Here is a 116,464-nt window from a genome sequence, read left to right on the forward strand (position 1 = left end):
AGGAGCAAGATACAGGTCACACCCACACTCAAGAGGAAGGGATTATACAAGGGCAGACTCACTGGGGATTACTTACGGTTTGTTGGCCACACTCTCCACTCTTTTTTTTCTTTTAATTTTTTGAAGTATGTGGGCTGTTTGACCTGTCAAGTCTCCCACAGTCTGGATTTTGCTGATTGCATACACAGTGCAGTTCAACATGTTCCTCTGTCCCCTGTGTTTCTGGCAAACTGGCAGCTAGATTCAGAGGACCAATCACACTCTGGTTCAATCCCTTTGGGAACATTTCAGAATGGGGTGTGGTCTTCCCTCAGGAGGCATACGATGTCCAGCTACATCTCTTTTTGTGACATTAGTAGCCATTGATGGTCAATGCCTACATCAGTTAAATGATGATGTTCTAATTCTACTCATTCATCTGTCAGTTGCAATACTTTTATAAAGAGATGTTTCCCCTCATCTAAGTTGCACTGTGGTACAGTTTATATAGGGAAGGCAGGACAAATGCTTGAATCATTTCTTTCATTTACCAGTTCCCAAGATAATAATAAATTGGTTCCCTATCAAGGTGACAATTTATTTTTTTAATAGCATTATGAATCCATGAATTTAAACCTGTTTTATTGATTTGAGTTCATTGCAATTCTTATTCTTATTAAAGCTCACACGGTCTAGTGGGAGCCTCTTCAAATGGGTTCCTGAGTCCTTTTGACATGACCTTATTAGTCTTCGAGAACTTCCTGCTGTCTGTTATATCAAGGCAGTCCAGGCTCATCTTGTACCTTGTGCCTTCCTACTCCAGACATGAAACCAGGTGGTCCTCCAAGAGGCCTGGATTTTTTTTTCATAGACCATGATGTTTCAAGGCCACAATCTGGGCTATGGGGAAGCTCATTGCTGTTGGGTCAATCATGGTTTCTAGACTTTTTGGTGGACAGAATTAGGAAATTTATATGTACATAAATTTTATGTGAGCTCATCTAATATGAGGAAAAGGGGGGTGCTGGAGCTGAGAGGCAATTAATTCAAAACTGGCACACCCACTTTTTTTCTGATCCTTTTCTTTGCTTCAGTTCTGTTGTTCCTATTCTGGAGCTCAATTTCATTCTGTGACCAACAATTTCTCCCCAGTGAGGGGTTCTGTCTCCATAAGGCAAGGAGCCTTGGCAGATCTCCTCTAAGAGGAGCTAGACTGTCCCAGCCCCTTCAAGCCCCTTGCACTAGCCATACTCCAGTGTTGGCTGCTCTTCTCAAATTGGTCGTGGTGCATTTCCACGAATATCTGTGGCTTATTTTGGGGTTCTCCTATTTTCAGATACTATTTCTGTTGCTTCTCTCTGCCTCTTCCCCCACAGATGGAGTCTTGTAGCTGTCTGAAATATTTCTTCATCCACTCATATTTCAGGCTTCATGAAGACAGCTTGTCACCAGTTGTGTTGTAAACGTTGTCAGTATTTTTTGGTGATGGCTAGCGTCACTCACTCGGCTGGTGGCTGGGCTAGGCTGGAAAGTCCAAAAGGCCTCACTGGGCATTTCCCCACATGGCCTCTCTCTCCCCACATGGTGGCTCAGCATTTAGTCATCTAAGCTTCTCTAAAGCATGGTGGTGGCTTGCCCTACTGCATTCTGTTGATCAAAGCAAGTCACCAGATCTGCCCAGATTCAAAGGGTGGCGGGGAGGACCGATTCCATCTTCTGATAAGAGGAACAGCAGGTATGTGTAGGGACAGGAATAGATGAGGCCACCTTCGGAGATCCCAACTCAGGCTTGTCTCACCCAGTGCCCAAGCAGGTACCATTCCCCACCCTTAGGAAACTAGCCTGAGGCCTAATGAAGCCTGTCCTAGTCACTGTCACTGATGGCTGGAGCAGAGGTGAAAAGGATGAGTGGTTCTTGGTCTCCACAGTATCCATCCAGGTATGGAATTTCCACCTGGGACCCTGGGAACCTGGGGATGGGTGGGGCCAGCATTGTGGAAAGGAATTAGCTCTCATCATTCCTCCCAGCCCTGTCACTCACAGGCCCTCTGAGGGCTGGCAGGACATATGGCCCTGCCAGTGGTAAGTCAAGCTGGGAGCCCTGCCAGGAAAGGCCAGATGGAGCAGGAGGAAGGCAAAAATCAGCCTCGGTGGCCGGCGCCATAAATAACACTCCCAGGCGTGGGCAACAGCTCTGCAGGCCCGTTTCAACAGCATTGGAGAATCAAGTGCTGTGCCCCCTCCCTTGCCTCTGGCCTGAAAGTCTCAAACTTCAAGCAGCCTGGCACAATAGCTCCTTGCAGCCTGCAGGGAAGGACAGCTGAAGGAGAAGCTGTATAATTTGACGTTTCAGTGCCACTCCAAAAGTCGTTATTTTGTTCCTACCTTGCCGTTCTCTGTGCGTGGGGCTGAGCCTCCTGGCTGAGTGTAAAGACAAGACACCGCCTGGAGCCCTGGCGTTCTGACGGACAAAAGGGCAGGGCATTTTCCCTTCTGATGCCTCAGCTCTTTTTCTGGGGCTGGCCGCGAGTGCCAGCAAGGCTGATGCCATATGGCAGTTCCACTTTCTCAGCAATAGAAGCAAATTTTTCTAAATTGGAAAGCCAGCCATCAGCCTTTCCGACTGTCTTTTGTGCCTGATTTTCTCCCTTCAAGGTGATTTGACTTTCTGCCTCCGGTCAAATTCCACATGCTGAAACTTTCATCCTTAAGAAGCAAAAACAAGGAGTTCCACCTGCCAGAACTCCCCAAATATCTTTGCTGTCAGGCTCAGGTTGAGCCACGAGTGACAGGAGGAGCAGAGGGTGCACGGACGAGTGAGGCTAAGCACGGAGCCCCTGTGAGCTGTGCAGGCTGAGCCCTCTGGGCTGCTGTCATCTCCTGAGGGTTGTTCTTCCCGTACTTGGTGTCATGGAGTGTTTTTGAATTGGGAAACATCTTAGAGCTCTGATTCTCAAAGTGTAGCCCAGGGAATCACCTGGGGAGCTTTCAAAAATATCAAGCTCAAAATCAAAACCACAAGATACCGCCCTACATCCATTAGGATGGCTACCATTTAAAAAAAAAAAAAAGACAAGTGTTGGCAAGGATGTGGAGAAATTGGAACCTTGGTGCACCATCGGTGGGAATGTAAAATGGTACAGCCACTATAGAAAACAGTATGGAGGTCCCTCAAAAAAAATTAAAAATAGAGCTACCATGTGATCCAGCAATTCCACTTCTGGGTATCTACCCCAAAGAATTGAAAGCAGAGTTTCCAATGTTCACTGTAGCACTACAGCCATAGACTGTTTAACGATGGAGATATGTTCTGAGAAATTTGTCCTTAGGCAATTTCATCATTATATGAAAATCATAGAGTGCACTGATACAAACCTATTTAGTATCGCCTACTACATACCTAAAATGTATGGTATAGCCTATTGCTCCTAGGCTACAAACCTATACAGCATGTTAGTATAAAAAACCCTACAAGATTAAATCAGGTGAAAATTATGCAATCAAGACATGTGTAAATGGGAGACACTGCTTTCTGTCAGCGTAACACAGCATACTCTTACAATAAAGTTTTCTAAAATAACTATAAAAAGTATAGTATAGTAAGTACATAAGCCAGTAACAGTCATTCATTATCAGGTATTATGTACTGTACGTAATTGTATGTGCTATACTTTTATACAACTGGTGGCATACCAGGTTTGTTTATATCAGCATCACCACAAACACATGAGTTATGCATTGCACCGTGATGTAATGGTGACTGTGATGTCACTAGGCAATAGGAATTTTTCAGCTTCATTATAATCTTATGTGACTGCCATCATATGTTGTTATATGGTACATGACTTATTCACAACAGCCAAGAGGCGGAAGCAACCCAAGTATCCATCAAATGAATGTATGAAGAAAATATGGCCTATCCATACAATGAAATATTATGCAGCCTTAAAAAAGAAGGTCATTTTGTCACATTCCACAAGATGGATGAACCACAAGGACATATGCTAAGTGAAAGAAGCTAGTCACAAAAAGATAAATATTGTATGATTTCTTTACTTATGTAAAGTACTAGAAGAAGTCAATTACAGAAAGTAGAATGGTGGCTGTAAAGGGCTAGGGTAGGGAGAGGAAAATTAATATTTAATGGTTATAAAGTTTCAATTTTACAAGATGAAAAAGTCCTAGAGATCTGTTACACAATAATATAAATATACTTAACACTACTGTACACTTAAAAATAGGTAAGATGGTAAATTTAATGTTATGCATGTTTTTTTTAACCATTATTTTTTTAAAAAGGGAGCTTATTTCCATTTGGAAATGCAAACAATTGACAAGAAAAAAAAAAAAAGCCAGATTCCTGCACTTTGCCAGACATCCAGATTCATAATCCCTACAGAAGAAGTTTAGGAAGCTGCCTCTTAAACAAGCGCTCAGGTAATTCTTAAACCCAATAATGATTCTCAATTTACATGTTGTGATTAAGAAAACAGGCTGTGAAACCAAACAGCTTGGCAACCAAAGTGACCCTAGAAAAACAACTTGTCCTCTCTGTGCCTTAGTTCCCTCATCTGTGTAATGGGGAAGCTAATAGCTCCTACTCACAGATAGGAGTGTTGTTAAGGATTGAATTAGTTAATAATCAAAAACATTCGATCCACATATATACTATGATTATCAAAATCAAGAGCCTCTTTTTGTCCAAGGAGAACTAAGGCCCAGAGAAGAGACGTGCCTTGTCTAAGTTCATTCTTCAACGTGGTGCCAGAGCCAGGAGAAGGACCCTGCTCACAGGCCACCATACATGGCTCACCTGCCACTGTGCTATTGTGCTATACTGTGCCTCAGTTCCTGAGGGCCTGGCCAGGAGACTGTGTCACCATACTGGCTGACTGGAGAGAATTGCAACCCTTCCCTGAACATGTGTGCCTTTCCCCAGGATGCCTCCAGGTTAACCTGGCTTTATTTCATTTCCCTGGCAGATAGAGCAAGGGTTGCCTTAGGCAAGACATGAACACTGGGTGTGCGGTTGGAAGTCGTGTGGGTATATTGACTGGGAGCTGTCTGCCTCTATCATCAACCCCAAGCCTTTGTGTGCCTGACGTCTCTGGCTTCTGGGGACGTGACAGCCCTGGCACAGAAGCATACAGAGCACAGCCTCTGTGAGGGTGCTGGGTCCTATAGAAAAACTGTATGAACAAATGCAACCTAATGGCTTTGGTATACCACTAAACAGTAACAGATAAAGTAGGTTGCTTGTTTACTGAGTGCCTAGCTCTGTTACAGCTATTATCTCATTTTATGGATGATGAAATTGAGACACAAAGTGTTTAACTAAATCACCCCAAGCCACACAGCTAGTAAAGTGAAAGTAGCCTGGCATTTTACTGTCCTGCGTCTCAGTGTCCTCATCTGAAAGATGGGCGTAATAATAGAAGCTGCAAAATAAGGGGGCTACATTCAGAGGTGGAAATGGCCAGTCAATATTCGTTGTGCGAATTTGCTGAAAGATGCACAGACAGAGGTCCCAGAATTCTTTTTGGGGAGTTCAGTGCAGGGTGGAGAGCGAGGAGACCTCTGTGGGGAGGCTACCTCCAGGATGGAGGAATGGGTTGGGCACAGGAGCACAACTGACCCCTCAGGGTCTTGTGGGCCTGGGGCTCAGACCACAGGTCTGTGGTTGTCTTCTCTGGAGCCAGGTGCCAGCCAGGTTTGGTGGTGCGAGCACTGGAATGTGTTGAATTTGAATGAAGGTTACAGCTTTGGGGGACAGGACAAAGATTCCACCTGTCATCGAGCGTTTTCACAATCACCACGGTTGCTTTTTTTTTCTTTAAATATTTCTTTGGCAGAAGGGACCTACTCAGTTAGGGGTTTTTAATTTTTTTTAAACCTATTATGCCATGAACTCACAGGGAATGGGCTCCAGCAGCTCAGGTTCCTTTCCATTCATTCTCACAAAGTGCACTTCTCTGGGTGGAGCTGGATGGCGCTCCAGTTGAACCCAGGCACCTTTCTCTTTGGCTTCCTTCTGTTTTTGGCTCTTAGAGTGCTTAATATGCTCAATATGTACATGAGTTCTCTTGGCAAGAATCTTGCCCTTAACTTGTTTGTTTACAACAATACCAACTGCATGCTGGGTAACATTGTAAACTCTTCCAGTTTTGCCATGGTAACAGTTGTGGGGCATTCCTTTTCGAACAGTGCCCATTCCCTTGATGTCTACAATATCACCTTTCTTGTAGAATTGCATGTATGTGCCCAAAGAAACAACTCCATGTTTTCTAAAAGGCCCAGGGAACATATAGCAGGTGCCTTTCCTCCTTCCTTTGTGTTGGTCATTTTGGTGAATCACTGGAAAATGGAGGCTCGGGCTGAAAGACCACGGTTGCTTTTTTCTTCATTGGCATTCAGCACTTGTGGGTGGGGCATGGTATGCTTTAAGGGGGCCTGGGTCCTCAGTCCTATCTTGGCTCATTCAGCTGCGGGTGGAGCTGAGGGGACAAAGTTTGGTTAGGGGGACAGATAGGGCTCAGGGCCTCCGTGGCCAGCCCAGCTACCATTCCCTTGGACCTACTGCAGATTCAGCTGTCTGGGACAGGATCCCAGAGATAGAGAGGAATTCAGAGAAGGGCAAGGGACTCTTTTTTCTGCAGAAAATGCCGAACTGTCTTTACTAGTAAAGATCCCGATTTTCCAGGAGAAAAATCTTTCCCTTTGGGAGGTGAATGTGCCTATGCAAATAGCAGAGCAATCTCCTCCACTGTTTGTGGAGCGCTCACTGTGCCCTCACATTACTGATAGTCCTGATGACACAGCAAAGTAACCGCTGTTTGGGAAAGCTGAGCCCAGCTGTGTTCACTCTCACACAGCTATCCAGGAATGCCTGGGCCCAAGGCTGTATAGGCTTTCCCTGGCCAGGCCAGGTGGCCTCAGAGAGGTAAGAAAAGGGGCTTCATGATAAACAGATCCAGTGTAATCCTTATTAAGAGCTCAACAGCCCTTTTTACAGAAATAGAAAAACTCATCACAAAATTGGTATGGAATCTCAAGTGACCTCAAATAGATGAAACAATCTTGAAAAAGAACAGAGTTGGAGATCTCATACTTACTGATTTCAAAACCTACTTCAAAGCAACAGTAATCAAGACCGATGGAGGAGAAGAGAGAGTCCAAAAATAAACCCTTGTGTGTATAACCAATTTTTGACAAGGATATCAAAACTACACAATGGGAGAAGTACAATCTTTTCAATAAATTGCATTGGGAAAACTGGATATCTACACACAAAAGAATGAAGTTGGATCTCTACCTAACACCATGAGTAAAAAGTAACTCAAAGTGGATCAAAGACTGAACCATAAGAGTTAAAACTAAAAAATTCTTAGAAGAAAACATAGGAGAAAATCTTCATAATTTGGATTTGGCAGTGATTTCTTGGATGTGACACCAAAAGCGTAGACAACAGAAGGAAAAATAGATAAATTGGGCCGCATCAAAATTTAAAACTTTTGTGCATAAGAGGCAGACACTATCAAGAGAATAGGAAAATATTCTGACTGGTTTTATTTTTCAAAATTTTAAACTGATATACAATTCACATTGCATAGTAAATTATGAGATAATTCACATAACACAAAATTCACCATCTTAAAGCATACGATTTAGTAGCATTTAGTATATTCAGAATGTTGTGCAATCATCACCATTATCTAATTGTAGATAATGCCTCAAAAAGGAATCCCATATCCTATACAGTCACTCACCATTCACCTCTCCCCTCAGCCCCTGGCAAATAATAGTCTACTCCCCATCTCTATAGATTTGCCTATTGACCCCATTTTCTAACATAAAATTTTAGTCAGATTTATTTCCATTATTAATTTTCGTTGAGAAAATATTTTCTGAAGTGAATGGTAGTAAGAAAGATAATTCTTTGAGCAATTGTTTATAGAATGCGGTAAAATTTTTCCAGTTTGATTTTTACCTTGCTGATTATTGTGATTGCGATCAATTCTTTTCTAATAATTTTTAAAAATTCCATGTGATTTATTGACTTTGGGAGGGGGCGAGGAAAACACAAATTTCATTATTTAGAGTTCCTGCAACTGTTTTCTTTGTGGCCATATTTCTACCTAGTATAATTTCTTTGATCAAATTTTGGAAATGTGAATTTTATCAAGAAGTTCTGATTCTTTCTTTGAGTTATTTATGTTGCTTTGATGATTTCTCAGGAACATTCACTGATGTCCCTTATGAAGAATAACCCGTTACTCTCTAACTCTTGAATCCCTTCTTACTTTTCATAACACTATCACTACCTGACATTATTTTATATTTATTTGTTTTTCTGCTGCTTATCATCTCTCTTCCCACCAGGCTGTGAGTTCCTTGAGGGCAGGGATTTTTGTGTCTTGCTCATGGCTGTATTCCCATTACCTAGAATAGTGCCTGAGACACAGTAGGCCCTCAATAAGTAGAATGAATGAAGAAATGAAGTGTGGCTTGAAGAGAACACTGATGGTCTGTGTTTGTCTTAGTCCATGAGTAAAATCATGAGGAACTGTATCAGAGAGAGAGAGAGAGAGAGAGAGAGAGAGAGAGAGAGAGAGAGAGAAATGATGCAGAATTCAGAAGGGTCCAAGGCCCAAATGATAGGGCCAAGACATCCCACTCCACACTGAAGATGAACCATGTTCCAAGAAGTGCCCAATTATGCCAGGGAGACAGATAACCAACAGAACAGCCTCTGTTCCACTGTTTGATTTACAGATGTTACAAATGGTGATTTATGGCTTAGGTCCACAGGGCACATTGTTAGCATGACTGAAAATGGTGCTGATGGTGCTACCCAGAACCATCGGGGCAAAGGAGAGACCAAGAGAGACAAGAAGTTATAGTTCTTGACAGCACTTGCGCCCAAACCTCATGATGGCTGTTGTAACTAGAGACTGACATCCAGAAACCTGGCCAGGTTCTCTGCCTTCTTTCCCTCCATTCTGTTCAATTGAACACTTACTGAACAATAGACTCATAGCCAAGAACAGGGCACAACAATGAGTAACCTCACTTTGAGTCCTCCATCCTGGTTATCCATTGCTGCATAACAAACCACCCCAAAGCCTAGTGGCTTCTAACAACAATGCCTTATTACCTCTGCCAGTTTGGTGGGTTGACGCAGCTCAGCTGGGCGGTTTTCTCTCTCAAATTCTCCTGTGTTTTTACAGCCAGATTACTGCTGGGGTTGGAGTCATCTGAAGGTCTGGCTGGGGTGGAAGTCTAGGAGGCTTTCTGTCTCACTGCTGCTGGTTGGTGCTGGCTGTCAGCTAAGGCTGTCAACCAGAGCATGAGGCAGGAAGCGGAAGCTACCAGGTTGCCTAAGGGGTACACTGGGAACTATCACAGCATCACTTCTGCTATATCCTATTGGTCAAAGTAGCCACTGTTCACAGATTGAAGGGAGGTGGGAAAACAGACCCTGTTTTTTTGGTGGGGAGAGCCAGGTCACATGGCAGAAGAGCATGGGGATGGGAGATATCATTTGGGCCATCTTTGGAAAATATACCTTTGATAGCCTCAAAATACATTGAGGTGGGGTTCTGCCAAGATAAGCAAAGATTTACCACTTTTGCAGAGCACTCTTGACTCTTCGAAGAGCTTTCATGCCCATGCTCATCACAATACCTGTGAGGGACATGCACATGAGGCAGTATAGCAGGGTGGGGCCAGACCACCTGGGTCTGCATCTAAGCACCACTGCTTCCTTCCTGCATGTTTTGGGCAAGGTATTTCACCTCTCTGTGCCTCAGTGTTCTCATCTGTAAAATGGGGGATAATAATAATGCCTGTCTCATAGCTTCATTGTGAGAACTATGTGAGAACATAGCTTCATTGTGAAGTATTGACTGTGGGGCACTTGGAATAGTGTCGAGGATAGAACAAGTCCATGTGAGCAATGGTCGTCATTATTACTCCCCCTCCTTTTATTTATTTTTACCTTTAAAATTTGCAATTTATTTAAAAAAAAATAGGTTATACATTTACATGGTTCGAATATCAAATAGAATATGAGAGTCCACAGAGCAGAGTCTCCTTGCCCGGTACCCAGCCTCCTGCTTTTCTTCCCCAGAGGAAACCACTCTTTCCAGGTCCTTGTGTCCTGCCGGAAATATCTTCTGCATTTACAAGCAAACATGGACATGTATTCTTCTGCCACCTCTTTTTTTAAAAAATATATATGTACACAAATGGTAGTGACTATACCCGTAGTTTTACAGATTGCTTTTTCCACTTAAAATAGATATTTGGTGATTGTTTCACCAAAATAGTTGGAAGGAAGAACCCAGGCTCTCAGACTCAAAAGAGCACAGCAGAGACTACAGGCCGGAGATGGTGCTTTGTAGCCTCCTGGCAGTGCCTTTGCATAAACCTCGTTTTCTCCTTCAGGTGGGATTGGCTGTGGAGGAAGTAGAGGCCGAAACTCAGCCCAGGATTGGAGAGGAACTCAGCCCTATAACTGATAAGGCCTTGGGTCATGACCCAGGCCTGCCACTGACTCACGGGGCCCTTGGGCAAGTCGCCCAAACGCTCTGGGCCTGGAAGGTGCTTGACTCAATGGGGCTTCTCCAATTCCAATGCCAACTCAATTGATGCTTCCTTGGAAAGTCTCATTTTCTCATTTAGAAAAGTAGGGGTAAAAGTAATACTAGGTGTGGTAAGAATCCGACGAGACAATGTATGTGAAAGCCCACGGAAAACTAAAAAATCGACACACCGTACAGATTCCTCTCCTTCCAGGTATTCATTTTGAGAATGACATTACAAATGATGAACTCCACCCACAACCACATCCTTGGTATAAAAGATTATTAGTGAGCCACACTTCTCTGTGGTTCAGGATACAGAAATTAAAAACCAAAACCAAAACACGAAATTTTTATTGCATGTTGAACTCGATGCCCAGTTTCTGCTTAGGTAGCCTGCCTGCAATTAAGGTACTGTGCCACTAGGGGCGATGGTGTCAAGGCTACTAAGGCTTGTTGCACAGCGGTACTATAAGAACCATCTCAAATGTCCTCCCCTTTTATACGTTGAGAGGCCTCACCAAAGGACTGCTGAGCCTGTTTCCTCATCTGTAAAATGGGGATAGCAATACAAAATGAGCTCATGTAAAATCCTCCTTACACAGTAAGACTCTCAGTATTCACTTCAGCATTTGCTTCTCTCTGGAGTAATTAACATGGCTTTGGAACCAAAATGCTTGGATTTGAATTCTAGCTCTACTACTTATCAGCTGTGTGAGCTTGGAAAAATTACCTAACCTCTCTGGGCCTTAGTTTTCTCATCTGTAAATAGGGCTAGTAATTATACCTACCCTCATAATTCATATGTGTAAAGTTCTTAGAAAGTGCCTGCTCCAAAAAAGTGCTCTGAGTGTGCCATTGCTTGTGTATGCCCTGGGTGAACCCTCTCTGGAGCATAGTCTGGGTCCTAACTCTGGGCGCCTCCCAAGATCGAGGGCATTATCACGATGATATGTCCTCAGGGTAACCCCCACGGCATGAGTCATGAACAGAGAAAGCTACAATTCCAAGACTCCTGACACCCTGGGTCTCGGGATTCAGGGCACAGCTGGCAACAACTTTTGTTCAACAGGCAGGTGATAGAAACCAATTTGCAGAAACCAATTTGCAAGCGTGAAGCTAGCTGGTGAGAAGATAAGGACAGGGTGAGGGGCTGTGAGGTTGTTTTTAAAGTACTTTTATCCCTTGGGGGTGTCCGGCTCACCTCTGTGCATGCTTCTGAGAGGAAGCTCAGAGAATACCAAGGGGCCACTGGGCTAACTGCTGTCCATCTCCATCCTGCCCACCTCCCTCCATGCAGGTTGTTGTTGGTGGTGGGGTGGGAAGATAGAGAAATCTGGTGATGATAGCACCTGACCAGAAGTCAGGAGATCTGTTTTTAGCTCAGCTCTGTCACTGATGTGCTCTGTGACCTTCGACAAGTCACTTCCTCTCTGGGCTTCACAGTCCTGTTCTGCCAAAATTGGGACACACTTCCTGCCTTTCCGACTTGAGATGTGGTGGGATATAGAAACTCCTCAAAACCTCGCCTCCTCCTTGAAGCCTTTCATTTTGGATGAAACAAAAAGGAATCCAAAGCCTCCCCACCTCCCTCCAGCTCTTCTAGGCTAAACATTCAATATTAATCACTAATCCATTATTCATTCACTCATTGATTGATTGATTCCACACTCTCATTCAGTACTGGTCTACCCTCCTGTCTACATGTCCTTTCTGTCTTGTCTGCATTTGAAACTCCTCTTTGCCTTCCTCTTTGCTCTGTATGGCATGGAGTTTCTAGCAGAGGAGGCTTCTGACTGAGGGATAGCTTGAGGCTCTCAGTGGGAAGGAAGGTCCATGGAATCCCAGATGGGTCGGAACTTAATGGTACTGAGAAAAGTGAGCTGTTATGGAGATAAGAGATGTGAAAAGTGCTTTGAAAAGTGGAAATTGCTGTGCAAATGAGAGAGTCTTATTCTCTGGACAGGGCATAAACCGATAAGAGAGGGAGAAGGAGGGGGGTAGTTCAGCTCTGATGAACATAGGTTTGCAATCAGAAAATCTACAAGGAAACTAGTTCAATCTTAGGAAGCATAGAAGTTGTATGTCAGTCCCCCCAACCCGACCCCCCCAAAAAACGTTTAATTTTGTATGATACATGGGCAGGGGTGTGTGTATTCCACTGTCATTTTTTTCAGGGTTTGGGGCTGTTAAGGTCTTAATTCAATGCCAGGCGTACCTCAGCTCGACAGAGTAAGTAAGCCCAGCTTGTCTGCTCCCTCACCTCCTCTTCCCACCACCCTACCACTCCCTCGATCATCTGCCAATTCTGGTCTGCCCTCATTACCCTCTCCACAACTGCCCCAAGTGGATACAGGTTCTGCCAACTTCCAGACTCCAGCCTCTCCTAGCACCCTGCATTGTGACTTGATACCCTGTGAATGTCTGTGGTTGTCCCACTCTTGCCATCCTCCACTAAATGCCTGGCTGCCAAGGGACAGTGTCCTCTCTTAGTCAGTGTCCTGTGCTCTGGAATTTACTGCCTTCTGAAAATTTACCAGTCCTGGGCTCCATTCCATCTGCATCAAAGCCCTGATAACACACGGAGCCAGGCTAATGTATGAGTAGGGGAGGGACAGTAATTCTAGTCTATCCATCCTAGACTGCACTTTAAGAGCCTCTTGGGGAACTAGCCTCTTCACTTTAAAAAAAAAGTTCTGTCTGAAGGGAGAATTTTACAGCACTGTGGTAGACCAAAAGGGGAGAGATTTGGGGGTATATGTAGTTAATGATAATAGTAGATATTATTTACTGCATACCTATCAGGTTCCAGACACTCTGCTAGGTGCCTTACGTCCTTTGTCTAATTCCAACAACCTTGTTAGGCAATCGTAATTGTGTAATTGTCATAATAATAAACAACAAAATTAACTGAGCATTTATGTGCTAAGCGGTTCACTTGGATTGTCTTGTGTAACACACACGTGTGAGGTAGGTGCTGTTGCTGTGTCCGTTTTCCAAATGAAGACGCCAAGGCACAGATCAATTAAGAAACTCGTCACATAGGTATTAAGAGAAGGAGGCTGAACCTCAGAGGGGTTAAATACCATGCCCATTTTTACCCAGCCAACAAGAAACTGAGTGAACTCTACGTCTCACCCCTCCCCCCCAGGCTCATTATGCCTTTTCCTGGGGCAATGGGAAATTTCAGGTTGAGGTGAGGGGAGCTGGGACCAGAAGTTTCTGGAGTGCGAATGGGGGTGGGACTTCATCAGCTCTAGATACTAGCATACCCCTTATATGGTGTCTAGAAATGCTCCAGGACCCCAGCCCCAGCCACCCGCCAAATGTCTCCTCGCTTTGCTGGCCTCTACCAATAATCCTTCCCTGTCTCCTGTTTCATGTGGCTCTTCAGAATCCCAGCTGGCATTCAGCGCCCCATTAGAATGCTGCCTCCTCCCGGAAGCCTTCTTTATCTACATACTATTTATTATATTTAACATCTGTCTGGCCCTAAACAGAGCCCTGTTACCTTCTCTGGAACGTCGTCTGCTCACTTGGCTATCCTGTTCATCCTTTGGATACTACCATCTGGCCTAACTAGGTGTTGAGTTTCTCTTGGCTCTAATACTTAACATGCAGTCAGTGCTCAGAGCAGTTTTCTCAAATGAATAAATACTGCACTTGGGTATTCCCCTGAGTCACTGGGGCCATGAATTTCAATGCCTCTGGTGAGAGATGGAGAAGGAAGGCAAGACATAGAAATGTGTGACCAGCCCAGGTGCAAACAATAGGGAGTGGAGAGGTCTGTGGCAAACTAGAGTCCACATGCCTACCTGAGGGGTTTCTGGTCAAATTTGGTCCTCAAATGGCTGGGACCTGATCTTGCCACCCTGAACATCTTCACTTTCTTTCCCTAGCTTTGCTTTCCTACTTTATGCATCCTACTTTAAAATATACTCTCTATATTATTTATTATATTTAACATCTGTCTTCTGTCACAAAGGTGAACTGAAGGCAGAAATTTAGTCTGTTTTGTGCACTGCTGCAGCCCAGTCCCCTTATCAGTGCTGCCATATAGCAGGCCCTCAATAGAGAGATGTTGAATGAATCATCAGTCCCTTGCACGTCTCTGCAGTGAAGAAAGCTGCCCTAGTCCCCCCCTGCAGTGTCCAGTAACAAGGGAACATTCAGGGTTCAAGGCAAGAAGAGTCAAGGCTGTTGGGGGTCACAGAGAGTGCCCAGGAGATGGCTTGGAGTCTGTCTTGGTGACAGCGGGTCCAGTCGGAACTAGGACGGGGAGGTTAGTGACTGACCTGTAGGGTCAAGGGACACTTCTGGACAAAGTTGGGGGTTGGGTGGGGGTGGTTTATTGGTGGGGTGCTGGAGGAGGAAGGGCAGAGCACGCGCGCGCGCACCGCACCCCCGCGCCCCCCCCCCGGCCCCCAACACACACATATCCACCCTACACGCACCCGCACGTACCAAGCAGACGCTGCATGAGGAGAGACCAGAAACCAACAAACAGGGCCGGAGGAATGTCCAAGGAGGTGGGGAAAGGTCAGAGAGGGGAGGGGAGCAACACCCTTGGGTCCACAACGCGCCTGCAGGAGGGGCCCAGAAGGGCGCAAGGGAGATGCTCCCTGCACCCGCCGCCTCAGACCCCTCTGCCCCGGCCAGAAGCACCCTCTGGAGAAAGACGCTGGCCCGGGGGCCGAGGGAGTTGCGTCCCCCGCCCCGCGCCGCCAGCTCCAGCTAAGCGGGTTGCTGCCTCCTCAGCAACTGCGGCGCTTCCACCTGCGCAGGAACCGCGCCGCCCTGCGCCGCCCGCCATTGGCTCGCTAAAAATGCCTCTCTAATCTGCGCGCATCTGTGCACGTCCCCCCCCCCCACCTCCGCCCCCACCTCCCAGCTCTGACCTTCCTCCTTCCCGCAGCCCGGGCGAGATCCCTGAGACGCGGTGGCGGCGGCGGCGGCGGCGGGGGCAGCGCAACCTCCTCTTCCCCAAGGAAGTCGTCCCGGCTTGAGGCCGGGCCCCAGAAGCCCCGCTAGGCCCCGGGCGCCGCCGATGGTGCTGGGCGCTCCTGCCCCCAGGTAGGGGGTCTGGATAGAAGGTGTGGAGAGAGAGGGTCCAGAGTGCATGTTGGAGGTGGGCGCAGAGACTGGCGTCTTCCCGGCGAGAGCGCGAGGCAGGATTGGGGTAGTCACCTGGCGAGAGGTGAGAGCGCGGCTGGGGGTGCTTTGCAAGAGCTGCGGTTCGTGAGCATACCACAGGCAGTGCCAGGATGCCCCCCTACTGTGGGCCCCTGGGAGAGGGAGCTGGCGGCAGAGGCCTTTACCCACGGGAAAACGCAGGAAATGGGTTCCTTGGGAAGCTGAGACCCGGGCCTCTGGGGTCCGAATCTCTGGCCTGGGACGTTCAGGTACCAGCGAGAAGGGTGAGCTGATGCCACCTTGGTGCATAGGCCGTTTATGGATCAGAGTGGGCTGGAGAGAAACACAGCAGCTGATGCTCCCTGTGCCCTGTCTGGTTTACAGTTAAAGATATTTTCTTCTGTCCTTCTGCCCCTTCCCTCGCAGCTGGGATAGCAGGGGGCAGGGGGGAGAGGAGAAGGAGGTAAAGCTAAATGGCCGGCAGATACAGCAGAAGCTGTGGTCTGCCTGACACTACTCTCCTCTCCAGGCCACTTGCTGCCTGTTAGAACTCTTTCTCTCCCTTATTTTTGTCTTACAGGAGGCCATGAAAAGAATAAAAGGTCATCAGGGTGTAAGTGACAGAGTGGCAAACCTTAGGGCTTGGTCAGAACCAGCTTCAAGTCTTAACTGCCCCCCACCCCCACCTGCTCTGCACCCCACGTGCTGTGACACATGTGGCCGCTTTTCCCTGGGCATAACCATAAATAACCCACATTGCCCTGGCTCTGGCATAGCAGGGTGCAGACATAATTGTCAGTGATTTTGGAGGTTCTATCCGTCACCTACTTGCCTTTCCATCACATGTCCAAATCACCACTCGGCAAGCCACTCCCTCCGGGCAGCTTCCTTGATACCCCAGGTGTGATCCTTGCCTCCTGCCCTGGGTTCTGTCAGCCTTGTGGTTTGGCTATTTATGTCTCGTCTGTTGCTGTGTAGACTGGAAAGTGCCTTCAGGGTAGGAATCTGATTTATCTGTCTTGAACTCTGCACCTGGCCAGGGTCTGGCACCAAGTAAATGTGGAATAAGTGAATGAATGAACTTGAACTCTGGTGGCAACCTGAAGGAGGGGGATGAACCCCTTCTTGGGCTGTCCTTCCATCCCCCAGGACCAAAGTGCCACCGATACCAGACAACCCCATTTAGGCCCTTCCTAGACCTGGAAATGATAGGTAGCTATGGAATCTTGAGAGTAACGCTTCAGTCCCGATGTCTCCAGGGGGTCTTTTTGGGCCCCTGGTGTGAGTGCCCTGGCCTAGGCCAGGCTTGGTGGAAGGCCTTGAGTGACAGTCTGGTCTTCTTGGGTTGGCACTTTCTTCCTAGGATGCTCAGCTCAGACCAGGGGTCTTTGTCTCTCTGTCCCAACCCTTGGGAAAGTCCCAGTTAGTGTCAGGGAGTCTCAGAAGCCCCAAACCAGGCTGTCCTCAGCTTCTGGGTTCCTCATAGTGAGTGCTGAGCAAATCTCATGACTCCATTGTGTGGAGGAGCAAACCCAGGCCAGAAGAGGCTGCCATTAAGGGTTCTTGTGTCCATGACAGACATGGACATTTGCAGAGCTCTTTCCCTGCCCTTGTTGCTCCTTTGATAGCCATACTGATAAGACATTTGCAAGCTGTTCTTGTTCTCATCTTACAGAAGGGAAAACTGAGGCCCAGAAAAGGTCAACAGCAGAACCAGGGGCAGCACTCAGTTCCTGGCTCTGAGTGCAGTGCTCTCTCCACTGCGCTCGAGGGAGCTGAGACAAGGCCCCAGACCCAGGTCAGAGTGTCTGGTTGTCTTAGAGCCCAGACATTCCTCCTCTCTGGCTCTGTCCTGGCCCTTAGCAGTGGAGAGTCCAAGAAAGAGGTGCTTCAGGGGTAGAGGAAGGTAGGTAGAGGGAGATTTTGTTCTTGCAAGTGGTTGGCCCTGTGGGCCTTGAGGTAAGAGTGCAGGAGTAACAGTAAAAACTAACAGTGCACAGCATTTGCCATGTGCCAGGTCTGTCCCAACAAGTTTTAACTCATTGAATCCTCACAGTAGCCCAATGAGGTAGGTACTATTATTATCCCCATTTTACAAATGAGGAGCCTGAGGCACAGAGAAGTTATTTGTTCAAGATCACATAGTTTGAAAGTGGAGGAGCAAGGATTTGAACCTAGGCTCCAGAGTCCATGCTCTTAACCTATATTACCTATTGCAAGATCAAAAGGGCTGTGGACCTAGCTGCTGGGGACATGCTGGCCTCTGTGGAGATACAGGCTTCCGGTACTTCATGGCTAAAGTCCCTGTACGGAAGGTAGTGTTTGCATGATTAAGTTTGAGTGACAGTTGTGGATGATCAGAATAATAACACCCATATCAATGGGCCTCACTGAGCAGGAGCGCAGTCTTTGTAAGATGCACGTTTGAGTCTGTCGCTCCCTTGCTCTGCATCCTTCAGCGGCTCCCTTGCTCTGAAGACAAAGTGTAGTAGTCCCCCTGCCAGGGCTTTCTCTCCCTTCTCATCCTCCCTCTGCCTTCCAGCTGCTCGGAACTTTTCAGTTCCTCAACTAAGTCATTCTTCTGTCACCTGCAGTCCTTTGCACAGGCTGTTCCTCCTGCCTAGAACACTCTCCCTCTTTCTCCCTACACATTCCCCACCCTCTGGGGTCACTGAGACTTCTCTTCCTCCGGGAAGCTTGAGCTTGGACTGGGAGCCTCCATCCTCATGGCCTACTCACCTCCCTTCACATAGTATCCTTGGGGGCTTTGGATTATTGCCCCCCTGTGAAGTCCATGGGGGCAGGGTCTGCATCCTTGTTCCCAGCATCCCCAATACCTGGCACCCAGTAGTCATAGCTCATACTTGTAGAGTGAGTGAGTGCATTTTGGTCCCCTCATTACTTTCTCTCCTCACTAGTCTCAGGACACACAGCGTTTTTCTTCTAATAAATTAAGAAACCATTCATAAATGTGCACTTAACCCCCCAGCAGGGACTAGCTGGTGGTAGAAGCCCTTCAGTGGAGAAGTGAAACTGCATGTGGGCCTGGCAGGATAGGGGAGCACACTTGGGGTGGGGGAGCTCACCGATTTGGGGGTAGTCCTGGGGAAGCAGGTGGGAGCAATGGAGGAGGAGTTGGGGGGTACCAGGTGGATGGGGGCTGCTTGCTTTAGTTTTAGATTTTTCTTAAAGAAAAAAAAGCTTTTATTATTTTTTCCTCTTACCAAAGTGATACATGTTTGTTGTGGAAAATTTAGAACGTACTGGAAAGCCATATAAAACCCATTAGCCAGCACCAGACCCACCCACTGTGGGCACTTTGCAGCTGGTTTCCAGTCCAGTGGACTGGAGGCGAAAGGTGGGGACTGGAGACTGGTGGGGCAGGTCAGGGTCCCAGGAAGTAGAAGCAGGGATAAGTGTTCTGGGGAGGAGTGGTCCCCAAGCCTGGCCTGTGGGCGGCAGGAGAAGGAAGCAGGAAGGCCAGAGGGAGAAGCAGAGCTTTGGTGTAGACCTAACAGGACACCTCAGGGATCCACGGGGCGCTCTGGAGCTAGAGTGGCCATTTAGAGCCGAATTTGCTTGGAACGGTCAGGCCTTTAGACCTCAGCAGCCATCAGCACTGGGTTTGCCTTTGGCAGACGGCTCTGCGGCAGCAGTAGCCCCTGAAAGGGCCGCCAGCCGAGGGTCATGTGCTGACAGCACTGCCAGCAGCTGGGGCAACCGATAGTGTTCAACCACCGAAAGAGGACATACTTGCACTAAAAATTTCATTTGTTGTTTATCTGAAAGTCAAATTTAACTAGATGTCTTGTCTTTTTATTTGCTAAATCTGGCACCATGGACTGGGATGGGGAGGGGTAGAGAGTGGGGAGAGAGTGGAAAGGTCCTAATTTTCTTGTTTCTTGTGTTGGGGGAGGGATAAAAGACACACTTGTTTGAATTTGACAGTTTAAAAAAAATAACATGTCCATTTTGGGAAATTAATGAGGCATTTCAGATTTTGCATCTGTAACTGCTTCTGTTTATTATCTAGAGCGTAGCTCCCCATTTGTGGATTTTGGTTCCCTCGTGCTGCTCAGAAATAATAAAATGATATACTTATTTATTCAAGAGGGACAAATGGAGATTTGATGATCAGGGGTGGAGTCACTAGGGTTAATCCACTCGAGAAATAAAAGTCCTTATCATAATAAAGCCCTCATGTGGCAGAGGGCGTGGGAGACCGGAACCCTCACATCAGACGGGGAGAGCAGGTTGGCTTTACCCTTTTGGCAATAGCGATTAAAATTTTGACCCAGCAGTTCCTTGTCCAGGGATTTCTCCTGCAGGCACCCCCTTAGTAGGGTGCAAAGAGACCTGGGTGGGAATGGTCAGTGCGGCCAAGCTAAATGTCCATCAGGAGGGCTATAACATAATTAGGAGTTTTCCAGAAGATGTGATTTTAGGCAGCTGTTCCTTCTTTCATTTGGTCAGTGAATCTCAATAGAATGTCTTCTGTGTGCCAGGCACCATTTTAGGTGCTAGGGACATCGAGAGAAAAGAACGGGGCAGAGCTTAATACCGGGGTAGAAAGATAGAACGTATCAGCAAGTTAAAGCAAGTCACTTTTACAGAACAAGGTGTTTAGCATGATGCCATTAAAAAATGCACATATGTATTTCCGTATTCATATTGAAAAAAATGTCTAGAAGGCCACAGATCCGAAGGTTAGCAGAGCTTACCTCTGGGGGCAGGTATTGGGAGGCTGAGTGCAGGCAAGATAGGGAGTGTTTTCTGTGTACTTCAGCACCCTGTGCTGTTTGTATTTTATACAACAAATATCATTCCTCATAAAAACAATTAAAATTACACTTGATGATACCTGAGATTTTTCTTAGAAATCTAAAACAATGAGCATTTAAATTGCATTTCCCCCATGATGGCATTTGAGTCAGATGCTGCCACTGGGTTTGAAGAGTTTTTATTTGTGATTGGTTTCTTGTTTCTCCTTTCCTCCTCTTCCTAATCCTGGGGTGGACAAAACCTGCCGGGATGGGAAAGCGGGGAAGGTAAGTCTGGGTGTCAGGAGGGCTTTAGAAGGAGCATTGTAGAAGCCGAGTAGCCATGAAAGTGGTGACTGAGCACCCACAGTGTGCATGATACTAGGGTATCCTGCCGGGGGCAGACCCTGGAGACAGTCCCAGGGAGCCCAAGGGGGCCTGAAGTCCACTGAGACACACCAGGCACTGTTCTGTTTATCCATATTTATTGCCTTACTTGGCCTTCTCAGTAACCTCTGAGGTTACCCCCATTTTACAGATGTGAAAAGTGAGGTTGAGTGACTTACCTGAGATCACACTGCAAGTAAGTGTCTGAGGCAGGATTCACACCCATGCAGTCTGGATTCGGAGGCTGCGCTTTTAACTTCTGTGCCCCAGCACCTCTGGTTAGGAGTGGAGATGATCGCTTCTCTTAGAGTGCAGGCAGGCGTGCCCCCAGAGGCAGGGTGGTTGGTCATGGAAGGTCTTTTGCAGGAGGTAGACCTGGAAGGAAAGGATGGTAGATTTAGAGAGATGGAAGATGCCTTCCAGGCAGTGTGACGACAGGAACAAACATGCAGAAATTGGAATGTGAGAGCCGGGCATAGGGGCTGGGGAGGGAATTAGCTCAGGAACACGAGGAAGTGAGAAATAAGGCTGTTGGAGCAAATGCCAGATATTTAAGATGACTGAACTCTTTGGACTTGCTGGAGCAGGTGGCCCAGGGCTCTCCCAGCTCCTTGCAAAGCCTGGCTGAGACCTAGTGTCCCTCAGCCCAACCTGGGCCTTCCCCAGGGCCACACACTCTACCCCTGGCCTGCCTGGGTCCAACCTTAACCAAATGCCAGAGAAGATACAGCTGACCTGGGGTAGGAGTATGGGCTGGGAATTGGGTGGCCCAGGGTGGGTCCTAGCCCTGACACTGATTCACGGAGCAACCTTGATCCATTCAATGCCTTCCCTGGGACTTGGTCTCTTCTTCTGTCCTTTACTTTTAAACTTTTTATTGTGGAAAAATATAAGCCTCTCTGAAAGTAGAGAGAATTGTAGAATGAACAACCATGTACACATTAGTGAGCTTCAACTGTTATCTACTCATGGCCAGTCTTGTTTCATTTCTGCCCCCTACCCCCATCACATAATAATTCAAACTAAATCCCAAGCATCATTTCATCACAAATATATCAAGCTGTATCTCTAAAAGATAAAAATTTTCCCTATCAAATCACTACATTATTATTTTTTAAATTTTTATTAGTTTCAAGTATACAGTATATTGGTTAGACATCTATATATTTTGTAAAAACGATCCCCCCATTGCTCCTCCCTCCCCTGACCCTCCACCTAGCCAATGTATTCATTCTAATTGCATTCCCTATGCTGTGCTCCCCATCCCCATGTCCATAAATCAGCTACTAATTTGTACTTCTTTAACCCTTCACCCCATTCTCCAGCCCCCCAAAGTCCTCTCCCCTCTGTCCACCAAATTGTCCACTTATTTGTGAGTCATTTTTGATTAGTTTGTTCTTTCTATTCCTTAGATTCCACATAGAAGTGAAATCACATAGTGTTTATCTTTCTCTGTCCGACTTAAATACCTTCTAGGTCCATCAAAGCAATATGTTTTTCCATCCCCTTCCTTTTAGTCTGTGTCTTTTAATCTGAAGTGAGTCTCTTATAGGCAACACGTAGGGGTCTTGTTTTCCTTTCCATTCATCCACTCTTGGTTGGAGCACTTAATTCTTTTCCATTTGAGGTACTTATAGATAGGAAGATAGTTGTTACCTTTCTTTATTCCTGTTTTTGATACATGTTTTTTTCCTCTTAAAGAAGTCCCTCAACATTTCCTGTAATTCCGGCTTGGCAGTGATAAATTCCTTCAGCTTATTTTTCTCTGGGAAGCTCTTTATCTGTCCTTTAGCTCTAAATAATAGCTTTGCTGGATAAATTATTCTTGGTTGTAGGTCCTGGGTCTCCACCCTGTTGAATATTTTTTGCCAAGCCCTTCTGTCTTGCATAGTTTCTTTTGAGAAATCTGCTGCCAGTCTTATGAGTTTTCCCTTATAAGTAACTATCTGTTTTTCTCTTGCTGCTTTTAATATTCTTTCTTTGTATTTAACCTTTGGCATTTTAATTATAATGTGTTTTGATGTGGGCCTCTTTGGATCCCTGATTTTTGGAATTCTCTGAGCTTCCTGGGGTTTTATGTCTCTTTCCTTGACCAGGTTAGGGAAGTTTTCCATCATTATTTCTTCAAACAGCTGTTCGACATCTTGATTTTATTCAGTTACGCCAATCAAACGGATATTTGGACCCTTAATAGTGTTTCATATGCTCCTTAAATTATTTTTATAATCTTGGCATCTTCTCTCTTGCCATTCTGATTGCGTGTCCTTGGCTTTCTCATCCTCTATATAGGTCATTTGATCCTTTTGTTTATTCACTCTGTTTATTTCTCTGTTTATTCCATTTAATATCCCTCTCATCACAGAAAATGTGTTCTTCATTTCAGGCTGGTTCCCTTTTATAATTTCCATTTTTATGTTTTTTATTTCTTTGTCGAAGTTCTCACTGAATTTATCTACACTTCCCAAAAGTTCATTGAGCATCAGTGTTTTGAAGTCTGCATCTGTTGGATTACTTGACTCCATTATGTCTGGATCTCTGTTCTCTTCTCTCATATGGTTTCTGTTTTTTTGTCTTCCCATTTTGGCTGCCTTTCTGTGTCTGTCTCTTTGTACTGAGCAAAGCTCCTAAGTCTCCCGGTCTTATTACTGTGGATTTGTGAAGAAGGTGTCCAGTGGCACAGTCTTGAGAAGGGCTCAACTACAGGCCCAATTTAGCTGAGCCTGTGCCCCTCCAGGGCCACCTGTTAAGATTCAGCAAGCAAACCACAGATGCTGTGCTTAGAATTGCCTCAAAAGGCCACGCCAGAAACTGAGGCCAGCTGGCTCCAGTGTGAGTCTAGGCGCTGCTCAGCAAGGAACACCTGACTCACTGAGGATACAGCTGGATGTGGCTTGGGTGGGGCCACCAGTTGGAGAAAGCTGGGGTTTCAATGAGTGAATCCTCTGGGCAGAGCGACCTCTGTTATCCAGTCTGATGACCTTATGGCAATAGCGCTGCTGTGTCCGCACACTGGGGATGGTTGAGGGAGCTCACAAGGGAATAATGGGTACCGCTAGCACTTCTGTACAGAGCGAGTCTCGCCTCTGCCCTCACTCTGACAAAGTTTCCCTATGAGTCCCTAGTGGCCCCTGTGTGCAGCTGAATCGGCACTGGTACTCAGAGCGAGCGGGTCCATCACTGCGGCCGTTCCTGGATGCGGCCCCTTTAAGAGGCTTCTGCCTCTGCCACTGCACCCTCCGTCTTAGCTGCTCAAGACTGGTCTCTCCGCGTCCTCGCCCCGTCCTACCTTCTGCCATTACAGGGTGCTTTCTTGGATTTCTCCCTAGTTGTATGGCTTGTTCATCAAGATCCCAGGAAATTTTGTCCTTGCTGCTGCTCCTTGTTTCCATCACAACTTTGATTTGGTTGTCAGAAGGATGAACAGAGCCTCTATCATCTCCACCATTTTGATTCTTCCCCACACAACATCATTTTTATACCTAAGAAGCAAGCGTTGCTTTATATCATCTAATATCCACTCCATATTCCCATGCCCAGTTGTCAGATGTGTCTTTTTGTTTTAACAGTTTTTTTGAGTCAATATCCAAATAAGGTCCCTGCATTGATTGGTTGATGTGTCTTAGTCTCTTTTAATCCAGTTTCCCCTCCATTTTCTTCTTCCTTAGAAATTTATCTATTGGAGAAGCCAGGATGTTTGTCCTGTAGAATCTTCCAGGTCTGGATTTTGTTGATTGTCTCCTCGTGGTATAGTTTAATGTGTCACTCCATCTCCTCTGTAAATTGGTAGTTAGATTTATCTGTCTCCTGACGCCTCCTCATGCAGTTATCAGTAAGTCCTTCTGCCTCTACCAGAATCTGATCACTTCTCACTGCCTCCATTGTTGCCCTCCCTTCTAAGCGCCCACTGCTGCTCCCCTGGATTATTGCAGCAGCCTCCAGCTGGTCTCCTTGCCCCCTGTCTTGCCCAAGCAGCTAAAGAGATCCTTTTAAAACTTAACTCAGATCACTTCCCTCCTCTGCTCAAAACTTTAGTGAGTTCCTCTTACTTGGAATAAAACTCAAAGTCCTATAGGAAGTCCTATAACAACTTAGAAGGCCCTGTATGATCTAGCTGCCCAATACCTCTGACCTCATTTCGCTACTCCATCCTCACTGGGCTCCTGGCCATTTCTTGGACGTATCAGATATCCTCCTGCCTCAGGGCCTTTGCAGCTTGTTCCCTGTGCCTGGCCCTAGAGGTCTGCCTGGCTCATGACATTCTCATCTCTCCTGTGTCACCTATTCAAAGAGGTCTTCCCAGATGCCTCCTCTGCAATAGCCCCTGGTATTCTCCAACCCCTGGCCCTGCTTTATTTTCCTTCATGGCACTTATATATCCCTGCTGTTACAGTCTTGTTGGTGTCTTGCGAGTCTCCGCTGCCTGCCTACAGGTTCCAGGAGAGACTCTGCCCACAGAGTAGACCTCCTCCTCCTCTTTGGTTCCTCCCTGCCAGCTCCTCTCCTTTCAGTGGTGTTTCCTGGAAAATACAACAGCCCCATACTCGTGCATTTGCTTCATCGTTTACAGAATACTTTCTGTCACCAACACAGGGATTCCTGGGCAAGTGATTTATTGCAGGCGAACTCACAGGAGAAGGGAGCCAGGGTGCCTGTTAGGGTAAGGAAGGAACTGGGGAAAGATGGCTTTCAGCTGAAGTCTAGTGCTAGCCCGATCCCACAGGGAGTTCTAGAGTGGGAGCAGCAAGTACTACAGAGTTGTTTTTCCTTGAGGCAAAGGGCCAGACTTTTGTATCCCCTTATCATGCTGTCATTGGCTGCCTCCCCAGGGTGGACATAACCTCCCAGGCATCTCTAGGTAAGGCAGCTCCTGTGGAAGCCAGGGCCAGTGCTCAGGGCAAGGGGGCAGCTTTGAGCCATTAGCAACCAGCACCAAGAGCAGCTGGGGAATGGGTGCCCCATCTGACAAAGGGACGCCAACAGCGTGCCCTGCACTTCCATATTCGTTTTCTGTTTTTAGCCTTGCCATACACCAATGAAGAGAATATTCACTAATTATCATCATTCTTGTTTTATGGATGAGGAAACTGAGGTTTGCAGGGGTGAAATGACTTGCTTGGTGTTGCTCAGCCAGGAAGAGGCAGACCTGGGGTTGGAGCTCAGATTCTTACTTAGGATCCTCTGATTGGTTGATAAATCACTTTAGTGGCTACTGGTTCATAGTTTTACTCTCATGCATTCATTCAACAAATAGGTATTGAATGTTGTGGCCTCGCCTCCTGGAGCTTCCAGTCTGTGGATCTGTCTAGCATTTAGCTGTCTACCACTCTACTCACCACTACTGAGCCCAAACTCCATAATGACAACATATGATGTTTGTTGAGCACTTACTATGTGCTAGGCACTGTACTAGGCTCCTTGTGTTGATTCGTTCACTTCACCTTCACAGCACCCCATTTTCACATGGGTAAGCTGAATATGCAGAGGGTTTAAGGCTTCTAGCCAGGGTCCCTAGGTGAGTGTGTGACAGAGCCGGGATTCAAACTAGTTCTGAACAGGGCTCTCCCCACTCCTGCCTCCCCTCCCCCAGCCCCACCCACAGCAGGATATCTGGTGTCACCTCTATCAGCAGCTCCATCGGACACCAGGCTGCCACCGTTGCCTGCTCCCCGGGTGTTGGGTGACCGGCTGCCATCTTACCTGCCCCACTTGGCCCTGTCCCAGATGGGGCACCTCTGATGGGAGGCCTCCCCCACCCTACAGGGCCCAGTCTCCTTGCCACTGCTCCCCTTCCAAACCTCTTTGTCACTGGTCTTAGCTGTCTGAGTGGGCCCTTTTGCCACCCCCAGCTAGGCCTGGGCATTGGTAGCCCCTCCCCTCTCACACCAGCTGGCCCGGTAAGCTGCAAAGCTGGCTTGGCTCTGGTGCCCCTGAGCAGGGTTGGGGGCAGGGCGGCAAATCACAGCAGACTTCCTTCCCACCTCACCACTCCCCAGCCAAGGCCAAGACAAGCCCCACAGGGAGAAACCAGACTTGGCCACCTGAGGGATGTAAGGGTAGGGAGGGTCCTCTAGACTGCCTTGGTGAGGGGGGTTTGTGAGGCAGGAGAATGGAGGTGGGCATCTCATTATGTGTCAGCACCAAATTCCTGAGACCCCTGTTCCCACTAGGAGCTATTCTGAACCATCGCTCAGCTGATCTGGGCAGCGGAGGCCTGGACTCTGTTCCCAGCCTCAGGACTAGAAATTCACTGCAGGGGCTACACTAGAGATGCTTGTGTCTCCACCTTGGCAGAACTCTGGGAATATTTGTGGAAATTTTCGACATGAAATAGTATGCAAAGCACATGCAAATAAGCCCATCTCCCTGTTGGCCTGGCCAGTGGAGTGGTTACTCTGCTCACAGCTTGGCCGTGATGGCGGGAGTGCTGTGGCCTGCAGGAAACCAGGTGTTCCCCACAGAGGCTGGAGGGCTGAGGGCCTGGAAGAGATGTGGAACCCTGAGAGCTGTGGCCAACCCACCTTTACTGCATATTCACTCCTGATTTTGTCATATTTTTCTCCTCACCAGGTAGTGATTTTTTTCTAATTTGATGATTTTGTTTGCATTAGCTATATTTCTGTTAAGAAGAACTTTGCCTCTTTACCTATTTCGTTATTTATAAATATGCTACATATGGTAGAATAAAGCCTCCATTCTTTCTCTTTATCAATTTTTAGAGAAATAAGTTTGTGCTCTAACAGCCTCCAAAGGTGACCAGTGGTTCCCCCTCCCATTTTTAAATGTAAAAGTGTATAAAATAGGTTATACATTTTAACGAATTAATAAAAAGCCAACACCCAAGTTGCCACCATCTAGGTCAAAAACAGAGAATTGCCACAACTCCAAACGATGCCCTGAGACCCTTCCCACCACAAGCTCGTCTCTTCTAGAGGGACCCACCGTTTTAAATAGTTAGGGTTCATATCTGCTTTGTTTTTGCTTTTACTACATAAGCATGCATCCAAAACCAAATAGTTCTCTGTCTCATTTTGAATTTTAATTAGTGGAATTACTATTTTATGTCTGACGTTTTTTCATTTAACATTTTCTTTTTGCTGTACACCTCTATTGTTCTTTGTAGCAGCAGTCCTTTCATTTTTCATCATTGCCTAGCGTTCCAGAATGTGAATATACCGTAGTTTACTTATCTAGTCTGCTGTTTATGGACATCAGGGTTGTTTCTGACTTGTGGCTATTGTGAAACATGCTGCTCAGAACATTCTTATACACGTCTCTGGGTAAACATAGGCATGCAGTTCTGCAGGGTATATACTTAGGAGTGGAACTACTAGATGATGCTAAACTGTTTTCTAAGGTTGTTGTACCAGTTCACACATTCACAAGCATTGTGTGCAGGACCCTGATGCTCTGCATTCTTGAAGATAATTGGTTATTAGCAGACTTTGGATTTAAAAAAAATTTTTACTATCAGTATGGATTTTTATAAATTTGACGAGTTTCATTATTTTCAGTGATGCTCAAATTGTCCCATCTTTGGCCAGTGGGAGCCTCTTCAGGTTGACTGTGCTACACTTTTTATATAAACACAATGGACTCCGAAGTGTGCTTGCTTTCTGGAATGATGGTCTAGGCTCCTCAGAATTGCAGTCAGCCATTTCTCTAAGGAGCTGTGGATCCTTTTATATACATTATTTAAATGTATTTTAAAATTTGGTGGCTTTTAGCACATTTACAGAGTTTTGCAACCCTTGACCACTATCTAATTCCAGAACATTTCCATCAGTCCAAAAACTCCATGCCCATTAGCGGTTACGCCTCAATTCCCTCCCCTCAAGCTCCCGGTGACCACTAATCTACTTTCTATCGCTATAAATTTGCCTATTCTGGACATTTCATATAAATGGAATCGTAAAAATTTTTCGTGTCTGGCTTCTTTCACCTAGCATAATGTTTTTAAGGTTCATCCATGTTGTAGCATGTAACAGTACTTCATTCCTTTTTATGACTGAATAATTCTTATATGGATAGATGCATTTTGTTTATCCATTTGTCCATTGAGGGACATTTACGTTATTTCTACTTTTTGGTTATTATGAATAATGCTTTCATGAACATTTATGTACAAGCTTTTGTGTGGACATAAAAGTTTTAGTGTTTTCATTTCTCTTGGATATATACCTATGAGTAAAATTGTTGGTTCAGATGGTAACTCTACATTTAACCTTTTCAGGAACTGCCAAACTGTTTTCCAGGCTCCACCAGTTTACATTCCTACCAGCAATGTAGGAAAGTTCCAGTTTCTCCTCATCCTCACCAGCACCTGTTATTGTCCATCTTTTTGATCATGACTATCCTAGTGGGTATGAGCTGACATCTTGTTTTGGGTCTGATTTGCATTTCTCTAATGACTAATGATGTTGAGCATCTTTTCATGTACATATTGGCCATTTGTATCTTCTTTGGAAAAATGTCTTTTCATATCCTTTGCCCTTATTTATTTATTTATTTAATCTGGATATTATATATATTTTAAATTAATTTTTTTAAATGGTGACATTGGTTAACTAAATCCAATAAATTTCAGCTGTACACTTTCACAGTAAGGCATATGTATATTTACACCATGTGTTCCAACTCCCATAGTTAGATCTTTCTGTCACCACATATTTGACCCCTTTACCCCATCTACCTCCCCGCTCCTCCCCCACCCCCTACCCGCTGGTAACCACTAGTCTATAGTCCATGTCCATGAGTCTCTGTGTGTTTGACCTGTTTATTTGTTGCTTTTAGGTTTATATCTCACATGTAAACCTTTGCCCATTTTTAAATAGTGTAACTTATCTTTTTATTGTTAAGTTTTTTAGATTCTAGATGTCAGATCCTTATCAAATATATGATTTGCATATATTTTTTCTCATTTCTGTGGAGTGTCTTTTCTCTGTGGATCCATTTAATGGGGGAATTGTTGTTAGAGACTCAGTCTGGGTTTTAGAGGAATTAGGCTTTTTGAATTCTAGAAACCAACCTAAGAACTCACCCATAGACTCGGAAGCTCTAGGCAGTAGGGTATCATCTTACAGTGGCACTGAGGGGCAGATGAGAGCTGGCCTGCCCAGGGGTACCCCGCTGCTATGTGGCTGTGGGTCACCAGAGGCAGGTCGCCAATTGGGTTTGCCATTGCTGCTTTTGGGGTCCTCACCCTCGCCCAACCTACATCCTCCAAACCCCCAAACTCAACAGTTCCCTTTACCTCAGTGTCCTCACTTTGCTTTGCTTCTCTCAGCCCCTCTTCCTTCAAGGAGCAGCCTTCTTCGGCTGTCCCAGCCTGGAGGGCTTGTCTTCCTGGGATGAACTCCTATGGTCCCAGGAGTTGGGAGCTTGCACTTGGATGCATTGTCAGTGGTCAAATATGGGGAAAACTAGGTTTACCCAGGGTAAAGAATTTTCTTTAAGTAGGACTCATCAGTGCCTTTAACCTGCTATTGTGTATTGTGAATGTAAAGGAATTTAATTACCAAAACCGAGGAGCAACCAAGATGTCCTGTAATAGGTAAGTGGATAAATCGTGGGGTGTATCCAGACAGTGGAATATTAATCAACACTCAAAAGAAATGAGCTATCAAACCACGAAAGACAAGGAGGAACCTTAAAGACATCTTACTAAGTGAAAGAAATCAGTCTGAAAAGGGTACATACTGTATGATTCCAACTATAAAACATTCTGGAAAAGGCAAAACAATAAAAGATTTCAATTGCCAGGTGTTTGGGGAGAAAGAGGAAGAGAGCATTTGAAGGAGGGAAGGGGGAAACCAATAGGTGGAATACAAGAGATTTTTAAGGCAGTGAAACTATTCTCTATGATACTATAGTGGTGGGTACCTGTCATTATACATTTGTCTAAATCCATAGAATGTATAATGCTAAGAGCGAACCCTAACGTAAAATTTGGACTTTGGGTGATAATGATATATCCATGGTGGTTCATCGATTCTAACAAATGTACCACTGCTGTGGATGCTTATGGTAGGTGAGGCTTGGGAAGTAGGGGGATGTGGGAATCTTCTATATTTTCATAGCTCAATTTTGCTGTGAACCCAAAACTGTTCTAAAAAAATAGTCTGTTAATTTAAAAAAATAACATCAGGGAGTGATAAGTATTGCAAAGAAAAAATAAAACAGGGTTAAGGGGCTAAGGAGTAACAGGATGGGCTGGCTGCTTTTGGTGGGGCTGGGGTCAGAGACATTGTCAGAGACCTAAACAAGGTGAGGAGATGAGCCCTGTGGACATCAGGGGAAGGTATCCTAGCTCTGGAAGCAGCAAAAGCAAAGGCCCAGAGGCAGGAAAGAGCCTGATGTGTGTGAGGGATGCACAAAGGACAAAGTGGCTGGAAGGGCATGTGCTGGCCAAGGGTTGGAGGTGAGGGCAAGCCACAGTTTGGGCTTCCATGTCCCACCTGTAGGCCATGCAAGCCTGAGGATCTTGTTCTCAGGGAGACGGTGAGTCACTGGAGGGTTTCAGCTGGGATGTGACATGTCAAGATTTTATTTGTGTTTTAAAAAGATGACAGTCTGAAAACAGTAGGGGGCAAAGGTAGAAGCCAGGAACTTCTTAGTACACTGTACAGTCCTCCAGATGAGAGATGGTGGTGGTGTGGACCCAGACGGCTACAGCAGAGGGCGGAGAGTTGGCTGGATTCTGGGTATATTGAAGAGAGAGTCAATGGGATGTGGGGTGAGGGAGCAAGAGGAGTCTAGGTCTTTCGTTTGAGCATTTGGGGGAACAGTGGTGTTATTTTCTGCATGGAGAAAACCAGGATTGGAGCAGGTTCTGAAGAAATCAGAAGTCCTGCTTGGGACATGTCAACCTCTTTAACATCCAGATGGGGTGTTGAGGAAGTGGTTGGATTTTTGTGGCAGAGTTGGGACTAGAAATATAAGAGCAGAGTTTTTTTAAGCCCGAGGCCTAGATGAGATCACTTCTAGAGCAGATGTAGATGGGGAAGTGGCCCCAGGCCTGACAGCTGGGCATGCTGGTGCATAGAGGTTAGGGACCAAGCAGTGACCAAGGTGGGGGTGTGGTGTCAGAGAGGCTGAGGGGTCATGTATGTCAGGGCCTACAGGGTAGCAGCAGAGCAGCCTTAGAAGGATTAGAGGGGTCTGGAGGCTTTGGCACTGTGAGGGTGAATGGTGACTAGTAAGGGCAGAGCCTGATTGGAGGGACTTCTCAAGGGAGCGGAGACAGGGCATCTGGACAGCCTTCCCAGGAGTGTCCTCCACCAGCCAAGGGAGCAGGCCCATGGGGCAGAGTGCAGTCTCAGCAGAGCCTTTATTATTATTTTTTTCAATGAGAGAAACATCACGTTTCTCTCTTGATGGGAAGGATCACTTGTCAGGAAAACCGATCGTGGGGAGATGAGGGAGAACTGTTGGATGCAGTAGGCCAAGGGCAGGGCCTAGTGCCAAGTGGGAGGGGTCCAAACCTAGGGGTGGGGGGCAAGGGCATGAGGCTGCAAGTGTGGGGCATTCCCTATGATCTGCTCCCATTTTCTCAGAAAAAGCAGCACAGCAGTCAGCTGAGAGTGAGGAAGGAGGTGTCGTGAAACACTGAGCGTCGCAGTTCTCACAGCTGCTGTTAGAAGCAGGTGCTGTTACCGCTGCTTTGCAGAGGAGAAAATGAGTCCAAGGGTCACTTGTCGGGAAGGGACAGGACCAGGATTTGAACAGGATCTGGCAGATCCCGAGGGCACTCCTCTGAGTGGTCATGCAGGAGTGTGGGCATCGGGATGAGTCTATACCTGCTCTCCAGCCTCCCAGGCCAAGCCTGGGAATCCATTTATCAACTGGTCTCCATGTGCTCCCATCTTAACGGGAAGCCATGATGACTTTTTGTGTCCCTGATACCGACATCCATTTGGGCCTATGTCTAATTGTCCTTGAAATGCCTGGGTATTCCTCTTTTTCCAGTGGTGGTTACCCAAATAAATGGCTGTGTAAGGCTCTCGGGAGGGACTGGTGGGATCATTACCATGTGTACTTGTTCTGGGGTCACAAGGCCCTCACTCCCGGGCCCCTGGTCTCACCTTCAGTCAGTTGGACCTGAAACCTTGCTCAGGTCTGGAAACCAGGCAGGGGATCATGCGTCTTTACTGAGCTGCGGCCCTCAGTCCCTGATCACCAGGCCTTGGTTTCTTTTGATTATTTGGGATGGCCAGTGTCCTTGTTGGCTGCCCCTCTGGCTTGCCCCTGGGGAAGTGGGTTCTCTTAACCATTTCTGTAGCTCTGCGGGTCAGGCCTTCTTCTCAGCTGCTGCTCTGACCTTGCCAGTGGTTGTGATAACTGCACCCACCTTACTTCTGCTGAGTAAGCGCTGCCACCTGGCCTCTTATTTTGAGACCCTATCTATCATCTCCATGGCTGTCAGGGTGCCCAGTTCTGTAACAGCAGCTTCTCCTCTCAGGTCTTAAAAGGACACTCACCTCTGAGCTTGTCATACCGCTGGCGCCCCTCGCCAGCTTTCCCCTGTCTCTGGAAAAGGAAAGACAGACGACTAGTGGGTCCTCTGGCCTGCTGTGGCATTTCCACCCACCGGTGCCCTCTCTCTGCGCCTTTTGATTCCTTCTCACACAGGCTGACCCGGCAGCCCTGGCGTTTGTACTTCTTGTGCCGTAGCCGTTGCTTTCTCTCAGCAATGTGTTAATACCATCTTTTGGGGTTCTTGCCAGGGTGTTAATTCTTGAACTGTGGGGTAAACGCCCCCTTACCCAACTTCATAGCCCTCACTCCTTGATCCAGCCTCTCAGATCTCATGCTGCCTGCTCTCCTAGTTTCCGCCAGCGCACGATGGCTCCTGCAGTGGGGCCGAGGTGCGACTTGCCCTACTTATCAGTCTGGTGGGCAAGAGAGGAGGGGACAGACTGAGGGAGCATCCTCAGCATTGTCTTCAAGCACGCCCTGAGGGGTCACTTACAAGTCCCACTCTTTCTCAAGTTGTTCTTGACCTTGCTGCCGCAGGCCAGGCGCTTGGTGGGCTGAGAATTCAACCTTCTCTGATGTTCTGCTCCACTTACAATTAAGCCCTGGGCCTGCTCCTCAGCTTTTCCCTCCCCTCCAGCTGCAGGAGAGAATTTATATGCAGCTGAGGAGGCCCTTGGCTTTCACACTTGGCCTTAAATTAGTGGTTAATCACCCTCAGCCCTTCATTTTCTTTCTGCAGTGCATGAGAGTCCCAGCAACAGCTCTGTGGGCTTGTAAATTAATTGCTACTCCCCCAACGTCTCAAACTGTGGAGACATTGCCCCTGCAGTGCACTGCGCTCCCTTCCACTTTCCACCCAAGAAAGTGTTAGCTTCATCATTGCTGCTTGAGCCTCAGTCCTCCGGCTGTACCCATGGTCCTCACTGTCAGCCATTGGTGGTAGTGGGGCGGGGGGATACAGCTCTCAGTGTTCAGGGGCTACCTCCCAGAGCCACTCCTGATGCCAGCTGGCTAGGTTGGGTTCTTGGGGAAACAGATTCTGAAGGGAAGATTGGTTCACAGAGGGTCATTGGGTCAAGCTCTCTGGAACCTTTGCAAGAGGTGAGGGAAGCCGGACTGGGCAGATAGAGGGGAGACTGAACACAGGATTCACTTGATCCCATGGGGAGCGCTGAGATTGGGCTGGAGCTTCAGAGGTGTCCTGAATTAAGGCTAGAGATCCAGGCTTGTGTGAACTAGTTATTAGATGTGAGCTGCCCCCTGAAAGGGACTGTAAGGTGGTAGGCAATTCTCGGAGAGGTACTCAAAAGTGTCAGAGTAAATACTCCCCACAGCTGGGGAAAGGAGTACCTCTGTCCTGAAGCAGGACTTCTGGGCAGTGCCACACATAGCACAGCACACAGTTTATTTAGTCTTACAATGATTGATGGACGTATGGGTTGTTTGCGGCTGTTATGAATATACCCCTGTTGTGAGCATTCATGTACATGGCTTTGGTGGCCATGTGTACTCCTTACTTTCGGGTGTATACCCAAGAGTGGGGCTAACGTGTACATGTGCTGAACTTAGCAGCTATTGCTGAATAGTTTTCCAAAGTGACCATATCATTTTATACGTGCAGCAGCAGCGTTTCAGTATTCGGGATGCTCTGCATCCTTACCAACACTTGATATTGTCCAGATATTTATTTTAGCCATTTTGGTGTTCTGGACATCGATGATTCTTGTGTGCAATCAGAATGGGGAACCACTGCTCCCTGGTAGGTGGGTGGATATGAGACTTGGGGGGTGCTGGGACCACTCCTACCTAACTGTACCTGATATCCATTTCCAAGGGTCTTCTTTACAACCAAATCCTGGCAGATACCTTGAAGTGTTATTCGGTAGTAACACCCTCATGTGACTTGGTTTTTCCAACTCTTTTCAGCCTGAGATTCCAGCTCTGAAGGGTTGTGGGGAGGAAACAGGTACATTTTGCTGCCTGTAAGCCTAGGCAGGCTTACGTGGGGTCTCATAAGGACACTGAGAAGCAGCCATGGTGACTCACCCTGTCCAAGGCTTCACGATTTTCAACATGCTTTCTCATCTTAGTTCCTTTGGGCCTTACAACAGTCCTAAAAGGAAGCTCTATTTGACAGAAGAGGAAATTGAGGCCAATTACTTATGCTAAGTACTACAGCAAGTTGGTGGCAAAGTGAGCTGTAAACCCAGCAGTGGATTCCAACTCTAGGGCCCCAAATTTGCTTCTTAGTTATATTGACTTATGCCCTTTCCCTTCCTTTAGAGAGCTGCTCAGGACCAGCTTTTTGGGGAGTTAAAGCCTCTCTGCCCATTTCCTCATTACCCCACTCCCTTGTTTCATGGTACAGCCCTGCCTCTTGCCCATTGATGTCCTCTTAGAAGCAGGTAATTTCCTGGGCTCTCTGGGACTAAGCCTAGTTAGACTAGACCTTCTCCAACTTTGATGTGCTCAGGGATTTGTTAGGGACTTTGCTAAAAGATTCCGAATCAGGAAGTCTGGTGGGCCCATGATTTGCATTTCCTGCAAACTGCCTGGTGATGCCAGTGCTGATGGTCCACACTTAGTAGTGAGGAGTTAGACCACACTCCAACCATGGGCTGTATAGGTAGGTCTTAATGCTGTGTTTGGTATCTCCCATGGAGCTCAGGCAAACAGTGGTTAATTATCTATCATCTGACATAACTCTGGCATGGGTTTTTGTTACTATAAATTCTCTAGTTTCCCCATTATGAGACATCCCATTCAAGTCATATGGCTCAGTTCAAAACCCCTTACTCTTTTTTTTTCCCCCAAAATCCTTACTCCTTACTCTCTCAGGAGAACTTCTGTTCTCTCCCTCTTCCTGTTTTCTTCTCTTTCCTCCTCTATCAACACTTCTAATTCCCACCCTCCACTCCCCCATAAATGGGCAGAGTCTCAGCTAGGCATTAGGCAGAAAGCTGGCTGAGTAAACTTATTTCTACTAAAGTGTGAATGACTCATATATCTTCCCTTAACTCTTCTAGTGATTATTTAGATGTGAAAAAGAAGGTGCTTTTGGTTGTTGGAAAAGTTGACAATGAGACAAAAAATGAGAAGTATTCAGAAATTCTTTCCTGTACCTCCTAACATTTCCCAAACCTGGGTTGATGATTGAAATCATATGAGGGAACTTAAAACAAAACAAAGCAAACAGGGATAGTAGGGTTTTACGCTATATCAACAGAATCAGAATCTCCAGGGTGGGGAACCAGGAATTTGCATTTTTTATAAGGAAGATTTTTGTTGCATATCTAAGTTTGGAAATTACTTTCTTAATCATACCAGGATGCTAGTTGTGACACCATCCCTTCTGTTTCTAAAGGAGAGAGAATTACTCAGAGGGTCCCTTGGTCTCACGCTGGAAACTGTACAGTGGGAAGAAACGGGGCACAGGTGAGGTGGTAAGGGCTAGCTCCTGTCAGAACTCAACTGTTTACAGGCTATTTGTCCTCAGTGAGGATGAACCTCTGTTCCGTCATCTCTGCAATGGGGATGAAGCCAGCTTCCCAAAGCCCGAGGTTGTAGCTAGGGAGTGTGGAGAGGCAGCAGGTTATGCGGTTGCTGGAGATTATGCCATGGGACAAAGGGCAGCCTGTGATGGTGGGGGGAAGGGGCTAAAGCATGTCGTGGGGCCTCAGCACCTGTGCTGAAGCCTTGATCACAATGGCTCATGGGGCATAATTGCTGTGGTAATTATGAAGATTACACAGGCAAATGAATCCCAGTTTACATTCTGTTCCCCTGCAAAGGTCATCTATAATTGCTTGACTTCCTCCCCATGGTGGGTAGGAGGCTGGGGTGGCAGCCTGTCAGGGGGTTTCTGGGTTGCAGGCCTGAGCTGCGGGGATTGGGGAACTGGGGCCTCTCAGGTTGATATCTGCCAGCCTGAGTGGGGAGATAGGCGGGCAAGTGCTCAGCACGGAGGCTACTCTGCCTCCTCTTCCAGGGTGTTGCCCCTGATTCCTCAATGCACTGCCAGCTGGAAATGGGACACACAGTGCTCATTGACCCAACAGGCGGTGACCACTGGTCAAAGCAGTGACCTGTCCTGCCCAGCAGTCTATCCGGAAGTCTCAGCCCCAGATCCCCCTCAGCGTGACATTCTGTAGGGCCTCATGCTGTCACCTCCTTTCTCTGATTGTCTTTCCTTACAAAATGAAGGAGTTGGGCCAGACACAGATTCCAAAAATTCAGCCTTTGGTACCCAAGTTTCATGGAATATTTGTGTGTGGGCTTTGCACTCAGACAGAATAGATTTTGAATCTGGTTCATTCCTGCTGTGTGATAGTGAGCCACTGACTTTACCTCTCTGATCCCATCTCTTCTTAAAAAATAGAGATAATGGTGTGGAGATTTTATATATATATATCTTGGGGTTGCTATTGGGATTAAAGGCGATAATAAGGATGGAATATATAGCTGGCATCATTGAGTACCTTCTCTGTGTCAGGCAAAGTTCCAGGGACTTCTCCTGTCCTAATTCATGTAATCCTCCCAGCTGCCCTGTGAGGTAAGTGTTGCTGAGATCCCCAGTTTAAAGGCAAGAAAACAGCAATGGGGAGCGTGAACAGACAAGTTTCCGACAGACATCAGCTGTTATTGTTCCTTTTTCTGTCCTCTGGGGAAGCTTCTCCAGCAGGCTTTCACATTTGCTCCACGTGTGCTCACCTCTGCACCTCTGCTTGAGCTCTTCCTCCTCTGAGCTCCCCTTCCTCTCTGGCTTTCTAAGGCTGTGCCCCAGCCCTGTCCCCAGGCCGCCCTCCTCAGCAGCCAGACCTGTCTGATTCCATGGCACAGACAGCCTCCCCCACACTGTCCAGCACTCTGTTACCATCTGACTCTGTGTCCTCTCTCGAGTCAACCCATGCTCCCCTTGGGCCGAACTCATACCTGATTCTTGTTCATTTCCTTGGATGCACCTGGCACAGCACTGAGTGGACATGGAAGGTGCTGGGGCACTTGTGTGAGAAGTCCCAGGGCTAGAATGTTGCAGTCACTCCAGGCCCAGCACAGACCCCACTGAATACCTTCAAGGGCCGTGCCTGTACTAGTAAGTGGGAATACTGAGACCAATATGAGATGATCCAAGACTAAGAAGATTGCTGTGCAAAATAGTGGTTCTCAGCCTGGGGTGCCCCTGTGAACCACCCGGGAAGCTTTGAGTTACTGATGCCTTGGCCCCACCACAGAGATTCTGGAGTACAGCCTAGACTTGAGGAGTTTTAAGTGTCCTAGGTAAGAAAATTGGATATCTACATGCAAAACAACAACAACAACAGCAACAACAAAAAACGAAGTTAGACCATTACCTTACACTGTGCTCAAAAATTAACTCAGAGTGGATCAAAAAACCTAAATGTAAGAAGAAAAACTATAAAACTCTTAGAGGAAAACGTAGCAGGAATCTTCATGGCATTGGATTGGGCCATGATTTCTTGGATATGACACCAAACGTATAGGAAACACAAACAAATAAATAAAAAATTGGATTTCATCAAAATTTAAAACTTTTGTGCATGAAAGGGCACTATCAAAAGAGTGAAGAAAATGGGAGAAAATATTTGCAAATCATATATCTGATAAGGGATTAATATTCAGATTATATAAAGAACTCAAACAAAAACAGTAAAAAATCAAACAAGCCAGTTAAAAAATGAGCAAAGAATTTGAATAGACATTTCTCCAAAGAGATACACAGATGGCTAATAGGCATATGAAAAGATGTTCAACATCATTAATCATTAGAGAAATGCAAATTAAAACTACAATGAGAAAATGGGTTTCAAACTCATTAGGATGGCCATTATCAAAAAGAAAGAAAGAAAACCAACCCAGAAAATAACAAATGTTAGTGAGGATATGGAGAAATTGGAACCCTTCTGTATCGCTAATGGGAATGTAAAATGGTACAGGCACTTTGGAAAACAGTTTGGTGAGTCATCAAAATGTTAAACATAGAACGTGGTTCAAAATTCCACTTCTAGGTATCTACCCCCAAAAGTTGAAAGCAGAGATTCAAACAGATGCTGGAATACCAATGTTCATAGCACTACTATTTACAATAGCCAAAAGGAAAAACAACCCAAATGTCCATTGGTGGATGAATGGATGAACTTTAAAAACATTATGGTAAGTGAGGGAAGCCAGACACAAAAGGCAAATATCGTGTGATTCCACTCAATATAAAGTGCCTAGAGTAGGAAAATTCATAGACACAGAAGATATAAAATGGTGGTTGCCAAGGGCTGGTGGGGAGGAGAAATGGGGAGTTATTGTTGTATGGGTACAGAATTTCAGTTTGGGATGATGAAAAAGTTCTAGAGATGGATGCTGGTGATGGTTGCATAACATTGTGAATATACTTAATGCCACTGAACTGTACACTTAAAAATGTTTAAAATGCTACCTTTTATGTATAATTTAACATAATTTTTTAAAAAAAGTGTACCAGGTGATTCTCATGTGCCTCTGGGTTGAGAAGCACTCTAAGACAGGTCAGAGGATTGGCATGAATAAAAAAACACTTAAGTATTACGGTGCTGTGATAGACACGGGTGTGAATGTGGGAGGAATGGGCACACCTGTGTAGAAAGGTCAGGGGTCAGGGGAGAGTGTTTTCTTCTATGGAACAGGCTACTGTGATGAATAGGTCAGTTCAGAGCCACACTGTTTGATTTTAAGTCCCACCTAGCTCAGCGAGTTTGTGCAGTAACCTGGGCAAGTTACTACTCTATACCTCAGTTTCCTCATCTATAAAATGAGGATAATGATAATGCTTGCCTTATAGGGAAGCCCTGAGGCTAAACAAGGTAATCCATGTTAAACACTTAGGACAGTGTCTGCTCAGTAAATGTTATGGTAATATGAATATATCATAATTTTTTACCAGTTTCCCCATATATGGACATTTGATTTTTCTCCCTTTTCTGGTGTTTATTAATTGCAAAGAACATTTCTGTGTTTGTTTTCTTGAGCACAAATGTAAGATTTTCTCACGAGTGAATGGCAAGAGGTAGAATCGTAGGTGTGGACATGGTCAACTTTAAGAGATGTGGCCACAATTTTCTCAGTGTTGGGAAGAGTATTGGGGTCTTTCTTGAAAGAATCATTTCAACATGATTTAAATATGTGAACCCTGTGTTCCGACGTGTGAGCCCTGCTAACCTATGAAAGATTGTAGCAGTTGAGAGGCCAATGACAGAAAAAACAACTCAAAATAGCTTAAAGTATTGTTTCTCAAATTTTGCTGTGCATATAGATTATATATTACCTGCTAAATGCAAACTGCATTCAGAGTGTCGGTGGGGCGTGAATTCTCCATTTCTAACAGGCTTCTGGGTAATGCTAATGTTGATGGTCCACCAACCACACTTTCAGTAGCAATGCTCTCAAACTTGGCTGCATACAGAAACACCCTGGGGAACTTGTAAAAAAAAATACTGATTTGTAGGTCTTATACTCAGAGATTCTGACTTAATTGGCAATGGCAAGTTTTTAAGACCTCCTAGGTATACTAATGGGCAGCAAAGTTTGGGAATTTCTTGCTGAAACAGAAAGGAAGACTCATTATGTCACTCACTGGGATCTCCTGCGGATAACTCCAGCACTGGTTAGTAGTGTGACTCAACCACCTCTTTTTGTCCTCAGTGGATAGGTTTGGCCCTCAAGCTAGCTCCCCCCGTAGTCACAGGATGGCTGCCACAGCTCCAGACAGCACACGCAGACTCCACAATGTCCAGGAAGACAGGGACTATTTCTTTCCAAGTCTCTTATCGTCAACAAGGAAACCTTTCCTGGAAGCCCCTTCCCTCTGGTCTGACTGTTCAAGGGAACAGGAATGTCACTAATGACTAAGACCAATGGTTCTCAGAGTGGGGTCCCTTGACCAGGAGCCTTGACCACTCAATAGAAATACAAATTCTCAAGCCCTACCACAGATGTACTGAATCAGGAACTTTGGGAGTGAGGCCCAATAATCTGTGTTTTAATAAGTCCTTTGGATGATTCTGTTACACGTTCAAGTTTGAGAACCACTGGTTTAGAGTTTAAGCCAGTTGTTCTCAACCTGGTTGATTTTGCCCCCGCCAGGGACATTTGGTGATATCTGCAGACATTTTTGGTTGTTACAACTCAGGGGTGGGTGCTACTGACATCTAATAGGTAGAGGACGGGGATGCTGCCAAACATCCTGCAGTGCACAGGACAGCCCCTCAACAAAAGGTGATCCAGCCCAAAATATCAGTCATGCCAAAGGTGAGAAATCCTGCATTAGGCCTTTCTTCTCTTGAGGGGGTGGAGGACTAATGAGGAAGGTTCTCTATGGCGGGGGTCATACTTGGTGGCTTACACTAATAATTACCATTATTGGTAAAGCAGTTTTATCAGAAGCTTAATCGTCTTATCTCTAAATTTAGTGTGTGATGTTAAAAGTTTGCTGCATCCCTAAGTGTGATGTTTGCACTATTTCAGAGCCAATTAATTTTTTCCCAAGAAATGCAGCTCTGTCGCATCATACGAGCAGTGGAGCTAGACTTTGATGTGTAGGAACTCTCCTTCTGGGCCCCATCAGGTGTCTAATGTTGGACATGCCTCCGTTTGCATTTTCTGACCATACCGCCCAGCATTGTCCATTTGAACTTCCTGCAATGGTAGAAATGTTTCATATCTGCACTGTCCGGTATGGTAGCCACTAGCCACACGTGGCCGCTGGGCATGTGGAATGTGGCTTGTGCAACCGAGGAATTGTCTTTTTTTTTTTTTTTTTTGGAATTAAATTTTCAATATTTTTAATTCTATTTAGTTTAAATTTAAATAGTCAATAGATAATGCCACTTTCGATGCCCTGAGTTTTCCCGTGAGACTTGGCAGGGTGCTGGCTCATGGTGGGCTCCTCAGAATGCTCAGAGCTGCGCAGGTCTTACTTATAGGACGCCCTGTATGGTTGATCTCAGTTGAAAGCCCTCATAACTGCAGAGAGGGACTCGGTTATTTTGAATATTGCAAAAAGCTGTACCCCAATTGAGCATTTCCCAAGCGGAGGCAGCCCAGTCTATTTAGTATCTCAGAGCCCTTTGCTTTTGGAGGGAATTTTCTCAGTTCAGCATAGGAATGTTGGTTATCTCATGCCGATCAGAAACGCTACCTGATAATTGAGTAAAAAGTCATTTGTTTTCCAGCTTAAAAATATTACTAGCACATGCAGTTTGGTAGAGAAAAATCTTTCTAAACATTAGGTTCTTTGGATGACAAAATACAAGGGTCCCTCAGTGGTGTAGAGGTTAGAAACTGCTAATGTGGTCCAACCCCCTAACTTTGAGGAGAGTGACTGTGCAATGCCACTTGGTTGGAATTGGGGCCAAGTCAGGACTAAAAGCCAGAGTCCCACACTTGTTGAAGCCAGGGTCTGCACAGCATTTTAAAAAAGATAGTTAAAAATGTTTTTCAATTACAGTTGACATACAGTATTATTAGTTTTGGGTGTACAAATGTCAAATAGTGATTAGACATTTATATAACTTAGAAAGTGATCACCCCAATAAGTCTAGTACCCATCTGACACCATACATAGTTATTACAATATTATTGACTATATTCCCTATGCTCAAACAGCATTCTTGCGTACCAGTGTGTGTGTGTCTGCCCTGGGCTTGGTCAGCCGCCCAGGACAGTGATTTTGTGTGGCAATTCCTTTGATTGGTGACTGGAATAGGTGGAGAGATTTAAAAGCCTCTTTGATGTAGGCATTATAGAATAAATGTTATAGGCAAGGACCAGTTCTTGCAGTGTGGTCACTGAAACACCTGTATCACAATGGGGATACCTAGGAATCAGGTCATAAAAATTGCAAATTCTTGGGCCCTACCACAGACCTATTGTGGTAGTTTGGTACTCCTCAGTCTGTGTTCCATACCCAACTATGAACCTCACTTCCTGCTAGTCACACTCTGGTCACACCCCCCAACATACACACACTTGTACTGACTCTGGGCTTGGCCACGTGACTTCCTTTTGGCCAAGACATTGGCCAACACGCTAGAAGGAGAAGCTTGATAGATAAGTGCTCACAGTGAAGTTGCCTGGTTGGAATGTTTGCTTTTGAAGCCCTGAGCTCCCATGTAAGAAGGTGCAGGTACCCTACTGGAGGTACTACGTGGGAGGAAAGACAGAGAGGGGGGGAGGGGAAATGGAGAGACAGGAGCCCAGCTGTCAGCTACTTCAGCCATCTCAGCCGAGGGTTAGTCATGTGAGTGAAGAAGCCATTTCGGATATTTCAGCCCCATTTGAGGCCATGTGGAAGAGAAGAACCACCAAGCTGGACCCAGCCAACCCACGGAATCACAAAATATAATAAATCATTGTTGTCTTAAGTCACTAAATTCTGGTGAGCTTTATTTTGTAGCTATAGGTAGACAGCTGAAAGCCCTGTTGAATTAGAATCTGTGACTATAGCCAGAATCTCCATTTTATATAAACCTCCAGAGGGTTCTGATTCTTGCTAAAGCGTGAAAATCCCTGGAAGGGGAAAAGCCCTAATTCAAGTTGCCATGAGCTGTGTGACTTTGGAGAAATTCCTTAGCTTCTCCTATTCTCCATCTCCTTGTGTGTAATAGAGATGAGTACAGACTCCAGAGGTTAACGGGGAGGAAAGTGTTCTGTGAATCTGAACCACCAGTGAGGGGTTATCTTTATTATCAGTACTGTCGGCCACACTGGAGCGTGCACAGAGCACCATCCGTATGCCTAGACTAAACCCGGTGTGAGCTGCTGTATCAGACTATGATTGTGGTCATCCTTGTTCAATTTAATTTTCCTGGGATACCAGAGGTGAGAAAGTGAGTGATGGTGTTCATGGGAGTGGCGGCAGGGGGGACAGTCCATCCAAACCACAGCAAGGCCTGTGGTTCCATCTCCAGAGGCTGCCCTGAATCAGACTTCACCAGTGCACCATCATCATTCACCTGGGCTATTGCAATACCTGCTTCTTAAATTTTTAATTGAAGTATATACATATATACAGTGAGGTTCACAAATCTTAGATATGCAATTTAATGCATTTATACATATGTAAACACCTGTGAAATCACTACTCAGATGAGGACAGAAAACATTTCCAGGATGCCAGAAAGCACCCTCATGCTCCCTCTTGTTGATAGCTTCCAGAAGCAACTGCGGTTGTGATTTCTGTCTCTATAGATTAAATTTTACCATTCTTGATTTATCTATAGTGTTTTTGAGTGTATAGATTTTTTTAGTGATTCTTCTAGGTATGTATGTTATGTGTGTGTGTGTATGTATGTGTATATGTATATACACATACATATATATGCATGTGTGTTTGTGTGTATACACACACATACACACATGCACACACACACACACACACACAACTTATCACAGTCTATTAGTGTTGGTATTTACCAGTTCAAGCAAAGTGAAGAAAATTTATCTCCCTTTAAGTTCTTTTACCCTCCCCCACTTGTAATTTTAATAAGTACTTTGTTTACATACTTTGAGAAACACATCGGTCAATGTTGTAATTTTTGCTTCAACTCTCAAACATAATTTAGAAAACTCAAGAGGATAAGGAAAGTCTACCATCCTTACCCATATTTTTTGCTCTTTCTATTGTTCTCTCTTTCTTGTGCTCCAAGATTCCTTCTTTCAACATTTCCTTTCTGTTTCAAGAATTTTCTTCAGCCATTCTTTTAGGGTAGGTCTGCTAACAACAAATTCTCTTAGTTCTCCTTCTTCTGAGAATGTCTTGATTTCTCCTTATGTCCTGAAGGATATTTTCACTTAGTTTAGTATTCTAAGCTGACAGTTCTTTTCTTTTAGCAATTAAAACATATCCTGCCACTTCTGGCCTCCATGGTTTCTGATGAGTAATCTGCTGTCATTGAATTTTTTTCTGTTTTGATTAGGTGTCATCTTTCTCTCTCTGCTTTTAAGATTTTTGATTGGTTTTAGTTTTCAAGAGTTTGATTCTGTTGTGTCTTGGAGAGGATTTCTAATAGTTTACCTGTTTGGAGTTTACTAAGCTTCTTAAATCTATAGACATATGTCTTTTGCCAAATCTGAGTGTTTTTTCAGCCACTGTTTCTTTGAATACTTTTTTAGCCACATTCTTCCTCCTCTCCATCTGGGACTCTAACAGAATGTTGGATCTTTTGTTATAGGCCCACAGTTTCCTGGGGCTGTAGCCATTTTTTTTTTTTCAGTTCATTTTCTCTCTATTATTTAGATCGGCTAATTTCTATTTTTCTATCTTCAAGTTTACTGATCTTTCCCCTCTTGTTCCATTCTGCTCTTGAGCTCATCTAAGCTTTCAGTTCCAAAATTTCAGTTTGATTCTTCTTTATATCTTCCATTTCTTTGCTAAGGCTTCCTCTTTTTTCATTTGTTTCAAGTGTATTCATTATTTCTGATAGAAACATTTTTAAGATTTCAGCTCTAACATCCTTGTCAGATAACTCCAGTGTTTGTGTCATCTTGATGTTGGCATCTGTTGATTGCCTTTTCTCATTCAGGTTGATATTTTCCTAGTTCTTGATATGGCAGATGATTTTTTTGAATCCTGGGCATCAGGATATTATGTTATGAGACATGGGCTCTTAGTTTAACCTTGTTTCTTAGCAGCCCTGGTGCTAGGTGGAGATGGAAGTCCAGATTTCCCTCTTGACTTTAGCTGACACCCTGGTGGGGGTCAGGGGGTGCCTCCTTACTGCTGGGCAGAGGTGGGAGTTTTGGCTTTCCACTGGACTTCCACCAGCACCTCCCTACCTGGAAAGAGGGAGGTACCTCATTACTGGTCCCCGTGTGGTCTTCACTGACCTGTTACTGCTGGGGGATGGTGATAGTCCTGACCAGGCTTCCTCTGATACCAATCCAGAGTGGAAGGGGGGACATCTTATTACTACCAGGTGGGTATGAAGGTCCCAGCTCCCCACTCTATCTTCTCTGTAACCACCCTTGGTGGTGGGGGATGTGGCACTGGTTACAGCCAGGCCCAGCTGTCCACTCAGCCCCTGCTCGTGGTGGTGGTGGTCTGGCTCAGGTTGCAGTTTTTCTCATGGTGTTTGGCTAGAGTAGGGCATTTATTGTTTTAGTGGTTTTTGTCTTGCCAGTGACTTTCCTAGTCCTTTGGCTCGAGAGAGCAGGCTTTTCTTGGAGCCGTTTTTGTTCGCACTCATTGGTATTTCTGGGTTGCCGACTTCTCCAGCAACAAATCTGGGATATGTTGAGTTGAGGGGGGAAAAAAAGCAGAGAACTCACTGCTGTGTTGTTCCTTGGATTCTGAGGTCCCTAGTCAGTCCGCTGCTCTCTCTCTCCCTTTAGAGTCTTTATATGTTTGTTATATATATAAGGTCCAGGGTTTTTAGCTGTACATCGCAGGAGCAATAGAGGAAAGTGCAGCTTCTCCATCTTGCTTCAGAATCAGAAGTCCAGATTTGCTCATTCTTCAACTTCATATAAATAGAACCCACTATGTATATTCTTTTAAGTTTGGCTTCTCTTGCTCAGCAAGATGTCTTGAGATTTTTCTTTTTCTTTTTTTTTTTAGGCAAGGCAACCCTTGGTTGACCTCACAGATTGCAAGGACCTTGTCAGCTTACAGTCCCTTATTTTTCATGCCTAGAGCACCTGTTCTTCCTAGGTGGTCTCCCATCCAAGTACTAACCAGGCCCAACCCTGCTTAGCTTCCAAGATCAGACAAGATCAGGCTTGTTCAGGGTGGCATGACCATAGGAGATTCTTCTGTGTAGTTATGTGTAGTTTGATGTTTTTCATTGCTGTGTGGTATTCAACTGTGTGAACAAATCACGTGGTCGAATTTGCACAGTGGAAAAGCAAACTACCCTTACTCCATGCAATAAACCACACAATTTGTTTATCTATCCTTCTGTGGATGGGTTGCTTCTAGTTTGGTGATAATAAAAACAAAGCTGCTATAAACGTTCTTGGGCTTATGTTTTAGTAGACACAAGCACTCATTTCTGCTGGGAATATACATTGCAAAAACCTCTTAACTGGTTTCCTTGCTTTAGCCTTTGCCCCTTTTTAGTCACTGCCACATAAAAGCCACAGTGATCTTTTAAAAACATAAATTAGGTCCTCCCCACCCCCACCTCACCACCTGCCACCTCGCCTTTTGATCAAAAATACCAATGGCTTCCCTTCACATTTACAATAAAATCCAGAGTCTTCACTGTGGCCTACAAGACCTAAAGGCTATGGCCCCTGCCTGGCTCTTCTTTATTCTTACCTTGTCTGCTTACTCTGTCTCCCATCCCTTGCCCACCCCACACCCCATCTGTCCATTCAGTTTTGGGGTGCCTTCAGTGTGCCTAACTTACTCTTACCTCAGGACATTGGCCCTTGCTGTTCCCTCTGCCAGAAACACTTCCCCCAAATTGTCACAGACTTCCCTTTCTCCCTTTATTTAGATCTTTGTTCAATGTTATCTCTTCAAAGAGAGATTCTAAAATGACCCCCATTCATCCTCTCTATCTCTTTACGCCACATTATTTTTTTTGACAGTAGTGATCACCACATGCACTTCTATTGTTTATTTGTAGTTTGTCTTCCCCTTTTGGCATGACACATTCATAAGGTTATCTTGGGGTTATCTAGAGCAGTGCTGCACATAGTAGGTGCTAAGAAAATATTTATTAAAAGCATTTAAGATGCTGGCATGGGATTTAGTCACACAGCCTCGGTTCAACACCAGTGTCATCTTTTGGCTGTGTATCATAGGGCAAGTCCCTTAACCTGGTACTCCTCCCACTCTCTTCTCCTGGGATCTTGTGGCAATGTAGATCTGGATTCAGGAGGTTTGGAGTTGGGACCTGAGAAGCTGCATGTCTTCCCAGCTCCCAGGTGGGACCCAGACTTTGAGTAGTAAGGTCTTAACCCACCTGAGCCTCGGTTTCCACACCTGTAAAATTGTTCATTGTGGAAAGCAAGTGGGTAAAGTACATGCCGCGGACTTAGCAGTTGCTCTGTAAATATCTATTGTCCTTCCTCTGGGCACTTTTCAAGTTCTGAAACTTGAAGTGGCTTTTGGTTTTTTCCCTCTAATCCTCCAGTCCCCACATGTTTAGCCCCACATAGACCTTCAGGTGAGTCTTGTCCATTTTATTTATCCATTGCTGGATAGCCCCTCCTGTCATGGGCAGGGGTTTGAGGAGGATTCTGGCATTTTGACAGTCATGGGGACATTATGTAAATAAGATGCAAAGCAGCAGCTAATGAGCCCTGATTGCATTTGCCCTGGGAACATGTGGGATAACTGCCGTCTGGAGGGGGTGGGGCGCGGCAGTGAATGCTCTTTGAGTTGGGCAAGGAGGAGGTGACAGAGGGCTCCGCTTCTCTTTGGGGCACAAGGGCAGTTGCTCTGTGGCCTGGGCGAGGCCGCCTCATTTGTAGCTTGATCCTGCCGTGGACTGCAACATGGTTAAGGTCCAGGAACAAGGGCTGGGGTCAGGCGTGGGGTGTGTGTGTGTTTGGGGGCGGGTCCTTGGGCCCGTCAGACCTGCAAGGGGAAGAATACTGGGCTGCGGATGGGTGACTTGAGGGTCCCTCCTGCCAGCAGATGAGGCTGGATTAGTCTGACAGTGGGGATGGAGTAGGGGTGGATGCTTCCTGGGCTGAGGAAGCAGGGAGTGACAGAGGGGTCACCTTCTGCCACAGAGCCTGTCTTGAGAGTGGGAGGGCAGAACCCTGGGGTCTGCCAGGCGGCAGATGGGGCCAGATCGGGCTGCTGGAGGGTTAGGTGGCGGGGGGGCAGTTGTCTTTCATATCCCTGGATGGAGTCGCCTTTTTAGAAGAAAGGTGATCTGGGGCTGGGGGCCAGCAGGTGGGCAGGGGGCTCTGTTTACAGCCTCTGGAAACTCAATCCCCCTTTGTCCCCTAGCTGAGGTCTCCTTGCTCTCCAGGGAGCCACTTCTCTCAGGTGCCAAGCATCCCTATTCTCCCAGCCTGGGCCTCAACCTGACCTTCTTCTGAGGACCTCCAGGCTTGGGGATGCCCACTGGCAGCCTTCTGGCTCAAGGAAGGCTGGGCTGGAAGTTACCTGTCATTTTAGGGTCCTCACTCATGCCCACTACTTGATTGACATTTCAAGTATATAGGACCCCGTCCTGGCTTCGATCTAAGGATGAGAAGCACACTTGCCCTGGAACTCCCAGAAACTGGGTGGCCGTGGCATGTTTCCCAGCTAGATCTGAATGGAACCAATGTGGTACATTGCAAAAAACTTGGCAGTCAGAGGGTTCAAATCTCAGCCCTGGCATTTAATAGCTTTGTCACCTCAGGCGAATTGCTCAGTCTCTCAGCGTCCCTGTTTCCTTATCAGTCCTGTGACTTGTGGCTATCACCACACAGGCTATAGGAGAATAGGAGTTCAGTAAATTCACTAACTAGTCAACTGCAGAGTCAGAACTCTGGCCCCTAGCTGTGTCCCAGCACTTAAAACAGTCCCACGCACATGGAAGGGACATAGTAAATATCTGCTGAATGAATGAAACGCCCTGTTTCATCTATTCCAAGATGATTTTTCCCCTCACATTTGACATCTTTGATATTAGGATGTTTCATACAATTTATAGCATGTCTGATTCAATTGGCATCAGTCTGATAACTGGGAGAGATCTTAGATGGGTTGAAATATGGAAGAGGCTGTCATTAACGGGCAGCTTCTTGCTTAATTATCAGTGGCTTTCTGGTTCTTTCCAGTTGTATCTGTGCTTCTGGGCTGTGTGGGATCCCTGAGAATTGCCCTGGAGCACAGGGGCTGCAGTGACCCCTGCCTGAGGTCCTCTGAGGTGGTGATGGGGTGGGGACAGCACATCCTGCGGGACATGGTGTGCGTCCTGGGACCCAGTCTCTACTTGGTCACTCCCCCCCGCCCCCACTGGCTGTTGTCCCTCCTGGGGGGTAGCAGAACTATCTGAAGCATGGAATTCGCTCTGAAGGGGAAGGGCCCATTTTACTCTATAGCTCCAAGGCCCAGGACTGGACAGCAACCAGGAAGGTGGATAAGGATATCTGTGAGCTCCCTTAGGCCGAAGGGCTTTAAGTAGGATCTAGTCTGGACCAGGGAGAGGATTTTGAGAGTGAGAGAGGGGGAGTGGGGGAGAGAGGACCCGTCTCCACCCCCACCCCAGTCCCCTCTAGCAGCAGAGCTGAGACAAAGTGGGCAGATTAGTGTATGACCCTTAGAGAGGGGTACAGAGCAGAGTCAGATGCTGTCCCCGGAAGTGGCTCGTTATTTAATCCCCTGATTGGGACACTTACTATGTCATCGATGCCTTCAAATGAGGCAAAGGTTGTGATTTAGTGTAGGAAGGGTTTGTGTGTTGTATGTTCTTAATCCGTATAGATGTGTATGCACATCTTAAGATGCTTGTGTGTTGATATTAGTGTTACAGTTATATATATGTATATGTGTGTGTTACCTGTGCACATACAGGTAGATACACAGGCTTGTGAAAATGCCTGTACACAAATATTTGTCATCGCTTTTTGTACATGTAAGTATGTTGTTTGGAGTGCACATGTGCACGGATACATGTTGGCATGTATGGATCACGTGTGTGTAGTGTGACCTTAGCTGTCTGCTCTGAGGGCTGTGTGACAGCTGTGACATGTGGGAGAAGCACCAGAGTTGGAATCGCAAGGCCTCACTATCGAAATGAGTCCAGGAGCCTTGGATGCTCAGAGAAGTTGTTTTACTATTGTGGGCCTCAGTTTCCAATCTGTAAAGTGGGCAAGGGGCATCATGAAGTGAGGCTGTGGATAAACATCTCACATACAGCCTGACCCAGAAAATACTCAAAATAAGATGTTGAGTAATGACCGAAGGCGAATGAATGAATGCGCAAATAAAAATATTTACAGAGCGTCATGCAGTCAGATTTTAAGGACCTGAGGGAAGTGCATGGACCGGTGCAGCTTGCAGTGTCTGGTAGGGATGGCGGGAGGCAGGGTCTTGAGAGGAAAGAGGAAAGAGGCTGGAGCAGTGTTCCCCCCACAGTCCAGGGTGGCCATGTGAGCCTGTGTGTCCGCCAGCATCTCTGTGAAGGTGAAGTGTGCACACTTGCCAGTGTGATGCAGGCGCCACGTAGAAGGCGGGCGTCCCCTGGCGTACATGGGAGGGAGGCTGGCTGTGCGAGCATTGCCCAGTTGCCATAGAAACGAGCAGAAGGAGGTGGGTGGCTGGAGATGGAGGCGGGTCGGGGAGGAGGGAGGGGAGGAGGCCGCGGTGGGGGGCGGGGAGCTGGCTTCTGCAGTTCTGGCGCTGCTGCTGCCTTCCTGAGCGAGCGGTGCAGGGAACCCAACAGGACAGAGCCCCCAGCCCGGCACTAGGCCCCCTCCCTGCCTACCACCACGGAGAAGGAGGAGGACAGCCAGCCCCTCCGGCCCTGGCCTGGCCCAGCGGGGGCAGTGTGCTCCTACCTGCCCCTGGCTTGGTACCAAGACAGGCCCAGGTAGGCATCCGGATGGGGATGGCTGGAGTAGGCTTCATGGAGAGTGGGGCCCCAGGGCCGTCCTGCCTTCCTTACCAGCAGCACCTGGTAGCAAGCAAAGGGGCCAGAGGGGCCAGGGCCAGTGGATGGGTGGGGAGCAGCCAGCATCCTGGAGGCACTCTTCAGAACCTGTGTCCTCACCATCAGGAGGACTGTCCCCTGCACTTCCATCCTTCTCTCCACCACTGCCACAGGTCCTGACTGTAGAGATGCCCCCTTCTCTGGGGGAAGTGGGCTGAGAGGGGCTGGAGCTTTTAGGAACCCACAGTGCAGTCCCTTCCCAGGCTGAGGCTTGAGAGGGTGGGGAGCAGGGAGAAACGAGGATGTCCCCCACCCCCACTCAGGGCACTACTAGACCCTGGCCATTTGGAACCGGCAGGCCCAGTCCCACCCCCTGCACCAACAGCCTCCTAGCTGGCCCCATGGTCTCAGGCATTGGGCTTAGAAACCTCTGGTAGAGGAGGAGGCATCTTTCTCCTTTCCCCCCAAGCTCAGGCCCTTCCCCTCCTTGTTCTCCCTGCAGTCCTATATCCTCAGATCTCCCTAAGGACCCCTGTCCCACCCACAGCAAGCCCAGAGTCCCCATGTTGGGGTACAGGAGAGCAGGCCCCGGTGGAGGTGCCGGTGGCCCTCCCTCCCCCCAATTTCTGTCCCTTTGCTGCATTGCTTTCAGGGACAGACTCCTGCTGCTGCTGGGGGAGCTTGGGCACTGCGGAGGAGCCTCTGCTGCTGCTCAGACAGGGGTGGGGCTGGGGCGTGGGGAGGAGCTGGGCTGTACTGCCTCTGCTCTGGGTACAGAGGGGCAGGATGGGCCTGTGGTGCAGTGCGTGGGGTGCGCCTGGTCCGGATTTGCCCTGGGACTGAACTGAACAGCCTTGGCCTGTGTGAGGAGGCAGTCCTAGCCAAGGGGGGCAGGGGGTTCGTGTGGGCAACCTTAGGCATGCCTAGAGTACCCAGGAGGCAAAGAGTCTGCCCCCTCCTTCCGCCTGTCTTCTCTACCCAACACTCACTGAGAGCTTGACTGGTCCTTTGCTGAACCTGGCACCATGTTGTGGAGCTTCTTCCCCTGGGCACTTGGGGGTCAGAGGACCTTGGCAGTAGCTGAGAAGGGGTCTCTGGGCCTGTAATAAGGTAGAAGATTTCGTGCTGAGAAGCTGACATAGCTCTATTCTCTTCTGCAAATGTTAGTTGCACCTAAGTGTTAGGCACAGGGATCTCCTGCTTTGGGGTTAAGGGCCCGGGGCTGAGAGGGCAGGTCTCAGGTGGGGGGCACAGATCTGTCCAGGAGCTGGCAGCCATATAACCCATGTACACTATCACCATCTGCCCCCGCTTCTCTAAATCTCACCTCCCTCCTCCCTACCAGGGCCTGGGCCTGGCATTGGCATTTGCAGCTGGGCTTGCCTCCATCCCAGTCAGAACAGGAGGCTGGCAAGGCCTGAAGAGCAGGCTCTTTTGGCAAGAACTAGAAGGAGCCGTTTCTTCCCCAAACCCTCCAGGCCTGGCCCTGACCTCCCCTACTCCTAGCTTCCCTTCTCTAGGCCACATTCCCCCTCTCCTTATTTTTTTCTGTCCCATGAGTCCCTAGAGTCTGTCACAGTGTTTTTCAGATGCCAACCCCTTCTCATTGCTTCCAGCTAAATTACCACCTTGGTGAGCCCCCGTTTTTCCTCACCTGGACGACTGCAGCTGCCTGCCAGCGGGTTCTCTGTCCTCCTCATCCCCTGGAGTCTGCTCTTCCACCTGAGCCAGATCACATCCCGCCTCTTCGCAAACCCCGCAGTAGCTCCCATCTCACTCGGTTGCGGAAAGAGTCAAAGGCCTTACTCTGATCTACAAGGCCCCATGGGATCCGCATCCTCTCCCAGTCTCCTGAGCTCACCCCACCCCTCTGCACCTCACTCACTCTGTTCTAACCACTTGGCCCCCTCAACCACGGCAGCCACGCTTCTGCCTCAGGGCCTTTTCACTGGCTGTTCTCTCCACCTGGATGCTTTTCCTCTGGATTTCTGCATGACTCCCTCCCTCCCTCCCTTCGGGTCTTTGCTGAAATGTCACTTTCTGAGAATGGCCATCTCTGACCATCCTGTGTAAAATAGCCTCACTCCTAACCCCCACCATCCCTCCCTGTCCTCTTCCCTGTCTCATTCTTCTCCACATCCCTTGTCACCTTCTAATACATTTGATCATTTACTTATTCATCTGGTTTCTTGTCTGTTTAGCCCCTTTGGAATGTCAGCTCCACAAGGGCAGGGAGTTTTCTGTCTTGCTCACTGCTTTGGCCCAGGGCTGCACCGTAAGGATCAGGTCTGCAGTTTAAAGCCAGGAGTCTCTGCCTCGGCTACCGGCCTCTGCCTCCATGCTATAAGAGGGGCCCTGCAATTCAGCCCTCAAGGGGAAGGGATCTAATGCCCCTGTGGCTGGGCAGTTGCCCTGGAGGCATCGAGTTTGGCAGGATGTCCTGCATGGACTGGGTCCATCCTTCTTGCCTTTTTCTGCTCAAGCCATGGCCAGGACAGCTCTCTCTGGCCAGGAAGGGGAGGAGAGTGAGCCGTATATATCTCATTCTCAGTGCTGCTGACCAGGAAGGGGCCTGGTCAGACTCCATCTCACAGTTCTGTGGAAAAGCCTGCTCCACACCCACCAGAAGCATTGCCCACAGAGCGACCAGACCTGGCCCCCGCCCTCCAGGAGGCCACAGATGCACAGGGCTCAGGACAGGACAGACATCCGCAGAGGAGCCAAGTGTGGGATGACTAGTCTCGAGGAAAGAGATGCACCCAGAGCAGAGAAGACGGGGCCTGTCTTCCTGCCAGCTTCCACTCCTGCCTCCCCATCTGTGGTGGCTCAGTTCGAGCTCCCCGCAGAAGCCGAGCTTGAGACAAGGATCCGATTAGGGTAGTTCATTTGGGAGGAGGGTCTCCGGAGACACTGAGGGTGTGGAGGTGAAATAGGTAGGGTGTTTTGTCAAGCCATTTCCCACTGCGGGCAACTAGGGATCAGTCCCGAGGAGCACCTCTGGGAACCAGTGTGGGAAACACCTCAGACTTGGCCATCAGGAGGGTAGGGAGCTGTGTATACCCCAACTTCTGCCATCATTGCTTGAGACTGGAACCCTCTTACCCTGCCTGATTTTCCCCTTAACTGTTGTCACTGTCTAACAAGGTGATATTTTTTCACTTCTTGGCTTTCTGCCTGTATTAGAGTATATACTCCATGCAGGGAGGGCCGATCTATTCCCTGCTGAGCCATCTTAGAGGCTCTCTAGAGGCCGAATGGGATTTTGCCTCCTCCACTTGGCCTGGGAGCAGGGTTGTGTAGGGGCTGCCTTTGGGATGATTTTCTAGAGGAAAGAGAGAGGGCCTGTGTCTGGTGGGGCTGGAGGAAGAAGGGAGAGGATAGGGAAGGTAAAGGGCCAAAGATCAAAGTCCAAGGAATGGGTTAGGAAGAAAAGGGGAGAGGCCAGCCAGCAGGACTGAGGTAGAGTGCCTTTAAACCCTTCCAAGCTACGACAAGCCCACCTGGGCCCCTGTGCTGGGGCCTCTCTGGGTGAGATTTGGCTCTGGCTCGCTCTGTCCCCCTGTTCGTGTTTCTGTTGTCTTCCTCCCCCCACCCCACCCCCTAGAGATTCATCATTTCTGAAGGGAGGCCCCTTGGGGATGGCCCTGGGACTTTACCTCTGAGCAGATGAAGATCAAGATGCCTGATGTTTAAACCCAAAGAGAAGGCCAGAGGAAGCTTGGCCTGGGATCTTCTTTTCACAGGAGACCTAGAGAGGGGTCCCAGGTAAAGCCCAACAGTCACCGAAGGGTGTCTTGGTCAGCTCGAACAGCCAGAACAAAATATCATAGGCTAGGTGGCTTAAACAACAGATACTTATTTCTCAAGATTCTGGAGGCTGGAAGTCCAAGATCATGGCGGCAGTCTGTTGGGTTCCTGGTGAGGCCTCTCTTCCTGGCTTACAGATGGCTGAGTTCCCTCTGTGTCCTGATGTGGTCTTACCTCAGTGCATGCACATGGAGAGTGAGAGATCTCTCTCCTCTTCTTCTGATAAGGACACCAATCCCGTTGGATTAAGGCCTCATCCTTATGACCTCACTTACCTCCTGAAAGTCCAAATACAGTAACATTGGGAGGTAGGGCATCAACATATGAATTTGTGTGTGGGGGGGGTGGGGGGGCACAATTCAATCCAAAGCAAAGATCTGCTGGGGTGTTAGGCACAGAAAGGAAAAGGGAGTGTGACATCATCCAGAGAGATGAGAGTCTCCTGTTTTGAAAGTTGTGCAGCTGTGAGAAGCATGGATGATAATCGCTGTAATAATGATGATGATGATGATGATGATAACGATAATAATAGTAGTAGTTGTTGTTGTTGTTTAAATAGTGCTTCCTGAGCACCAGGTACTCATTTCATCCTCACACCAAGTCCACGGAGTAGGTAGTTATCATCACCGCCATTTGCGGATGAAACAGACACAGCAAGTTCAAGCAACTTGCCAAAGTCACACAGCCAACAAGTGGCAAAGCTGGGATTTGAACTCAGTTCTTCTGTTTGGCCCCAGGGGCAGTGCTCGTAGTGACAATCTGGTGGGAGTTACTGGGCTTGTTGGGAGAGTAGGTTGCCACTCTGAACCAGCAAGACATGGTTTGTGGCAGGGTGTGACTAGGAGCTGCACCAGGGTGTAGGGGTGAGATAGGCAAACATTGGGGTATTCAGGGACTGAGCTTGTTTTCAAAGGGGAGGAGGGTTATTCTGGGAAGAGGTAGGTGATGGGAGGGAGGACAGCGTGCATCCTAGGCAGCAGGGAACGGGTGAACAAAGGAGCAGAAGCTGGAGTGAGCATGGATCCTTCTTGTTGCATACGAAGCCCCAGCAGAAGCTGGTAAGAGTCCTTGTGTGGCCCCATCTCTGGGTGAGGTGAGGAGTGGAGGAGCTTCTGGGAATGTTTGTGGGGCCTGACACCCACTCTGGGTGAGGGGGAGGCAGCTCTGACTTCCTATGGCCCTGCCTCAGTTTGAGCTGAACTGGTCCCCTTAGGCCAGGAGGGCTGGGGTGATTCCCACAGAGTGCTGGCTCTGAAGCTAGCAGAGGAAGGACTTAAGAATCTGGCTCTGCCTCCTCCCTGCTGTGTGACCTTGGACAAGTTATTTAACCTCTCTGAGTCTCAGAGAAGATGGAGAAATCTCTGCCCATCTCAGTGGGTTGCTGCGAGGATTAGAAATAAAGTATATGAAGAGTCTGGAACATGGTAGGTACTTAAAAATAGTTGTTGTAGTTGCTCTAAAGGAAGAGTGAAGAGGGGACTAATGTAACAGATGAGGTCGTTGATACCTTTTCTGTCTGTGTCCTGTAGGATCCCTGAATAGGGAAGCCCCATCCGGAGGGCAGAGTTGTCCTGGGGGGGTCAGGGAGAAAGAGTCCCTGGAAATGGACCCTGGGGACTGGCCAAGAGGTGGGAAAGGGGATGCCAGGAGAAGTAGGAGGCCTGGAAACAGGACGGGTAGGATCTGTGTTACCCTCATTATCGACATTTATTTAATGCCTACTGTGTATGGGTGACTGTTTGGCTCTGGGGTACAAAATTCAGTGCTTCTATATTTAATGAATGAATATTCCAGAAGGCCTTGTTCATTTATTCATTGAACAAAAATGTATTGTGCACTTACTATGTGCAAGGCATTGCTCTGGATCCTGGAAATAGAGCAGAGAACCAGGCAGACAAAATCACTGGCCTTACAGAGTTGATATTCTAGTGTGAGAGGAAGACACTAAACATGATGAGTATTCTGACACTGGCGGCCTGTCAGATGGTGACAAGTGCTGTGAAGAATAATAGACTGAGGAAAGGGAGAAGGTGGCGGGGAGTACTGGGGGCGGAAACAGAGCTTCAAGTTTAAGTGGAGGGAAGTCATGACATTTGAGCAGACCTGGAAATCTGGGGGGTGGGGGGGGGCGACTATTCCTACAGGCGCAAAGGCCCCGGGTTAGAACCGTAAGGAAGTCAGTGGAGCTGGAGGACAGTGAGAGCAGTGGAAGGTAAGCGCGGAGGGGTGAGGGGTGAGGGGTGAGACAGCAGGTTATGCAGGGCTTCTTGGCAAGGAATTGAACTTTAACTCAGGAAATGGGGAGTCACAGGGGGATTCTGAGTAGGGCAGCGGTGGGATCTGACAGGTTTTACCAATCTCCCTCTGGCTGCTATGCCTCCAGGGAGGTGGGTGTGTGTATGAGAGAGAGAGAGAGAGAGAGAGAGAGAGAGAGAGAGAGAGAGAGAGAGAGAGAGAGAGAGAGAGAGAGAGAGAGAGAGAGAGAGAGAGAGAGAGAAAGAGAAACAAGGTCAGAGGCAGGAAGACCAGTGAAGAGGCTACTTCAGGGAGCTAAGGGACCAGGGTAGTTGAAAGTAGAGCCCAGGATCTGGTGATGGGCTGGGTGTGGGGTGGGAGGAGAAAGAGGAGCTGGGGTGACTAATGACATAGGAATCCACAGTGCTGTCCACACCAGGCCTGTCCTGTTTGGGCTCATCCTCTTAATTCCTCTGTTCCTTCAAGCCAGGAGTAGATGGAAAATGACCAAGGCTCCTGCCCTCCAGGGTCCCTTAGAGGCAGCCGGCATTAGGCTTGGGTCCTAAGGAGGACCCTTTTACTCTGGGGCTCCTTTCTTTCTCCCTAAAGGAAAGGTCCAGGCCAGCATGACAACTTCACATTTCCATAGTGGTCTGTGTTTTTACAAAAAGAGCTTTTATCACTTGATCTTCAAAATAAACTCACATATTGTTTTCCATAATATGAGCTTGAAAACTGAGACCCCCTTGTTGAACTTGGCCAAGTTCTCACTGGCAGGCCATAGAGCTGGAGCCAGAGCCCCAGGCCCCCATTCTGCGTTCTAGGGCTTCACCAACCTCATGGTGAGAAAGCCTGGCACCTTCCCTGGCTCCACAAAAAGAGCCCATGCTGAAATGGGACTACAACAGCGATGGTGACAAATCAATAGTGAGAGCTGACAAGCTCTTTCACAGTCGTGTCTCAGCCTCTGGGCTCCCGTCTCGTCTAACAGTGCGGGGGTGAGAATCTCACCTGCCTGTGTGGTTGTCGTGAGGATTAGATGAGTTAAGGCATGTGAACTGTCCCTGGCACCAAGGATGTGTTCCATAAATGCCAACTATTACTACTGATGATAAAAGGCTTTCAGGGCCACAAAAAATCAGATGGGCATTTTGCCCATTTGATGGGTTGAGGAAAGCTAAGAGCGTATTGGGCCTGCCTGTGGGGAATGGCAGATGCCGGCCACTCCGGCTTCCTGACTCTGAGATGCAGTGTTTTCAGTGATGGCAGCTACTACTGATCGCCATTCAGGAAGGATATGGCATTTGGTAAGAGTTAAGCCTTCCACCAGGGTGGGGGTTTGAGGCAGGGGCAGGTGTGATGTGGTATCTGGCCATGTGGTGCCTGGGGGCCCACATGCCCCCTCCTGTACCTCCTCCCCAACCCTGTCTGCAGGTCTCCCTGATCCTCCTGTGTGCAGGTCTAGCCTGGGCCTGGAGTGGGCTAGACCCTTGCCATCTCACCTAATCCTTAAGTTGGATGTATCATCCTCATTTCATGGCAAGGCCCAGCGAGGCCATGCGACTTGTTCAAGTTCACACATCAAGTTTGGTAACAGAGCAGGGACCCCAAGGCTAGAGTTATTTCTACGATACATGTTACTTCAGCTGGGAGCCCGGGGCACCCAACAGCTGCCTACACAGCAAGTCTCAGTGTGCCTGGGTCTAGATAGGGTGGACAGTGGTCTCTGCCATCCTGACTTCCCTTCTGGCCTCAGATGCCAGGTTTTAGCTGCACTGTCTCCTCCCTCCATGCTTTGAGTGCGCCCTTGGTCCTGGCTCCCAGCTCCCTCCGCTCTCCTCCAACACAGACTGGAGGGTTTTAAAAAAATATATGCAACTTCAGCATACAAGGCAAATTTAAAAGGCCTAAAAGGAGCACCTACAGAACATCTCCCACCCCATCCCCTGGCCACCCTGTTCCTCAAATGTAACCACTGTTACTATGTTTCAAAAAATAGTTTCCATTTATATATTTCCCCCCATACAAGCAGGGGCATCGTCAGCCACACCATTCTGCACCTTGCTCCTTTGGCATTAGTGACGTGGCTTGGGGAGGGTCATTCAGGACCAGGACATTCCTCTGCAGGCTTGTACCACAACTGACTTAACCAGCCCCCTGGACAGGCATCTGGGTTCTTTCCGGCCTTCAGCTTTTACAGGTCGTGCTGCAGTGAATCCAATCGGGCAGCATCAGTTTGCCCACACGATGCTCCTGGACGAGGGATGTATGCCTCTGTGATGGTGAGACGGGGACACCAAGTTGACCCCACCAAGGTTGTGTCAAGTCACTTCCCCACTACCTTCACTCCCATAAGGGAATGTCCCTCCCCTCCATCCCGCTCCGGCCCCTACCACCAGCCTGATGACGCTGCACACTGTGCAGATCCCCAAGAACAGAGTTCTGTGTGACTTCAAGGGTTCTAGATGGCCTTGGACCCAGGGACACTCACCTAACCTGGCTGAAAGTCCTAAGTATTGCTGCCTTTTACTTCTCCATATCTAAATCAAAGTTTTCTTTATGAAGCAAATACTGCTATATAAGTGAAAAGTGCCCAATTAAGAAGAAAAAAATTCGGACTCATTTCTTTGCCCCTTGATGAAATCCAGCTGCCCTCCCTCTCACCCATTCCCACTGTGCATGAGTTTATGGGAAAGTTTGCCTTTTTATGTTTTTGCTAAGGGGAAAGGAACAAAATATATCTAGTGCCTGAGAGCTGCAAGGAGGCAATACTATGTTATTAACTGGGAAAAGGGCACTGACCCTAGACAGATAGGGAGGCTGAAGCCAGAGGAGGGAGGCACATCCTTGTCCCAGGACCCTCATGTGTTCGTCTACCTTCCTTGAGCCTGAGGGCCAGCTGAATCTTGGAGAGGCCAGCACTCTGCCAGTGTGCTCAGTGATCAGGGTTCACAGTCCCCAAGGCTGCAGAGGCAGGGAGGTGTTCCCCACTGAGGCTGGTAGCCCCTTTGAAGTCCAGGCCGCTGGCCCTCTGGGTCCTGTCTTCTGATGACTGAGCCATTCTCGCCTGGGGTGGCAGTGAGTCCTGTGTGGGGGATGGGAGTAGGGTAGTGCCTGCCCCAGCCCTGGGGCAGCACTCGACCTAGATTGGACAGCGTGATGCTGGCTGACAGATCCAGGCCACACACAGCTGCCCCTGCTCACACGGATTGCAGCGGTCTGACCTGTGAGCCAGGAAGTTCCATGTCCAGGACTCTTAGGAGACATGGAAGCTGCTAATAAAGGCCTTTGAGGCTGGGCACCAGGGCAGCCAAAAGGACATCGACAGGGCCCAGCAGCCCAGAGAACTGAGGAGACGCTCAGCCTGGCTGGAGGGCAGGAAGAGACCTGCAGCCAGCTTCCCAGGGGGCTCCGGTCAAGGGTCCAGACTCCATGTGGGGGGTTTGGAGAGGATTTAGGGGCTGAGACCAGAGGTTCTGCATTGGTTGGGGTGGGGGTAGAGAGCTTAGGTGGGTGTTGGACCCAGTGCAAAGATCCACATGGGTCAAGATGGGTGGTGCCGAGGGGGGCAGATTGAGAAGCTACCTGGGGTTTAATGAGCTCTAGTGGGCCCTACAGGATGCCTTGTCCTAGGGATGGGGTGCAGGACATGCACAGAGATAAGCCTGATTGCTGGCTTTGAGGACCTGTATGTCTACGAAGCAAACCACAGATTTACATAATGCAAATATTCAGTTGTGTGGCCCCAACTTTTAGCTCTGAGTCCAAGAACGCAAAACAGGGGTGGACACCAGGGTTCTGGTGGTCAGGGTAAGAGGTGTTCACACTGGAGCTGGAGGATGGATTTGGGGTAGATGGGAGGGAAAAGAGATGGAGAAAGGGCTCATGGAAGAGAGATGGGGAGGCATGAGGAATGCTACAGGATGACATGATGTTGCCCTCAGAATGGTGAGTCGGTCCCTGAGCAGGAAGTACCCATCCCAATGCAAGGCCCAGGTCTGTGGAGCCCTCATTTCTATAGCAAGTTGGGGCTGCAGGCCTGGAAGGGGGCATGTGAGACAGGTCCCTCATCTCCAGGAATCTCTTTCCTGCCCTCCCAGCGCATGAACAGCCCAGCCTGCTGACTGCTGCTCCGCACCTGTCCATCTCCCGACGGCCACACCATGTCTGGCTCCTACGATGAGGCCTCGCTAGCTCCGGAGGAGACCACTGACAGCTTCTGGGAGGTGAGGTTCTGATGCTCCCCAGGTCTTGGGGACCAGGCAGCCTGGCCGTGTGGAGACCAGGTTCCCATCTGCCCCGTGACATCAGGCCTTGCTCCCCATCCCCTCAGGTCCCCCCCAAATCCCTTGGTATCGAACAAGCAGTGGTTGCCAAGAAGCGGCTGCTACCGCACACTGAACCTGGAGCCCCTCTGCCCCACAGCTGCCTCTGGAGAGATCCCATGACATTTAATGCTCCCATGATGTGGAGCAGGCGCCTCCTGACCCTCCACTCTGGGGTCCCTGGCTCAGACCCTGGCACTTCACACAGGCGGGTGCAGCATTTTGCAGATTACACAGCCTGTCATAGCAGCCCCCTGCCCCTACCCTGTGAAGTGGGCAGAAGATGGAGCACTGGTCACAGAGAAATGGAGTGAGTTGGGGGAACCCACAGCAACATCGAGGTGGAGACAGGCCAGTATTTCAGAGCCTCCCAAAATACTTAAGACCCAGAAAATTTTTCTGCTGGCTTATGAAACCCAAAGTGATAACTTCCAAACCTAAATTAATAAGTGTTTAATGAGATGTCTACAAACATATGTCAAGAAGCTGCAGCTCAACTCAATACTTATATGACTCCATATAAATATAATAGATTTAGCTCTTAAGAACAAAATGAATAATTCATTCTAGCCCAAGTCCAAATTATAAAAATTATTCTGCATTTTGTGGCAGCGACGAAATTATGTTTTAAAGTGGGATGAGGGAGTGTATAAACAGTGGGGTGTGACAGGGGATGCCAAGGCCTCTGAAAGGGCCCGAGTCCCAGTGCGTTACCTCGGAATGGTGAGGCGGAGGAGGCCGGCTGGGATGGCTGTCGCGGGCGCCCCCTGCAGGACCCAGTGGCCAGGGCGGGGCGGGGCGAGGCGGGAGGGGTGGGGGCGGGGTGGGAAGCAGGGGAGGGGGGCGGTGGCTCGGGGCGGGAAGGCAGGGAGCCCGCGGGAGTCAGGCTCGCTGCTTGGCCACCAGGTGGGGAACTACAAGCGGACTGTGAAGCGTATCGATGACGGGCACCGCCTGTGCAACGACCTAATGAACTGCGTGCAGGAGCGTTCCAAGATCGAGAAGGCATACGCGCAGCAGCTCACCGATTGGGCCAAGCGCTGGCGCCAGCTCATCGAGAAAGGTGCCCCCCATGCCCACCCCGTGCGCACATCCTACGCCCTAACCGCACTGTCTGGGTCCTGGCAGCGCCCAGCCACCTGGGTTCACCTGCAGCCTCCAGCCATAGGGTCTTTGCAGGCACTGTCCCCACACCTGCACTCCTCCCCTCCCAGACCAAGCCAGGCCTCCCTGCATTTCAACTCCAGTTTACTGTAATTTTAGGTTGGATTAAAAACAAACACACACGCTTTATTTTGAAATAATTTTAACTCAGAGAAAAGTTGCAAGAATAGTACAGAGAACTATATACCCTTCACCCAGTTTCACCAGTTAAGATTATAACACATTTGTTTTCTCACTACCTCTATATTATATGCATATTTTTCAGAACTGTTTAAGTTGGAGACACGCCTCTTCACCCTAAATTCTTCATGTATCACCTATGGATAAGAGCGTTTACTTATGTAACCATACATAGTTTAGCTATCAAATTCAGGACATTTAATATGGCCCATGTGCAAATTTTATTACAGCAATTGTTGGCTGGTCCAGGATCCAATCCAGAATCAGATATTGCATTAGGTTGTCATGTCTCTAGATTCCTTTAATCTAGAACAATTGCTAGATTCCTTTAATCTAGAACAATTCCTTTAATCTAGAACAAGTTGAGGTTTACATGGATTGGTTAATGTTTTTTTTTTTTTCTTTTCTTCTACTACACTGTGAACTCCATGAGGGCCAGGGCTGGACCCGTACCACGCAGCACAGTGCCTGGGAAAGAGTTTATGCCAGTATATAGAGAAACAAATGACTGTGGAATGTCTAGTCCCAGTGGACTTCTGATGTATGTCACCAGTTGGTTCTTCAGTTTTACATTCAGCCAACATTACTGGAGTACCTACTGTATGCCTGGTCTTGTGCTGGGCTTGTGACAGCTCACAGATTCAAGGTGTACCCCCACAGGACTCACAAGCTGACAAGGAAGTTAGGGAGTAGACACAGAGACAGATGTGTAAGAATTCAGTGAGGGCTGCAGGCTGAGGTGTGTGAGGATGAAGCAGTCAGAGAAGGCTTCCTAGAGGAGACAGCTAGCTGTACTTAGGCCTTGGGGGAATGAATAAAACCATAGGGAGAACAGAGGATGGCATTTCTGCTGTCATGGGATGTGCGGGGAAAACCTCAGAGAAAGCAGGTGTGAGGGGGGCCTCTGGGCAGGAGATAAAGAGGGCCTTGTGGCCTCATGGCCATTTCCTCAGGCCCACAGTATGGCAGCCTGGAGCGGGCCTGGGGTGCCATCATGACCGAAGCAGACAAGGTGAGCGAACTGCACCAGGAGGTGAAGAACAACTTGCTGAACGAGGATCTGGAGAAGGTCAAGAACTGGCAGAAGGACGCCTATCACAAGCAGATCATGGGTGGCTTCAAGGAAACCAAAGAGGCTGAAGATGGCTTCCGCAAGGCCCAGAAGCCCTGGGCCAAGAAGATGAAGGAGGTGCCTGGTGGGCGGCTGCCACAGATAGGGCGAGGGTGGGTGGCTGAGCTCAGAGGGCCAGCCTGATCAGTTCGGGAGGGGTGTCTACAGATGGGGTGGGCACTGTACTGCCCTCTGGGATCGTGCCAATGAGGGAGCAGGACTGCCTTCCAGTAAGAAATATCCACTGCTGTGCTGGACAGGAGTGTCTGTAGGGGAAGCAAACAGTGCCATACAGGGAAACATCTACAGATGGGTGGGCACTGCTCCCAAATACCTGGATCTAGGGCTGGCATCTATTCTGCCTCTTTAGGTTGTGTGCTCACAGCTCCTGATGGAGTCAGCAGGTGGGAGGGGATAAGTGACCACATTTGCTCGTGCTCACAAGCAGGAGGCTTGCCCCCTGTTCCCTCTCCCCACAGCTAGAGGCAGCCAAGAAGGCCTACCATCTAGCCTGCAAAGAGGAGAAGCTGGCCATGACACGGGAAATGAATAGCAAGACAGAGCAGTCAGTCACACCTGAGCAGCAGAAGAAGCTACAAGACAAAGTGGACAAGTGCAAGCAGGATGTGCAGAAGGTGCCAGCTGGGCTGGGGTCTGAGGGCCCCTCAGAGTGGGTGGTGGCTGGCAGCTGCAGGCCTGGGTCTCACCCTCCCTTCCCCCTCATGCCTGCAGACACAGGAGAAGTATGAGAAGGTGCTGGATGAAGTGGGCAAGACCACACCTCAGTACATGGAGGGCATGGAACAGGTGTTTGAACAGTGCCAGCAGTTTGAGGAAAAGCGGCTGGTCTTCCTCAAGGAGGTGCTGCTGGACATCAAACGTCATCTCAACCTAGCTGAGAATAGCAGGTAGCTGGGCATCGCAGCATGGTGGGCCACAGGCACAGGCAGCAGAGGGTAGAACTGGTGTGCAAGGCACCTTGGGCCCTGTGTTATAGTGACAAGAAGGGGAGGGCAGAGCTTCAGGGGCCAAGAGAGAAGTTCTTCAAACACAGTTGCTTCCCTGGTGCAAGCCAGAGCACACTACGTACTCAAGAAACATGCTTCAATGGATAGGCGAGTGGCTAAGGTGGGGGTGGAGAAGGGTGCCCATTGGGCATGCCCACAGAGATTGCTCCTTGGGAAGCCCGTCTGATTCCTAGCTGGGAGGCATGCCAGCACCCTGGTCCCCTGAATGGGCTCAGGCCTTCAGCTAGGATGAGAAGGGGCCACGGTGCATCTTGTCCCCCACCTCCCCATCTCCCCTGTGCACAGCTATATCCATGTGTACCGGGAGTTGGAGCAGGCCATCCGGGGGGCTGACGCCCAGGAAGACCTCAGATGGTTCCGCAGCACCAGTGGCCCTGGCATGCCCATGAATTGGCCCCAGTTTGAGGTGAGGATGTGTGGAGATGGGGAAGGGGAGTCTGAAAATGCTGAAAGGGAACTCAGGGAGCAGCCTCCAGCCTTATTGCTCCCATGGCACCCACCAGGAGTGGAACCCAGACCTCCCTCACACCACCACCAAGAAGGAAAAACAGCCCAAGAAGGCAGAGGGGGTAGCGCTGACCAATGCCACTGGGGTGGTGGAGTCCACATCCCAGGCTGGAGACCGTGGCAGGTGAGTCCCTCCTATGGAGCTTCCTGGGGACCAGGGGGGCCCACACACTGGGGCAGCTGAATTTTATTCAGAAAAGAAATATCTAAATTACAACAATCTCATGCTCCTCTCAAAGACAGTGGTAGCTAATACTTTGGGAACACCAATTCCTGCTATGTGTCAGGCACTGTTCTAAGTATTTTCCATATATGAACTCATTGAAGCCTCCAGCACTCTGAGAAATGTGTAAATATCCCATTTTACATATTGAGAACCTGAAACCCAGAGAAGTTAAGTGACCTGCCAAAAGTCACACAGCTAGTTAGTAACCCTCAGAGCCAGGGTATGATGCCCAAGAGTCTGGTTCCAGAATCATCACTTTTAACCACTAGATTGTACTGCCCATCTCAGATGAGGGGTCAGATGTTCTCTGGGGTCCCCTTCAGCACCCATTCTCTCAAGGGCTGAGTAGTAATGCTAACAGCCCTGCCTCGCGTCTGTTTGAAGAGCTGTTAGTGAGGGTCACTGGCTCTCTATCCCTCTTACAAGGCCCATCCTGCTCCAGCTTTGGTGGAATTTGGGGCCAAGGCTCTGGTTGGGAGGAGGGGGCAGCCCTAGGGACGAGGTGAGAGGCAGTTCATGCTGGGTCCTCTCTCTGCTTCTTAGCGTTAGCAGCTACGACAGGGGCCAGCCTTACGCTACTGAGTGGTCGGACGACGAGAGCGGGAACCCATTTGGGGGCAATGAGGCCAACGGGGGCTCCAACCCTTTCGAGGATGACTCTAAAGGAGTGCGTGTGCGGGCACTGTATGACTACGACGGCCAGGAGCAGGATGAGCTCAGCTTCAAGGCTGGTACGGTGGGCGGGGCCTGAGGGCGGGGATGCGGGATTCGTGGGAATGCGGCTGGCTGGGCAGGGGGCAGGGCGTGTCTGAGACCTGGAGAGCGACTTATGTCCCCCGCACCCCCTGTCCAAAACTCGAATTAGAGGGCAAGCGCAGGCTGAGAGTGGCAACTGGGTGCCAGGGACGGAGTCAGGACCTGAGAATAGGGTGGGGGCAGGGCCCGAGGGCCCGGGAAGCCAGTAGTGACGCAACAGGGAAATGAAGCTGGAGGCGGGGCCGGGGGGCGGGGCCGAGACCCGGATTAGGTGCCTGTTTTGCGGTGGCACGTGGGCGTCGGGGTGTGGCTGGGGCTGGTCCCCCGGGGCGGAGCGGAGGAGGGACTTTGGGCAATAACGAAACAGGATTCGGGGGTCGGCCCAGCATTATAATATTGGAGGGCTTACCTAGCAGCGTTGGGGTGGGAGGGCGGCCCTCTCCGAGCCTGTGTCAACGAGCTCCTGTCAATGGGTTTCTCTGTGTCCCCTTTTCAGGAGATGAGCTCACCAAGCTGGGCGAGGAGGACGAGCAGGGTTGGTGCCGCGGGCGGCTGGACAGCGGGCAGTTGGGCCTCTATCCCGCCAACTACGTGGAGGCCATCTAGCTGCCCTGCCCCTCTTCACCCACCCCTCAGTCCTCTCCCACCGCCTCCCCTCCCACTCTTGTCCCCTACCCTCGCCATAGAGTTCCAGACATATTTTCCGATCAAGCTTTTATTTTTTTAAAAGTCAAAACAGAACAAAACAAAAAATACAGAGACAGAGCATTTGCAGGGTCTCCTGGAGGCCAGTGTGGTGGAACTTGGGGTAATGGCCCCAGGGTAGGTGAGGCTCTTAGGATTTAGCCCAACAGCGACATCACAACATCTGCTCTTTAGATTCCACCAAAGAGTATGGAGCCCTGGGGGATGTCTCCTGGACCCTTCTATCCTGCCTCAGTGCTCCCATCTTATCCCTCTCATCCCTCCCCTCCCCTCCCCATCCCAGGCTGCCAACACCTGCTCCCCGCCTTCCCTAGGCCTGGTTTTCTGACCTCCTGCCCCACCCCGCTCCCCTTCCACCACCACCCTATTTTCAGAGACCTCCTCTCCCACCCTGGACAAGGGGGCCTCCCAGTGTTTAGTCTTCCACTCTGTCCTGGGGAGTGCCCTTCTTTCCCTAGCCTTTCCCTAGCCTCGAGACTGTTGGGGCTGGAGTAGGAATGGTCACCCTCTTCTCCCAAAGCAGTTTTCAGGTGTCCCTAGACTCCACAGACATGAATAGGGGTGAGATGGAGTTGGTGACTGAGTCACTGGGGTTTAGGAGGGAGCAGGGGAAGCAGGCCCTCAGCCCTCCCAATACTTAATCTCGGCTGAGAGGCTAAGATCCTGGTAGGGCCCTTCTTTCCAGCTGTCAGCACTTCAGAGCCACTCCCTTTAGAGACCTTGAACACCTCCCCCCACCCCCAACCCCCCAAAGTCCTCAGACAGAGGGGTAGGGCCCCAAAGCCCAGGGCAAAGCCAGCAACAGTAGCAGCCTCCTCCCATTTCCTGGGGAGGAGGGCATCTTTCTCACCCCCACCTACCTTCCTTCCCTCCATGTCCATCTAAAACCAGAGAATCAATGGGCTCAGCCAGCCTTCATGAAACCAAGCCTATGGCCTCCCATCCTTCTCCTCTTCTCTGGCCTACCAGAGAAGACACAATGGGCCCATGGGAGCTTCCAGTCTGGGACCATCAGGAGAGGCATGGGCTTGTCAGGAGGGAAGAGCCTTGATCTTCAGGTACAGGACAGTCACCATGTCTTTTTTCCTTGTCCCCTCACTCCTAGCCTCTGGAGCAACATATTCTCCCTGCTGGCAGCCCCCTCATCTGTCTAAGCCAGGGTCTCAGTTAAAGGACCCCTGGGGGCCGGAGGAGACAGGGCTCGCCCAGAACAGGAGTGTTTGCTGTGGTTGTTGAAAGAGAGTGGGGCTGGATTACTGAATATTAATACCAGGTTCCAGCCTCTCCCATGGGAGTGAAGCAGGGGTGCTTGGGAAACAGACCCCAAGAGGTGGGGGATTAGCTGGAAGGGTAGTCTCCCAGACCTCTGCAGTGAGGCCCTGAGACTTTTCTACAGCAGCAGGCGAGCCTTGCTAACGGTGGATGCAACTTCTGAGCAACAGAACTGTAGATACCCTTGCCCCTCCCATAGTACCTCACCCCCTGGGCCTCTAGGTGAAGACAGTGTGATACCCCAGCCCCTCTCTCACTTCTCAGTCCTCTTGTTCCCTGCTTCTCTTCACAGCCCACTATTAAGAGGTTATAGACCGCAGCCCCAAGGCCCTGACCCTGTTCATGGGGGCACAGAGGACCCTGGCAGATTCTGGCATGAGTCTGAGCTGGGGCAGACCTCCCTCGGGACCAGGGGAGTTGGGGGTAGGGACAATGGCACCTCCAGGGATAGGCAAACTCCCCTCCTCCAGAACCCCCTTTCTTGTCACTGCTCTCTGGGCCTCTGATGCAGCCCTAGGCACCTTGGAGCCTAAGCAAAATTTCAGAACCCTTTAGCCCGCCCATCTCTAGAACGAAAGCCCCTTCAGCCTCTTCTTCAGGCAGGAGTAGGGTTTGGGGGCCTCTGTCCCTGACCACCTATCCTTGGAAGTCAGGAAGCTGGCACATCTGTACCTTGGGGCCTGGGCTCCCCCTGTCTGTGCCAGCGGCTTCCTAGTACCTGGGGAGGGGCCGTGGCCCTGGCTGGGCGCCAGGCCCTGTTTTCCTCAGCGTTCTAGCTGCCCACTCTGGGCAGGGACTCAAACCCCAATCCTTCTGAGCCCCGTTTGGGATCGCTCTCTCAATTCCCAGGCTCCTTAGGCCCCAGAGTGAGAGGGTCTCCCACCTGGAAGACCCCCTGAGCTCTGGGGGCTCAGCCCCACCTGTCAGTGCTGGTGTCAGGGCACTCAACACAGAACGTGGGGGCCGTGCCCCTTGTCGTGCCCACTGCCTCCTGTAGCCCCCTGCCCGCACCCTCGATGCTGCACGGGCCGCCCCGCAGGGCTCGGCGAGTAATGTGTTTTGTCCCCCGTTAACCACCATTCTGCAGCCCGGCTCTGCAAGGAGCCAGGGCTGCCCTGCTGCCCGCCTTCTGCTGCCCCTGGCTTCCTGACTCCATTAGTCCAACACTTGTGAAACTCTGAGAAGTGCTGTGGTCTCAGCAATGCACCTGTTTTGTACATGATTGTGTAATTTAAAGGTATATAAATACAAATATATATATATAAGTTGTGATTGTATGACTGTGGATAAAATCCAGAACTGTGTCAACCTGGCTGGGTGTTGTCATCTTGAATCATGTGTCTTTCGAGGTCTCGGAGAGCTACCTGTATTTGGGATATGTGTTGGAGAGGGGGTGCCCAGCACAGCTAGGGACTGTCCTGGCTGACCACCAATGCGATAGGGGTCTGAGGACTAGTCCCTTCACCTTGTAGGGCCCCAGGTCCTATCCGTGCAGGGAGATTTACTTTGAACATTACATTCTCTGAGGCTCTTGAGGGTCCTGGGTGCCTGCCTGGTGATGAACACTGACAAGGAGAACTGGGCATTCAGGATCCAAGTTTACTGTTCAAGGGTGACTTTGACTCCTGACCAGGTTTCAGTTTTTAAAGCAAAATTTTAAAAGCGACTGCTGAGGCTTGTGGTTTCTGGTTGTCTATAGTCCCAGGCTCCCTATGGCGTGACATCAGGCCATGCTACGCTTCCCTATGTCATGCCTGACCTCTGACAGCATTACTGTGTGGGCCCCTGGGAGGGCTCCTCCAGGAGGACTTCTCAGGGGAGTAGGCAGGACCCGGGCTTCAGGCTCTCAGCTCTATTCTGCCAGGCCCAGGCCCTGCCCTCGCCTCAGCCCCTGCTCCAACCTTTACACTCCCAGCTAGGTCTCTTCTTGGGCAGGCCAGGGGGACTACCAGGTCCAGCTTTGCCATCAGCTCACTGTGTCCCCACCTGTGTCTTCCCCTGGGGGCCTCTGCTTTCCCCAGTCTGGTTAAATGTCTCCCCGAGGCCCCTCTTGCCCCCAGCAGCTTGGGGGGCACTGAAACAAGCTCCAGTATTCAAGGCAAATATACTTTGATCCCCTCACCCCTACTGCTTTCCTGGGCCCCAGGGTGTGCTCAGAGCAGGGAGAAAAGATCCAGATGGGTTGAATCTGTTCTCATCTCACCACAGCCTTTCTGCCTCAAGTCTACCTCCAGTAACAAGTACCTGGTTTTAGCCAAATGGAGGACTCTTCAAATAAAGACAAAAGGTTGCCTCGTCTTATATGAGTAGGCTGTTCTAGGCAGTTATGAGGAGCCCTGGAGGTGGGGTCCATGAGGAGGGTAGAGATACCTAGGTTCTGATGGGCAGTTGTGCAAAGGAAAAAGAGGAATCTGCAGTTTGCTGCTGGCACACAAAGTGTCACTGTATGGGAGTGTGCCGGAAGGGGATGTGTGTCTCATGACAGATCCACACAGCAGGGAGCTGCCCCACCCCACTCCCCGTAGGTCCCATTTCTGGAGCAGCTCCAGCTCCCACTCCTAACTCCTAACCCCACCCTCCGTTGTCCCTCCTCCCTCCCAGCCCCTACCTGAGATCCAAGTCTTCTGGAGGCTCAGGCCCAGGACCAGGCCCAGCTGGCGACATAGAAGCAGGTGGCTCCAGGGACTCAGTTGGGGGACACCAAATCAGTTTAGCAGAGCCAAGCTGGGTTCTGGCCAAGGTCTCAGTCTGCTCCCTCCTGGGGGGTGGGCAGACAGCAGGAGCTCAGCAAGGCACAGGCCCAGGGCAGGCCCCCCCTCCTCCAGGTCCAATTCCAGCTGACAGATGCCAAGGTGCTGTTTGCTTACTGCCAGGAGTAAACTTTATTCTGAAGACAATAAAATTGCTGAGGGCATAAGGCAGCAGTACAGGACACCATTTAACCCTTAGTGGTATGGGCAGCACCAGCTGGCTCCCCTTCCCATTTCCGGGAAGCCTATCCTCAGAAGCTAAGGGTTATGGAGCCTAAGGGTGCTGACCAGTCATGAAGGAGGAGGCATGGAAGGGCAGAGAGAGCCATGTCCTGGTGGGTTCAGTTCTTGGTTCTGCTGCTGATTGGTTGTGTGTGAGCAAGTCACTTAACCGCTCTGAGCCTTAGTTTCATCATCTGCAAAATGGGGCAGTAACCCCTAATTTTATTGGGAAGGTTAATGACAAAAAATGCAGTGGAAGCTCATAGTCAGCCCTCAGGACTTGTAAGTTTAATGAACAAATGCGAGGGGAGCATGAGGGAGCTGAGTAGCGAGCTGCTTTGCCCAGGAGAGTGGGTGATGGGTCCGGTCTCCCTCTAAGTGCGTGCGTGTGCACGCACACACGCACACGCATGCACGCACGCACACGCACACACACACTGACCACGCCCTTTTCCTATCACATACTCCTACACCTCACATCCCACTCACAGAGCTCGCAGCTTCATAGAGGGAACTACTAAGGTCTGTGACCTCACTCTTGAGGCAGAGGAACCGCAGCAACAAGCCAACCTCTCTTCTACCCTGTTCACTGCAGAGCCAGTGTCCCATGAGGGGGACTGAAGCACCACCCTGTGACATACCCCTGCTGCTGCAGCCCAGAGCCTGTGTGGTTGGCCCGGCCCAGGCAGCAAGCCCTGATCTACAGCAGAGCAAGAGGATGGCGGAAGGCCATCTTCTTTCCAGTCTTAAGCATAGACTCTCTTCGGGTCCAACCTCCTCCCTTCTTTCAGCCCACACCAGGGTTGGGGGAGATGAGGGCCATTCCAGCCCCTCTTTGGCCTTGAGGACTCATTGCCTCTCTCCCATAGCTTCTACCAATCAATTACCCCTTTCTTTTTAGGCTCAGCTCAACGCCAACTCAAGGAAGCCTCTCTCGACCACCCAAGGCCCCTGTGACCACAACTGCTTAGAGCACTGATGGCTCCTGGGCTGTGACACTCACTCATTGCATAGACACTGGGGCCATGCCGGTTCTCTAGTATCTTTATTATGCGTTCGCAGGGGCACCCTTGGCTCTCCAACTCAGGGTTACGGATGTTTCCTAGCACCATGCCAGGCATGGTGCAGAATGAGGCAGTGAGCGCTGGACTGTGAGTAGCCTTAGCCAAGTCACTGCTATTCTGTCAGCTCTGCTCTGGAAATGCTGGGGTCAGATGCTGGGCTGGAGGGAGGGACCTCCCTGGGGAGCTGTGAACACTGAGGACAGCCCTGGCTCCCTCCATCCTGCATGGGCTGGGCACATGAACAGTCAGGCCTGAGGAGGGAGCACCCCCACCCGGGGGCCCTCAGGCCCTAGAGAGTTCACTTATCCTCCTGGGAGCCGTGGGCCATCCCCTCCCTGACCTTGGACTCAAAAGCCAGCAGACCGCCTTCTCCCTCAGCTCAAGGTCTGGCCAGGGCAGGGGCGGGCAGGAGGGAGGTCTGGCGAGGGTGAGTTTCAGGCCTGGGCCTGGCCTGCAGCCCTCAGATGGGGTGCACAAACTGGTAGACGAGGCGCTGGGAGATGTCTGGCTTCCGGATGATGCCCTTCTTGTAATACTGGCGGATGGAGCGGCTCAGCTTGTCGTAGTTCATGGCAGGGCGGTTCTTGCGGATGCCCCACAGCCGGGCCACCTGAGCAGAGTCCTCGATTTTGAAGATGCCTGGGGAAGCAGGAGGGCCCAGACAGCCAGTGGTGCAAATGAGGAATGGCAGGAAGGAGAAAGACCAAGACCAACGGGTCAGTCTGTGAGAGCTAAGCTAGCCAAATTCCGCAGGGGCAAGGCCAGGCCCAGACTATGGGGCCAGGCTACCTACTCCCAGGGTTGTGATGAGGGTTAAAGAAATGTGTGCGAGGAGTGTGCCACAGGGTCGAATAAGTGGTAAATAATTCCATGGAGTCACGAACTGGATGCAGGGTGAGCCTGGGTACCTTAGTGGATTATTTGGGGCACCAGGGCCCTGGCCCTTGCCAGCCTCTGCTCCCACTGCGAGGTTTGCACACCTTATGCAGAAGCACAATGGGGCTCCAAATGTGTCCACGGCTCATTTGGCAAGGTCATCCCTCACCTCCACCCCCACCACCTCACAGTTTCCAAGCCTGAAAGATCTCTTTGCCATTCTCAGACACTTTGCCCACACGGCCCTTTCTGGCAGATTTAATTCAGAGAAGGTGGTGGAAAGAGTGGATTTGGCACTGGGCTGAACTGGGTTTGAATCCTGACCCTGCCATTTTCTACTTTTAGAAGCTGTCTGAAGCTCCTTTTCCTGCCAGTAAGAGGGGGTTGTGGTGTGAGTACCACACTGTTGAGTGGTTATAGTATGTGCTGAGTGGAGTCTGAAGGAAGTGCCCCTTGGGAAGAATTATTACATTGTCAATACCCCCAGTACTCATTCTAAACCCTCCTGACAAGGCCCAGGTCAGCACACCCCCTCCAGGCAGGCTTTTCAGACCACCCTGCCCTGCCTGATCTCCCCTCTCTAAAACTCTACCTTGAAACCAACTCCCTGGAATACCGGGGGACCAGAAGACCAGCAGAACAGCTGCCTCACTCTCAGTCTTAAATACACATGTAGAGTCATCACGCCTTGTGCAGAACTTCTCTTCCACCTGCTCTAGCCCATTCTCATCCTCCACACTCAGCCCCAGAGTTACCTCCTCCGTGAAGTCCTCTTGGACCCGCACAGCTGCACCCACGGCCCTGTCCCCACCGGGACGTGCTCCGCACACCAGCTCATTTCACCGCTAGGTGTCCTACAAGACTGTAGGTCCCTTGAGGGCTAGATGCAACTGAATCCCCCCTAAACCCTCAGGACACTGTAATTCTTTGCAAATGTCAGCTAAGCAAGTGTGGAACCAGAGGACGTGCTCAAGGAAGGCTGGTTGGATAAATGAATCTGAAGACAGGTCCAGGCACTCAGAGCTACTAGTGACAAGAATGGGCCTAGAACCCAGGTTTCTTGGCCTTGCCAAAATACACACACACACACACACACACACACACACACTCATCTAGCCCTGCTCTGTCCAGCAAGGTAGCCACTAGCCATGATAGCTCTCGAGCACTTGAAGGGTGGCAAGTCTGAATTGATATGTGCTATAAGCATAAAATACACACTGGATTTCAAAGACTTAGTAAAATACCTCATTAATAAATTTTATATTGGTTATATGTTAAAATTATAATAACTTGTAATATTGAGTTAAATAAAAGTATTAAGATTAAATTCAAAAAAATTTTAATTTTTTTAATGTGGCTGCATAAAAATCTAATATTACAACATATGTGGCTCACATTGTATTTCTCACCGAGCACCATCAACCAGTCTTTCCAGAGAAGCTATGATGTTTTGAGGGCAAAAACTATGTGCCATTCTGAGCATATTTTCAAAAGCTTATTGTGTCACAGGCACTGTGTGGCTATTGGGATCCTTAACAAGACATAGCCGGGCCAGACATGGGTACAAATTACTCTCAGACCTTGGATGGGTCCTGTGATAGTGGCGCACCTGTTCTTCAGACAAAAGTGGAGGGCAGTAGCACCCCTCAGCCCAGCCCCAACCCCTCCCTGTGCCTGGTAGGAGCCCAGGCGGGCCCCCACTGGCCTCTCTAACCCCTCGTTTCCCCTGTGGCCTGGAGTGTGACGGCACCTGGCACCTTCAACGGGCGTCAGCTTACCTTTCTCCTTGTTGAGCCACCGGATGAAGCGGCCGTAGCTGTGAGGCTTGAGCAGCAGCTCCTTGAGGAACTGCCACAGGTGTATGGGCTGCCCAGAGCAGGATGAGTCCACTTCGCTGTCTGTCCAGCTCTCCTCATTGGTCGAGGCTGGGCAGCCAGGGAGGGTGGTGGTGAATGGGGAGCTGCGGCAACCCCCTGCTTCAGTGGCAGCCACCCCTCAACGGCAAACCTCGGAGCCCCCACCTCCTCCCTGCACTGCCCTGCTCACCGCAGTAGTGAACTGCCCCGGGGGAAGTCCTCTCTTTCATCCAGGCCGCTGTAGGATAAGGAGAGAAGAAGGTTGGCTACCCAGGAGAGACCCGCAAGGGGGGAAAAGGACATTTAGGTGGGACCGTGGGGCCACAGAGGCCCCCCTATGCCCCAGGTTTCCTGATGGCTCCTTCCCTCCTGCCAGTCTGGAGCTGCTTCCTGGAAGGAAATTTAGGATTTCAGAGCTGGAAGGGGCCTTAGAGATCCTGAATGCAGCCCGTTGTGGTTCAGACAGGAGACCAGAAGTGGAGCCTTGCTCTGCCTCCCTTTCTCGCCTATGAAATGGTGTCAGAAACCCCCTCCCAGATCTTGCAAGGATGTAAGGTGATGGAGTCTCAGAGTCTCAGCACCTTGTTCAGTGCCCGGCATAATAAAAGTTCCCTGCTCTCCAGCTGCCGAGTTCACCAAGCGCTTGTACCTCCTCCTGCTCTCCACCCGGCCTTCTCCCATCTCCCCCAGTCTCAGACCAAGAAGTGATGGCAGAGGGCAAGGCAGCCAGCTTCTGCTTACATCACCAACTGGCATTCAGCCTGGTACTGACCACTGCCCTTGGCAGCCACTATCAAGGAGCCGGGGTGGGGCAGGACACTGGTCTCTCACGGGGTCGTATGAGCTGGTCCTGTCCCCTTACTCATCTGGGCCCCTAAGGGCAAGGCCTTGACCCAATGGGCAAGCACTCTTTCCTCCAAAGCACATGGCTCTATGCAGGGCACACGGTGGCACCCAATGAGGTGGAGATAGGGTTGGCATGCAGCCTTGAAAAAGAATAGGGCAGCTATGTGCATCCTGATGGGGAACAAGACCCAGATGCACTGTTAAGTATGGGACACTTTGATACTATTCACATTTTCAAAAGGGTAAAAATCACACTCGTATATGGGCTTATATATGTATGGGCTTTTCCTGGCCAGGTCCCCAAGAAACTGCTAATAGTGGTTCCTCTAGGGAAATTCGAAGGCTGGGGATCAGGAGTCAGGAGAATTATTTTTCATGGTATACTATTTTTCGCTATGTTTTTTTTTTGTTTGTTTTCAATCGTACACATTTATTCATTACTTCTTTAATGAAAAACAACAGAAAACAAACAAATAACATTTTAAGAAGGACAAAGAAGGACTTCATAGCCCCTGCAGTCCTGTCAGCTCTGCCGTCCCATGTGCTCACAGTCTAACTTCTACTTTCTAACTTTCCATGTTCTCTATCCTAAGTTCTATGTGTTTGGCCAGGGCTGGAAGGGGTCAGGGCTGGTCAGTTCGCCCAGGTTCCAGGGACACAGCCGCAACAGGGGCTGGGAGTCAGAGCAGAGCCCGTCGGAGAGTAACGCCCAGCCAGCATCCTGGTCTAAGAGTCCCCTCTGTGTCCCTGGCTCCCACCCACACCATGTCCCACCTGATTTCCAGATGTCCAGGTGGGCGTGCAGCACGTCCCCGCCCAGGGGAGAGCGCTGGCGGAACTGCTCCTCCGACATGGCGCACAGCTCCTTGCCCCCCAGCTCCTGGAAGGCTTTGCCCACGGGAGGCAGCCGGTACTGGTGCTCTGTCCACAGGAGCCACTTCTGCACGTTGCCAGGGCTCCAGTCCACGGGATCTGGGCAAGAGACACTCACCTCAGTTCTGGGGGCTGCTTGAGAGCACCACCCAGAACATGACCCACAGTGCTCGGATGGGGCATCGGATGTGGGAACTGGGAGCTTGTGACCCAGGACCATGAGCTCCTGGGGCGGAAACAGGCCAATCCAGACCCTCTTGAGGGGCCCTGTTGAGGGAGTATCCAAGAAGAGAGAGAGTGAGAGGGAGAAGCTCTGGGCAGAGTAGCCTGGGGGCTCTGCATGCCCCCACCTCACCCAGAACTTGGGCTCTCCAAGACAGTTCCAGCCACTCCGAAGGACCTTTTGGGAAGCTCCAGCCCTGGAGGGGACAGTGACATTAAACTAGAAACATATGAGCTTCTCTCCCAGCTGCCTCTTATCTTCCTAAAGCCCCTCAAGGATCCAGAGAAAAACCCAACCAGCAATTAACCCTATGATCCCCAACCCACACCGTATTTTACAGATGAGGAAACTGAGGTACAGAGTGTTCCATCCCCTTGTCTAACAGCTGTAACAAAGGGCCGGGTGCATAGTAGCTGCTTAGTGCACATGCATTGAATAAATGAATGAATGAATTGGCAGGGCATACGTTGGTCATGGGACAGCTACAAGCCTCAAAGGTGGAAGGGGAGTCACTGCTTAGGACTTAGATATCCCCCTGGGGAGCTACTCCGGGGTGAACCTGGCAGGGCACATGGGTGGAGGCCAGGCTGGTGTGCATGGTCACAGTAGGGCTCCAAGTGAACACTGTGGTCTAAGTTGGTGCCCTAGCTGGGTAACCTGCAGGCCGGGCTGCCCCTACTTAATGAATTCATTTTCCTCTCCAGGGTCAAAGCAATTTGTTTCTTTCCACATTGTTCAGATGGCAGGCCCTCCCTTCTCAGCCTGGTGTGGGAGCAAAGGCACCGTGAGAGACCTCACTGGGGGTGGAGGAACTGGCCTTGGCACTAGACGACTGGAAGGCTGGGGTGTGGGCAGGAACTACCTTAAGGAGGCACCAGCTGGGACTGTTGGGAGGCAGGGGCTGGCCCTGAGGGCCACCTGAAGATCCTACTTGAGTGAAAGCAGTACAGAGTGGGAAGCTCAAATGCCAGGGCCCGATGACCAAGAAGATGGGTCAGACCTGCCCGGAGTTGCAGAGATGATGGAAAGAGACAGGGCTGGAGACCTAGCAGCCCCTCAACCCCTCAGCATCAGCTCCATAACGACACCCGCCAGGCCCCGGCAGACACACGCACGCCCGGCCTGCTAACATCCCCTTCTCATCAGAGCCTTCGTCAGCGTCTGACCAGTGACACATTTATCCATTTATGGTCTGTTCCCCTCACTACAATGTCAGCCTCATAAACGAAGGGGCTTTTGTTTTGTGTCCCCACTCAATTCCCCAGTGCCAGAATGGGACCTGGCATGTCAAGTTATTGTTTATTGAGCATCTATAATGTACAAGGTGCCATCCTAGGAACTGGGGAGGTAGCAGTGAACAAAACAAATAAAAATCTCTGCCCTTTGGGTGTGTACATTCCCGTGGGGGAGACAGATAGTAAACAACATAAATAAAATATGCAGCATATGAGATGCTACGTGCTGTCAGAGAAATAAAGCAGTGGGGAGGACTAAGAGGCGCGGGATACAGGCAGCAATTTCAATAGAGGGGTTAGGTAAGGCCTCGTTGAGTTGGGGTCATTTGAGTCAAGACATGAAGGAGGTGAGAGGTGAGCCAAGTAGATATTTGGGGGAAGAGTGTTCTAGGTCGAGGGACCAGCAGGTTCCAAGGTCTTGAGGTACGTATTGTGGGAACAGCAAGGAGGCAGGTGTAGCTGAGGGGAGAGCGGAGATGAGTCTGAGAGGAGGTGGTGGGCCAGACAGTATAGGGGTCGAATTCACTTCATCTAACACCCACCAAGCGGGGACTCGGGCTGGTGCACAGAGAGGATCGGAACCTCCCTGGCTCACAGTTGTTGCATTATAGGCTGGCCATGTGTGTAGAAGCACCAGCATGGGGCTGCCTGAGCCGGGCCAGTGGTGGCCAGAGTTCAGCAGGCAGCGTCCCTGTCCCCCAGCGACCTTAGTCTGCCTGTGGCCCACCTTTTGGAGGTGGCTGTGTGGAGGGGCTCACCTGCAGTGATGTTGAGCAGCTTGCAGGCTGTCTCAATGTCCTTGAGCACCTCACCCACCACCATGGACTGCACCTGCTCCAGCGAGTGCTCCTCCAGGGTCAGCCCACCTGGCGCCAAGTCCAGGCTGCCCCCAGGGGCTTGGCTGTCGATGACAGGGCACTGCTCAGGCTCCTCGGGTGGCTCATCCCGAGTGCTGGCCCCAGGGCCCTTGGCGGCCCAGCTGTTCTCCTCGGGGTACAGCATGTCCAAGTAGGAGAGGTAGAAGGCAGACAGGCCCTGCTCAGGTGTGGCGGGTGGACTGGGGCTCCAGTCCCGTCTCTCAGGGCCCCCCGCCCCTGCTGTTACCTTCTCCGGGCCTGTCCGAAATACAGTGTTGGGAGGCAGCAGGAGGCGGCTGGGAGGCACGCTGCTCAGGCCGGGGCTGGCGCTGCTCATGCCGCTTCTGCTCAGGCCAGCGTCTATAGAAATAAAAGAGGAAGGAGTCAGGTTTTGGCTGCTTCCCCATCCCCATGGGGGCCACTAAGCTAGTTTCAAGGATGAGGGGCCCAATGAGCAGGGGTTGGTCCTGGGAGAGAGTTAGAGCTTCTGGGTCATTGGGCAGCTTGGACAGGGCTGGGCGGACAGGACTTCTGGCTGGGAAAGACAGTAGGGTGGGAGTTGGGGTAGGACTGTGAACAGACAGCTTCCTCACTCTCTAAGGAAGCCGGATTAGCTGGGAGCAGCAAATGTTTACAGTGTGCTTAAAACAACCTTCTGAAGTTCTTGACTTCATTCAGCCCTCACAGTGGAAGGCAAGATTAGTTCCATTTGGCAGATGAGCAAACTGAGGCCTGGACAAGATGCATCTAGTATCCAAGCCTCTGTTCCTCAGCTGGCCCACACCCAGATCCCAGTCCACTGTGAAGGAAGTTCCTTCTGAGAGCTAACCTAAATCTTTCCTGCTGTAGCAAAGCTTATTTTCTTTTATTATGCCCTTGAAGGAAGTAGGGAAGGAAGAGGCTCACCAATGTCTTCACCAGCCAGGTGAAGGAAGAGAGGAGCAAGTGAGGTAGAATTCCCTCACAAATGGGGGAGCCAGCCTCCTCCCCTTCCCGAGGGCCTTTTGGTGGAATGTGAAAAAATTAGCAGCATAATGCTAATAAAGTGGCCACTGAGCAACCACACACAGATGTGCTTGGCCCCACCTCCCAGTCAAAGCTGGTACCCACCCTTCCTCACTCTCCCCTGAAAGGTGCTGCCCCCTGGCCCCTCTCTGCTCCCAGGCCCTGGAGGAATGTGCTGCTGCCAGAGGGGGCGCCCACGTCCTGACCCTCAGGCCCACTTTCCCGGAGCGGTGGGAGTTAATGAGAAGGCACAGGCGCCCAGAACAACTGAGGTCCTCAGTGACTCTGACACCCACTCCTCCCTGCTTAGGATGCCCCAGGAGCACTGTTTGGCCTCAAAAGAGCAACTAGAGGCCTTGCTCCCCGTCAGCCACCTAGACTCTGCTTTCCCTGAGCCCTTTTCCCCGAGCCCGTCCTGGAGTAGGTGGTTTGTTTGAGGCAGGGCGCTCGAGAGAGTTGCATACACCAAACACCAGGGTTTCTGGGATGTTTCTGTGATGTGTGGGCCTGAGACAAGAATAAAACAGGACGGGGTGGGAAATTACCAACAAATACATGTTCCCAATATACAGGGAACCATTCAGAGGGGAGGAAAGGAGCATGGGAACCTGTAAGGGCAAGTTTATGTATCCTTTTCTAAGGGGTGTTTATATTTGAAAGCAGAGCATCTCAGAATGTGGTGCCCAGACCAGCAGCCTCGGCACAGCAGGGAATTGATTAGGAATGAGAATTCTTAGGCCCACTTCAGGGCACTCAATGAGAAGCTGGGTGCCGGGAAGGGGTGGGGGGCAGCAGTGCCTGTCAACAGGCCTTTTGGGTGATCCTGATGCATGCTCACATTTAAGAATTGCTGCTTTAATGGCATCTGGCCAGTAAGAAGAGCGGGCTCTAATCACAGGCTGGGTAGACTCTGTAATGGGACAGTGACGGGGGCTCTGTAGCCCATCTCCAGTCACCCCATGGGACTGACCCGCTCAGCCTGTGTGTAGTGGTGTTTACCGCTGCTGATGGGACAGGGAAAGAACCTGGTGGAAGATACCCCTGGCTTCCCTAGGGCTGCAGCTAGCCGATTCCACATCTTTGTTCAACTTAGGAAATGATGCCCAGCCCTCTTTCTTTTTCTGGAGAGCGTAGCTTAGTGAACTGAGCCCAGGTGGAAATGCGGCTCCCTCTTGTCCCCTCTCCTGAGCAGTTCCCAACCTTCCCAACTTTACTTGGCAGCCCTGCAGTTTACGTGGTGGAGAGAATGCCAGCAAGAGAGAAGGGTGTTCCCTTTGATTTCGATTCTCCCTTTCAAGGGCTCCTTTAAGTGACAAGGAAGGAAAGGTCAGGGTGGGGTGGGGTGGGCAGGAACGGAAGGGGGAGCTAGGGCTGCGGGGGACAGAGGGCAGGCCTGGAATCATTTCAAGTCCTTCTGTGCAAACACACGTGTGTGCTCTGGGCCCACATTATTTACCCAGGCAGCACCAACAGCCCGCTCTGGCCCTGGGTCCCCACCCTGGTCTGTGCCCGTGCCCTAGCCCTAGGTGGCCCCACCCACACAGAGCCCCTCTCAGCCCCCACCCCTCCCACATCACCCCTTGCCTGCCTCCCACCCCATCCACGTCCCCAGAACTCTCATGCCTGCCACGTTAGGACAGTCTCTGCCAAGACCCTGGGCGATATGCCAGGGAAACAGAAGCTTTTCCAAGAAGCAGGAGCATTTGCCTCCCTCATGGGCCTCCTGTTTGCTTGGCCTCGGCCACAGGTAGGCTAGAGGGCAGCTGCTATGCTTCAGGGCCCAGTGGCATGAGGGGTCAGTGAGGATGAATGGGCAGGACAGGTGGCAGTGTTTGCCTGGTGGGGATGTGATGACACATTCCTGACACATTTGTGAAGTGAGCTGTATAGTTACATCCGTCCCCTCCCCAGGAGAGAGGCAGCGTGGACCTTATTCTTAGTCCTATTTTGTGATGGGGAAGTTAAGGTGCAAAGAGCTAAGTGACTTGGATCCAGGTCTTCCAACTCCTGGCCCAGGGTTCCTTCACCAGCAGAGAATTTCCGCCTCCTCCTCTGCACTCCAGCTCCCCATCACCTTAATCCTAAATGCCCAGGAACCTGCTTTCAACCAAGACTTGGTCACAGCTCCAACACCTCCCTGGTGAAAAATACTCACTGTTAAGAAACTTTGAAAGTAAGAGATGCACAAAGCACAGGTGCGTTCATGATTAACTGTGTGTCAGGAAGAAAGATCTGATTGTTTGCAGGTGGGAGATGGTAGGAACTGCTCTGATCCCAGCAGCCCAGGTGTCGGGGAACCTTGATTTACTGGCTAGGGAGCCAGAAGCTGGTTTCCCCCTTTACTACCCACAACCTGGGTGACATGGCAGCAAGAGCCCCATTTTATGGATGCGAACAGTGAGGCTCAGAGAGGTTATGCAGCTTGCCCAAGGTCTCCAGATGGCCATGTGCAGGCTCTGCTCATTGTACCACATTCCCTCTAAGGCTTCAGTTCTGGCAAGTCCCATCTTCCCAAGGGCCTGCCCACCTCCCGGTCAGGCAACTCAATCCTCTAAAGTTCCACCTCTTGGCTTCTCATTCTACCCCATGTCAAGCTCAGTTCTCTCCATCACCCTTTCATCAGGCACCCCTATGCTCAAGAATCTCCCATGGGTCCTCATTGCCAGGCCTGCCAGATTCCAATGGCAGGTACCCACCTCTGAGCCCTCCTCTTACCCAGTCCAGACAATCAGAGATGTAAGAGACCATATGTTATGTGATTGCATTATAGATAGGAGCAATGAAGCCCAGAGTGGGGAAGGGATTCATTTGCTGGTTAGTAGCAGGGTCTGGATCAGATTCAGGGATCAGTTGACATATCTAGGTCTAATGAGAACGGCATTTCTTCCTTGGCCCCTGTGCTATTTTCTTTTGCGTTGTCCCCCTGCCCAAGATGTCCCTTCCTTCTCATAACAGTTCAGCCCAAAGCCCTCCTCCCCCAGGAAGCCCTCCCAACAGCTCCCTTATCTGACTTCCCAGTTCTCTCCATCTGTGCCATGTAATTCAGTCCTAATTACATTCAGGTGACTCTCCATCCATGTGGACACACGTGCTGAAAAAAAAAAATGAAGCTCAGAGAGTAGCAGGAACATGCCATAGTCACGCAGCAGAGCGAGGACCAACTAGAGGCTGCTGACTCTTAGGCCTAGGATCCAGTGTTTGGCCGGCCCAGGTCCCACAGATGGTAGACCCAACCCTCCCAAAAGCCTCTGCCATCTGGGTCCAAGGGGTGACTGGTCTCCTGAGCGATGCCTCCAGCTCCCAAACCTCGAGGTGATATTTTCTGGATTAAGCCACATGTCTGGATTAAGGCTCAGCATGTCCTGGGTCCTCCTGCCCCAGAGGCTTTGGCTCCAACTTCACACAAAGAAACTTTGGTAACAGCTGGTAGAGGCCAAGGCCCAGAGACAGGGCCAGATGGTGGGGTAGTGGCCAGAGGGATTAGCTACCTCAGGCCCCTTTTCTCAGCATCAACTATTTCCGCAGGAGGGCAGACCAAGGAGAGAAGGCAGAGGGACCCACAGTCGGGGATTTACAGCAGCTGTTCCCTGCCACTGCCTGGGCCTGCTCTCGCCCTTGGGGCCAGGAATGTGTCCCCGCAACTCCACTGCCTCCAGGATTCTCACTCCCACCTCCACCTGGCATCAGCAAAAGATCCCCTATCTCCTGAAACCACAGCCTCAGGGAAGTGGTGTTACCAGGGAGGTCTTTACTAAGGCCCTGAGATGTTGTGAGGTCGGAGCCTGTCTCCCACATCCTGCTTAGTTCAGGCTCCCAGATCTCCTCCACTCCTGGGCAGGGGGGTGGTGGGGGGAGGTGGGTTGTGGGTGGGGTTACTGTGCCCTAGTGTCCACTTAAATCCTGAGATGCAACCTCAGTCTGCCTAGAGCCAAGGGCCCCAGCTGCAGAGCCCAGTGAGTGAGAGGAACACTGAGGGAGAGTGGATGGGACAGGAGGTGACAGAGCCCACTGCCCGGCCCTTGAGTTGGCCTTATTCCACCAACTGGAGCAGACCTCCTCTGGCTTCCTCGCTGTGGTTCACTGCCTTGGCTGTCAGCCCCTCCCTTGCTCCAACTAAGGGGCCTCCTTTAATGGGTCAGAGTCAGGAGGCTGTGGGGGGTGTAACCTGGCCAGGAACTATGCCGAGTGGACAGGGGCACATGGACCTGCCCCCCAGCCTGCTGGTCAGCACCTTGGAGAGAAGCCGAATCTTCCCAGGCCATAGGGAGTCCTAGGCCAGTGCTGATGACAGGCCTGAGCAGCATGTCTGGCTTCTCCGAAGCCTCCCAGCCTCTGGCCCCAGACTCCCCTCTCCTCTAGACATTCCCTTCTCACCCTGCTGCTCCTCCTCTGGCCTCCTTACTTCTCCTTGGACAGCTCCTCCCCTCCCACGGAATCCCAGCTCCCTTGCCCTTTGAAAATGCTCTTCGAACTAGCTGGACCCCAGAAAAGCATGCAGCCTCCTCCTTAGTGACTGCTCTTCACTGCCCAGAGTGCTGGCCTCTCTCCACTTGACAGGCCACCCTCTTACTTAGGAAGGGGTCCTAGGCTGGCCACCTCCAGGCAGCTCTGGCCCTCTATCAAACACCCCACTGTGGCCATCCCCAAGCATCTGCTACCCCCTGGGTCTTCAAAAACAGAGAGGAAGGAGGTAGGCCTCTGGGGTGGCTGATGGCGGACTTGCCTTTCTTGGGCTCAGCTTGAAACTAGAGGTGGAGGGTTTCTTTTAGATATTCTGGCTTTCCCCACTTCCTCAGATCCCAGACTCATCCAGGCCACTGCCCTAACTCTCTCAGAGGCCCTGCTCTCCAGGAGGTTCAACTTGAGGAGCCAGCCAGGGGACCCAGGGGCTGAGAACTAGTGGATTGGAGTGAGGCCACATAGGGACCTGAGGGTAGGTAGGGAGTTGGAGGGTAGGGCCAGGTAGCAGGAGGATGGGCATAGGAAATGAATGGGTCAGGAGCTTATCAAGGAAATCTGGTCTAGTCTTCTGTTCCCGTGGTTCCCACAGGTGGCCAGGACCCCACAGGCACAATGAGACCAGCTCTGTGTTCCATTCGCTCCTGCTGCATGAGTACTGCTAGCATCCACACACATACACAGTCTTACCAATATTGCTCCCAACCTTTTCTAGGACAAGGCGAAGGCCAACTACATAAACCCCTCGCTGAGCTCCCCCAGCCATCCCCGGCATTGTTCCCGGCAGACGCAGGTGCTGCGACCGCTATGTGCACGTGGCTACAGGGACCGAGAAGGGATTGGGACTCAGGACTGAGTTCCGCCCTCTGCTCAGATGGTGCTGACGACTTGGCACCTTGCAGCCTCTACGGTCACTCTGGCCGACCACCCCTTTCTCCTCTGCTCAGGCTGCCCACCGACCCCTGAAAATCCTAGTCCCATAGAGTTTGTGTTGGTGCTTGCAGCCTAGACATATAAGGACCCACCTCAGCCCCAAATTCACCCCCATATTTGAGTTTACTCCAAAGGGGGTGTGCAGCCTGGAAAGAACTTGAGGCTTCAGCATCTGGAGATGTGGGTTCATGTTCTTCCCTGTTCTGTATGTGAGGGTAGCCCCTGATCCCCTTGGGCCTCAGTCTCCTCCTCTACTCTTAGAGGAGGTGAATCATCTCCCAGAGCCACATGCCTTCTGTATCCTGTGACCGCATGACTCCATCTTGCACCTCAGTCTGACTTGGAAGGAGGATGGTGGAGAAACAGAGATGGACATTAGGAGCTCCCCTTGCAAAGAGAAACATAATTCAGGGCTGACATTTCAGGTAGAATAAGGAGTGTGGCTGTATCTCTTCCCTGCACCCCTCTTCTGGAGTTGGTGTCCGCAGCCTCTGAATGACAACTCATCCTGCTGACCAAGCCGGGCCAACCACCAGGCTGACCCTCACCTCACAGATTGTCCGTCGGGACTGGTCCCGCGCCAGCAGCATCTCTTCCCCACTTCCTCCAGTCAGTGCGGACCCCTCCCAGACAAGCCTGGGGTGTGGATGGGTGATGCTGAGGTCAGCCAGAACCCCTATTTCCTGCCATATCAAGTACAAATCCTGCACGGCTTTCAGTTTCCAGAAACTGCAAATCATTTTTTCATTCAACTGTTGTTGAACACATACTGTGTGTCACTATATTTCATGTTTCGGCACCTGGGCAAGCTCCTTTGCCCTACCTGGACCGCCATGCCCGAGCCATCTGCATGCTCCACCTTTCTTCACGACACAGTGGCTGACGAGGCTGCCTCTCCTCTCTCTAGCACAGTCCCCACAAATCCTCCTCAAAAGGGCTGGGTCGCAGCCCCTTCTTTTCCCTACTCTCCTCCAGAACCTCATCTATAGCATCCCTTCCAACACCTGATACCCAACACGGCTTTGAGGTTTTGTGGGCATCTTGTTGCCCATGCTTCTGCCCCAGCTGGGCAGCCTGGCTGTTGAAGGTGTGAGAACACACGGACTTCTCCTGGCTTCTGCCTGTGGCATTTTGGTCGATCCTCTTGGCCTCAGGCTTCTCATCAGTAAAATGGGGACTCATAAAGACAGTTATGTCTCTGGGGTTGGTCACGACAAAGCAGGACAATGATGTGAACAGATGGTTCAATCTCTCAAGGGGTGTGTGTAACGCATCGGTTCCTCTTATCTCTATCCATCCATCCCTGTAGTCTCCCTCAGGCCCAGCACAGAGCTGGAAAGGCGCGCAGAGCGCATCATAAACTTCGAGGGATGAATCTGTACAACCTTGACAGCACTGAGGGGAAAAAAATGTGACTTGAGCCCCAAACATGGGGCCAGACAGCACCCTTTGAGGCTTGGAAAGGAGGTGTTAGGACAAAGTGAAGGCACTTCAACCTTAGGGAAAATGATAAAAGTCTGGAATAAACTGTCCCGAGAGACTAAGAACAGAAATTGCTTCAAAAAAAGGTTTAAATGAGAAGGGGTGGGCTATTAAGGGGTTATTGGGACCCTGGACAGTCAGTCACTCCTAGACCTCTCTTCTCAATCCCAGAGCTGGAGGGAGAAAGAAGGGGCGCCTCCATTCCGGTGGTGCTCTTTCTACAATCTTGGGTGAGCTCCAGCCTGTCTGGTCCCCAGCAGTCACACTAAGGTTCCCAGCTGGGAGTTCAAAGGGAGAAGGAGGCTCACCCTCTCCTGGTCTGGAAGCCCCACACAGCTCCTGAGAAATGGAAGAGGAGAATCTGGCAGGGGCTCCGCCTGGGCTGGGAACATGCAAACGAGTCAGGGAGAAGGAGCCAGGCATTAAATGTCAGGAAGAGCCCAGGGCAACTCAGCTTGTGCAAAGTTTGCTTTGGGAAGAGTTGTTCTACCTGACAGTCCACTTGCTTGGCCGGGGGCTCAGGTGTGGGGCATGGAATAGGATGGGAGTGAGGAGGGGAGGTGGGGGAGGGTCTTAGACCAGATTTGAGCCTGGAATCTCTGCTCTCTAGCTCTGGGACTGGGGCAGGTGACTGGGCTTCCTGTGATTCAGTTGTCTCATCTGTTAAATGGGCTATCAAGAGCATGTCTTGAAGGTGTTGTGAAGATTGAGAGAGAAGATAGATAGAAATCCCTTGTGAATTATATATAGGCTGAGCATGCATGAAGGCGGCACCTGGGAGCAGGTGAGAGGATGGGGCTGGAGCAGAGGGAAGGGAAAGGTAATGGCGTATGGAATGAGAACAAAGGAAGAACTGGGTGGTGACGGTGGGTGGAGAGCTAGAGAGGAAGGGCGAAGTGTGGGGGTGAGTTGAAGATGGTGGTGCAGGAGGCCTGGCCTTGCCCTGAGGTCATCTTGCTCTCTCGCCCAGTCCAGGGCAGCTGCTGGTCTCACCCTCCCACCCCCTCCCCCCACCCCTGACCTCTAAGAGGAGCCACCCATCTCCCCTGACCTCAGCATGGAAGACAGGTCGAGAAGTCACACGAGTCTTGCAAAGCTGGCAGATCCAGCCAGCGGCCGCCTCCACCAACTTCTATATGGCCTTCGAAACCCGACTCCAGGTTATCACTTCCATGAAGACTCTTTTAACAGAGGAGGCCACCTCGCCTAACCTTTTTATCACTCAGACAGGGAACTGCAAGTGACTTTCCCAGAGTCACACACGGTGGGCCTTAACCCCGTTCCTTGCCTTCCACCCAGAGGGTCTTTGTCCCCGGGTCAGCTTGAACTGACTTTCCTGGGTTAGGTCAAGCTGCACCGAGTTGTTTAGCACAAAACTGTTTGTGAATGGCCCTAATTGTTTCAGGGCTATTAACTTTATGTCTGCAACGATCTTAGTGGTTAAAAGTGGGTTCTCCTAGGTCCTTCTACTTACTGCCAGTGTCACAATTTCCGAGCATTGGTTGAGAACCTACTAGGTGCCACTTATTCCCTCAGGCTTGGTTGACAGAGCAACTCTGTCTAACGCAGAGTGTCCTTGTGAAATCTTATCTGCTGAAGTGTTTTATAATTGGCAACACAATAAACATATCTGATAGGTACTAAGTTTTCAGCTCTGGGTTTCACCACAGTGCCTGGAGCAGAGCAAGCACTTGTCCATTCACTGTCAGGCTCTCAAAGGGAAGGTGGTCCCTTATCCCATGAGAGACCACCTCCTCCATAACCCATCCTTCCAGGAAGCCCCAAGGATGCATTTTGTCCCCACATTTCTGTGAGTTTGGGGTGGCGAGACTCCAAGCTGGGAGACCCTGGCTCTGGCCCTTCTCACAGGTGGACAGGGGTCAAGCAGGACTGGCCCCGCTGGGCCGGGTCATGGCCTGGGCCTAGCTGTCTGGTGGGGCATCTCCTGCCCATCCCTGACTGCCACCTCAGACATGGCAGCTCGGGTGCCTGTTTGCTTTGTTACTCAGCTGAGCAGCTGGTGCTGGGAGATGCTGTTTTATTGGGGTGTGCTGAGAAGCTGTTTATTGGGGGGGGGGAGTCGGGGCAGGAAATGAGGCTAAGTCCCAGCCCTGGCCAAGGAGATAGTTAAAGGCCATGATCTCCATACAGCGGACAGACCACTGAGGTTTGTGGCCTGGGTGTGGGCTGCTGGGTAAGCCCAGGTGGCAGGGTGAGGTGAGGGGATCCGGGGCTAGCTCAGTGGGCCTGGCCACTCCCTAACATGCACACACACACATATACATGCTCACATATGCACACACACACATACATACGCGTACTCAGTGTCCGGCCTCAGAGGAGCCCTCAGCCATCCAGACCCTTCACGTTTCCACCCCGTCATCTGCTTACTGCTTCCTTCTCAGTCTCCCCACAGGAGGCATCTGGCGAATCTTAGAAATGAGCACCTTCAAGGACCCCTGTTTTTTTCCTAGACTGGGGCCCACGGGTCCTCTGCTTCTCTGTGTATCCATGCAGCCAGGTGGTCAGCTCCATAGCCCCCTGACCAGCTGGTTCCTGTGCCCACCACTGCTCTGCCTGATCCCTGGGCTCTGGGCCTGTACCCACTGCTCCAACCTGGACCCAGGCCCTGAGTCTCTAGGCCCCAGCAAGCCCCTGCCCACTTGTGGTCCGGCCCTGGGGAGACCCTTCCCTTGGCCAAGCAGCCGCAGCTGGCTATAGCAGAAAGACTGCTTATGTTTTGCTAGCCAAGCAGAACAGGCCGGGTCTCAGGGCTGAGTCTCCACATCTATAGGGCTACCACTCTCAGGCCGGGCAGGGTAGGCTCAGTGTGGAGCCTGAATGGTAACTATCACAGACACTGGGCACCTGGACCTTGCCAGGCCAAGGGGGCTCACCCAGGCTGTGGAGTTGGCCCAGGGAGGCAGGCTGGGCAGCCTGCGGAGAGGCAAGGACTTCTGAGGATGAAGGACCCAGATCACAGGGTCACTAGTGCCTGGCAGATCAGTTCTGAGCTTGCAAAGTACACCTCTAAGTCTTTTCAGTCACCTACCTCCCCACCAGCTGTCAGGAGAAAGCCCCATGCAGGGCACTGGGTGCTTCCCACTGGACTTACCCGTTAGCTGCCTGGTGTCCAAGGAGTCGCCTGCTGCAGTGGCAACCTCGGGGGCCAGGAGGAGGCGGGGGCAGTTTGAACCACTGTTGAGTCTCAGCCAGGCATCTGGGGAGCTGGTGGGATCAGGGACCAGCAGGGCTGGAGGCAAAGGTGGCACTCGTGTGGGCCGCCGGGGGCCTGGCCACCCTCGAGGGGTGGCTCTCTGAGGTCTCAGGGTTGCGTGGCCTTTAGGGAGCCCCCAGCCCCCAGCCCAGGGCCACTTGCTGGCACTCTGGCAAGTGCCAGAGGGGCTTACAGAGGGGGCGAGGTGGGCTCAGGACACAGGGTCTGGGTCTGTGGAGCAGTGTGGACGCAGGTGGAGTGCAGGAATGTGCTGGGAGGAAGTCTGTGTGATGAAGAGTTGGCTGGGCCTGATTTCCCATTATAAGTAATCCTTCCTTATTTACCTGAACAAATACGCTCCCTGCTTACCTCAGACCACAGGCGGGCTCCCAGTTAACCCTTTCGGGCCTTCCCCTCCTCACTGGGGGAATCTATGCCCTAGCAGCCAAGGAATTCACTCACTTGTTCACTCACTCACATATTCATTATTTGATGCACAGCTACTGAGCTCATATTATGTGTGAGGCGCAGGGTATATATCAAGAGAGACCTGGGCTGGAGCACTAAAAGGGATCAGCCAGGGGCGGGGGACAGATAAATAAGCAGCAGTGGAAATTCTGAGCTCCAGTGGAGGGCTGTGGGAGCATTGAGGCAAGGAATGTCAGCGAGGGCTTCCTGGAGGAAATGCTGTCTGGCTCTCCAGGCCAGGGATGGAGGGAGTTCAAAGAACCATGGGCCCACCCACCTCGCATAGGAACTGAGCTCTCTGTGCCCCATGGGCACAGGCCCATCACACAGTGGTGCTCAGGGAAGACTAGGAGCTTGCTTTCCCAGGCCCAGAGTAGGGAGTCAGCCAGCAGCAGCTTGCTCTCCACAGTCCCTGACGGGTAGAGGCAAGGAGGGGAGACTGAGCGCACACCCATCGCCCAGATTCCTGCACCTCCAGGAGTCCAAGGAGAGCCACGCAGTCAAGCTCTCAGCTTCCTCCTTATCTTGCCATGGGGGCTGAGGGATGTCCTCTTTCTTTGGAGCACCTTGGAAGGGTACCGAGCACCTGCTACTCCCATTCTGTCGAACGAGGACATTTTAGATCATGTTTATTGTTATTTTCTAATTTCAGAAGGAATTGTCAGTATTCTAAGGCTTCAGGAAGATTCCAAGGCCTTCAGAACTAGCCCCCTCACTTAAATAGTGCCATAATTCTCTGACATATCATTGTACTTTCCACCCTGGAGAGCACTGTGTTTAGTTATTATCATCACCAGCACTTTGGTGAGGATGTTATCAGAGTTGTTCTCCAGAGGAGGTCGAGATAGGATAGGATGGAGGAGGTAAAACGAAGTTCTGAAATGGCTACAGTCAACCACCCCAGCTCTCTAGGGTCAATAAAAAGAAAGACCCCTACATTCCCAGGTGGGACCTCCTCCAGGATGCCTTTCTATGTTCTGCTCCCTTGCCAGGCAGGCAGCCTTTTCTCCACTCTCACAGAAGCTTGTGCTTTTATCAGCTCTCTGATGCAGTGAAAATAATAGCCGCTACCCAATAAATACCTACTATATGCCAGGCACTGGTCAGTGCTCATTAGATGCTAAGGTATTATTCATATTATAAATACTATAACATGGGTAAGTACAAGGAATACCCAATAAATCCTTCTTGAATGGATTGGGTGTCAGAGATAGTTATCCTCAATGTTCATTCTCCCCTTTATCTCTGTAACAAGCCCCGAATTTTTAGCTTGGAACTTGGCTACCCAGGATTTAAGACTATCCCAGACTCCCTTACATCTAGATGTGACTATGTGACCAAGTAAAAGTATCATGTGTCCTTAAAAGTAAACTGACAAGTATCATTTGCCCCTTCTTTTTCCTTCCTCCTTCTTGCTACCCAGGATGCAACTGTGATTGCTGGAATTCTGGTTGCCATCTTGGATCATGAGGACAGGATGGTGGAGCCATGAGTTAGAAGGAGCCTGGGTGTCTGAGGACTGCATAAAACCTTTATATTGGCTTTGGACTGGCTGCCTCAGGACTTTTATGAGAGCAATAGACCTTTCGCTTTTGTTAAGTGGGGTCTTTATTATTCAAAGCCAAGTCTGATCCTCGCTGAGACAGACCAGAAGATGGACAGGCAGTAAGATAGAACATTCCTGCAGCCAAAGAGAATATTTCACTGCTGGATGGCAATGGGAAGGGGCCTGGTCATACCATAGAAAACCTTGACCTTGGGAAATCTGCCTCTTGAATGCTGCGTACAGACTTGTTTTGGGCCCGAGGGACCATTTCATCAGTGTCTCCAGGGATGGGTAGGCTTGAATGGACAGACCAGGATAAGTTGTGCTGAGTGTGGACAGTAATTCCACCTGCCCAAGCCTGGAGCAGGAAAACAAAAGGTGCCTCTAGAAGCTGGAAAGTTCCAAGAGAAAGCAAGGAGAGGATTCCTCATCTGCTCAGCTGGGGCTCACTTGGACTAAGGTGTTAAGAAGCTGCTTGGGGTGGATGTCAGTGGTGGGCTCCACGGGAAAGGAGGATGAAATAGGGCCCATCCTTACTCTATGAGGCCACTCTGGGTGACATATACCTACCTCCTCAACAGCTTTATCCACTTAGCATGGTATCGTGGCACCAGCTCAGGATTTGACCCAAATACACATGAGTACACATGTAGGTTCTGTCACCTTCCAGCTTCATGACTTTGGCCAAGCAGCTGTGACCTGCTGAATCCCCCTCTCCCCATCCCCAGAGAACTCTCGGAGTTGTTGTGAGGAGTGAGAATTTGGTGAAAGTGCTCTGTGAACCCAGACTCCCTGTCCCAATGCCTTGCTGACCACCAACCACATGCTATGTGTTTGAAATATGTCATTTTACTCCCTACAGTAACTTATAGTAGATGGTACTATGCCCAGTTTTCAGGTGAAGACACTGAGGCTCGAATGTTTAAAATGTCTTGCCCAAAGTCAATAGTTGGAAAGCAGATTCAAACTCAAATTTCCAGTTTCCTCAATCACCCATGCCTGATAGGACCCCACCCCATCCCCTCAGAGTCAAGTCTCAGGTCCTTGGCATGGGTCACTGGGTCCACCAGACCTCTTGCTTCCCGTCCACGGCTCCACCAGGCTGATCTCCTCTGGTCAGCTTCTACGGGATGAAATATGCCCCCTCCTGTTCTGTCATGGGCGATGTCTGCTCCATGTCCACCCTCTCCGGACCTGGGGTCTGACATACTACCCATGTTAGCCCAACGTGACTCCATCCTGGAACTTTCTTCTGACCTAATGAGATAATATATTTTCTTTTGCCAGTGGGGTTTCTGGGCCTTAAGAGTACAAGCTGGGAGCTACCACCCCTAAGGTGAGTATGCTGTGACGGCCCAGAGAAAGACCTTCCAACGCCACTGTGTGAACACCTGGATGAACCAGTCACTTCCTTTTTCTGTTGTTCAAGTGGATTTGAATTGAGTTTCTTCAACTTGTGATTGAAAGCATCCATATCTTTTGAGCCTGTTTCCAGGGCCCTCTGTGCAAAAAGCTCTCCCATGGCCCCTCTAGCCCCCAGACCTCACATGTCTCCATTCTTTGTGCTCTAATTATTTCCCATCCTTTCTCTTCTTCCCAAGATTCTAACTTCTTGAGAGCAGGCACTCTGGAGCAGCTGGCAGCATCAGACCCAACACACAGATTATGATTCTAGAGCAGCCGGCCTGAGCTTCCCTCCCCACCTGGATCTTCTAGCCTATAGCCCATCAGAGTGGAGAGCACTAGATGGGAGGCAGAGCACAGGACGCGGGCTTGGATGCTGCCATTCACTAGCGGTGTGATCATCAGTGAGTCTCAGACCTCGCCTGCCTCCTCTGTGAGATGGAAATAATACTTGCCTTGTTGACCTTGTGGGTAGGGAGTTGTGATGAGTGAGTATCAATTGACAAAGGAAGTGGACATACTTTGGAAAGGGTAGTTTGTCTATCAGTCAGTCCTAGCTTTCTTTCCTCCTCCTTTGCCCCACCCTCTTAGGAGCTATAGCCTGGGGGTGATGGCAGGGACAAGGCTGGGACCCACACCAGGAATAGAGAGCTGGGGCTGCTAGTTGGCTCTTGCCTGTCCCCTGCCCCCTGTCTCAGGTCCAGGTGTGAGAAGGTGGGAACAGCTTGGGGAGGGCTTTCCTGGTGAGGTGTGACGAGCCTGTGGCCATTCACCTACCTGGGACTGTGGAAGCAGGATGGGCAGGATTTCTGGTTAGACCCAGAGACTATCCAGCCCTCATAGTACAGAGGAAGACTCTGAGACCAGAGAGGCCACAGAACAGGGCCTCTCTGTATTATGTGCCCAAGGGCACATAATAGGGCTGGGATCCAAATCCAGACCCCAACCCATGCTCACGTGTGGCATTTGCTATCTCATTTAATCTCAATAAGACCAGCACCTGACGGGTTCATTGGCCTTGTCATGCACAGACAAGGAACAGAGACCCCTTAAAGTCCTCCCAAAGTCAAAGCTAGAAAGTGGCAGAAGCAGAATCTGGGTGGGGTCTATCGGAGCCCTCTTTTCAGGACCACATGCTGCAGCTGGATGGTAGATAAGGGGACTAGGAATATAGTCTAAGGGGTGGTGGCCATGTCCTCAAGGACCACACAACTAGGCATTTCCATCAACTGGCACATTCCCTTGAGCACCTGTGGGCCATGCCACATCGCTCTGCTCAGGCCAGCATGCATTTATTGAGCACCTACTCTGTGCCAGGCGTGTACCAGCACTGTGGGCAGGGTGGCCAGGTATCATCTGTCCTGGAGTAGTTCATGGCCTGGTGGCCTCAGAGGGCACAGATGACTTCCCACATCCCTCCCAAGGCTAGCCATCTGTGGGCTTACTGGTTTCATGAACTGGTTGTATGCATGCTAGGAAAAACTGACAGGTATGAGATGCCAAAGCCCTTCCCGGTTTGTGGTCTGGTTTCTGAGGCCCTGGGTATCCTCACTAATGTCATCTCTTGCTCCTCCCTAGACACCCCCATCCCACGAGGGTAGCTGAGGAGACAGGCCAGTCTTTCCTGTGTCCAAGGATGGCCTATATGCCCTAACCCTTGCCTGTAGCCTCATCCATCCACCCCATTGCTGATTCACACCTGGGATGCCATCTGAAGAGGCCTCACTCCAATGCCCCAACACAGCCTTCAGGGTGCCCAGAGTTTCCCTGTGGACTGAGCTAGGCAGGCTCCTGTCAGAGCTGGGCTTCAAGTCTGGGAACCCTAAGGTCTATCTGGGAAGTGGAGGACAGACAACACACACACACACACCGTCTTCCCTACCCGCTCCAGGGCCTTGGCCTGGTCTGTGCCTCATGAATCCATCCCCAAATACGTGCTGAAGGCTTATGGTGAGCCAGGCATGGGTCACTGGAATACAACAGTGAACCTCATTAGGTTTACATTCTAGAGGAGAAAGACAGCCAACACTAAAAGTGATATATGAGTAAATTGTATAATACATTATAAGGCACTGAGTGCCATAAAAAAAAACAAAACAGGATGTCAGGAGTGCTGGGTGGGATGTGGGGAGCAGCACCAAATATGATGGTCAGGGCAGTTCTCCTTGAGTGGGATTTGAACAAAAACATGAAGGAGGTGAAGGCGTGAGCCCTGCAGTTAGCTGTAAGTGTTCCAGGTGGAGGCAAAGCTTGAGCAAAGGCCCTGAAGCAGGCTCCTGCCTGGTGTACTTGAAGCCCCTGCTCCTTATTCCAGAGTCCTCCCTGACAAGCATCTCACTTAACTGGCGCGCACTGGCAGCCAGGTGCCATGCCACTTACTTTACAGAGATTAACTCATTTAACTGTCCTAACAGCACTTTGAGGTAGCACCTCTATCATTAATGTCCCTATTTTAAACCTCGGTGAGGAAACTGAGGCACAGAGAAGGTAGTGGCTTGCATGGTGAGGCATGGAGCCAGGATCTGAAACAAAACCCTGCTCTTAGCCAAGCAGGGCCTCCTCCCTGCTTGGGTGCGTCAGTCATCCCTCCTGCCTGGCTCCAGAGCACCAGGTGCACCCCCGGCCCCGGCCCGTCGTGGGGGGCGGAGGTGGAGGGGCTGCGTCATGGCTCACACCCGCTGCTGCCTTTCCCCCCATTAGCGCAGAGCCAGCAGGACCTTCCAAAACCACAGTCCCAGATAAGAGCACAATTGGAACCTGTTCTGCTTGCAGGCCTGCTGGTGGGGGGGCCGGGCCTCGGGGTGGTGGGAAGCGAGGGGAAGCCGCTGGCAGCACTCTGGCCTCGCTATCAGCAGCCCTGCCCACCCCCCTCCCCATTAGCCCCTTTGAAATTTACCCACCTTATCAGGGGCACGAGCTTTCCAAGGGAGAGCTGCTATGCCTTTGTGTCCAGCTGTGGAAGCCTGCCTTCCGCCTGGCCCAGCCTCTGCCCAGAGGACACTGTGTATGGCTGTGGGGGCACATGTTGGCAAGAACCTGAGCCTCAGACACCAAAGAGGGCCACTCTTCTCATACACACAAACCTGGGCAGAGAGAGCGCTCTACCCAGGTGCTCTCTCCCTCTCTGACCTCAACGCCTCACCCTTGCACTAAGCCCGCAGCACCCCCAACTCTCTTCATCCAGACTTCTCTCGGCCCATTTCCTACCCAGTGCCAGGTGGCTGGGCACAGCCTCCAACCCTTCCTCATGTCCCTGACTGGCTTTTCCCAGAACCCAGGCCTGTTACATGTCTGACCTTCCCAGTCACGCCTTCAGCAAATGTTTATTGAGCATCTACTACACACCAGGCACTGGGGAACAGCGGCGAACACAACAGATCAATCTTGCTCCCCCCTGGAGCTGGGGAGAGACAATAAACAAACGTAAGTAGGATATAGCGTGTGTCAGAAAGCGATAACGGCTGGTAGGGGGCAAAAATGAAGCAGGGATGTAGGCTAGAAAGTGTTGGGGCAATTTTAAATGTGTGTGTGATGGGTCAGAGAAAGCTTGCCTGAAAAGGTCATATTTGAATCAAGATGTGAAGGATTCTATTCTAATGCTTCTATGAGGTTAGGATCACAAACACAGAAGGAGAGAGCAAGGAGGATTGAGGGCAACTAGTCCTACGAATTCCCTTTTTACCAAGGCTCAGACAGGGCAGAGAAGCGCCCAAGGTCACACAACACAATGGCAGCAAAGCTGTGCAGGAATTAGAGCCCAGCCAGTGCTCTTTGCCTATTACTGCTGCCCCCACGGCTCTATGCAGAACCATCAGGCCGTTCTTGGACATTCTGGGGAGGGGCGGGGGGCTGAGCCTGAGAGTAGAGATGCTCACAGCCATTTGACTCTGCCTTTTGCAGCAAAGGGGCCCCACTAGGTCATTTTTGAGGCTGAGGGTCAGGACTCAGGCCCTGGCTGGAGGACTGCAGGGTGCATGTGGATGGCTTCATGATGCTGGGAGGTCTGCCCTTGTGCTCCTGCCCAATGTCATGGTCCTCTGGCTCCCTCACCCACCCTATGTGTTCTCCATCTACCCCTTGGACATGTCCAAGTCCACCAGTGGCCTGACCTCGAGGGTGTGTTCTTCCAGGAGAAGCTGCTTTCTACCTCCCACCCCCATTCACTCCCAACCCATGCCTGCTCTCCTGTGAAGGCTGAGTGACCTAGGAGGGAGGAGGGAGCTGTCTCTGCAGCTGCAGGCAGGTGGCATGTAGAGTCATGGGGTTAAGGTGGGCAGATCCGGGGGCCTGACTCAATCGGATGGGCTCTAAGGAGACAGATGAGAAAAGGGATGCTGAAGGGAGCTCAGATGAGCCGTCTGCTTGGGGAGGGGCATGCCCTTTGGGCCCTGGGGTGTGGGGGGCAGTATCCAGAGGCCCTCAGAGCACTGTTTCTATTGAAGAGGAGAAGCCCAAGGCAGCCAGGCCTCTGGGGGGAAGAGATCTGAGTCTGGAGACAGCCCTCTTCAGACTCACTACGTGACCTTGGGCCTTCTCAGCCTCAGTTTCTCCTCAGTAAAAGGAACAAGGGTTCCTTCTTCAAAAGGATTTTGTAAGGGGCAAATGAGAAAAAGTGTTAGTGCCTGGCACACAGCAGGGCTGTCAGCAGTGGGCTCCCACCTCTGCGGGAAACTCTTCTTTCTCATCTAGATTGTGGCCAGTTTAGGGAGCACTCGACATGTGCCAAGCACTTTAGAAACTTCTTTAGGACTCCTGTTATTAGATTAACCGTATCCTGGGTTTATGAGACTCACTATCCATGGGTCCATGTATGACTCTCTCTTAATATTTGATATAGAACACTGCGAACCACTGCCAATCCAGGATCAAGCTTATTACCAGCAGTACTACGTGTATTAACTCACTTATTTCTCACATCAATCCTATAGTTTAGCTCCCACTTTACAGACGAGGAAATTGAGGCACAGTTGAGGGTTCAGGGCATCCTCTCCACTGAATGATGTGTTGGGGACGTTCTTCCCATTGACTTCCTGTTCTGGGCTCCAGAGTCCTAGACAATGGTGTTGTCATATGGTCCCCATCCCAGCCCTGGCATGTTCTGTGGCTCAGCTGAGGATATTACAGCCACAGGCTCAGCCCTACTGCTCCTGCAGAGCCCCATCTTCCAAAGGTGGCACTTGGGGTGGCACATGGGGAGCGGTCTGCCTGGTCCTGTGCTCCCTGCCCTCCAGGATCTTCCCTGGCCCCTCTTGGGCCCCAGTGTTCCTCTCAGCCCAGCTCTTGCACAAGAGTCTGGTGCTCCTACCCACTCCACTATGCTCCTTCTGAGTGGTGCCTAAGAATAAATGAAAAATTTATAAGCGAGTGAAGGAATGAGGATGCTGGAAGAGGAAAGGGATGTTGAAGGAAAAAATACAGAGCATTTCTGACAGCTGAGGGAAGTTGGGGAAGGGTAGGAGGTGGGCAAGGCGAGACTCATTTTAAAAGATGCCCCTCTGCCAGCTCTATATTCAGGGAGTTCCTGTGCCCCTTTGGTTGTGTGGATCCGATCCTCAGATCTTGCTGCCCGTGCCCTGACCCTGAGTCCTGCCCGCTCTCCCATGGTGACTTCCCAGATACAGTGGCAGCCACAAGTTTCTCAGAACCACCCTAAGCTGATATAGCTAAAGCTGCTCCAGGGGCCCGGACTGTGGGCGGGACACCCCTGCTGGGCAGCAGGGACACCAGCCAGGAAGTGCTTGGTGCTGCCAGGAATGGCCAGCTCCTGACAGTGAATTAGGGAGGGTTTGGGGTCCAAGGCGGAGTCAGGATTAGGCTAAGAGTGGGAGGTCCTGAGGCCTGAATTTTCTCAGCAGCATCCTGATGCAATGTCGGAGGAAGCAACTTTCTTTCCCACGTATGTGGGTCTTGACCTGTATGGTGAGCTGGCTACTCCGAGCTGGCTACTCCTGAGAATCTGTTAAAAGTTATGGACCCTCCCACATCAGAACACTCTCTCTCTCTCTCTCTCTCTCTCTCTCTCTCTCTCTCTCTCTCTCTCTCCCCAGGAGTTCCCTGATCCCCTGAAAACCCCCTATGAACCCCGGATTAAGAATCTCTGTCATGAATCACGAGTAATGTGTGAGCAAGACTGTCAGATTCACCTCCAGCAAACTATCTGGCACACAGTAGGTGCTTAATTTGTGTTTATTTCCACAAATCAACACACACGGACTTGTTGGGTGAAGGGAAGGGCAGCTGTACATTGGATCAGAGTTGGAGTCAGGAGAAGGGAATGGAGGGCAAGGCAGGGCTGTCACTTAGCTGCTTACAACCCTCCCATGGCTCCCTACTGCCCTCAGAGAAAGTGCAAGGAGGTTGTGGGGCATAGAAGGCCTTGTGTGAGCCTGCCCCTGTGGCCCACTTTGCTTCAGCTAACAATTCACATGGTCAGTTCAGCCCGAGGAGCTGCTGCTGGAAGCTCTCCCGCAACATTTATGTATTCCAACATTTACTGAGTATTGATCGCATGTCACACAGGATACAGCAAGCAGTGTGTCTAGTACCTTTGTGGGGCTGACAGTGGCTCTTGCTCCCAGACTTTTCTATAGACCCTTGTACTTCATCTTCGGAATCCAGGATGTGCATCATCTCCTTAGGGAGCCTCCCCTGATCCTGCCCTGATCACAGCACATGTCACACCTTATCAAAAAACAGTCCTATTCCTTCCTTGTCTGTCTCCAGCACTAGGCTGGGGGTCCATAGAACAGGGGCTTTGTCTTATTTGTTTAGCATCCTTGGAATCCAGGGCAGTGTCTAGCAAATAGCTGTGCGTGAAATAAAGGGATGGACAGATGGATGGAGGGATGAATGAAATTTGTTGGGGCTGAGGGTACCAACTAGAAAGTGGGAGGGGCATGGGGGCTGGGGCTGAGGTAGGTCCGGGAAGGTCTGGGGAGAACAGAGGGAGTGGGGAGGGTACAAGGCTGAGTTCCCTCCTCCTGGCTCCCGTGTGAGACTTGACTGCCTTGAACAACAATGGCCACAGGCCTGTGGGAAAAAGGAGGGTCAGGGGAGGGGTGATGAAGAATAGGATTTGCTTCCTGGTCTGGGGTTTCCAGCCGTTCCCACCCCACCCTGGGGCTCCAGTCAGAGGCACCCCCTCCCCTGAAGTGACTCAAGCCCTGCCAAGTGGGGAGGGCTACGGGAGAGGCAGGCAATACAGACTACCCGTGTCTGGCCCCTGGAGAGGGGGCATTGAGCTCTTACCTCCCTTGATCGCGACCTCTGTGTCACCAGCTCCGAAGGGGCTGAGACATTGCTTGACCTGTGCTAAGACCCCAAGACCACCTCAGAGAGAACAGGGGCTGGCTGCCTGAGGTCACATAGCTTTCTTCATTCTAGGGCAGGCCCTGCCCAGCTCTGCCAAGACAAGGAGATGGCTTCTCTGAGGGTCTTCCTTCCCGATGGAGTGGAAAAGCCAGGCCTGCCTATGAGGGTCTCATCCCAGTCAGAGGTGATCAGGGGTCTGGCTCAGCTGCCCACCCCTCGGACACTGGTGGGCAGAAGGAATAGGATAGAGAGAGTTGGTGGGAAGGGAGCCATCTCTATTCTCTCTGCCATCCCAACCCTGTGAATGCCTCCCACGTCCTTCACCACTGAGGCTGCCCTTTCCTTTGGCTGCCATCCCGGAGGAGAGGTACAGAGAGGGCGAGCGAGAGAACAAAGGCTGGAGGGGGTCCTCTCCTCAGGGATTTGGGGACTGTAAAGATGGGAGGGCTGTGTGTGTGAACCCAGGATGCCTCCACGCCCCAGAACTATGGCTCAGAGCTAGAAGGAGGCTCCAGCTAAACCAGTCTAATGATTTATTTTGTAGGGATGCGGTAGAGGCCCACGGAGGGAAAGGATTTGCTCCAGGTCACATAGCATTATAGCTGCTGAACTTATGGAGTGTTTCTGTGGTACAAGGCACTTTTCCATGCACTTTACACATATTCACTCCTGAATCCTTTCAGCAACCTTATGAGGCAGGTGCACTATTATAATCCCTATTGCACAGATGGAGAAACTGAGGCACAGAGAGGTTAAAGAACTTGCCTGAGCTCACGCAGCTTATGAGCAGCAGAGCTGATCTGTGAGCTCAGGCAGCCTGGCTCCAGGGCCTCACACATAATCCCATGCTTTGTTGCCTCTTGCTATAGTTACCAAGTAGGGGTCTTGGTTTCTCCTTGGCTTCTGCCTGCTCTGTGGCTTCAATTCAGTTTCACATGGTCTCTGTGCCTTTATGCTAATAAATATAATATTACTATTTGCATTCACTGACCCTTTGAATGGTGTAGTCACTATGAACAAATGCCTTTTCTACATAATATCATTTAATTTTCATAATGACCTTATGGTATCCATTTACAGGTGAGACAACTGAGGCCCAGAGAGGTTAATTAACTTGCCCAGGGATACACAGGTAATAAAAAATAGCCAGCATGCCAAGCCAGCCAACCCCAAGATCTGATCATGATTCTGTCTTACCTGTACATGGGCCAGGCTGAACGAGGGGTTACAGAGTCAGTCAGTCCCAGGAGGGTCATTCTGTCCAGCCCCTCCTTCTACTTCTGGAGGCCTCTTGCTATGTATGCCCTTCACTGGACCCAGTAACCTGGTGGCCCCCAGGAGCTGTCCTATACCCTGCCGATGACCCCTTGCCCCCTTCTGCCACCTGATGCCACTCCTGCGTCACGTCGGGGAAGCCAGGATGCCTGTGCCCAGTCTGAGACGCAGTTGGCAGCAGCTGCAGGAAGCAGGGACCCACCTAGCATCTCGAGTGTCACTCATAAACCTTCACCCTGTTGTCCTGGCTCATGCGCTCACTCACTCACACAGTCATTCACCACTTCTTTATTTAGCCCCAGTGTGTGCCCAGCTAAGTGCCCTGCCCTCGGGGAGCTTACAGTCTGGATGGGAAACGGAGACAAGCTTCCCAGTGTAAACAGGACAAGGCTAGACAGGAAGGACTCCAGGAGCAGGAAGTCGGGGCAGTTCTGGGGGTCTGAGAGAGCCAGACCCAGGCCTTGAGAGAGGTGTGAGTCTACGGCCATGCTATCCTGAACAAGCCCGATCTCATCTGATCTCGGAAGCTAAGCAGGGTCTGGTCTGATTAGTACTTGGATGGGAGACCACGTAGGAAGACCAGGTGCTGCGGGTTAAAAAAATAAAAAAATAAGGGATTGTAAACTGACAAGGTCCTTGTAATCTGTGAGGTCAACCAAGGGATTTGTGAGGTCAACCAAGGGTTGCCTCACTAAAAACAAACAAACAAACAAACAACAAGAGGGAGAGAGGTGTGAGGAGGGGAAGGGAACACACACGTGTCGAACTTTCCAAGGTGGCACTGTGCATGGTGTTACTCACATGTGAGGAATACACAGGAGTAGGGAGGGTGGACAGACAACTTATGTGACCTTGGGCAAATCACCTCACGTCCCTGGGCATCAGTGCGGACCTCCTGGGTTGAGGCGAGGATTAACTAACCTCTCTAACACATGTAAAGCAGAGAATGTGTGGTAAGTGCTGTGAGTTGGGGTGGGGGTGGGGCAGGAGGGGTTTGGTTCACCTGCTGGGTTCTCACAATGACCTTGTGGGGTTCTAATCTTATCCCCATTTCAGAGATAAACAAACTGAGGCAGGGCAGGAGTGAGTGTGATCTTCTCATGGCTGGGCAGCAGCAGAGCTAACTAGAGCAAGGGCCTGCCTAACCAGTTACTCCAGAGTGTTTGAGGCAGGAATGCGTGGGAAGTCTGGGGGCCAGAGCGGAACTGAGGCTGGAGTCCTTCTTTTCATACCCCTCAAGGTGGGTGAGTCAGGGAGTGAACTAGGGGTCTCAAGACCTGACTTGCTGTGCAACCTCCACAAGTTCCTTTCCCTCTCTGGGCCTCAGCCTGGTCTGAAGGCTGAGAGGTTGGATTAGATAGTCTCTCACTGGGTCCCTCGTGGGCCCTCTCAGTACATGCCCATGAGCTCTCTAGTCGTGGGTAGGAACCTCCATCTGCCCCTCATTGAATTTACCCTCCGTTGCTATCCCCAACATTATCACATTGATCGGGCAGGCTCTTTACACATGTCTCATATTACCTCCACTTACGGCTGTGAGAAAGCTCTCATTTACAGCTTACAGTTGAGGAAACAGGCCTGGAGAGGTAAGTAGGGTCCAAGGCCCCAGAGTGTAGGTGAGTGAGCAGAGCGAGAAGCTAAAATCTCCATGCCCCTGTCTTTTCTCTCAGGGTAGGCAGTTACCTGGCCCAGTGGACACTACGACTAGCTTGTCCTCTAGCCCAACAGACTTGGGGGAGAAAGGTTATAGGACAAGATGGCTTTATTGAGACTGCCGGTGGCCTCGCACTGCCTGGGGCAGCTCTGGCCTCGGCTGGGGATCTGGGACCTGCTGCAGCACCGCCTTTCCACAGTGCAGCCTCGTCACACGTAGGGGCTGGCAATGTGCAGCACTGCGCATCACAGCTGCTGTCCTCTGGCCTGCTCCATCAATGAGTGTCCCCGAGTGCCTCCGTGGCATGGGAGCCCTGACCTCTGGGAGTCCCTTTCTCCCCGAGTGGACGAAAAGAGTAATAAGACTATGCACAGACTCTCACAGTTCTCAGCACCTTACACACATTAACTGCTTAGGTCGCATGTCCATCCTATGAGGTGGGTACTGCTATGAACAACTGCATTTTACCAATGAAGAAACTAAGGCAGAGGAGTGGTTATATTACCCGCTAGGTAGCACAACTGGCAAGTGCAGAGTGAGGACTTGAACCCTGGCAGCTCGGCCTAAGAATGGCTATACTCTCTACTCCCTCCCAATACACATGAAACAAAGGAAAACAATAGTGGACAGGCAACCTGTACTTAAAAATTTAACTGTACAGGACAGACCATCTGTGCCTGAGGGAAGCTGAGAGGGGAGGGAGATCAAAGTTTCAAAGCAAAGAGCCTGAGTCTTGGTGACTGAGGCGTTGAAAGGTGTGGGTTGGAGTTGAGGCCCAGGTCTCCTAGTAAAGGTAGGTGTGTGATCCATTCCAGATACTGGGTGCCCGTCTCATAGGTGCCAGGCACTTTACCCAGCCTCGCTCCCCAGCCCCACCCCAAATCTGCCACTCACATTGCAGAGATGGGATAACTAAGGCCTGAGCTCTGTCCAGCAGGGCCTCTGAGAAGAAGGGTGGGGGGCGTTAGGCTGAAGGAATGAGTTCCTGGGGGGCCAGGAGGAGGGGATATGGGCCCTGTTCGCTTGCCTTGGATTTCAGATCTCTAGGCTTCCTGCCCCAGCCCACCTGGGGAAGGATCGCCCCTTCTCCTCGATCTCCTTCCCCCACAGGAGAGAGAAGACAGATGAAAGGCCAGCAGGCTGCCCTTCACTTGTGGCCTCTCAGAGCATCCTTCAACCCTCACAGCCAGCCCAGGAATGGGGCCATTTCACAGGGAAAAGCTAGAGCTCAGAGTTTCAGTGACTTGCCCAAGGTCACACAGCTGATTGGCAGTGGCTCTGTTTGCCTCTGTAGAGAAGGTGGAGGAGAACAGAGAACAGAGAGGAAAGGAGTGAGAAAGGAAGGCAAGGAAGGGAAAGAAGAGGGGGTAGTCTCAGGTGTCTTGAGCTTATTCTCACAGCCTGTCTCCCGGTTGACTTCTCCCCCTTCCCAGGAAGGACAGACCATAGTCTTGGTCCTAAATTGCTGTCCCTCACACCTGGCACCAGGCATGAGGCATCCTGTAAGGGGAATGGCCTGGCAAGGGTTCCAGTGGGGTGTGGCCTCCCGGGAGGGGCTGTTTGTTCCTGGGCAGTCCAGGTTCAAGGATGGCTTTATGGTGCCATCTGGAAAATGTGGCACAGGCGAGCCGAGCTGGCACAGGGCCAGGGCAGGGAATGGGGCACTGGGGCACAGTGGGAGCTGTCCCCCAGCTGTTACCTGGCCCTGAGAGGAAGGTGGGGGCCTCAGGTGGGAAGGGCCCAGCAAGGTCCAAGACCTTGTGAATTGGAAACTAGCCCCATTTCATGGGTGGGGACACTCAGGCCCAGTGGACTGGCAAACTGCCCAAGTTCATACCTGGCCTGGTCTGAGTGACATTAAAGCTCATATTCTACCTGTCTCTCAGAATTGTCACATGGTTGCTGGGCACCAAGGGCAGGCCTAGAACCAGAGCACCAGGCCCAGGTACAGTGAAACCTTGGTCAACAGTCTCACCCCCTTAGGGCTCAGTTTCCTGTACTGTAAAATAGAACAAACAGCTTCTGGGTTGATCAATGAGAGAACAGCTGAGCTCGTACTTGTGAACATTGTCAAAAGGGTAAGAGCACTGTAGTCCCAGAGGTGGACTTGGGTGTGCGTTTTTATTATGTGGGTTTACAGCTGAAATCCCCACAGTGCTCACTGCTGCCACTGGATAACGTCCTAGCCTGGCACCCAAGGCCCTTGACCGCAGGAGTCACCTCTGCCCCTCCCCCCTGGACCATTGCCCCTTTCCCTCTGGGGGAGTTTGATCAAAATCATCTCCTCTCCCTAACCCTCAGGCTTCTCATGTGTCAGGGTGGGAGAGATAACATTCTCTACGGAGGGTCTGTGGGAGGCTCCACGGAGCCCTTGGATGAGAAAATGCATCACCTATACACATAAGGTATTATTACTTGATAACAATAGCACTGACACCTTAAGCAATATCAATCCTTAGCTCCTCAGTGAGAAGGGATTATTTGATCTTCCCAAGGGCCTAAGAGATATTATGACAAGAGACAAGGTCTGGGGTAGCAGGACTTGCAAGAAGGGACGATTTGGAGAGCCAACCAGTCTCCTTCCTTCCCCAAGACCCTGAAGCAGCTTTTTCCATGCAGAAGGGTGCTCAGGACTTAGCAACTCCGCCGCTGGGAGTGAGTTACTTATTTCACATGGCTGGTTTAGAGGTAGGACTAGCTCCCCTCTAAGCCCAGTGAGCTTCTAGGGAGGTCTGCCTGGGGGATGTGAGGGTCTGGTGGGGAAAGGCCCTACCTCCTTTGTCAAGACTCCTGGAAGCTGCCATTCACTTGCAAACCTGGGTCCCAATCCACCTGGGAGGACCACTCATGGACCTTCTGCATTTCCTGGGTGTCTGCACCCGGCAGCTTCTCTGAATAGCCTCAAGTGCAGAACTCCCTACTCACACCTCTCTGTGATTTTTTTGTCCCTTCTCCAGGCTTGGGCTAGCCCCTGGGCTGAGGACCCCAGCACCTGACACCTGCCCTGGGACTTTCCATCTAGGCCTGTGTTATCATCACCTGCCCCTCAAAGGCCTACAGCCTTTGGATTCTGGGCCACTTCCCTTATGGCATCATTCAACACACATTTATTGAGTACTGACTGTGTGTCTGGTGCTCTCTGACTACCTAGTTAATCTCAATCTACTGCCTTTCTCTGATTTATCTTCTCGGCACTGAGAGGAGACTAAAATGATCTTCCTTAGGTTTTGGTCTTTGTGATGACCGTCTCTCCTCATCAGAATATCAGCTCCTTGGGGGCAGGGACTGGACCTGGCTTGTCCACTGCTGTATGTCCAGCTCTGGTCCCTGCTGAGCAGGGGAGTGGGGAGGCCCTGTCTCTCCCTCTGATGAACACCATAGGCAGGTTGGTATTCTGTGTTCTTACAAGTAATTCCAATCTCTCCCTTTCATTTGAACAACCCTGGGTTACAGGCAACTGCAATAGATTCAGAAAATGTGCTGTGGGCTCCTTACCAGAGAATAGATGGGTAGAAGTGAGAGTAGAGGGGTCTCATAGGTAGAAGAAACAGCATGAGTTTTTTTAACAAACAGATGGAAAACTGCACAGCAAGAGAATACTAGTTGCCTCCTTGATGTACATTCTCTCCTTATTTCTTACTAATAAAATTCCATTTTTCTTAGATGAAATAATTCCAGCATTCCTTGCAGATAGAAGGAACAGCTAACCAAGTTCTGGTCAATGAGACATACATGAAGTTGTTGGACAGGGATTCCAAGACAGTTCCTTAAAAAGGCGACAAATTCAGTCTTTCCTCCTTTCTACCTGGAACTGGGATGCGATGGCTGGAGCTGTGGTAGCTACCTTGTGACCACGAGGAGGCCTTGAGGCTGGAAGTCAGATCTGTAATTATCTTCAGACTTTACATTTAATGAGAGAAAAATAAATCCCAGCCTTGTTTAAGTCATTGTCTTTCAAGACTATGTTACTTGCAGCTGAATGCAATTCCCAAATAACTCAAGAGTGTCTGTCGATATCTCTTGCCAGATCCTTCTTTGTCTGGATAGTCTTGGGTGACCATTTCCCTTGAGGAGGCCTTTGAAAAGCATAGGGGACGAAGGGAAGGGGAATAGGGCCTAGATGTGGAGCCAGCCTGAGGGAGGTTAGGGGTTACCCAGGTCTAGAGGTCTTTGTGAGACACCAGGCCTTGGAGGGTGTGGGGAGGGTGGAGTCTGAAGGGATCCTAGACTCAGCTCTTACCCACTGTTCCAACAATAAATTTGCAGATAAACATATGATGACATCCAAGGCACATACAAATCTCCAGTAACACCACCCCCTTCTCCCAAATACACATAGCCAATACTTGACAACGCTCTAATATCTAGGAACTATGTTAGGGTCTCCCCCTACTGCCACCCATGGCCACTGCATCTGAGGCATCAGGGCCCTGAACTGAGGCTGTGGCCAGCCCTGGAGTGAGGGTGGCTGGGCCAGAGGCATTGCTGTGGGACTCTTCCAGGCCTTGTGACTAGACCTGGGGGTGAACACAGATGCTCCTCTGCTGGCAAGTGTTGGCCCTTGAAGCTCAGGTGGGCAGGGCAGCTCATTATCTAAGCCTCACATCATGTGGGTGAAGAGGCAGAGCCCAGAGAGAGGTAGTCACTCCATTGAAGTCACACAGCACTAAGGGTGGGGCAGTGCCAGAATCTGCATTTCACAAAATCCAAAATTGGCATCTAAATATGATGGGCACCTTTCTTTTTGCTTTGTTTTGGCTGTTCTCCTTGCCCAGAATGCTCTTCTCCCAGATATCCACAACAATTTCTCCCTCAGCTGCTCCACATCTTTCATTAAATGTCACCTTCTCAGTGAGACCTCCCTGACCTCCTAAAGTTCCACTTTACCCTCCCTTCCCTATCCTATCCCCTCTAGTTTCTCCATATTCCTTTTTATCACCCAGTGTACCATGTATCTCTCTGTATGTCAGCTCCATGATGCAGGGATATTTTTTATGTTTCGCTGTTGCATCCTCAGCACCTAGGACAGTGCAGAGAAGAGGGTAGGTTAGTGCTCGATACATATTTATGAACAGGATGAATGAATGTCATGCTTGTCAACAGTGCTGCCACCCATGGAAGGCGTGATGAAAATGCTTGAATGGCTTCTTCTAGTAGAAGTATCCTCAAATGTGCCACCCTCCACATACACAGTATGGCCCAGGGCAGGAACTGCAGCTCCAGAGCTCACAGACATGCCCTTTTAGAAGAAAGGCAGATTGAAAACAAAGCTTAAATTATCTCTGCTGCTTTCCTCATGGACAAAAGAGGCCCTTCCACCAAGTTTGCGATCACGGCCCTCTAGTAACCTGATGTTAGTATGTGACCATGGGTGTGAGCCGGTTTTCTCACCTCTTAAATCGGAATAATAATGGTGCTTACCTTAACAGGATATTGGCTCCTCTTGTGGGGGTCGTCGATTGGGAAGGCACACCTGGGAGCCTGCTGGAGTGCTGGGTTCTAGATCTTGACCTGGGTGATGGTTATTCAGGTTGCAAGCTGAACCCCTAAGTTTTGTGTTCTTTACTGTATATAAAGTAGACATAAATAACAAAGAAACAGTACTTATTTCCGAAGGCTGTTGTGAGGAGGGAATAGAAAGAATTTCAAATATGCGTGACTTAGGAAACTGGTAACAAATATCAACTGTTATAAAGCATGAGCATGTGCATATGTGTGGGCACATTGCTGGTGTGAGATTACATGACCTCAAGGGTGTGGTGGTGTTTGAGGATAAACTAAGGTAATGAGTGGGCACCTATGTCAGTACATGGATGTGCATGTGTTGTATGAACATACGATCCTGAGTGAGTGGGGCATGGACCTGCACATGTGTGCTGAGCACGTGCTTGTGAATGTGTGCATGCACGTGCAGGTATGCAGAGGGCTCAGCTCCTCTGAATGTGTGTTCTACACAGGATGGAGCCTGATGCTGAGCCAATGACAGTGTGACTCAGCTGTGCTCCTCATACCAGGTAGGGTGGCTGGTGGGCACAGGGCCGGCTCCCCCACGCCCACCGCACTCAGAGGGAGGCAGAAGACTGAAGACCTGGCTAACTCCCCCCAGTGCCCCTTCCCTTCCTTCCCACAGCAGTAACTTCTCAAAGATGCAAATTCCTCTTAGCTCTATGCAAATGAGACCCAAGAGCCAAGGCTGCCTCCCCTCAGGCCCTGACACCGCCGCTATGATTGCACTCCACTGGACACCCCAGCCTGACTTGGGGATCAGATCCAGTTGGAGTCAGTTCCTGTTTCCCCAACAACTGATTTTTCCTTTTCCCTGGGGGACCTTGGCTCTTCCTGCTGTCGCAGGTGTTCTGAAGAGCACCTGGGCTGGTTGTGGCCCACACTGGCTGTAGTACTCTGGGAAGACTGTGCCCTCTCTGGCTGAGCTCTAAGTCCCGTCCTGGTATCATGTTTGAGGATGATGCTCTGAAAGGTCACTGTCCCCAACCCAAGGCACTGGAGAGAGGCCTGGCTCTCCCAGACCCTCCTGCATGGCTTATTTACTGTGGGCCACACTCAAGGACCCTTAGCCTACCCGATTCCCCACCTGTGCTCGCCTTTCCCCTCCCCAGGGTTCTGTCTCCCCAACAGGGACATGTGTCTTCATCAGCCCTGGATCACCCACATGGGGGTGGGGCAGCAGGAGCTTAACACATATATAAACTGCCCTCCTGACCTGTCTTGGTAACAACTGCCCCAAAGCCACTAGCTCTCCGTGGGTACCGCCAACCCCTCACCCCCATGACTCCTAGTTAAAGCATGTTCAACCATCAGGAAGCCAGGATGTGTGAGACATGAAGGAAACAGAATGAAAGCAAGAGCCAGAGAGGCTCACAGGATTTGGGTGCCATTTGTTACTAGCAAATGCCACCTTGGTGCCAACCTGTGCCCTGGCCTCCATCCCTGGCCCGGGTACTGATATGGGTCCTTGCAGGGACGTGGAAGCAAACATGTCAGCCCCAGTGTTTCACTCTTGGAAGTGGTAAACCACAGTGGCCAAACCAGTTCCCAGGCATAAGTTTCCAGGCTGTCATTCTCAACCTTGGGCACATCTGTGACACCCCACCCAGTGCTTCCCCAGGAGCCCTGCCACTGTCTGGGGTCTGAACTTGGCTGGGCAGTGTCCACCTCTAGAAATCAGGCCAGTCCAGCAAGGCAGTCTCTTAGCTGGAAATAAGGGCTGTGGTCCAGGGAGAGACTCCTGTATAGGCTACAAATGTTATGGACCCTGCCTTACAAACACCCAGTGTCCCAGTTCCTTTTCCTCAGGAGCCCAGACCTCCCACATCTGGCAGTTCACAAAAAAATAACAATGGTCATCACATACTGGACACTTACCGTGTGCCAAGTATATGATGCTAACTTTTTATGAATGAGTTTTAGTTCTCAAGATACCTCTGGAGAAACTGACCTCATTTACAGATTAGGAAACTCAGGTTCAGAATGTTTAAGTAAACTGACTAGTCACACGAAAGATAAGCAGCAGGGCCTAGATTCAAACCCAAGCTTGCCTACCTGGAGTGGAGGGCAGAGGCAACACTTGGAAAACATACCCGCAGTGGAAGCCAGGCCAGGCCAGCGTCCATCCTTTTCAGAGGCCTGGGCCATGTGGTGCCCTCTGCTGGCCTTGGACCCACCCTACATCAGCTCTATGGTGGTCACATTTCCAGCACACCCAAGGGACTACTCTAGTACTTCGCACATTCCCCCTCCTACCCACAGTGTGGCTCAGGATAGCCATACACTGAGAAGGCATTTCTCAGGGCTCAGCCACAATCTCTTCCTGGCCCTTGCTCTTATGCAAGGTGTGTGTGTGCATGTGCGCAAGGGGTATAGCAGGGGGCGTGGCTTCTTAGGGGCTAGGTGTAGTGACAGCCCAGCCTTTCAGGGTTCTTGGTTGCTGACCAAGGCTGGGGGCTTGGTACAGGCAAGCATGGCCCCCACTCAGACACAGCCCCCCCTCTTCTCTAAGTCTTCTTTTTCCCCAAACCCCAGCAGGAGGAATCTTTAGAACTTGGCTCCAGGGTTCTCAACTGTCCTTCAGATTGGACCACAGGAAATAAGCTACAACCTACTGGGGTCCTGGCTTCACTCCTCCAGGTCCTTGTGCCTGGCTCTTGGGTGGGGTCCACTCCTGGCCCAGACAGCATCTAGTCCCTTACCCACTCCAAATCCATCTGCAGGAGTGACAGCAGGGAGAGGGCTGGGACACAAGGGTCTAGAGATAAAACAGGGAGTGCCAGGACAGGAAAGAGGTCAGTTGCAGCCATCAGAGCTCTGAGTCTGAGTAGGAATCTTGGGTCAGAGATCATCTCAGAGGGAGCTGGGGCAATGAGCAGGTTTTAAGGGAGTGTGTGATAGATGGAGTCAAACTCACTGACATTCCTTTAATTATCTTATCTAGTCCTGAGGCTTTAAATTCCATCTAATTGCTGATGACTCCCACATTTTGTCTTCTGCCCTAACCTTGCTGAACTGCAGACTTCTATATCCACCTCCTGGCCCAACACCTCCCATGGATGTCCAACAGGCATCTCAAACTAAACAGGTCCAAAAGTGATTCCTGATTTCTATCTTGAAGCCTGCTCCTCACAAGCAGTCCTCTTAGGTAACTGCAACTCATCCATCTGGTAAGTAGATTCTAGCTGTTCATGCCCTAATCTCAGGAGTCACAGTCTACATCTACTAGCAAATACTGTTGGCTCAGCTTTCAAAACGTTTTGATGTAACCACTCCTCACCACCTCCACTGACACCGTCCAGTCACACCGGGCCTCCCTGCTTCACAGCACTTGTCTACCCTAACTAGAATGTCAGTTCTTTGGAGTAGGCCGTTATGTCTCTTTTGATTACTGCTGTATCTCCAGCACCTAGAATAGTGCCCAGCACATAAGTAATGCTCAATAAACAAATGAGTAATAAAATACAAAGGGGAAAGGACAACAGAGTTCTCCCAGACTGGGCTGGGCAGTAACTGGGAAACCCACATTCTCACAGCTCTTCCCCGACCAGACACACAGAAACAACCATTGGAAAGGAATATTCCTCACAGAGGTGCTGATCTCCTTTCAGTGTTTCAAGTATTCCACCCTCTCCCACCTTTCCACAGGCCCTTTTGTTGTCCTCATCTCATCGCTCCATTCTTAAGGTCTCAGCTTAAGTGTCACTTCCTCAGAGAAGCTTCCCAGGTCCTCCTGGACCAAGTTAAAGTTGTTTACTACATGCTCCCCAGCACCTGCACCTCCATTTTCATACGCACCATGACACTTAGGAGTTACTTGTTCACCAACTGAGTACTAGGCCAGCCTGTCCTTGAAGGCCTCATCTGGATGGCTGAAGATTAAATGAGGTAGTTCATACAAATAGTTTAATAGGAGTTGGTCAATAACAGTCAGCCAATATTACCATAATTATAGTGAACAAACATTTATCGTTGGTGACAGAAAAGCAGCATACTAAAAATGTTTAAGCCAGAAATCACAGCTCCGGATAAACCCTGGGAAATGCTGGGGAACCATAGCCCACCTTTTGAATATTACTGTTCTAGATGATTTCAAATTCTAATGGGCTTTGTCAACACAGCCCTGACTAGATCTGGCTCAATCTCACAGACCGGGTAGATGGGGCACTTGCAATCCCTTCAGGGTATCCCCTAACATCCTTATGCAAAGTTTGGACCAAGCACTGCCTACAACCCCGGGAGCATGTTAGAAATGCAGAATCTTGCCTTCTTCCCCAAAATCTATTAAATCAGAATTTGTATTTTCACACATCCAAGTTTGGGAAGCACTTCCCCAGATGACAGCATCTCAGAACTAAGGGCTCAAAATGGTATTTCAAAAACCCCAAGAATTGCAAGTCCTGGTTTCGAAACCAGTACATGCACATTTTATAGAGGAGTCATCTGAAACCCATCAGTCAGCTACACTAGCCTGTCAGAGTCCATTCTCTGGACACCCTGACCCCCAAACTCACACATACTCTTCCGTCTCAGAGAAGTCTCACCTATTCCCTGCTCCACTCCCATTTGAAATAGGGGGCTGCCGTAAGTGCCCCCGGTGCCTGTTCTCTTGGCCCTCAGACAGGACTGGACGCAAGGTGGTGTCTGGGAAAGTGGCCAGGTCACAGCATACAGTTGAAGGAGGGGCCTTCTCAAGAACAGGGTGGAAGGCACCCAGGTACAACCTGAGCTGGGTCAGGGAGGTGACCTGAGAGGACATGTTTGCTCTGCCAAAGGGTTGGGCCCGGACCACTTCAACTGCCTCCCCCACCCTTCGTCTCTCAGACAAAAGCTCAGCTGAGAGCCCCCCTCCCTGTCACCCAGCCCCCGTGGGAATGGCTCGGGCCAGAAGCTACTATCAAACCTGTTCCCTTCTCCCAGGGCCTGGTGACTTCTTGACAGGTTACAGCCCCAAAGACAAACAGATCTGCCAAGCAAATAACTGTCCAGAGCAGGGGTGTTAGGGAAGGCCTGGAAGTGGGTTTGAGCTGCCAGAAGACCCAGGTGATGAGGTGGGTGGGGGGGTGGGGATGGGAATCCCCTCTCCTGCAGAGAACAAACAACCCCAGGCATCTAAAACCAGGATGTAGGTGCACTGTCACAGTACAAAGGGCACGGGGGCAAAGGTGCTCACCCCAGGGGTCTCTGGGCCAGTCTCCCAGCTCCTCACTCCGGGTTTAGTTATCAGGCTATACAGAGCGAAAGGAGTCTTGCCTTCAGGCTCTTGGTGGAGAGACCAGTTCTTTTGTAGTGCCTCCATTTCTCTCATACAATTTGTGGCTACAGGTCCCCTCACTGACCTACCTACAGGGAGATGGCCAGGGGATCCTTCCCCACAACTCCCATCCGCTAGATATATGGCTCATATCCAGGCCCACCATCATTTAGAACACGGAGCTCTGCCAGGCAGGTTGAAGATCCATTTGGGGATCTGCAATCTGAGAACAATGCCAGCACCTGGGAGCCGAGGGCACGTATGTAAGCCTACAAGACCCAAGCAACTCCCTTCTCTCTGATCTCTCTCCTGTCAATGCAGAGGTATGGTGATGTGACTGAAGACAATCTTGGAGTTCTGAGCTCTTAGAGTGCTACACACATAAAGGAATGGATGCAGTGAACCCACCACTGGCCATCATTTTGCCAATTAAGTTTCTTTCATGATATCTGATCATCGTGTAACCCACCACCCCATCTCTTAGCCACAGTCACAGGCCTGTCTCACATAAGTACATAGGGTAGGTTCCAAGTCTGTTTGCCAATTACCTGGATTGTGGTCCCTACCTGACACTGGACCCATAATATACCCAAAGGAGTGCCTAAAACACCCAGGAACTATATATGTGTTCACCACGGGGAACACATAAAGGAAGAGGCATTCCTTCTTCTAGATCTAGGATGCTGGGGCCCAGGCGGGACTGAGCAGGACTCCCTCAACTCAGCCTTGTCTGCTTACCCAGTAAGAAAGATGCCTATGATGCTCTGTATTCTTCCTGTGCTACATGCCTGATCCACAGTAAATGCCCAGACAGTGCTTGCTGGGTGATCAGCACTAACCTGGCTAGTACTTCTTATGTACTGGGATAGAGCCGTGTTCAACAGATGCATGGGACCCTGGGGACCTAAAGACCACTGGAAGTAGTTTC

At 50.2% G+C, this 116,464-nt stretch overlaps 3 protein-coding genes and 2 pseudogenes across 6 annotated transcripts; 2 read left to right on the forward strand and 3 right to left on the reverse strand.

Moving 5' to 3' along the window:
- Positions 1-5,875: 5,875 nt before the first annotated feature.
- Positions 5,876-6,354, reverse strand: LOC107511937 (60S ribosomal protein L21-like). The gene has a single exon (XM_036239009.1). The coding sequence runs from the start codon at positions 6,281-6,283 to the stop codon at positions 5,876-5,878; it is 408 nt and encodes a 135-aa protein (XP_036094902.1). The 5' UTR covers positions 6,284-6,354.
- A 9,073-nt stretch (positions 6,355-15,427) lies between these two features.
- PACSIN1 (protein kinase C and casein kinase substrate in neurons 1) lies at positions 15,428-70,453 on the forward strand. 3 transcript variants are annotated; one of them, XM_016146947.2, is made up of 10 exons: positions 15,428-15,635; positions 62,049-62,174; positions 63,180-63,336; positions 64,571-64,806; positions 65,208-65,363; positions 65,461-65,636; positions 66,042-66,162; positions 66,260-66,387; positions 67,033-67,220; positions 67,742-67,985. In XM_016146947.2, the coding sequence occupies exons 2-10, from the start codon at positions 62,112-62,114 to the stop codon at positions 67,849-67,851; spliced, it is 1,335 nt and encodes a 444-aa protein (XP_016002433.1). In that variant the 5' UTR covers positions 15,428-15,635; positions 62,049-62,111; the 3' UTR covers positions 67,852-67,985. The 3 variants fall into 3 exon arrangements, with proteins under 3 accessions (XP_016002433.1, XP_016002435.1, XP_016002434.1); XM_016146949.2 differs by lacking the exon at positions 15,428-15,635 and adding an exon at positions 15,651-15,759 and having other exon boundaries at positions 67,742-70,453; XM_016146948.2 differs by lacking the exon at positions 15,428-15,635 and adding an exon at positions 51,655-51,846 and having other exon boundaries at positions 67,742-70,453.
- Positions 46,988-47,106, reverse strand: LOC118606758 (annotated as a pseudogene).
- A 1,509-nt stretch (positions 70,454-71,962) lies between the features above and the next one.
- Positions 71,963-91,353, reverse strand: SPDEF (SAM pointed domain containing ETS transcription factor). Of its 2 annotated transcripts, XM_016146950.2 has the most exons (7): positions 91,018-91,353; positions 84,086-84,120; positions 79,926-80,384; positions 77,611-77,808; positions 76,181-76,228; positions 75,913-76,059; positions 71,963-73,897 (listed from the first exon to the last, which is right to left on the reverse strand). In XM_016146950.2, exons 2-7 carry the CDS (start codon positions 84,105-84,107, stop codon positions 73,719-73,721), a joined length of 1,053 nt encoding a protein of 350 aa, XP_016002436.1. In that variant the 5' UTR covers positions 84,108-84,120; positions 91,018-91,353; the 3' UTR covers positions 71,963-73,718. The 2 variants fall into 2 exon arrangements, with proteins under 2 accessions (XP_016002436.1, XP_016002437.1); XM_016146951.2 differs by lacking the exon at positions 84,086-84,120.
- A 12,246-nt stretch (positions 91,354-103,599) lies between these two features.
- On the forward strand, positions 103,600-103,718 carry LOC118606648 (annotated as a pseudogene).
- The last annotated feature ends 12,746 nt before the right edge of the window (positions 103,719-116,464 follow it).

Source organism: Rousettus aegyptiacus, unplaced genomic scaffold, assembly GCF_014176215.1.
Source record: "Rousettus aegyptiacus isolate mRouAeg1 unplaced genomic scaffold, mRouAeg1.p scaffold_m13_p_1, whole genome shotgun sequence".
NCBI classification, from domain to species: Eukaryota; Metazoa; Chordata; class Mammalia; order Chiroptera; family Pteropodidae; genus Rousettus; species Rousettus aegyptiacus.

Coding starts and splice junctions, on each gene's coding strand:
- LOC107511937 (XM_036239009.1), bottom strand. CDS start 6,283: ATGTTCCCTGGGCCTTTTAGAAAACATGGAGTTGTTTCTTTGGGCACA.
- SPDEF (XM_016146950.2), bottom strand. CDS start 84,107: ATGGATGGAGAGTCACCTGAAT. Junction 76,229..77,610: donor CCTGGACATCTGGAAATCAG/GTGGGACATGGT, acceptor CTTATCCTACAG/CGGCCTGGATGAAAGAGAGG. Junction 73,898..75,912: donor GTGGCTCAACAAGGAGAAAG/GTAAGCTGACGC, acceptor CTGCTTCCCCAG/GCATCTTCAAAATCGAGGAC.
- PACSIN1 (XM_016146947.2), top strand. CDS start 62,112: ATGTCTGGCTCCTACGATGAGGCCTCGCTAGCTCCGGAGGAGACCACT. Junction 66,163..66,259: donor TGAATTGGCCCCAGTTTGAG/GTGAGGATGTGT, acceptor GGCACCCACCAG/GAGTGGAACCCAGACCTCCC. Junction 66,388..67,032: donor CAGGCTGGAGACCGTGGCAG/GTGAGTCCCTCC, acceptor TCTGCTTCTTAG/CGTTAGCAGCTACGACAGGG.